The sequence below is a fragment of the Peromyscus californicus genome, unplaced genomic scaffold (genome assembly GCF_007827085.1).
Source record: "Peromyscus californicus insignis strain IS unplaced genomic scaffold, ASM782708v3 Scaffold_19__1_contigs__length_69161282, whole genome shotgun sequence".
NCBI classification, from domain to species: Eukaryota; Metazoa; Chordata; class Mammalia; order Rodentia; family Cricetidae; genus Peromyscus; species Peromyscus californicus.
In genome coordinates this window covers 4,043,904-4,183,720 of record NW_026294491.1, presented here as the reverse complement: position 1 = coordinate 4,183,720, position 139,817 = coordinate 4,043,904, and the positions used below count along the sequence as shown (strand labels likewise).

The 139,817-nt window shown below is 54.6% G+C and overlaps 2 protein-coding genes and 1 long non-coding RNA gene across 9 annotated transcripts in view; 1 reads left to right on the top strand and 2 right to left on the bottom strand.

Annotated features, from left to right (window-relative positions):
* Hmga1 (high mobility group AT-hook 1) overlaps positions 1-115 on the bottom strand; it is a 6,242-nt gene extending 6,127 nt beyond the window's left edge. For 2 of the 5 annotated variants that reach the window (XM_052744363.1, XM_052744364.1), the window contains exon 1: positions 1-11. This exon is cut by the window's left edge and continues 106 nt beyond it. Coding sequence is in view for 2 of the 5 variants with exons in the window: in XM_052744361.1 (XP_052600321.1) it covers positions 1-50 (50 nt within the window). In the remaining 3 variants the exon portion in view is untranslated. The other 3 variants (XM_052744361.1, XM_052744360.1, XM_052744362.1) reach the window with 3 other exon arrangements.
* Positions 116-31,442: 31,327 nt separating this feature from the next.
* Positions 31,443-33,486, bottom strand: LOC128114008 (uncharacterized). Its single transcript, XR_008219709.1, has 2 exons — positions 33,208-33,486; positions 31,443-33,047 (listed from the first exon to the last, which is right to left on the bottom strand). It is a non-coding gene; the product is annotated as an uncharacterized LOC128114008 (long non-coding RNA).
* An 11,557-nt stretch (positions 33,487-45,043) lies between these two features.
* On the top strand, positions 45,044-136,704 carry Grm4 (glutamate metabotropic receptor 4). 3 transcript variants are annotated; one of them, XM_052744358.1, is made up of 11 exons: positions 45,044-45,133; positions 55,855-56,739; positions 90,495-90,711; positions 106,560-106,695; positions 109,146-109,300; positions 111,000-111,140; positions 122,652-122,852; positions 123,054-123,190; positions 125,875-126,810; positions 130,806-131,052; positions 135,776-136,704. In XM_052744358.1, the coding sequence occupies exons 2-11, from the start codon at positions 56,221-56,223 to the stop codon at positions 135,823-135,825; spliced, it is 2,739 nt and encodes a 912-aa protein (XP_052600318.1). In that variant the 5' UTR covers positions 45,044-45,133; positions 55,855-56,220; the 3' UTR covers positions 135,826-136,704. The 3 variants fall into 3 exon arrangements, with proteins under 3 accessions (XP_052600318.1, XP_052600317.1, XP_052600319.1); XM_052744357.1 differs by lacking the exon at positions 45,044-45,133 and adding an exon at positions 45,869-45,989; XM_052744359.1 differs by lacking the exons at positions 45,044-45,133; positions 106,560-106,695; positions 109,146-109,300; positions 111,000-111,140 and adding an exon at positions 45,870-45,989.
* The last annotated feature ends 3,113 nt before the right edge of the window (positions 136,705-139,817 follow it).

The following is a 139,817-nucleotide window of genomic DNA, read 5'->3' as shown; positions in this document are numbered from 1 at the left end:
GGGGGGACGGGCCCGCCCGCGCCAGCCGTGTCACCGGGGGGCGGGGCCATGCAAATGAGCCCGGGGATTTAAACGGGCGGCCAGCCGCCGCTGCCGCTGCCGCCGCGCGCGTGTAGGTTGCCGATGCCGCGGAGGCTGCGCGCGCGGCCTGCGCGGGGGCGCGCGCCGACGGCCCTCGTTTCTCACAGTCCCCGGGCGGGCGGGGGAGGAGCCAACGGAGGTGGCAGCCGCCCCTGCCGTCGCCGTGGGGGTGCCAGGAACACACCTCCGGGAGCCGTTGGTGGGGCGTGGGTGGGCTGGCGCTGGTGCCTGCGTGGGGTGGGGTGGGGTGGGGTTGGGGGGTCCACGCGCGCGTCGCCCCTCTCTGCCCCCACGTCGACGACGGCCGCTCCCGAATCCCTCCGGCCAGCCCGGGGATGGCACGTGCGTGTCTGCGGGCCACACGGCCCCCGCGCAAACCCCAGTCGTGCAACTCAAACGTGCAACTTGGCAGATGCCAACGGTTTAAGCGTAGTAACGGCTGGCACCCAGGTGCTGGCTTCGAGGGAGCCGGGCGATTGGCTGGTTCGCAGGTACACACCGGAGGGAGGAGCCCTGAGGTGACCTGCTGCGCGGTGTTCGGGGAGCACGCGGTCCCACCGGTGTGATCCCCCCCCCCCCGCCGTGACTCAAGAGTTACAAAGGCCAGGGGTGCCTGGAAGCGCCTTGAGGGCAGGGGTTCGAGTTTCCCGCCTCCGGGCGCCTGGCCCAACAAAAGACTTGTTGCTGGGCCCGGGGAGAAAGCCCAAGTGGGAAGATGGCGCGCGGGGGAGCGGGCGCCGGCCGCAGCTCCCCACCTCGGTCCCCGAGGCGGCCTTTCCACACCTCTCGTGATGCAGAGAGTTGCAATGCCGGCCCAGTGACACACGACCGTGACTCATAGCTCGGCTCCCCTGCCTCCGCGCTCAGCCCTCTCCTCGGGGGGCGCCCGGGCGGTGGAGGTGGGGACGCGGGGCCCGGCGTGCGCCCGGCTGGAGGCGGGGTGGGAGCTGGGGTTGGGGGGGGGGGGAGGCGGGCCTCCCAAGTTTCAGGAATGCCTCCGGAATGTTTCCGGTGGGGGGTGGGGAGCGCGGCGGGCCCAGCCCCCCACGGGCCGTGGGATGGAGCCCCGGGCGCGGGGCAGCACGTGCTCGGCGGGGGCGGGGCGCGGCGGGCCGGCCCGGGAGGCCCGGGCAGGCGGTGGACCTGTGGCGGGTCCCCGACCGAGGTCTAGGTGACCCTCAACTCCCGAGGTGCCCCCGGAGGGGGGGCAGTCACGGAAGGGCGGGCCCTCGGGTGCAGGGGAGCCTAGGGCGCCCGGGCAGTCTGGGGGAGGAGCGGCTGCCCCTTTGTGTGCAGCCGCCGTGGGGGCGGGGCGGGGTGGAAGCGCGCCGCGCCCTCCATCTTGGTGCCCCGCGCGCGCAGAGTTGGCTGGAGGGGCACGGAGTGGCGGCGCGCTCCGGGATCCTTCCTGTCGAGGTGGGGTTGAGCAAGCCATCAGCTCCCGCCACCACCAGCAGCCTAGGGCACGAGGCCCTTGCCGTGGTGTTGAAGGGGGAACGTGGGGGAATGGTCCTGCAGGCGCCTTCCCCCAACTCAGTGGTGACGCCTCCGTGTGTAACGCCTGTGACCTGTGGCCATCCCTGGGTGAAGACATGGAGAGGAGAAAGGGATAGCCTGACGGAGTGGGCTTTGGGAAAATTCGGCCAGTTGCTTGGCCCACTTCTAGTAAACTGGCGTGATCTTCTTTTTCCGCTTATTTCTCTTGGTCCTGATTTCCTCACCGCCTTATTTGTTTCTTGTGTGTTTTTTTGTAGGCAATTTAAGATCCTCTCTAGAAGGAGGCAGGTATAAGTAAATGTCTACCAAATAAATGCCTTAGTTTGTCCCCCTTCCGGCTTATCCACTCCTGAAACACAGACATTTCTGCCCACTGACCCCCATGCACACACCTCCATGCTTTCTGGGTTGCACGTGCCCTGGATTCCATTCCCTTTGTAGTATTAAGATTTAAGCACAAGAGTGAAGTGTGGGGAGATAAGGAGTCCTAGCTAACTTCACATCTAGCCAAACAAAGAAGGCATGAGGTTGAAAACCTTTTGACTTCCAAGCTCTTGAGGTACAGTGAATGAACAAAGTTCTGTGTGCTTTTGAAGTTTGGACTTGCGGTGGGTACTTAAAGACTTAGTGGGAGCTCCAGGAAGCTGCCTGAGAAGTGGTAGTTAGTGGCCTGAGCAGGCCTTCCTTGGATCTGGAGAGTGGGTGGGACAGGTACCCCGGGCCAGGAGGTGGGTGCCTTCTGGGCATGAATCTGAGTTGTCTTCCAGTTTTCTCAAGGACAGTGCAGTGACCTTCAAAGAGCCCATCTGTGTCCCAGGACAGCCGACTCAGGTTAGAGTACATGGAAGGACTGGTATAGATAGTTCCTCTTAGTTTGGGGCCAGTTGTTCCCTGAAGGGCGTGGCATGCTGGTGTACTGTCACCCTACACAAGATAGACCGAAGAGGGAAAGATAAGGCATTGTCTCACTTCCAGACCAAACCCGGATACTTTGAAAATGGAAAGCCGAGGGGTGGTGTACACCTTTAATCCCAGCACTCGGGAGGCAGAGCCAGGCAGATCTCTGTGAGTTTGAGGCCAGCCTGATCTACAGAGCGAGATCCAGGACAGTCACCAAAACTCCACAGAGAAACCCTGTCTGGAAAAAACAACAACAAACCACCACCACCACCACCCCCAAAAAAGAAAATGGAAAGCCTAGAGTGTGAGGTCCTGGGTTTGCACCTCAAACTTCAATTTAAAAAAGTGACCTGCCAGGCGGTGGTGGCGCACGCCTTTAATCCCAGCACTCGGGAGGTAGAGCCTGGCGGATCCCTGTGAGTTTGAGGCCAGCCTGGTCTACAGAGTGAGTTCCAGGACAGCCAGAGCTACACAGAGAAACCCTGTCTCGAAAACAACAAAAGTGACTGAGGGCCAGTGTGGAGGCAGAGGCAGTTCCCGACAGCCAGGGCTATGTAGAAAGACCCTGTCTCAGGAAAAGGGGGAAATGAGTGTGGTTCTACTCCAAGGGCTGAAGCAGGATGGGTGTTCCTGGCCAACCAGGAAGACCCTGTCTCTAAATAAATACATAAATAATAGAATGTGGAGGTGTGCTTTGACTCCCAGCACCCAGGAGGCCAAGGCAGGTGATTCTGAGTTCAAGGCAGCCTGGTCTACATACTGAGTTCAGGACCGCCGGAGCTATACAGTGAGACCCTGCCTGAGGGAACAGAAAAAGCTGTGGAAGGCTCAGCTCCGGAAAGGTGCTTGTGGTTAAGTCTGATTGCCTGAGTTGCATCCTGGTGTCCCAGATGGTAAAAAGGGAGAGACAGCCCCAAGTTATCTCTTGAGTTTCTCATGTGCCCCCACATATACACATAAGAGACAAGTAAAAAATGAAATAACCTTTTATTGATAATTATGTGTGCACTGGGGAACTGGGACGGGAAGATCTCAAGCCTGGGAGCCAGGCTGCACTGTGTGGCAAGTTCTTGCCACTGCAGCATGAGATAATAAATAAATAAATCAGTACATCGTGTGTTTTCAGTGTTTTGCATAATGGTTTTTACGAAGTGAACACCTTTGACGCATCTATGCCAAGACCAAGGCATGGCTCTGCCTCCCCTCGGTAGAGCCGGCACCTCACCTATATGTGTCCATGCATGCATGCACGGTGGCAGTTGGCTGGGCAGCGTGGATTCCCTGGACTGTGTTCCTCAAGCCTTCTGCCAGGTGGACTCATCCATGCCATCACAATTGGCTGCCGAGTTCGCTCTCAAGGCTCTGTACTTACGGAGTGTGAATGTCTCACTGTTTACCCCATCCGGTTGAAGGGCTTCTGGATGGTTGCTTTTTCCGGCTGTTACAGGGAGCGCTGCCATGGTCGTTTTCAGGATTCTTTTTTTTTTTTTTTTTTTTGGTTTTTCGAGACAGGGTTTCTCTGTGTAGCTTTGCGCCTTTCCTGGGACTCACTTGGTAGCCCAGGCTGGCCTTGAACTCACAGAGATCCACCTGGCTCTGCCTCCCGAGTGCTGGGATTAAAGGCGTGCGCCACCACCGCCCGGCCGTTTTCAGGATTCTTAAGTGAGCAGATCTGCACACTTCTGTTGGGTACATGCCTAGGAGAGGAACTGCTGGACCCCAGGAGGAGTGTGCTGGGCTTCAGCAGGCACACTGGACATGGCAGAGTAACAGCGCCGCTCACCATAGCCGTGAGCTGACAGCAGGCATCAACCCGACCTAGCCCAAACCAGCCAAGACTGACCCATACCAGCCAGTGTTAGGTTGGCACACAGTGCTGGCCCTGGGCCATACCAACCAGGGCTGATCCATGCCAGCCACAGTTGGAGCCACCCTGACACAAGGTACTTGCAAACTCCTCTGGAGTCACCCAGCTACCAGTGTCTCTGGTCCTCTGGCAGGATCAGGCCTCTGAACCCTGCTGACCACAAGCTCCACTGCCAGGAAACCTGGCAGGCTAGAGTGGGAGGGAAGGCCTCTTCTGGTTCCAACTTTCGAGGGAAAAACTGTAATGAGGAGAGGACAGACCGGGGGGAACACCTCTCCGCCTTCCTCCCTGCTGTGAGATCCAGGATGGACACACACACAGAGGAGATGGAGATCCAGCACACACTTGAACACACAAACACACACAACCTCAGAAAAAACCTGAGGAAGAGGTGGCGTGGTGAGCAAGACCGGAGCTGTGAAGAAGCTCTTTCAGTCCTTCAGTCTCCCGACCAGTGAGCAGTGTTCCTGCCCCAGTCCTAAGGAGAGGGCCCGGCATGGGGCACAGGCTTTAAGATCCAGCACTGGAGAGGCAGAAGCAGGCAGATCTCTCTCTGTTCAAGGCCAGCCAGGGCTACACAGTGAAGCCCTTGTCTCATAAACACAGACAAAACTGGGTCTTGGGCTTCTGCCTCTTTTTACTCAATATTGCTCCTTTTAGTATAGCCAGAGGCATCTCTTGAGGTATCCTGATCAGCACCAGCCTTGAACAGGGTAGCTACTTGTGTGTATCAAGGCACTTACATTGGTTCGGAGGGTGGGGGACAGAAGGACATGGGCAACATCAGTGATGTTGTCCATGCTGAGTACACACAGTGCAGGGATCCAGGGCCTGGGTAGGGGACAGACTTGGCGGGCTGGCATTCAATCATGTTCCCCCCACACCTTTGAAGCCACTAATTCAGATGTGAAGCCTCAGTAACAAAGAATGACAGAAGGAGAAGCAGGTGGTGGTGGAGAAGCACTGGGAGGCAGAGGCAGGGGAATCTCTTGAGTTTGAGGCAGCCTGGTCTACAGAGCGGGTTCCTGGACAGCCAGGGCTACACAGAGAAACCCTGTCTCGGAAAACAAAACAAACCAACAACAACAACAAAAAAGGCGGAAGGGTAAGAGGAAAGGGCTCTGCAGCATTCCCCCAGGAGCTCTGAGGAATACCCGGTGGCCAGTGTTTGTGGGGTATGGTGGCAGCCAGGCTTCCTGTCCCTGTCCTTCGGGCGGGTCCTCCTACTCCTTGCTCACCAGGGCAGAGGCCAGCAGCTCAGGCCTGTTGTTCTAGGAGGCCCGTGCTGGGTCCCGCTCCTCCAGTTTAACAACATCTTTGTAAGCATCAGTGTTAAATCTCTTTCCACCTGAAACGCAAGTCCTGTCCTCCTAGCTTAAAACCCTCAGGGGGTGTGGGTGTTGGCGGACTCCCATCCCAGACAGGGTCCTTCCTTAGAGTCCACAGCCCTGTAATCTGCCCCTTCCTGTGCCATTGGCCTTGCTAGGTTTGAGTTTACTTCGGGTTGCTCTCTCTGCCTGGCATGCTGTTTTCTTAAGGGCCTCTCTGCTCGGTGCCTGGGGGTCTGTGTCCAGCATTGTTTCCCTATACTCCTGATAACAGAGTGTCTCATTGGTGTGGTAGCAACACGTCTTTAATTAATCCCAGAGCTGCGGAGGCAGAAGATAGCAGATCTCTGTGAGCCAAAGGCCAGACTGATCTACATAGCAAGTTCCAGGACAGCCAGGGCTTCATAGTGAGACTGTCTGAAACAAAGAGCCTACCCGTCTGTCTACCTCTTGCCTCCTTATCTGTTTAACGCCGCCGCGGTACATGGCTCGTGCATTCTTCTTGTCTGGAAAGCCAGCCCCTCGAGTCACAGAGTCACACCCTTGTATCTTCCGTTTGTGCAGTGTGCCCAGGACCTAGCAGTGTTCAGTGTCTGCTGGCCACAGGCATCTATCACCAGAGTACCTGTCCCCAGACCTCCAGGGAAGCTGAGGGCAGGAGACCGTACCTGCCATGGCATGGCAGGACATGATAGGGCTCCTGCACCCTCAGGAGCCAGATCTCTCTGTACCGACCTTACTTCCCGGTGCTGTCATAGAATATTATTTTAAGGTGTGTTACCTTTGTTTATGTGGCATTGGTTTAACTCTGTGAAGCTGTGTTACTGTGCCTGTGTAAAACACCTGATGGTCTAATGAAGACCTGAACAGCCAGTAGCAAGGCAGGAGAAAGGATAGGCGGGGCTGGCAGGCAGAGAGACTGTATAGGAGAAATCTGGGAAGAAAAAGAAGTAGCCAGAGAAGGAGGAGGGCATCAGGGGTCAGCCACCCAGCCACACAGCAAGCCACAGAGTAAGAGTAAGATTTACAGAAGTAAGAGAACAGGAGAAGCCCAGAGGCAAAAGGTAGATGGGATAATTTAAATTAAGGAAAGCTGGCAAGAAACAAGCCAAGCTAGGGCCAGGCATAATTAAGAATTCATAACTAAGAATAAGTATTTGAGCTGGGTGGTGGTGGCACATGCCTTTAATCCCAGCACTTGCGAAGCAGGGCAGGGGCAGGCAGATCTTTGCGAGTTCAAGGCCAGCCTGGTCTACGGAGCGAGTTCCAGGACAGCCAGAACTACACAGAGAAACCCTGTCTCGAAAAACAAAAAAAAAGTCCCCATGTGATTTACTTGGGAGCTGGGTGGCGGGCCCCCAAAAGGGCAAAAACAGCAGCAGCTCACTGATGTCTTTGGCATTCAAGGTGAGCTGGGCTGGGGAACTGTCAGGTTTTGGGGTTTTGTTATTGTTGTTTTGGTTTTCTAGATCTTTGTGTAGTCCTGGCTGTCCTGAAATTGCTCTGTAGACCAACCAGGCTGGCCTTGAACTGCTCCTGCTTCTGTTCCCTGAGTGCTGGGATTAAAGGTATGTGCCACCTCACCCAGCTGTGTGAGGTCTTCGTAATAGGAAGATTTAAAACAGAAACAAAACCCAAACCTTTCCTTTGGGTCTAAGGAGCTTGCAGAGCCCATCCAGCGTGGCAGACTCAACAGGTAAAATAGAGGCAGGTGGAATACCAACCCCTCCTACCCAGGGTGTCTGTGGGGCCCTTGAGAGTCCCCTCCCATAGCACCCGCAGGAGCTAGCAGTTTGAGTTCGGGCAGTGACCATAAGCCGGGGACCTTCTGAGTGCTAAGAGCAGTCAGGATTCTAGTTTGAGGCCCTGGGCTTGCCTTCCCAGACCACACTTGGCTCATCAGCTGGCTCTGAAAGTGATGTCTCTTTTCAGCCACCTGCTTCTGCTCCTGTGACACTAATTTGGGAACAGGCCTTGAGGGTACAGGTGAGTCTCACAAGGTCTTAACCTTGTTTCTTTTTTCTTGTCTGCTCTCTAAGACCTGGTTGGAGGGTAGGTGTGATGGTGCAGGCTTTAATCCTAGCACTTGGTGAGCAGAGACATCTCTGTAGTTCCAGGCCAAAAGCCAGGACTCAAACAAAAGCCCACCAGATGTGGGACAGGGAGAGGTAGATGGAACAATGGCTGCTGCAAGCCTGAGCCTCGGCTGTGGGGAGAGCCCCTTTCCTGAGCCCTCCGCCTCACAATGAAGTACCAGCTACCTAGTGAATTCAGAGCTGGTGTATTTCCTAGACAGGGGACCCCAGGCCACCTTGAGTCCTCCTCATCCTGAACCTTTCTTAGGGTTGAGGAAGTAGTCCTGGTCCGTCTGGGTTCTGTTTGGTCTGAGAGGTTCTGCCAATCAGAAGCACAAGGTTGTCTGGGGTCTGAGTGTTAATCAAACCTGAGGGAAGTGTTAAGAGTTGAGCAGAGTGGAGAGGTGGCGGCTTGTGCGGGGCTGGGCAGTGAGCACTCTCCAGGACAGTCTTTGGAGGTTTCTTTCCTTTAAACCCCGCCTGCCCAGGGCGACCTTGGCTGAGTGAAAGTTTGGTGAATGGATGGGTGAAGGAAAGGCGGCCTGAGGACTAGAGATCGAGGACCTGGGAGGAAGAGTGGGGGAGGGCGGAGGCTCGTGGTAGGAGATGGAGGCGGGGCCTGGAGCTGGGCAGTCTACTGGCCGGGAATCTGGCTTGGAGATGGTGGCACAGAGCCCCACCTTCCCACCATCCTGGCCTCCATCTCCCCTGTGCTTTCCAGGCCTTTCCCACCCCCAGGGGTCAGGGTGACTTCCAGGACCTAGTGTCCCCGAGACTGGTCAGCAGCCTCTTCGCATTCTCCTTTCCAGGAACCTAGCCACAGCGCCATAGATGGGTGACTTGTCAAGGCAAAACCACCTGGAAGTGGCAGTGTGCTGTGTGGGTTGGTTAACCCACGCTGGGGATCCCCCACAGGCCTAAGGTCTGGGATGGAGTCTCGAGGGATGGGTTGGTGAACAGAGAACCCAGAGGTTGCCCTGCTGATGGTGGCCAGCCACTCCAGTTCTTGTGGGTAGTGCTAGGCAAGAGCTGCTGACTGCCAGGTTTCTGGGTCACCATCCAGGGTGCCCTGCCAGTTCCCAGGCCTGGGTGAGGAGCACGTGCGCTCTGCTTCTGAAGCCCATGGCCCTCTGCTGCCTTTGTCCTTGTCCTTTGGGGCGTGTTCTCATCCTTCGCCTTCAGCCTGGCAGCAGCCTCAGTCCTGGGCTCAGGGGCCCCCAGGGAGGAGTTAGGTGCCGACCACCTGAGAGTCCCTTGGTAGAGCGGATGTAGAAAGCCCTACAGACAACAACCTCTCTTGGCACAGGGCTGCTCCTCCACCCTGTTCCTGGGTCTGCCAGAGGATCTGCTCCTGGAAGACAAAACAGAAAGAGAAAGCTAACTTTTCTAACAGTTTCCACCGGAGATGGGCAGAGGTTGCCACCTGATGTCCCCACTCACAATGTCTTAAGAGAGTGGCCTCCCTGGAAATGTACCTGCTTCCCAAGAACTCGGAGCACTCACTTATATACTCAGACTGACATCTAAGGACTGGGTAAAAGATTCAGGGGCCATGGTAGAGTGAAGGCTGAGCCCCCTCTGGCGTCAGTGTGTGAGTGTCAGTCATCAGTGAGCAGCAGGTAGGTAGGTGGGACATGTCTTCTGGGGACTGTGGCCCTTTGGGAACTGCCAACCACTCAGGGAAGGAAATGGGCCCAGCAAGAAGCGGGCTTGTGGTTCTGTGGGGCACCAGCAATCCTGTGCTCCCTGCCCCCATCACCCTGGCCAGTACACAGGGGCAGCCCTCACACGGTTCTGTGATCCTTTATCTTACCCGAAGAGGGAGCTGCTCCTGAGTGTAGCCTCTAGCTAATACAGTGGGTTCTGGTTCATTCTCTCCTACCGTGTGAGGTCCACGATCGAACTCGGCTTGTTGGGCTTGTTGGCAAGTGCCTTCACCAGCTAAGTTACCTCCCTGGCCCTTGAGTACACAATTATGGTCAATTTCATGCATTTTTCTTACATTTTAATGTGACTATTAGAATGTTTAGCAAATGTGCCATATACAATCCTAACACTTCAGGGGGCTGAGGAAAGAGGATTGTGACAAGTTTGAGGCTAGCCAGGGCTACATAGTGACACCTTGTCTCAAAAATAAATCAAGCCGGGTAGTGGTGGCACACGCCTTTAATCCCAGCACTTGGGAGGCAGAGCCAGGTGGATCTCTGTGAGTTCGAGGCCAGCCTGGGCTACCAAGTGAGTTCCAGGAAAAGGCGCAAAGCTACACAGAGAAACCCTGTCTCGAAAAACCAAAAAAAAAAAAAAAAAAATCAAATCTAAAAGCAGTAGGCCAGGCCTGGTACATCTTTCATGCCAGCACACCTGAGGTGGGCACAGCCAGCCGGTCTGTGAGTATACAAGGCCAACCTGGTCTACATAGTGAGTTCCAGGCCAGCCAGGGCTACATTGTGTACTTAGAGACATCCAAGCAGGCAAAATACTCATGCACACAAAATAAGCAAATTTTCTAAAAGCAAAACAAACTAAAAAAGAACATTCAGCATTCTTTTGGAGAGTCCCACTCCATGGTACAGTAGCTGCCCCTTATACTTCTCACGTGATTTATTTGTATTGTCCTGAGGCCCCAACCTGCTTTTCTTCTTGAGACAGGGTCTCACTATATAGCTCTGGCTAGCCTTGAACTCACAGAGATCTTCCTGCCTCTGCCTCCTGAGTGTGGAAACTGCCACTGTATCAAAACGCGTGATCTTGGCAAGGCAGGCGTAGACAGGCTTTGTTCACCGTCTTAGCTCAGGTTTTGAAAATCTGGCGCCGTGTAGATGTTCAGAATTCCCATCATTGAGGGGAAAGGTTCATTTGGGGACGACCTGGGGGGAGCAGAGGAGGGGCTTTCACAGTCTGCCCTGGCACACAAAGAACTATAAGGTAGCTCTGAAGACGGCCAAGAGTCCTTCCTTACTGCCACCCTGTGGAGGTGTAGTGGGGGCCCTGGCTGAGTGCTGAGGAGGCTGGGCTGACTGACCCGGTGCTGCACTGCCTGGCCTGGGGCATCTGGAGCCCCAAGGCTTCGTCCCTAGATGTAGTGTGCAGGGAGGAAGAGGCAGGGTACAAGAGGCTGAGGCTTGTTCAAGGTCACTGTGTCAAAGGGGCATGTCACACACTTTCTCTTTCCCTGTGATTCCATCACACTATGAAAGCCCCTTCCGCAGGGACTTCCCTCCAGCCTGACTCAGGCTGCCTCATGCGGGTGACTCAGGCTGCAGGCCCCTCGCCAGCTCTGCCCCACCCCCTGCACAGCCCAGGCCAGGCGGCCTGAGCCAAGGATAGGAGCTGGTAGGAGGGGCTCCCCCGAGTGGAGCCCACGGAGAGACATTCAGCCACAAGCCTGGACAGTGATGCACGTCTGTGATCCCAGCCCTCAGGCAGGAGGATCAAGAGTTCAAGGTTGTCCTAGGCTTTACGTCAAGTTCAAGGCCAGCCTGGGATGCATTAGACCCTGTCTCAGAGAGTAAAAACACAAAACTGTAAAACAAAACAAAACAAAACAAAACAAAAAAACTAAGACAAAAACCAAGGCTGGGTGTGACGGTGCGGACTTGCTATCCCAGCACTCAGGAGACAGGTAAGAGGGTCCCTGCAAGCTCAAGACTTGCTCTACAATATGGGTTCCAAACCAGCCAGGGAACACAAAGAGACCCCCATCTCAAAAACAAATGAAAAAATGAAAGAGAATATGGAGAGCTTGAACTCTAGGAGGCACGCAGCCATCGGGGAAAGAATCCTCCTCAGGGAATAACCAATCACAGCGAGGAGGCAGACAGAGAGAGGAAGTCCCAAGTGAAAACCCGGGAGAACAGGGGCCAGCACATGGGAACGGTCTCAGGAGAGGGCGTCCATCCTTCACAGAGGCAGGGGCTGTGAGGATTGAAGAGGTGGGCAATGTGAGGTGTGAGCGAAGGCAGATCCAGGCTATGCTGCCCCTGCCTCCTACTGGCTCCAGGGAGATTGTCCAGGGACCCCAGCTGAGAACCTTGCTTTCTCCCAGCTGCTTTCCCAACTGTCTTTTGGGACTCAGTCTTGCCATCTGCAGAATGGATGGAGCCCTGGGGAAGAGAGACTGCCGAGGAACTGAACCTGCAGTTCTGTTCTGGTCCTTAGCCTGGCTGCCGCTGCCTCCCTCCATTAGAGCCGCTGCAGAACACAGCATCTCTCCATTGTCCCTTCAACTGGAGGAGTCCGGCAGCTTCAAATCCTGCCAGTCCCAGTCCTCACCACCCTCACTGACCCTGCCAGCCTCCCTGCAAGCAGCCCTTCCGTTAGGGCCCTGGAACGCTGGGATGGTTCTGCTTCGTTTCCTGCCAGGCCCTGGCCACTTTGGGAAGCGTGGACTCTTGAGCCTGGAAAGGAGGTGTGGGAATACCGGCTTGAGACCAGAAACAGGAACGACATGGGACAGAAGCAGCCGCAGCAGCAAGCCGTTCCCTGAGGATCCCAGCCAGGCCAGGGAGGGGGCCCAGTGGGAGCAGCTTCCCCAGGGTCAGGCAGGGGCCTGACTGGGCAGTGCAGCCATCTGATGAAGCACCTGCTTTCCTTGTAGCGGCCCTACGAGACAGGAACAGGGAGGGGAAGTAACTTTCTCAAGGCCATGCAGATCGTGGGACTCCGACCTACCTACCTGGTTCCAAATCTGCCACTCTGAGCCTTTCCTGGAACTGGGTGTGGCTCGCTGGTGAGAGGCTGGCCCAGCAGGAAGCCAGCTTCCATGCCCAGTACTTCAATAAAGAAGCCAGTCTCCCAGCTGCTGAGGACTGCTGTGACTTCTGGAAGGCATAGAGGTGTGGGCAGAGCTGGGAAGAGCCTGGAGTGCCCTTCTGGTTTCTAGGCTCTTTCTCTGGCAGGATTCAGAAGGGTTAGGGACTTGTGTCCCAGAGTCTGAACCTTGTCCCATCACAGTAAAACAAGGCCCACAGAGAGTGGCTGATGTGAGGCAGTACTGTGAAGGAATGCTTCATAAGACTGACGTGACTTTTCAGAGAAAATTCTATCAGAAATGAGCTGTGCATCCGGAACCTAGAATTACGGTTCCTCACAGGCCTGGGGTCCGAGAGCCACTGCAAAGTCAAGGGCATGCCCGGGTGTTAGCGGCCAGCTAGGGGAAGCGACAGTGGGAAAAGAGTCTCTCTTTGGAGCCTAGAGTGGCCTGGAGTTTACGGCAGTTCTCATGCCTTAGCCTCCTGAGTGGTGGGATCGCACTCATGAGCCAACGTGCTTGGCTTCTGTCACTATTCATTTACTAATTTAATGACTTTTGAGAAAGAGTCTCATGTAGCCCAAGCTGGTTCAAACTTGGTTTTTAGCCAAGGATGGGCTTGAACTCCTGAACCTCCTGCCTCCACACATCCTGAGTGCTGGGATCATAGGCCTGCCTGTGTCACACCCAGCTTTATGTAGTACTGGGGATGGAATCCAGAGTCTTAATGAATGCTATACAAGTGCTCTGCCAACTGAGCCACATCCCCAGCCCGTGGCTTCTACTATTTATTTATTTATTTGTTTGTTTGTTTATCTATCTATCTGTCTGTCTGTTTATTTATTTATTTTGTTTTTCTGAGACAGAGTTTCTCTGTGTAGCCTTGGCTCTCCTGGAACTTGCTTTGTAGACCAGGCTGACCTTGAACTCCCAGAGATCTGCCTGCCTCTGCCTCCCGAGGGCTGGGATCAAAAGTGTGCGCCACCACCGCCCGGCTGGGCCTTGACTTTCTAAACTACACTATTTTATGCTGCAGAATAAACAAGAGGAAGGAAGGCCTGTTACTGGGCAACAGTGTGGCAGAGACTGCCTTTGTCCCACGTGCCCAGTCTCCCTCCTCTGAGTACTAACCCTCTTGTATTTTTAGCTGAGCACATGGCACATTTTGGCCCTCAAAATAGATTGTTTCCTTGCCTTCCCTTGCTAGATATGGTCAGTTGGAAATCAGCAAAATGTTTCTAAGAGAGAGAAACGTTTTCTGCAGTAATTCCTCTCTAGTGGCTAGAACGGGGTTGTGGCTGCAGGAGACGCAGCTATTTCAAACTCAGGACAGTGGTATGGGAGGAAAGCTTCACGTGGCCAGAGCCTGGGTCCCTGGCCCTGTGGCACACCGTGGTTATGGCAGCTCTGGCTGCCTGTATCTTGTTGAACATGAGAGAGAAGTGACTTCCCTCAGGTGGGATCCCTTTGTTTTTCCCAGCGTCATTCAGGGAGGGAAATCATCATGGAGGCTGATGGGAGAGACTTAGCCGGGGCGGCGGAGCACGCCTTTAATCCCAGCACTCAGGAGGCAGAGGCAGGCGGATCTCTGAGTTTGAGGCCAGCCTGGGCTACAGAGTGAGTTCCAGGACAGCCAGGACTGTTACTTGAAACCTCCCCTCCCCACCCCCACAAAAAAGGGAGAGACTTGAGGCCTGGGTCACAGTGGGAAGTGGGGCATTGTCTGAGTTCCCAGGGCCAGAGGCACCCTCCCACGCTGCTGATAGCATGAACGTCCAGCAGAGAGCTGAGGCAGAGGGTCAGCACTGAGAGGTGAGATGTTGTTTTATGACTGGGTGTCCTCACGAGGTGACCTTTGTCCTCCAGAGCGAACGCTCCTAGATACAGAGCAAGGCAGGCGCAGGGAGGCCTGTTAGGACCTCAGGGATCTTCGCACTGTTGGCCTGCAACATCTGGTTGGTTCCAGGGGTCGTAGTGTGTGTGGTGGGAACAAGGATTCAGCAGATGAGGCAGCATCCCTGTGGAAGCTGCTGCCTCACAGCCCTAGATGCCCCATATGGGGCAGGCCAGTGTGGGAGCCTTGGCTGGCTGCCCAGTGCCTAACACTTCACAAGAGGGAGAAAGCCAGTTCCAGATCAGGGCGAGGACAGGGTTGCTGAATGGTTAGCTCTGTCTGCAAGGAGCCTGTGAACTGCTCCAGCTGGTAGAGTATGAGGATCGGGAGACACGGTATCTCTCAGGCAGCTCACCACAGGCTGGTCAGCCCTGTGTTCTGCCACTCTGGGTAACACACAGGGTTGTGATGTGATTGACAGGGTTGACAGGGGATACACATTGCAGGTGCTCACATAGCCCTCCCCCCCTTCCCCCTGGTCCCTGCAGTGACTCATATGAAGCTTAGAGGCCTTTTCCCCACTCAGAGCTCCTGGGAATGGGGGTGTCCTGCCCTGTAGCTTCTGTGACAGACTTCTGATACTTGGCATACCTGTGTCAGGATCTCCCAGGTCAGCCCAGCTCTCAGGCATGCTGCTGACCCAGCCTTGTGCTCACAACATATGGATACAACCAGTAAAAGGCTCTATACAGGTGAGCTGCCCGCTCGGAGATGGGGGACAGGTGGGGAACAGCCAACTAGCCAGGCACACTAGACCTGTGCTGCTCTGGGTACTGTTCAGGAAGAATCGAGAAGGGTCTGTGGCATCACCTCCAGGTCCCTCAACAGAGGTGCAAGTCCCGTCTCCGTGCTCTGCTAAGGCATGCATTATCTATTTTGTGGTGTTGGGAATGGAACTTTGGCTGGGATCTTGCTAGGCCAGCAAGGTGACTGGCAAGCTACACTCACTGGCCACCTGCATCCCCATATCCTAGGGGTTCAATAGTCCAAATCTGAATTTAAATGGGAGAAGGATAATTTGAGGTATTAAGGGGTAAAGAAATTCTGCCTTAGTCCAAATACTCTTACTAGCTTGCTCAAGGTGCTCGGATCCCTCCCTGGAGGCCCACTTTGGGGTCAGCATAGTATGGCCTCCCAGCCTGCACCTGTGAGCGGAACAATGGCCCATCAAGTCACCTGTCACCACAGCCCAAAGACAAGAGAGTGAGTCTACTGAACGTCACCAAGCTTCTTACTTTCGCAGCCTGGACCTTGGGGGGTCCAGGTTCCCTGAGCAAGCCCCAAGCATGCTGTTCCTCTGGGAGTCTTCCATGCAAGCTCTCCCTGAGCCTTCCTGCCTGGGCTGAGGCATAAAGCCTAACTTCTTTCAGCACCACAGGCAGGCCTCAGGGACAGTGCCCTCTCTTGGCTTCTGTGTGGGACATAGGTCAGGGGTCATGCAGACACCAGCTCGGAGCCAGGAGCTGGGAGAGCCATGTCTGGTAGGGAGGGCCACAGTGTCTCCTAGCAAGGCTCAGGCTGCCTGTGTTACTGTCCTTAGGCAAATGACTTCAGCCATGAGGCGATTTATCCTCCTCCATGATGAGGCCCGAGGTGAAGCCCTCCTGTCTGGTTAATCAAGGAGCCCCACAGCATTATTGAGAACCAAGGTCGTTTTTAAGCTTCGTCTCTGTCATTGCCAAGGGCACAGCCGTGTTTTCCTGAAGGCCACAAGATGGCTGCTAACCACCAAACACGATGTCCAAACATGACAAGTCACAGTGCACGAAGGAAAAAAACTCCCTAGGAGCAGCCAACAGTGTGTCCTGTGTTGTCGTGTCCCCACCCCCACCTTCTGGCCATGGCGTCCGAGGCTTGTACAGGCAGAGGAAGCTCTTGGCCACCGAGCCACGCCCCTAGCCAGGGCCTCATTCATCCTGCTCATTCACAAGCAATTCTCCCGGGGTGTGTCTGTGCACCCTGTGAACAGGGCACTGTCTCCTCTCTGCTTCAGATTCTTTCCAGGGAGCCCGTGGAGCCAGCAGCCTGGGAAGGTGGCATTTCTTCCAGGTCAGGAGGTGGATTTGCCTAGGTCTTATTAGGTTCCCAAATATCTGGATGCCTCTCCTGCAAGTATGTGATTGCAAAGGAGACTGGGAAATGTAGTCTTTAGCTAGACAGCCACATGCTTGGCTATTCCTGTTTCTATGAAATAGGAAGGGTCACGTGACCTTTGGCACACTCCCCCCAGGTAATTCAGAGTGCTGCTGAGGGATGTGGAGAACAGTGTTGGAGAGGCAGGGTGCCTGCTGCCCTGTTTTACAGAGAAATGATAGAGATCCCAAGAGGCAGGGACTGGTCCAGGTACAGAATGCAGCTTACTCATTCCCGGTCTGTGGACTCAAGCCTTTCCCGCCTTACCAGGGGAGGCAGTGCAAAAGCTCCCCAGTCTCCCCACGTCCTGTTCCTAGGCTCAGCCTCCATGCAGCTGTCTCTGGACTTTGGGCCTTTCTCAGTCTCCTCTGCTCTCTTCTCTCCCCAGCCCCGATGCTGCTCCATTCCCGTAGTGAGCCTTCTTCTCACCACCCCACAACTGTCTGTCCTTGGACTGGAAACCAACTGCCACTTCACCCTCCACTGCCCTGGGATATTCACATGTCTGGCACTCAGGTCATCAGCACAAGCTTCTTCCAGTCTATTCTTGCCAATCTCAGCTGCGGCCACATTCCAGCCTGGCTTCTCTGCTCTTCCCACCTTCTTCCTCTACATCCCTCCACATTGGTCCGTAGCCTCATCTGCAGCCACTAGGCCCATGTGGTCCTTCCTGTCTTTTCAACATGCACCCACAGGTCACACCTTTCTTGTTCTTAAAATTCTCTGGTGCCAAGTGTGGTGGCCCACTTCTTTAATCTCGGTACTCCAGAGGCAGAGGCAGGAGACTCTCTGAAAGATCCAGGTCAGCCTGAGCTACATAGTGAGTCAAGGGTCAGTTAGACACACAGCAAAACCCCATCTCGGCTGGAGAGATGGCTCAGAGGTTAAGAACACTGGCTATTCTTCCAGAGGTCCTGAGTTCAATTCTCAGCAAACACATGGTGGCTCACAACCATCTATAATGAGATCTGGTGCCCTCTTCTGGCCTGCAGGCATATACTCCAGCAGAACATCTTTAAAAAATGCCTCATTGTATTAAAAAAACCAAACACCAACAAACCCATCTCCATGGAATGGAGGGAGGACCAAGACTCCTTAGATCAGTTGTCCTCCCTGGTGCCCATCTGTGGTGCCCTGAATAAAAATGGCTCCCACAGCCTCACGTATTTGAATGCTTAGTCACCAGGGGGTGGCAATATTTGAAAAGGATTAGAAGGGTTAGGAGGTGTGGCCTTGTTGGAGGAAGTGTGTCACTGGGGGTAGGCTTTGAGGTTGCAAAGATGTATTGAGCCTGTCACTGCCCATCAGCTAGATCCCAAATAATGACACAGAGACTTATATTAGTTGTGAGGGCTCGGCCTCTAGCTTAGGCTTGTTCCTAACTAGCTCTTATAACTTAAGTTAACCCGTGTTTTTAAGTCTGCTTTCTACCGCATGGCTTTGTGCCTTCCTCTCATTCTGTATCTCTGCCTCATTCTGCATCTCCTGATTTCTCTCTCTCTGCCCAGAAGTCCCCCCTATACCTCCTGCCTAGCTATTGGCCATTCAGCTCTTTATCAAACCAATCAGAAGGCACCTTGGCAAAGACACATCTTTACACTGTAAACAAATATTCCCCAACACAAAGGCCAACGCCAGCCAGTCTCTCTCTCTCTGTGTCTCTCTCTCTCCCTCTCTCTCTCTCTGAGTTACTGCTCTGGCGCCACCCTCCCTGCCATGCTGATAATGGACTAAGCCTCTGAGACTGTCAGCAGCCTCTAATTAAATGCATTCTTTTATAGGAGTTGCCATGGCATGGTGTCTCTGCAGTAGTAGGACACTGACTAAGACATCATGTCTCTCTTTTAGGAAAACTGCCTCGTGTAGTCGGGCATGATGCTATTTAAGAAAGATGTATTTCCTACCTTCCTTCCTAACCAGGTGGGGCCAGGTACCCAACCGTGTGGCTAAGGGCCCGAGGCGCGGGGGGTGTGTGGGGGGGGTGCACACTCCGACATGGGTGTGTGGGTTTCTTCTGCCTTTTCTAGTTGGTTTGCTCATTCTCTTCTTTCTTCAAAAGGGTCTTTTACTTTATGGGTGTGAGGGTTGCTTGCCTGTGTGTACACGCATGCAGTTCCCACAGAGGCCACAAGAGGTCACTGGAGTTGCCAATGGTTATGAGCCACCATGAAGGTGCCCGGAGCTAGAGCCTCTGTAAGAGCAGTCAGTGCTCCAGCACCTAGAAGATACATTTCTTAAACTCTCTTCCTCTATACATCATTAATTTGTAAGTTGAATAATGCTCACGACATCAATCATTATGGCCAATAATAGTGCAATAATTAAATAATGAATTTCACATATATAGTCATCATAGTAAAAATATAAAACAGGAGCCAGGTGTAGTGGCTAATGCCTCTGGCCATGGGAGGCGGAGGTGGGAGGAGGGGTGAGCCAGGAGCTGGAGGCTAGCCTGCAGAACCCAGGGAGACCATCTCAAAAGCAAAGGGAGAACTCCATAACTAGCAAGAGAAAGCGCAGCTGCTCTCTTGTGGGTGGAATGCTAACTGTACTCCGCTTCCCAGGCTCCGGGCCTTGTCAATGGCTTCAGCAATCAACCTTACATTTCTTTCTTTCTTTCTTTCCTTCTTTCTTTCTTTCTCTCTTTCTCTCTCCCTCCCTCCCTTCCTTTTTTTCCTTCCTTCATATCTCTTTCTCTCTCTCCTTTTCTTTTTAAAAAAAAATTTAAAAAGATTTATTTATTTATTATGTATACAGTGTTCTGTTTGCATGTATCCCTGCAGGCCAGAAGGCTCACGCCTTTAATCCCAGCACTCGGGAGGCAGAGGCAGGCGGATCTCTGTGAGTTCCAGGCCGGCCTGGTCTACAAATCGAGTTCCAGAAAAGGTGCAAAGCTACACAGAGAAACCCTGTCTCAAAAAACAAACAAACACCAGCCTGGACTACCAAGTGAGTTCCAGGAAAGGCGCAAAGCTACACAGAGAAACCCTGTCTCGAAAAACCAAAAAAAAAAAAAAAAAAAAAAAAAAAAAAAAAAAAAAAACAAACAAACAAAAGACCCCAAAACAGATCTCATTACAGATGGTTGTGAGCCAGCATGTGGGTGCTGGGAATTGAACTCAGGACCTCTGGAAGAGCAGTCAGTGCTCTTAACCTCTGAGCCATCTCTCCAGCCCTCTTCTTTTCTTTTTTTGGTTTTTAGCCAAGGATGGACTTGAACTCCTGAACCTCCTGCCTCCACATCCTGACTGCTGGGATCATAGGCCTGGTTGTCCTGGATCTCACTCTGTAGGCCAGGCTGGCCTCCAACTCACAGAGATCCGCCTGGCTCTGCTTCCCAAGTGCTGGGATTAAAGGCCACCACCACCACCCAGCTTCCAATTAGCTTTCTAAAAGAGTGTAGGGTTTATTAAAGGGCTCGTCATAAAAATGTGTTAATTTGAACCGGACATGTGCATTATTGAAAGTTGTTGGGGGAGTATGATGTTTGCGTTAATGAGGATCAGGAGGCTTCTCATTCTTTTTCTGTTTGGTTTTTGAGACGGGCCCAATAAACAGGCTGCCCTCGAACTCTCCAGGATACTGGGATTGTGTGCGCAGCTGCTTTAGCTGTTGTTGCTGATTTAAGAAAAAAAAAATATTAGGCGTGGTGGCACACACCTTTAATCCCAGCACTTGGGAGGCAGAAGCAGGCAGAACTCCCAAAACTTGGGAGTTAGAGGCCAGCCTGGTCTACAGCTCGAGTTCCAGGACAGCCAGTGGTACACAGAGAAACCCTGTTTCGAAACCCCGCCCTCAGATATCGCGTTTACCTACATGTGTTGTCAGGACTCGTGGGTGGTGGTCAGAGGGCAGGTTGCAGGAGTCAGCGCTCACCTTCCCTCAGGGGGCAGGCTTGGCAGCAAGCACCCTTATCTGCTGAGCCATCTCACTCGCGTCACTGGGGAGGAGGAAAGCTAAGTGGTTTGTCCAAAGTCACACAGCTAATACTTTCAAGGGCCAGCTGTAGCCCAATTATGAAGATCCCATGTCCCCATCCTTAGAGTAATTAACGTCATTTTTCTTCCCAGGAAAAGAGTGTGGAGTGTGGGGGAGACCCTCGGGTCGAAGGTGGACTGGAGGCTGAAAAGATGGCACCAATGGATTTGGCTTCCTTCTACGGATGGGCATATAGCCCCATAGCCATCAGAAGTATTGATTAGGGGTCATCCACAGGGAGACCTGCCAGACAGTGTTTTTCTATGACTTCTGTCCATGTTCCAGCCTGTCTCTTACAGTCTGGGAGAGCTGGGTCGCAGCGGGCCGTGCGGTGAGAGGATGCACAGGCACCGCAGTGTCGTCCAGTTTCCCCCGCGGCCTCTTTGCGGTGCCCACCCGGGTCGTGTTTGAACGAGGCTCGGAGGCTGCTGGCTCTGGTTCCAGCGCGGAACGCCATCGCCACCTCATGGTCATGGCTGGAGTTGCAGTGTCTGTTCTGAAAGTGCGATCACAGGAGATGCCTATCGATGGGTTTGTTGGGCCAACTGGAATCTTGGGATGAACCAGGGGTCACAAGCTGGGGAGGAAGAAAAGGGGTGTAGGGGAGGTAGGGATGGCGGTCAGCAAGTCCATCTGTGGGTTCTCAGGCCATTGAGGCATTCACAGGGTGGCTACCACTCATTACAGCTTGCAGGGGGAAGAGACTGCGGTGGACAGGCTGGCAGGGAAAGCGGAGGGGAAGGAAGCCTCCTGCAGCCAGCTCCTCTGAGTTCAGCCCCGAGAAGCGCCAAGCAGGCAGGCACCTCTGTAGGCTGAAGATGGGTGCCCCAACATTGCAGAAAAACCTCGGGTGACTGTCCAGGCAGCCAGCTGTTTCGGTCATCCCTCACATTTTTTTGGAAGTCGCTTGTTTGCACTTCCTGTTTAACTAGGTAATATTATTTCCTTCTCCCGTCTCCGAGGGAGTTGAAGATTAGATGGTGATAGTTTTCCTTGTTAGCAAATTCAGAACAGAAACTCACTAAAGAGGTATAAAGTGTATAAGTTTGAACGACATCTAAAGATAGTTTTCAGTTGGTAATACAAGTTAGGATAGAAAGTGAATTAGGGGCGTTGGGGATTTAGCTCAGTGGTTGAGCGCTTGCCTAGCAAGTGCAAGGCCCTGGGTTCGGTCCTCAGCTCTGAAAAAAAAAAAAACAAACCCAAACCAAAACAAAAAAAAAAACCCAACCCTGTCTTGAAAAAAAAAAAAAGTTATTCTATTTTGTATCTATGAGTATTTTGTCTGCATGTGCCCCTGGTGCCTGCAGAGGTCCGAAGAGGTCATCAGATTCTCTGAAGTTGGAGTTAGAGAGGGTTGTGAGCCACATGTGGATGCTGGTAATCAAACCTGTGTCCTCTGCAAGAGCAGCTCTTAAACATTGAGCCATCTCTCTAACCTCCCTCCCTCCCTCCCTCCCTCCCTCCCTCCCTCCCTCCCTCCCTCCCTCATTCCCTCCCTCCCTCCCTCCCTCCCTCGCTCCCTTCCCTCCCTCCCTCCCTCCCTCCCTCCCTCCCTCCTTCCCTCCCTCCCTCCCTTCCTTCCCTTTAAATATATGACTTCCATTATATATGAGTATTTTGTCTGAATATATGTTTGCACTATGTGTGTTATGGATGCCCTGGAACTGGAGTTAAAAACAGTTATCTGTCATGTGGGTGCTGGGAATCGAACCCAGGTCTCTGGATTTGGGATCAACCAGCGCTCTTGACCACTGAGCCGTATATCCTGCTCTCTTTTGCATTCTTGTCAGTTAGATGATAAAAAGGTGTATAAAAAATACTTTATTTCTGGGTGTGGGTGGCACACACCCTTAATCCCAGCACTTGGGAGGCAGAGGCAGGGAGATCTCTGTGAGTTTGAGGCCAGCCTGGTCTACAGAGTGAGTTCCAGGACAGCCAGGGCTATGCAGAGAAACCCTGTCTGGAAAAACATATGTATCTGTTGTGGAAGAATCCTCTTCTGCTCTATGAATATGTATTACTCTCATTGGTTAATAAAAAGCTGACAGCCCAGTAGCTGAGCAGGAAGTTAGGCAGGAAAACCAAACTGAATGATGGGAAGGAGGAGGGCGGAGTCAGGAGAGGTGCCAGCCAGCCGCTCAGGAAGCAAGACATGCTAAAGGACAGGTAAAGCCATGGGCCACATGGCAATACGTAAGATTAATAGAAATGGGTTAGTTTAAATTGTAAGAGCTAGTTAGTAATAAGCCTGAGCTATCGGCTAAGCACTTATAATTCATATTCAGCCTCTGAGTTGGTTATTTGGGACTGGGTGGTCGGGACAGGAAACATCCATTTACATATATCATGTGTGTATGTTTTGGCTCTCACACATACACCTACAGTTTGTACACACACATATATAGTTTGTTTTTGGTATTAGAGTCTCTAGACTGTACTTATTCCTCCTGCTTTATTTGATGAGTGCTGGGATTAGGGCTACAGTCATGCACCACCATACCCAGCTCATCCACACACACACTATTCATGTACATAACTTTTTTTTTGAGACAGCGTTTCTCTGTATGATAGTCCTGACTGTCCTGTAACTCACTCTGTAGACCAGACTGGCCTCAAACTCACGGAGATCCACCTGCCTCTGCCTCCCAAGTGCTGGGATTAAGGGTGTGTGCCACCTCCACCCAGGAAATTTTTTTTTTTTGGTATGAGTGCTCCATGTGCATGTATGTCTGCATGCCAGAAGAAAGCATCAGATCCTATTGCAGATGGTTGTGAGCCACCATGTGGTTGCTGGGAATTGAACTCAGACCCTCTGGAAGAGCTACCAGTACTCCGTTGCGTATATGTACCACATTTTCTTAATCCATTCTTCAGTTGATGGACATCTAGGTTGTTTCCAGGTTCTGGGTATTATGAATAATGCTGCTATGAACATAGTTGAGCATGTATCTTTGTGGTATGATTGAGTATTCCTTGGGTTTATGCCCAAGAGTGGTATGGCTGGGTCTTGAGGTAGATCGATTCCCAATTTTCTGAGAAACCGCCATACTGATTTCCACAGTGGTTGTACAAATTTGCACTCCCACCAACAGTGGAGGAGTGTTCCCTTTGCTCCGAATCCTCTCCAACATAGACTGTCATCAGTGTTTTTGATCATAGCCATTCTGACAGGTGTAAGGTGGTATCTCAGAGTCATTTTGATTTGCATTTCTCTGATGACTAAGGATGTTGAGCATTTCTTTAAATGTCTTTCAGCCATTTGTGATTCTTCTTTTGAGAATTCTTTGTTTAGCTCTATAGCCCTTTTTTTTTTTTTTTGAGCTGAGGATTGAACCCAGCAAGCGCTCTACCACTGAGCTAAATCCCCAACCCTATATAGCCCATTTTTTAATTGGATTGTTCAGTATTTTGATGTCTAGTTTCTTGAGTTCTTTATATACTTTGGAGATCAGTCCTCTGTCAGATGTGGGGTTGGTAAAGGTCTTTTCCCATTCTGTCGGCTGTCTTTTTGTCTTATTGACCGTGTCTTTTGCCCTATAAAAGCTTTTCAGTTTCAAGAGGTCCCATTTATTAATTGTTGCTGTCAGTGTCTGTGCTACTAGTGTTATATTTAGGAAGTGGTCTCCTGTGCCAATGCGTTCAAGAGTACTTCCTACTTTCTCTTCTATCAAGTTCAGTGTAACTGGATTTATGTTGAGGTCTTTGATCCACTGGACTTGAGTTTTGTGCATGGTGACAGATGTGGATCTATTTGTAATCTTTCACATGTTGACATCCAGTTATGCCAGCACCATTTGCTGAAGATGCTTTCTTTTTTCCATTGTATAGTTTTTGCTTCTTTGTCAAAAATCAGGTGTTCATAGGTGCGTGGATTAATGTCAGGGTCTTCAATTTGATTCCATTGGTCTGTATGTCAGTTTTTATGCCAGTACCAAGCTGTTTTTATTACTATAGCTCTATAGTAGAGCTTGAGGTCAGGGATGGTAATGCCTCCAGAGGTTGCTTTATTATTCAGGATTCTTTTAGCTATCCTGGGTTTTTTGTTTTTCCATATGAAGTTGAGTATTGTTCTTTCCAAGTCTGTGAAGAATTGTGTTGGGATTATGATGGGGATTGCATTGAATTTGTAGATTGCTTTTGGTAAGATTGCCATTTTTACTATGTTAATCCTGCCTATCCATGAGCATGGGATATCTTTCCATTTTCTGATATCTTCTTCAATTTCTTTCTTTTTTTTTTTTTTGGTTTTTCGAGACAGGGTTTCTCTGTGTAGCTTTGCGCCTTTCCTGGAACTCGCTTTGGAGACCAGGCTGGCCTCGAACTCACAGAGATCCACCTGGCTCTGCCTCCCGAGTGCTGGGATTAAAGGCGTGCGCCACCACCGCCCGGCTCAATTTCTTTCTTTAGAGACTTAAAGTTCTTATCATTCAGATCCTTCACTTGTTTAGTTAGTGTTATCCAAGTTATTTTATATTATTTGTGGCTATTGTAAAGGGTGATGTTTCTCTGACTTCTTTCTCAGCCCTATTATCATTTGTGTATAGGAGGGCTACTGATTTTTTTTGAGTTGATCTTGTATCCTGCCACTTTACTGAAGGAGTTTATCAGCTGTAGGAGTTCCCTGGTAGAACTTTTGGGGTCACTTATGTATACTATCATATTGTCTGCAAATAGTGAAAGTTTGACTTCTTCCTTTCCAATTTGTATCCCCTTGATCTCCTTATATTGTCATATTGCTCTAGTTTGAACTTCAAGTACTATATTGAATAAATATGGAGAGAGTGGACAGTCATGTCTTGTTCCTGATTTTAGTGGAATCGCTTTGAGTTTCTCTCCATTTAATTTGATGTTGGCTGTTGGCTTGCTGTAAATTGCCTTTATTATGTTTAGGAATGTTCCTTGTATTCCTGATCGCTCTAAGACCTTTATCATGAAGGGGTGTTGGATTTTGTCAAAGACTTTTTTTGCATCTAATGAGATGATCATGTGTTTTTTTTTCTTTCAGTTTGTTTATATGGTGCATTACATTGACAGATTTTCGTATGTTGAACCATCCTTGCATCCCTGGGATGAAACCTACTTGGTCATGGTGGATAATTTTTTTGCTGTGTTCTTGGATTCCGTTTGCCAATATTTTGTTGAGTATTTTTGCATCAATGTTCATGAGGGAGATTGGCCTGTAATTCTCTTTCTTTGTTGCATCTTTGTGTGGTTTGGGTATCAGGGTAACTGCAGCCTCATAAAAAGAGTTTGGTAATGTTCCTTCTGTTTCTATTGTGTGGAACAATTTGAAGAGTATTGGAATGAGCTCTTCTTTGAAATTCTGGTAGAATTCTGCACTGAAACCATCTGGTCCTGGCTTTTTTTTGGTTGAGAGACTTTTAATGATTGTTTCTATTTCCTTAGGGGTTATTGATCTATTTAAATGGTTTATCTGGTCTTGATTTAATTTTGGTATGTAGTATCTATCCAGAAAATTGTTCATTTCTTCCAGATTTTCCATTTTTGTGGAGTACAGGGTTTTGAAGTATGACCTGATGATTCTTTGGATTTCCTCGTTGTCTGTTGTTATGTCTCCCTTTTCATTTCTGATTTTGTTAATTTGGATAGGGGTTTGTCTATCTTGTTGATTTTTTTTCAAAGAACCAACTCTTTGTTTCATTGATTCTTTGTATTGTTCTCTTGGTTTCTATTTCATTGATTTCAGCCCTCAATTTGATTATTTCCTGGCATCTATTCCTCCTGGGTGAGTTTGTTTCTTTTTGTTCTAGAGCTTTCAGGTGTGCTGTTAAGTCATTGGTATGGGATTTCTCCATCTTCTTTATGTGTGCATTTAGTGCTATGAATTTTCCTCTTAGCACTGCTTTCATAGTGTCCCATAAGTTTGGGTATGTTGTACTTTCATTTTTGTTGAATTCTAGGAAATCTTTAATTTTTTTCATTATTTCTTCCTTGACCCATTGGTGCTTCAGGTGGGCATTATTCAGTTTCCATGAGATTGTAGGCTTTCTGTAATTTTTGTTGTTGTTGAAATCTAACTTTAAGGCATGGTGGTCTGATAAGATACATGAGGTTATTCCAATGTTTTTGTGTCTGTTGAGATTTGCTTTGTGACCGAGCATGTGGTCAATTTTTGAGAAGGTTCCATGGGGTGCTGAGAAGAGAGTACATTCTTTTGTGTTAGGATGGAATGCTCTGTAGATATCTATTAAGTCCATTTGAGTCATAACATCTGTTAGGTCCTTTATTTCTTTGTTAAGTGTCAGTCTTGTAGATCTGTCCATTGGTGAGAGTGGTGTGTTGAAATATCCCACTACTAGTGTGTGGGGTTTGATGTGTGATTTAAGCTTTAGTAACATTTCTTTTATAAATGTGGGTGCCTTTGTATTTGGGGCATAATTGTTCAGAACTGAGACTTCATCTTGGTGGATTTTCCCTGTGATAAATATGTAATGTTCTTCCCGATCTCTTTCGACTGATTTTAGTTTGAAATTTATTTTATTAGATATTAGGATAGCTACACCAGCTTGCTTCTTAAGTCCATTTGATTGGAAAGCCTTTTCCCAGTCTTTTACTCTGAGGTGGTTACTGTCTTTGAAGTTGAGGTGTGTTTCTTGTATGCAGCAGAAGGATGGATCCTGTTTCTGTATCCATTCTGTTAGCCTGTGTCTTTTTATAGGTGAGTTGAGACTATTGATATTGATGGTTGTTAATGACCAGTGATTGTTAATTCCGGTTATTTTTTGGTGGTAGTGTTGTGTTTCCCTTCTTTGGTATTTGTTGGTGTGGGATTATCTATTGCCTGAGTTTTCATGGGTGTGTTTAATTTCCTTAGGTTGGATTTTTCCTTTTAGTGCTTTCTGTAGGGCTGAATTTGTGGATAGGTATTGTTTAAATCTGGTTTTATCATGGAATATTGTGTTTACTCCGTCTATGGTGATTGAGAGTTTTGCTGGGTATAATAATCTAGGTTGGCATCCGTGATCTCTTAGTGTCTGTATAACATTTGTCCAGGACCTTCTCACTTTCATAGTCTCTATTGAGAAGTCTGGTGTTATTCTGATGGGTCTGCCTTTGTATGTTGCTTGTTCTTTTTCCTTCGAGGCTCTTAATATTTTTTTTTTTGTTCTGTATGTTTAGTGTTTTGATTATTATGTGGCGAGGGGACTTTTTTTTTTTTTTTTTTTGGATCCAGCCTATTTGGTGTTCTGTAAGCTTCTTGTATCTTCATAGGTATTTCTTTCTTTAGGTTATGAAAGTTTTCTTCTATGATTTTGTTGAATATATTTTCTGTGCCTTTGAGTTGCTATTCTTCTCCTTCTATCCCTATGATTCTTAGGTTTGGTCTTTTCATGTGTCCCAGATTTCTTGGACATTTTGTGTTATGACTTTTTTGATTTTCTTTGACTGATGAATCTATTTTCTCTATTGTGTCTTCAACGTCAGAGAGTCTCTGTTCCATCTCTTGCATTCAGTTGGTTATGCTTGCATCTGTAGTTCCTGTTCGTTTAGTCAGAATTTCCATTATTACCTCAGATGTGTCTTCTTTATTGTCTCAATTTCAATTTTCAAATCTTGAACTGTTTCCTTCATCTGTTTAATTTCTTTTTCTTGGCTTTCTTTGATTTCTTCCAATTTTTTGTTTGTTTTTTCTTCCATTTCTTTAAAGGAGTTTTTCATTTCTTCTTTAAGGGCCTCTATCTTCTTCTTAAAGTCATTTTTAGGATTGATTTTTTCTGCTTCTTCTGCCTTGGTATGTTCAGGTCTTGCAGGTGTAGAATCACTAGGTTCTGATGGTGTCATATAGGTCTTTATGTTATGCCTGTATTTTTGCACTGGCGTCTACTCATCTCTTCCTCCGCTCGGTGTAGGCGGTGTCTGTGTCTGGAGGTGCCTCTCTTGTTCTAATTGAGTCTTGATTCACTAGGAATTCTTTGTCGAATTGGTGCTGTTGGGCTCTGTTTCTCCGGGAGCAGCTTAGTCCAATTAGTGTTAGTGGGTTCTGTCTCAGGGAGCAGTTGTTCCCAATTGGTGCAGGGTGGGCTTATGGCTCCAGTGGTTGTTGGGTTCACAGGGGCTGGGTTTTTTGTTTTTTTTTTTGTGAGGGAGCAGGGAAAGGTAGCTGTCTGGTCCCTGGGGCTCAGATGGCTGGGGCCTAGGGCCTAGAGACCTGGTCTGCAGGACCCAAGATGGGGTCTTACCTATTCCCAGTCAGTGCAGGGTGGGCTTATGATTCTGGTGATCTGGTTCGGTAGCTGGGCGTTCTCAGGTCGTGTTTTGCTCGCTCGTTAACTCTTCAACTGATCTTGTTTCCTCAGACTGCAGGTTGTAGGCTTCTGAAACCTCTCCCGAATGGATCTCAGCTGAGCAGGTTGATCAGTAGGGCAATCTCACCAGCACCTCCAAGTTGTTGAGTTTCGCAGGATCGGCAGCTGGGTCCTGGGTTGGCCTCGGGCAGAATGTTTGGGTCCGTTCTGGTCACGTCCCACAGAGACGGCTCCTTCCCCGAGTGTTGGGATTAAAGGCGTCCCTGCTCCAAGCTCTTAATCTCCATGTTCTCACCAACTCCTCAGCTACCAGTACTCTTAACTGCTGAGCCATCTCTCCAGTCCTATATAATTTTTTTGAGACAGGGTCTCATTGTGTAGTCTTGGCTGGCTTGGAACTTGAGCTCTGTAGACCAGGCTGGCCTCCAACTCAGAGATTCTGCCTCTCTCTGCCTCCCTAGTGCTGTGATTAAAGGCATGCGCCACCACACCTGGGTATACTAAGCAAATACAAGTATAGCATTAAAATGTCTCTGCCTCAGGCTGAGGCTGTAGCTTAGTCGGCAGAATACCCGCCTAGAATGCTTGAACTCGGTTCAGTCCCCAGCACTGCATAAACGGAGGGTGCTGCACGCCTGTAATCCCAGTCCTTGAGAGGTGCATGCAGGAGAATCAGAAGTCCAAGGTCATCCTGGGCTACATAGTGGTTTGGAGGCCAGCCTGGGCTACCTGAGACCCTGTTTGGAAAAGACAAAAAGTGAAGAAAGATCTTCCTTAATATCTAAGGTGGAGCAAGTCACCTAACAGGCTTAGATCTGACCCAACAGGCCTGGGAAAGCGGAGGACTCAGTCTGGCGTCCTCGTGCCAGGGAGGTGTGCCTTCTCCCGAAGGGGTGTGTCACGGTGGCGCTGATGCCAGCCCCATCCCGCCTGGCACAGCTGCACCGGGTGAGGAACGTCGACAGTGACCTGGTGTTTCTAGTGCTGAACTGGGGAGAACCGGCTCTAACGGAGTGAGTTGTGCCTGATGGTGAGCTGGGCTTCCGTGTCCTTTCTGGAAGCTTCTGACACTACCAAGCTGCGCGTTCCTGAGCAATGAGCTTTTCCTCTCCTGTGAGATGGGCCTGAGAACAGATCCTCTCTGTGACACAGCATGGGCATTCCCTGACCTATTGTGGGGAGAGCAAAGATGAGCAGCTAGTGTGGATGCTGGATGGCGGATAAGATGTTGGATGAGACCTCTCCTGCCACTTAGGGGTTGCTTTGAGGAAGAAGTGCTGAGACGTGACCCAGGGATGAGGATGCCACAGGGTGGCAGGTACTGGCAGGTGTCCGGCCCGCAGAGAGGGCATTGTAGCTGTACTGCTGTGGGAACACTGGGATCTGGTCACTACTGTAAGGAGGGTACTGTTGACATGCCCATCACCCCTATCCCCTCCCTGTTCATGAGCAAGAGTTAGGAAATCTGCTGGAGTCACGGGCCTGGGGCACAGCAGCAGCTCCTCTCTCCCCTCCACTGCCGGCTCCTTCCATCTTGGAGCAAGCCCAGCTGAGCTGAAGTACAGAAGAGAAGGTGGGTGGGTGGGGCAGCAGGGGCAGACGGCAAGTCCCTGACTGGGAGGAGCAAGGCCCTGGGACCAGGGCCTCAGAGGACTGCAGGAGAACCAACAGCCGCAGGAACCCCAGGCCACGTGGGACAGGAGGAATGTCAGGACCTCAGTCCTTTCCTGGCTCCTCCCAGTGTGGACTCAGGGCTGGCACAGGTGTCAGCTGGGGCGGTGGTGGGAGGCGGTGTGTTTGGCTGGACACAGAGCCAGAACTGGCCCTGCTAGGATAGACAGGCTTTTGTGTATGTGACAATGGCCAGTGGCGGGGGCAGCTTCCTTGAGGCAGACCAGAACACACACACTCTCTCTCTCTATTTATTTTTATTATTATTTTTATGTATGTGTATGTCTATGTCTGTATACCATGTGTATGTGAATGTCCTCAGAGGTCAGAAGAGAGCGTTGGGTACCCCGGAGCTGAAATTACATAGGAGCTGGAAATCAAACCTTGGTCCTCTGCAAGAGTTGAGCCATCTCTCCGTCTCCATGGTTCTTTTTGTTACATCCTGTATCCTGGGTGCTCAGCCTCCAGGGGGCACAGTGAATAGGGGTGAAGACCCTGGGGTGAGGCTCAGTCTCCTGCCCTAGCTGGATGTGCCCTGGGCTCTGAAGGACAGTGTTGTGGAATATTAGTTTAAGATGTGTTACATTCTTTTGTGCTGTGGAACATTTGTTTAATGATGCAAAGATGGGTTGCGTTCTTTTATGTTGCATTTGTTTAACTCTGTGAAGCTGTGTTACTCTGCCTGTCTAAAACACCTGATTGGTCTAATAAAGAGCTGAGTGGCCAATAGCAAGGCAGGAGAGGGATAGGCGGGGCTGCCAGGCAGAGAGAATACATAGAAGAAATCTAGGCTCAAGAGAAGAGGAGGAGTGAGAAAAGGAGGAGAGGACACCCAGGGTAAGCTGCCCAGCCACACAGCCAGCCATGAAGTAAGAAAGAAAGAGATATAGAATAAAGAAAGGTAAAAAGCCCAGAGGCAAAACGTAGTTAAAGAGAAACAGGATAATTTAAGTTAGAAAAGCTGGCTAGAAACAAGCCAAGCTAAGGCTGGGCATTCATAAGTGAGAATAAGTCTCCATGTATTTATTTGGGAGCTAGGTGGCGGGCCCCCAAAGAGTAAAAAACAAAACAAAAAACAACTACAGAACAGAGTCCAGATCATGTCTTGACCCCATTCCAGCTGTGACTCAGGGCAGTGCCACTCAGCAGCCCTACTGTGACGCGGGGCTGGAAGGAAGCCACTAAACAGAACCAGCCGGGCTTGGACAGGGGCCAGCCTGCCCTACATTCTCCCTCTGGAGGGGTCTGGAGGGCCAAGTTCAGTTGCGGGGTTCAGGCCTTGGTGACCCAGAGAGCAGAGTGCAATAGCTTACAGCAGAGGCCAGAGCAGGCGGGGGCTACCACAGCAGCTCCCCCCGGTGACTCTTTTCCCAGGCGGAGGGCACTGGACCGGAGGCAACAGTGTGCTCGAGAGAGGGCTAAGCCGATGGGTCTGAGAGGGGACCAGGCCCAAGTCCCGAGCAGAATCCCCACAGGCTCTGGCCAGAGCCCTGTGGCAGCAGGCCGTGTGAGGAGCTTCTGTCCCTCGTGGCTCTTTGGTTTGGGTGGCTTGCTGCTCTGTTTTCTTTCTCTTGTAGACCAGGTAGCTTCCAACTCAGAGATGCGCTTGCCTCTGCTGGGATTAGAGGTGCACCACCAGGCCAGGCGCACATCTTGTTTTCCAAGGCCTCTGGTTTGCAGAATGGGTGGAGGTGGCTTCTTTCCCAGGAACTGCCCAGGCGGGGGTGGGGTGGTGGGGAGATGTTCCTAGACAGCCTTCACAGGCCTCAGCCCCCCACCCTCTGCCCCCATCCTGGTAGGGGAACGCGATGGGACAGGACTGTGGGGGGCCCTCCCCCTTTCTGTACTCCTCTTCCTCTCTCTCCTCTTGTTTCTCCTCCACCCTCTCTTTCTCTTCTCTCCACACCATCTTGCCTGGAGGAAGGTTTCCAGTCTCAATGGACAGTCAGGTCGGGGAAAGGAGAGAAGCCAAGCCATGACCCGAAGGGTGCGGGAGCGCCCTCTGCTGGCCAGTGGAGTTTAGGCCCTGTGGACCATCTATCTCCATGTGGGCAGTACCCACTGTGGGCGCAGAACTGTTGGATCACCCAGGAAGGAGGGACGACCCCGTCTGCGTGGGGGAGGATTTCATAGCCGCCTGTATGCATGTGACACGGCAAAGCCACCTCCCAAACTCAACACTCCTGCACCTAGGGTCTCCACCAGCGCTGGGCCCAGATGTGGCAGGAAGGGCCGAGGCTGGAGCCAGACACAGGGAGCCTGAGGTCCAGCTCCACCGCCTCCTGCCATTCCTTCAGCCTTCCAGTGAGCTGTTTTCAGGCAGCGTAAGTGACTGGGCCAACAAGCCGTGCGATTTAAAGAACACTCGGCACGTGGCTGCAGGACGCCTGTGGCAGCTGCCCCATGTTTAAGTGGCAGCCTCCAGATAGCTTTTGGGCAGGGTCCTGTCTCGTCTCTTCCTTGCATAGGACTGGTGGATGCTAGAGCGTGTTTATCATCTGGGTTGGCCAGTCACAGCCTTCCCTGAGAGCTTGCAATCTGCCCAGGAATAGACTGAGATGCATGACTGGGGCTCCTCACCCTTGCAGTTTCTGTGGTGGCAGCTGCTGGAAGGAGGGTATAGCAAACACTATCAGGGATGCCCTCCCAAGCTTGCCACTGATACACACACACACACACACACACACACACACACACACACACACACACACACACACACGGAGCTTTTTAACTTCTCTGAGTTATGTGTAAACAATACCTCACCCCCGAGTCTTTTAGCAGATTCTCCGGAGAAGTAGGGCTGCTTCCCACAACCGTCATGTTGCCCAAGTCCCCAGCAGGCCGGCGGTATTTCCGTTCTAAGGCTTAGCTGGTAGCTCCGCCCGGGGTCTCCAAGGCTGTAGTCAGATGGCCGGGACCCCTCTGTCTCCTATTTGTTTTCCTCTTTGACATGCCATGGCTGCCTGTGATCTGGGGCTATAGCTGGCTGTTGGCCAGAGCATGTCTGAGTCACTCTCCACGTGGCCTGGACTTCCTCCCAGCTCGCAGCTGCATTCCAAGAAGCAGGAAGGGGAAGTGTCCGTTCTTCCGTTCTTCAGGCCTGGCCCCTAGCACTGGCATGGAGACCTTGTGTCCATACATAGAACAGCCATAGAGCCCAGAGTCAGGGACCCAGCCCCCTCAGCTGCCAATCAGACCTTCCCCTGGGAGTTTGTATATAAGGAGTCAAGGTGGCTGGGGCCTCACTGCTCAAGAGATATATCAAAAATTGCCATATGCTCCATATGTGTATTACAAGATTTGTATCATCATCATCATCATGTGTGTGGGGTGTGTGTGTATGTGTGTGGGGTTGTGTGTGGGGTGTGTGTGTGTGTGGGTGTGGAGTCCCTGGGGGAGCGTCGGGCATTTTCTCTATTGCTCTCCCCCTCACTCTTCTCGTCGTTGTTTGAGACAGGGCTTCTCTGTGTAGCCCTGGCTGCCCTGGAACTCGCTCTGTAGACCAGGCTGGCCCCAAACTCACAGAGATCCATCTGCCTCTGCCTCCCAAGTGCTGGGATTAAAGGCGCGCCACCACTAACCGGCGGTCCCTGCCTTAGTCTAAGACAGAATCTCTCATGAAAACTCACTATTTCCCAGCTAGGCTGGCAGCCGGCGAGCTGCAGGAATCCATTACAGGCATGAGCAGTCACACCGCGCTCTTTATGTGGGTGTGGAATCCAGACTCAGGTCTTCACGACTGCACAGGAGGAACTTTACCCAGTGAGCCATCTCCTTGGTCCACATTTAAGACTGAGGCTGTGTTACTGAAAAGATAGTAACAACTTTTCATCCTGAAAGTTGTTTCAATAACATTCTTTATAATTATTTAAGATCCAGGTTTGGGCTGGAAAGACGGCTGAGTGGTTAGGGGTGCATGCTGCAGTTGGGTGGTTGGTGGCACACCCTTTAAACCCAGCACTGGGGAAGAAGAGGCAGGTGGATCGCTGTGAGTTTGAGGTCAGCCTGGTCTACAGAGTGAGAGCCTGTTTCAAAAAGAGGGTGGTGGTGCTGGAGAGGTGGCTAGGTGGTTAAGCGCACTGGCTGCTGTGGCAGAAGACCTGGGTTCGGTTCCTAGTACCCATATGGTGACTCACAACAGCCTATAACTCCAATTCCAGGGGATCCAGCGCCATCTTCTGGCCTCCAAGGGCACCAGGGTGGCACTTGGTACACAGAGATACATGCATGCAAAACACCCTTACACTTGAAAAGAAACCACGGAGGGCTGGGATGTGGCTCAAGGGCAATGTGCCTGTGAGACATGCGGAGTCCGGCTTGGCCCCTGCACCACATACATAGCACCGTCTCCCGGTGGAAGTCTGTAGTTACTTCTCAGGTTGCTATGACAGAATACTCAGGCCTGGAGAGATACTCAGCTGCTCATGGCTAGCCTCACAGTCACGACAGAAGATCCAAGCACAGTGGGTCATCCCACCATGGCAGGAAGGTGTGGCGGCCGCCGTGTGAGGCTAACATTGTGTCTGAGGAAACGGAGAGGTGATCAGGACCAGTCCAGGGCCTCAGCCCAAGGGCTGATGCCTCCTGATCGAGCCTAATCTAGATGACCCCTCACAGGCATGCCGGCTGTCTCCTAGGAGATTCTGGATGCTGTCAAGTTGATGCTAATATTAACCATCACAAAGTCACATCTGAAACAGATGCCTGAGAGGACTCAGCCCAGGTCAGACTGCCATGTTTAGTCTTTACTGCGGGAAGAATTTTCTTTTCTTTTTAAAGATTTATTTTTATGTGCATTGGTATTTTGCCTGCATGTATGTCTGTGTGAGGGTGCCAGATCCCCTGTAACTGGAATTAAAAACAGCTGTGAGCTGCCATGTGGGTGCTGGGGATTGAACCTGGGTCCTCTGGTACTCTTAACCGCTCAGCCATCTCTCCAGCCCCGAGTGCCCACTCTTCTGTTCCGCCCTGTAGTGGGATGAGAGGACTGCTGCCTGACTCCGGCTGTCCTGCTCGGTCAGCCATGAATGCAGGAGACTGGTGTGGGAGGTGAGGACTTGCTGGGGTCTGTGGTCCAGGAACTCCCCCGTCTTGTCCTTCCTCTCCCCTTCCTGTAGTAGAATATTAAGGTGGGTTACTTTTATGTTGTATTTGTTTAACTCTGTGAAGCTGTGTTACTGTGCCTGTGTAAAACACCTGATGGTCTAATAGAGAACTGAACGGCCAATAGGGAGCCAGGAGAAAGGACAGGCGGGGCTGGCACGCAGAGAGAATATACAGAAGGAGAAAACTGGGAGAAAAAAGAAGCTAACAGCCAGAGAAGGAGGAGGGCATCAGGGGTCAGCCATCCAGCTCGCACAACCAGCCAGCCACGGAGTAACAAAGAAAGGTATACAGGAATAGAAGAGGCAAAAGCCCAGAGGCAAAAGGTAGAGGGGATAATTTAAGATAATTTAAGAAAAGGCTGGCTAGAAATTAAGCCAAGCTAAGGCCGGGCATTCATAAGTAAGAGTAAGCGTCCGTGTGTGATTTATTTGGGAGCTGGGTGATGAGCCCTTAAAAAGATCAAATACAAACACCACCACCTTCCTCCTCTCCTCAGCTAGGGCCTCACTCTGTTGCTCACTGCTCTCCAGCTCCTGGGACTCCTGGGCCTCAGCAGTCTCCCCCATGGCCTTCTGCATCAGTCACTCCCCTGAATCAGTCACTCTTGTTGCTGTGACAAAATGCTGGACAGAAACAACCTCAAGAAGGAAGGGTTGCTGGACGTGGTGGTGCACGCCTTTAATCCCAGCACTCAGGAGGCAGAGGCAGACAGAGCTCTGTGAGTTCGAAGCCAGCCTGGTCTACAGAGCAATTTCCAGGACGGCCAGGGCTACACAGAGAGACCCTGTCTTGAAAAACAAAACAACAACAAACAACAAACAAGCGTTTATTCTGTGCCACAATTTGAGGGCACAGTCCCCTGTGGTGGGGACATCCTGGCAGCAGGAGTTTGGGGGACTGGTCTCCTGGTGTCCCCAGCTGGGGGAGGAATGCCAGTACACTCTTCTCCTCTTTCCAGTCCAGGGCTCCCCTGCCCCGGAGGAATGGTACTGCCCATATTTAGGGTAGGTCTTCCCGTCTTCCTTAACCCAACCTAGAAACTCCTTCACAAACTTGCCCAGAGGTCTGTTTCCATGGTGATTCTCAATCTTATCAAACTGACAATGGGAATAACCATCAGTCTACCTCTTCTTCCTGCCCTCCCCCACCTCCCTCCTCCCTTCTTGAATCTTCTTCTCCCTCCTCCCTTCTCAAAGCCCTCTTTCTTCTCCCTCCTCCCTTCATCTCCTTCTTCCTTTTCCTCCTTCTCTTCCCTTTCTCCTATTCACTCCCCCCTCCCCCTCCCCCTCCCCCTCCCCCTCCCCCTCCTCCTCCCCCCCTCCTCCTTTCCCTCCCCCCCTCCTTCTTTCCCTCCCCCCCCTCCTCCACCAGCTCTTGCTTTTCATGCTGTCCAATGGAGGAACCACACTTCTAAAGCTGTGGTCTGAAGTGAATGTCGCGGGTTTTTGCAGGTTCGATGTTTCTGTGTCACTTGATTACTGTTGGGCATGTACATTATGCACATGCCTGTGGACACACACCTGCCGTGAGCTTGGAGGACAACTTTGTGTGGTTTACACATCTTTCCACACTCAGGTGCCTATTAGTGAGAGCCTTTCTTTGGGGTGTGGGGCCTTGCCTTGCTGGGACTGACAAGCTCAGGAGGCTGATTTCTCTGTCACCCTCCCCTGTCAGCCATGCCTCTCTCTGGTTGCTGAGGCCGGCTTCCCCAGGACAGTCTGTCTTCACGGCACTGAGAGCACACCCATGTGCACCAGGTCCCTGCCATACTGTGTGCCCCAGGGACAGCTGGAGCCTGGGGCCTTGTACAAATTGGCTGTCTACTGCTTTGATAAAGGTGATGACCAAAAGCACCTTGGAGGAGAGAGGGCTTATTAGGCTTACATGCCCTGATCACAGTCTGTCACTGACGGAAGCCAAGGCAGGGACGGAAGACAGCAGGAGCCTGTGGCAGGAACCAGAACAGGGACAGCAGAGGAGCATTGCTTACTGGCTTGCTTGCCATGGCTGGCCCAGCCTGCCACAGTCACAGCTTCTCAGTCCTTAGACAGGCCTCACTCACTGTGTAGCCCTGGCTAGCCACCTGCTCCAGCCTGCCTTTGTACACACCTGGGAACACGTGCCTTGGGATGGAACTGCCAGGCCCTCCACACCAATCGTTAATCAAGAAATCACCCCCACAGCCTTTCCTACAGGCCAATTTGATGATAGTTATTTTCTCAATTGAGTTTCCTTGTTTTTTTGTTTTTGTTCTTTCAAGACAGGGTCCCTCTTTGTAGCCCTGGATGTCCTGGAACTTGCTTTGTAGACCAGGCTGACCTCAAACTCGCAGAGATCTGCCTGCCTCCCAAGTGCTGGGATTAAAGGTGTCACCACTGCCTGGCTTTTTTGGGTCTTTGAGACAGGATGTCTTAGGGTTTCTATTGCTGTGAAGAGACACCATGCCCACAGCAACTCATAAGGAAAACATTTAATTGGGGCTGGCTTATGGTTTCAGAGGTTTAGTCCATTATTGCCATGGAGGGAAGCATGGCAGCATGCAGGCAGACATGATGCTGGAGAGGTCGCTGAGAGTTCTAGATCTTGATCTGCAGCAACAAGAAGTGAACTGAGTCCCACACAGGGTATAGCTTGAGCATAGGAGACCTCAAAGTTCGCCGCCACGGTGACACATTTCCTCCACCACAGCCACACCCACTCCACCGAGGCCACACCTAATAGTGCCACTCCTTGTGGGCCCATCATTCAAACATACATGACTCTATGGGTGTCGGACCTACTCAAACCACCACACAGTGTTTCTCTATATAGCCCTGGCTGTTCTGGGACTTGCTCAATCTGGCCTTGAACTCACAGAGATACACCTGCCTCTGCTGGGATTAAAGGCATGCACCACCAAATGACTGTAGCTTGTGTCAAGTTTACAGAAATTAAGCACTGGCCTTTTGCACAGATCTGAGTTAGCTGGTTCAGGGTGCAGCCTGGAGTTTAGTAAGAGTCCTTGTAGCTCAAATGTGCCGCAAGGGTGATTGGAAGGGCCGAAGGTTGCAACTTTCTGCCTGTCCTTGCCGGCTTCCACACCTCGGCAACACATCCCACTCAAGAAACCGGGGACCCCTTCACCTGTGGCCACCCACGTGGGTCCTTTTCAAAGGGCGCATGTGGCTTAGAAAAAGCTCTCTGTCGTCATTGCAGGTGAGCGGCTGCGCACGAATCTGAGGGCGGCGGCCCAGCTGGGAAACGTCCTGAAATAGGCCCCCTGCCGCCCCCGCTGCCTCCTCCCGGAATCTGTTCAGGTGAAAACAACTCTCTCCATCCGGGTGTCTCCCCTCCTCCCGCTCCTGCCCGCAGCTCACACCTGGGCCTGGGTCCTGCTCAGAACTGTGGACGCACCAGAGGCCGGCCAGCGCGTGCAGTAAGGGCGCTTGGCCACGGGGCGGCGCTGCAGGCCCGCGATGGGAGAGCATCCAGGCTCTGCTCGCCGACACCTAAGGAGAGATGGCCTCTTATTTGAGGGTGGTGGTGTGTCCAAATGGGACTTCATCCTGTAGAGGACGCTTAGGGCAATTCACATATGATGCGACAGACACAGGAGAGGGTTGGGGCCCTGCAGTCTCCCCCCAGGCCTCTATGTTCACCCTCTGACTGCTGCTTTTGGTCCATCTCCACACTTTCTGAAGTCTAAACTTGACGGGTAGAGGCGTTAACCCACCCACCATGCACTCAGATAATCTTAATTACCCACTACAAGTCAAAGAGGAGGACCATGGATCTGGGTACCCTAAACATTTCCACTTGGGCCTTTAAAGTTGGGGAGAAATTTGGGATGGAGAAGGGATCCAGACAGAGGGTGAGAGGGAGCCCATGTGGGGCTGGAGGACTGTGAGAGTGTGGGAGTCCCTGGGTGCTGCCTCTGGATCAGCCCAGCCTGGGCTGTGGAGCACTCCTCCTCCTCCTCAAACAGGAGACCAAGGCCAGAGAGGGATGGAGGAGACATGGTAGGTGGCTGAGTGTAAGTATGATTGTGGCTTAAGATAGGGTCTCCATACGTAGCCCAGGCTGGCCTCAGATTAGGTACTCCTCAGTCTCTCCTGAGCCCTGAGACCACAGAGGTATGCATAAGTAGCCCTACCCAGATGAGTATCCCAGGCCCCTTGGGCTGTGTTCTCAGGCTCATGGTTGTTCTGCTCTTGGAGAAAGCCTGCACCTGGGCAATCTGTAGGGAGAGCAGCTACCTCTGAGAAGGCAATCTTACTTTGAGGTCAGGTGGGAACCAGGTGGGGCAAAGCCTGGGATTCTGCCTTGAGGTCTCCAAGACTCCTGCAGCCCCAGGGTGCTGGGCAGCACTCTGCTAAATGGCTGCCTGGCTTGGCTTCCATGGGTCCAATCATTCTTCTGAACCAGGAGAGGTAGTGCCATCTCAGAGCCAGGGAGAGCTGTGGCTAGCTCAGGTGTGGGAGTCAGGCATGAGCTGGGGGTGTGGTGTGGGAAGGACCCAGTGCTCAGTGGATCCCTTCCCTAGGACCCAGGGTGGGTCTGCATGCCGCGCTGGCCTAGTGACTTAGGCTCCAGAGCATCTGTATCTTAGAGTGGGTCCTTATCCCAATCTATCCCCCTGTCGCAGGTTGTCAGGGGAGTGGCTGACTCACGTGGTCTCAGCAGCACACCTGAAGGCATGCCAACTTTCTCTCCCCATACCCAGTGACACAATCCTGTCCCAAGTCAGCTCCCTTCCTCCTCAGCCACGTCCCCACCTTCTCCTTCCTGTCCCCCTCTTTTTCCATTGTGGGGGCCTCATGCCCCTCTCCAGCTGGTTGGAAGTCTATTAATATTTCAGTTTGATGAATTAAAGATTCTTCCCTACCCTCCTTCTGATGTCCCAGGAGGGAATTAAGAGCGCATCCGATCCAATCAAACGCCATTAGAATGCAGCCCACGAGGGTAGGAGCTGGCGGTGCGGTGCGAGCTTTTCTTCCCCAGACTGCTTTGTTTTGGGGGTCTGCACCGTGGCGGGGTGGCCGAGAGGCAGCACCTGGAGGAAGAAGGGAGCCGTGGCCGAGTGTCAGCACCTGGAGGAGGAGGGGAGGAGAGAGGTAATCTGGGACTGGTGGGGGTGGGGGTGTGTCCTGGCAGCTGTGACCTCAGCACTGCCCCCTGCCAGGGCACAATCCCCCTCTGCTCACCTCCGTGGGGATCTTTTTCTGGGTCAGTCCAGTGTTTCAGTGTTCTGTACTCCATGCTGAAGATAACCTCAGAGCAGGGTGGAGAGCTCCAGATAAGTCTGGATCGATGGCCTCCTCCAGGCTCTGGCAGTGAGCTGTCCCAGGGGCATTTCCAGCTCTCTGTCCATCCTGGTCCTCCACACGAAGGGAGCTACTGTTAGAAGTCCATGGCCGCTGTCCAGCGGCTTCCTAAATAGGCCAGGGCTGCAGTGTGGTGGGGGCAGTTGACAGAGGGGGCCCCCAACCATCCATTGGTGAGGCTGTGTGGCTGGAGGACATGGGCCACCAGGCCCAATCACGGGGGTCCCTTATGCCTGTTCCTCCCTTTTCTCCCCATGCAGTCGAGTGAGTGGCAGGCTACATTATGATTCACGGTTGATCGCCAAGGCTGGGACAGCACCAGTTAGGGCAGCCGGCCTATGACAGTGCCGGGCCGGGACAGACGCCGAGCGTCCTAAGGTATGAGTGGCGGGCAGTCCAAGAAAGCTCCAGAGGGAAGACTGGATGGAGGGGGCTCCCAGGAGCTCAGGGAAGCCCGGCACAGCTGCCAGGCTCCCCCCCCCCCCCCCCCCCCCGCCTCATCTGGCAGGCCTGTGCATCAGGCCAGCTAGACGACTGGATGGTCCTCTGCTGTGCCTGTCACCTGGTAGTGCTCCTTGGTGTCTGGGGCCCTGCCACTCAGCCGAAGGAGCCACGGAATGGCTGGCCACCAGGCTGAGGGCGGGAGGAGCTTTTAAATGTTAATTGTATTTTGACATCTGGGCTTGTGACATCCATCCTAATGACATTTGGCTCGCGGCTGACAGCCCCTGGACATGTGGGGAGCGAGAGCGATGATAAGTAGTTTTAAATTGCAGAGTGGCAAAGAGGCTGAAAAATCCTGAGTCTTAAGAAAAAAGAGAGAGGGAGGGCGGAGGAGAGAGAGGAGAGAGGAACAGGGTAGGAGGCAGCCGCTCACCGCTAATCACCAGCTGTATGCACTGAGCATCCACTGTATGCTGGCAGAGTCAAAGGCCTCTGGAGGACTCAGATTGTGTCCAGCTGTGTTTGCCACACCCCACATCTGGAGCTGTTAGTTTTTTGTTTTTTTTTTAAACCTTTGCATCTTCCAAGGCCTCATTCCAAAGCTTCCTGCTCTGGAGGTCTCTCTCTGTCTTGGCAGTCCCCGTTCCCAGCCATCCTAGGGTGTGAAGCATCAGATGCTGCGTGAACTAGAGGGTCTAGGTCCTTGGGAGCCATGAGGACCGCTGCCCCCTCTCTAGCTCGGGGGCATCCTGTCTTCTCTAGGCCGCTGTGCCGCCCCTGCTCCCAGCCTCCCCTGCTCCCAGCCTCCCCTGCTCCTCCTTCCTCATCAGAGGGAAACCAAGGCTGAGGAAGGAAGTAGATGCTTCTCTTTCAGACCAGGAAACTCTGGAGCAGCAGTTGGGCAGTAACGTTGGCCTGGGGGCCCCATCGCTCCCCTCTGCCTCCCTGCCCAATGCTCCTCCTGTCCTGGCCCCTGTGTGCGGCCTTCATGTTAGTGCCAATGGGCACAGGCCATTGTCACCCCTGACCTCTTGTCCTGCACCCCCTCCCCATGCTGCAGGTGCTAAGGGGCGCCTGGCGCACTGCGGAATGCAGCCCATCCTGGTCCTCCTGTGGTGGGCACAGCACTGTGGTTCCGGGGGGCTCGGCTTCGGAGAGGTGTGCTTGACACCCGCCCTCAACCTACCTGTACCACCTTGTCCTGTTGGCCAGTCAGAGCAGATGGAAGACGTGGTCTGAGTGTCGGGGCACACTGGGAGCCCTGGATGGTATGTTAAGGGTACGCGGGCATTTACGGGGACCAGATGGGGCAGGAAGCTGGAAGGCTTCAACACGGTGACACAGTCTGTGGAAGACCTGTGGGCAGTATGCGCCCCATGGTGATGGCACTCCTGGTATACAGTCAGAGAGCCTCTAGAGGGGCCTGTAGCCAGGTTCTGGTGTCCTGGGAGTGTCCCTAAACAAACAGGCAGACTGTGGCTGCTGCAGAGCTGCTTGGATTTGGGAGCAGTAGGGGGGGGGGGGAATGACACACTGTCCTGCTATGGAGGGTTCTGGGGGCCAGAGGATTCCTGGAGGCTGGCATGTCCCAGAGCAGAGTTGCAGCCCTCAGGAGGTTACTGGTCTTGTCCCTTCCTGTCCCTGAGACTGCGTGAGGGGAGGTATTGCCTCCTGGAAAGGCATTAAGATGAGGCTTACCTCCCTGTGGAGACTTGAGAGGCTCAGCCCAGCCATAGATCTGACAGATGGAGAACCCCATGCTCAGGAAGGTTGGGGACCCCACATCCAGTGGCTCTCAGCACAGAGGACCCAGCCCTGTCCCCTCCCCTCCAGCCTGAACCAGCTCTGAGGTCCAGGGGTTCTGCGGCTGACTTTCAGGGGGCAGTGGTTTGAGTGTAGGCCGTGGAGGAAGCAGGCCCGGCAGAGCCCACATGACTCTGTGGAGGTCACTTCTGGCCGTGGTTCCTCCACAGAGGCTGGCTCTCTGGCCGAAGACACCATGGAAGTTCTCTGAAGGTCCTGTTTCTCTGTCTCTATGATAGGCACCAAAACAAACAAGTCAGGCCAGCTGGGGCCCATGGTAAGGGCTGATGGGGGAGTGCGCTCGGCTTTGGTGGTCTGAGGTGTCACGGCTACCAGGCAGATGTAGTCTCTGCTGGGGACCTGCCTCGGGCCCAGCCACAGACTCTGCATCTGCCAGCAACAGTTTCTTTTTTTAATCTCTGAAAAACACAGCCTGCCCAGCCTTTAGCAACACAGCTGTGGCGGGTGGGGGATGATTATGGCCAGAGTGGCGGCAATACTGAGCGGCAGGAGCAGGGGAGTGGCTGATTGTAGTAGTTCTGTTTCTAATAAACCATGGCCTGTGTTATTTGCAGTTCCTTCCATCCATCCAACCAAAGGACACTGGGGTTATGTTCTGTATAGGAAGTGCTGTGGCTCCCACTTACAGGAGCCCAGAGAGGCGGCCAGTGCTGTGGAGCCAACTCCTTTATGCTGGCTTTGTAGGAGGGCCTAGGGGCTGGACCACACGCTACTCAGCCACAGCATGGCGATGGGATGCCTGGGTACAGAGGATGGAGGAACCACTGACCCCAGTTCCTCACAGACCAGAGCCATGCACACTTGGCTGTGGGAGATCTGCCATCTCTGCATCTGTGGTTGGAGCGGCTGGAGATGCATGCTGCTGAGGTGGGAACCCTGGCTGTGCCTGTCCAGGGGCAGGATTACTGGTGGCCCTGTCGGTGTCCCTCACTGTGAGTGAAGCAGGATCCCTGGTGTCAGTGACACACACACACACAAAGCACAGATGAATGAACAACCTGGATGCTTCCGTCGGAGACTTCAGACTGACTGGGTGAAGGAGACATGTATTTGGGTCATTACATGTGGCAGCAAGGAGAGTAACAGTTTGCCAACAGTTTTTCATTCACCAAACACTCCTAAGCTCACTGTGGTCCAGGCACAGCGCCAGGCACGGCATGAAAGACGGTCACCAGATGCAGCGCTGGCCTTCACAGTCTTCAGAGCTGGAGGTGTAGGGCCCGCCTTGGTAGGGACTTGAGGGAGAGAAGCAGACAGGACAGGGCAGCTCAGTCTGCTGTCCCCAGCCTCTCCCTAGCATTCCTCTAGAGTCTGGAAGTCAGGGCTCCAGCAGCTATGGTAGCTGAGCACCCAGGCCTGGGCCCACTAAACACCAGGTGGCTCTCTGCAGGCGGGCCAGAGTGAAGGAGGCCCCTGGCCCTCACCAGCTCCGTTAGCCACCCTGTCTCCCCAGGACAAGGCTGGCCACTCCTTGGGGCTCTCAAGGAAGTCTGCAGTCTGGGCCCAGCGTTTGCAGCTTTGCAAGGACTGCGTGGTCTGTCCCTGGCTATCTCACCGCGGCCTCTGAGGCAGGCACCCTTTCGGGATCGCCAGAGCCCAGGGAAAGCGGGCAGCCAGCTGCCAGCTTCTGGGGCTAGCTCCAGGCCACCTGTTACACTGTGTTCTGTGGGTCCGGGGGTGAATTGCTCCCTTGGTCTGGGGGCACGGGATTGCTCGAGGTTCAGGGGTAAGAGCGCTCTTCCCCACAGGCCATGAGACCTGGGACAGGTGGAGTCACGGCTCTGGGCCTCAGTTTCCTTCCTCGGCATGCTTGTGACAGGAGTGTGTAAATGAGCATGCCACAGGGGGGCATATGCCACGTGTGTGCTCGGCTGTGAGAAGCGGCCCTGCGGGTGGGGGTTTCCAGTGACGCACCGGGTGGGTGTAGCGCGCCCCTCTTCGTCCCTGAGCTCTGCTGTACTTTGGCGGGTGTGCGCTGGGAAGCTGGGTTCCCTGACCCTCGACCTGTGGGGGTGAGGAGGGGGTCTCCGCCACGTCTTTGGGGTGCAGGGGTGGTGAGCTGGCGCGCGCATGGGGCTAGGGGGTAGGAGGGAAGGCTTCCTGGAGCGGGTGACAACCGAGTGTCGTGGGAGCGGGAGCCGCTGGCGGGGCGGGCGTGGAGGGGTGGCGAGTCCCAGCTTCCGGAGGTGGAGGTGCAGGTGTGTGTGTGTGGGGGGGACCCGGGCGCTCGCTCTTTAAAAGGCTGGCGGAAGCGTGCCGCGCTCGACCCGCACTCGCGGCGCAAACTTGCGGGCTGGGCTCGCGCGTGCGGTGCGGCAGGGCGGTGGGCGCCGGGAGCGGTGCGGCCCCCTCGGCCCTCGGCCCGCGCTCCCGGCGCTCGCGCCCCTCCCGCGCCGCCGGGCTCCCTGTGCCTGGCTCGCACGCTCTCGTTTTCTCCCCGCCGCTGCCGCCGCTGCCGCCGTCAGGTGCCCGCACCCCGGCCCGGCTGCGCTCGCTCCGCAGCCCCGAGCCTCGGCGCACGCAGCGCCCCGCACCGCCTCGCCCGCGCTCTCGGGCTCGGCGGCGGCGGCGGCGGCGGCAGTGGCGGCAGCAGCAGCGGCACCGAGGCGGCCGCTCCCAGCTCCAGCTTCCCGGGAGCTGCTGCCGAACGCCGCGCGCTGCTCCGAGGCTCCGGCCAAAGCGGCCGCCAGCTCCTCCCCGCCGCGCCCGGGACTGCCGGCGGCTCCGCGCCGGGCTTGGTCCGCAGCGTCAGCGCCGCCCGCCGTGGCCCGGGCTCCCGGCACCAGCAGCTCGCGGCTGGCCTCCGCCTCCCTGCGCTCCCCGGGCGCAGCCGACCCCCGACCGCGGCGTTCACCTCGCCGATGCGCGGTGAGTTGTGGCCCGAGAGCACGGGCGGAGGGGACTATGCCCTCCGGTCTCCGGGAGCGCGGGCTGCGGTGGGGACCCCGGCGTTTGGGGAGGTGGCCTCTGCGAGCTCCCTAGTTCCGGGAGGCGGGCTCGGGACCCAGGAGCAAGGGCTCCTCTCCGGGCTGGGGCCGCCTCTCCGATGCCCCCTCGGGGATGGGACACAGCTGTCTGCGGATCTAGGGGAAAGTGGGGTGGGGGCTGTGACGGGCTGCACTGATGACAGGTGGAGTTGGACCCGATGGGGACGGCGACACCCGCGCGCCCCCTCTGCGGAAAGGCTAGGTGGTGGGGGCGCGGGCCGGGGTATGCGCTTTTGCCCCGTGGTCCTCGGCCGGAGGGCAGCGCCAGCCGGGCGCTAAGGCTCCCTTCTCTGAGAACCGAGTCCGGCCCCGGCACCACCTTCGCCACTGGCTGGAGCCGGAGCACCTCCTGCCCGCAGCCGCCGCCGTGGTTTGCGGTGGCGCTGCAGGTCTGGGGTCTCTCCACAGCCCCGGGACCTGGGGTCAGGCTTTCTTAACACTTGGGGCCATAGCCTCCCCGAAACCCTGGTGAACCGAGCGTCTCTAAGGGATCTTTGTGAGCGCTCGTGTGGCGGGGGAGGTCCCTGCTCCGGGGTCGGTTCCCCGTGCCCGCGGGCAGCCGTGTCCCCTCCCCGCGCGGGGGCGGGGCCGAGGTGGAAGCCCGACTGTGCGCTGCGCCCCCGCACCTCGCGCTGCGAGGCTGTTTGTGCTGAGCTGGGGCAGCAGCACCGCGGCGGGGAGTCCGGAGCCCAAAGGACGAGCGCCCTCTGCCCCTAGCCCTGGGCGACACTCTCCCTACTCAGACAATCCTTTCCGCAGGGGGCACCTGGTTTCTTCTTGCTCTCCTCATTATCCCTGCCCCTGGCTAGGGAGAAAGCTGGCTTTTGGTGACACCCCCTGAGCTGGGCTTTCAGGGCTAGGGTACCCCAAGCCACATGTGTGGCAGTGTGGTGGCCGTCCTGCTGTGAGTCTGGCGGGAGGCGTGTGTGTATGTGTCCTCACAGCCACCCGCTCTACTCTGGATGGTTGGACTTAGGGCAGGCAGGCAGGCCGGTACTCTGAGGGTATCCCTTCTGAGCATCTCAGGCCACTGGAGCGTCTCTGCAGCGGAGCCTAACATCTAACCAGCCGTAGGGAGAGGACTTCGCTTCTCATGCCAGCCCCTACCTCTCAGGCTGGCTTGGTCCTGGCCCTCTTTCCCCTGGGCTCAGCTCCCCTGTGAATGGGAGGAGGTGACAGGCCTTTGGTGAGGAGCTGAGAACTTGGGAGCTTTCCTGAGCTGCTCCTATAGGAGCTCAGTCTGGGGGGCGGGGATCACAGAGGACCAGCACAGGGGGTGTGGAGGGATCACAGAGAACCAGCACAGGGGGTGTAGGGGGATCACAGGGGACCAGCACAGGGAGTGTGGGGGGATCACGGAGGACCAGCACAGGGGGTATGGGGGGATCACGGAGGACCAGCACGGGGGTGTGGGGATCACAGAGGACCAGCACAGGCACTGTGGGGGATCACAGGGGACCAGCACAGGCACTGTGGGGGGATCACGGAGCACCAGCATGGTGTGTGTGTGTGTGTGTGTGTGTGTGTGTGTGTGTGTGTGTGTGTGATCACAGAGGACCAGCTCAGGGTGTGTGTGTGTGTGGGGGGGGATCACGGAGGACCAGCACAGGGGGTGTGGGGGATCGCAGAGGACCAGCACAGGGGGTGTGGGGATCACAGAGGACCAGCACAGGGGGTGTGGGGGGATCACAGGGGACCAGCACGGGGGTGTGGGGATCACAGAGGACCAGCACGGGGGTGTGGGGATCACAGAGGACCAGCACGGGGGTGTGGGGATCACAGAGGACCAGCACGGGGGCATGGGGGGATCACAGAGGACCAGCACAGGCACTATGGGGCATCACAGGGGACCAGCACAGGCCTTGGGCAGGCTGTAGGGGGCTGTGGGCATTAGTCCTCAGCAGAAGACTGCCTTCCTGAAGGAGCCCCAGCCTTGGTCAGATTCTTGTCCTGGGTGGGACCTTTGGGGATGGTGCTCCACCCATTTCTTCTCAGCTCTGAGCTGCATGCCTGCCCTCCTGGGGAATGGATGGCTATGGTTTTCCTGGACTCTCCTCACCTGCCTCACATTGCTCAGGAACAAACATCCCCAGAAATGATCCCTCACCCTGGAAGTTGGCAGTGTTTGGTCTAGAGGAACATATCGTGAGTGGTGGATTTCCAGGCACATTCAGAGAGGGCTTTGGGGGAGTCTCAGCCTCACATAGAACAGGCCCTGAGCAGGCAGGTAGGTAGGGACAGGTCAGGAGCTGGACAGATGTCCTGGTCGCTGGTCCAGCTGAGGATACTCCCCTCCTCCTCTGACCTGTATCATGGCTTCTGCATCCTTCTGTTGGAGGCATGATGTCTCCAGGAGCTTGGCAGTCAGCCTGTGACTGAATATTTGCTGGCCAGAAGAGCCTGGAAGGCTCTGCACAGCCTTGTCCCTGTCCTGAGGGCTCCACAGCCCAACCTTGGGGCTGCTGGGCCATCCCTACCCCACTGCAGGGGCCAGCTGGTGGGAAGACGTGGAGCAGGACCCATGGACTCCAGAGCCGTGTAATTACAGCTGACAGGCCTGTCCTCTTCCTCCAAGCTCAGAGCAGCAGCCCCTAATTACCACCCACCCCAAGACATCTGCCCACCCCTGCTGTCCACCCCCTCTCGGCCCAGAACCCAACTTTCCAGTGGGCAGGCCCTGCTGGGAGACTGGGCAGCTGGGCTGGCAGCTCCTGCCACTGGAAGGTATGTGCACTCCTGCAGATCTGCACCTCATGCCACCTGGAGAAGGCGTGAGGGAGCTGGCAGCCAGGCCCCAGCCCTGGCCTGGCCTGGCAGAAGATCTGCTGGCTGAGCGGGCCCCCACCTGAAGAAGGAGAAGCAGAGGAGTTTGGAGTGAGGACAAAAGCTTCCTGTCACTCCCTGTAAGACCCCGTTTCCAGGAGTGTCAGCTCTGCCCTAGTCAGCTGGGATTACCAGGAAATGAACTGAGAGGAAGCTGGAAGATGGCTCATTTGGCAAGCCCCAGGTTCTGAGTTTGGGTGCCAGCACCTGTGAGAAAGCCATGTGGTGATGTACCTGGAACCCCGCACTGGGGAGGCAGAGACAGGTAGCCCCTGGGCTCACGGCTCAGCCAGCCTAGCCTCACCATGGGCTTCCTATTAGCAAGACTCCATCTCAACAAATAGGGAGGGGAGGAACTGAGGGCGACAGCTGCTGTCCACTTCTGGTCTCCATAGGTACACAAGTATACACGTGTATGTACACCATCCATGCACATGTAGATCGCTACCTACTCCATGCACACAGCGGGATTGAGAGAAGTCTCTGCCTGGGGCCCTGGGGAGCAGGCTGTCCCCCCAGTCCCTTGTACCTGCTCCCTATGCAGCAAGACCTCTCTCCGACCCCGCCCTTCACTCCCTCCCCAGGCTGCTCTGAGCCCCCTGAGCCTGCAGGCCAAGAGAGGCTGCTCTGGCTTGTCCCTGTCCCCTGGTTTCTTGGTAAAACCAGCACACCGAGGATAGTACAAGTCACCCCTAAATGAAAGCCAAGTCTTCCCATCAAAGTGTCACCCCCGAATGTCACCGTAGAGCAGTGTCATGGTGGCAGCCAGGTGTTAAGATGTGTGTACGCGCATATATTAAATGAATTGGATAACTTGGTGGATAATGGCATTATCAGGACCCTGTTCAATTAAAGTAGATATTATCTGCAGTAATTGGGAAATGACAGCCCATAATGACAGCCTGTGCCATTTTAGGCCTAGTGAGACAGTCTAGCTAAGCTACCACTCTCCTGGAGAAGGCAAGGCCACGATCATTGGGGCGGGAGTGATAACTATGAAACTAGCAGAGACCCGTGGCTGCTCCTGTGGGTGTGTGTGCAGGGGATGGGGCCAGAGTTCTGGGCTCTCTGGCTACCTCCCCACATTCTTGGGTGACAGAAACCAGCCCTTGTACCTACTAGTTTGGGTGGGACTTCTAGTTAAAACGACAGCCACTGCCCCAGATGCAGAGTCTTCAGGTTCAAATATAGATATGAGGGTCAGGGATTCAGCCTGTCACAGACATCATCGTGGCCACTTCTGGTCCATGGCCTTTGTGTGGCCCGCCTAAGGGATGGAGTCTTGTCCTCGGAGGTGGCTGTGTCCACGCTCTGCGGCAAGATGGATCAGACTGGGCTAAGCACCTGGCTCCAGGCAGTACTTGGGCCTGGAGTATTGGGTTTGGGGGGGCCAGGTGTCGGCTTGGGTCTTGTGCAGGAAGCTAGGGACCATGGCGGGGAGGTGGGGAGGTGAGACAAGGATGAGAGGGCTGGGCTGTGGACACTGGGCCTGAAGGTGGAGGAGGCAGTGTGGACTTTGATGCCCCAGAGAGGCGGGCGATGTTGGTGGGATGGATGGCTGATGCCCTGAGCTTTGGTGATAGGCTGGACATGGGATGAGACTTTCTGCTGCTGTGGGCAGCTGTGGGCAGCTGTGGCCTGCTCAGGTGGCCATCCTTCTGGGCCTCAGGTTTCTTTCTCATCTTGTCACTGAGCTCGAAGCCCCCATTTCTCTGTCTGAACAGTGGCCATGGAGTCTGACCTTAGCCAGTCATTCTCTGGCTTGTCCCTCAGCAATCCCTCTGCTCCCTCCCTGTCCTCTGGACGCGCTGGCTTTCTGCCGTTTATCCACAAAAAGCTAAGCACCAACCTCGGGGGCTTTGTCTGTGGTCCCCTTCTGGCTTCTGCTTCAGAAGCCCACAGGCTTACCTGTTCCCACTGTACTTTCTGTTTGAATGCAACTCCTCAGAGAAACCTTCCGTCACGATCCTCTTCCCAAAGGGCTCATCTGGGCACCTTCGCTGATCCCCTGTAGCTGTGTGGCTCTTGTGCCCTCCTTCACCCCCAGTGCCAGCTGCACAGATGTGTGTACCTGAGTCATACCAGGGCAGGGCATACTGGGTGTTCATAGCCCATATTTGAAGGCCACCCTTAATGACTGGATGTCCATGGCAAATGGGACAGCAGTCTGTGCTTGACCACACATGAGGGTCTCCAGAGTTTGGTTCAAGGGCTGAGTCCTTCTCTGTGGACTGCAGATGTTGCTGCTGATTGTCCTGGGCTCTGCCTCAGTGGAGCTGCATGGCTGGCTCCGGGAGGGGACCTGTCTCTGCCTGTCATTGATTGAGCGTGTTATTTTGTGTTCTGAACCGTGGATGAAGCATAGGAGATGTAAAGGAGCTGGTCACATGGGCCTCTCCATCAACCCCCAGCATCAGCTTCAGCATGAGCGAGACTATAATATTTGTCTCAGGAACTGGAGTAGTCAGGGCAGATTCCCTGGGGGAGGAGGGCTCTCGGCTGCCATCGGAAGGGCAGAAGTACAGGACCGTGGATGCCATGTTTTCCTCTTCCTAATTCCCACTGATCCTAAGCTGAGGAGTTACTTCCTGTGTCCTTCCCACCTCCTACCAGTTCTCTTCTCTCCTTCCATACACATTTCTGCAGAGCTTGCCGAGAAGCCCGTCACCTCTGAATCAGGCCTGTGCTCTTGCAGAACCTGAACGGACAGATGCCTGGGGGTGTGGACTGTTCTAGGACTTGGCAGGTTCCCAGTCTGGGAGCTTTAGCTATTTGAGTGCGGGGCTTCCAGAGCTGGGCACCAGAGTGATACTCTGTCACCAGCCCGTGGCTGTGGGAGTGCTGAGGGACCTGGAGAAGTGCTGAGGGACCCAGAGCTTCTCTTTAGAATAAGTCTCTGCTCAGTTGGGTGGCCTCAGTGCCTTGGCCCTGCCAGTCAGTCCTGTTCACAGCCTGAAAACCTACCCCAAGTTCTACCTTTGGAAGTACCAGTACTGTGTATCATAGGGTCTCATAAATGCAGAGCAGGCCTCTGGGGAGCAGTGCAAACCCCTCCATAGCATCCATTCTCCACACCAGCTGAGAATGTAAGGCTGGCGAGCCGGGGTGCAGAGGCCATGGAGGACCCAGCCTACTCTCCTCATGGGGGGCCGTGTGCCTGATGGAGCCGCAAAGCCCCTCTCAGGCAGGCAGAGTTGTGGACTCTCTCACTGTGGGGCAGGGGAGGTTTTGAGTGGCCTGCTTCCCATGTCTGGCCGTGTCCCTTTGGGAGGGTACTGACTCACAAACTAGTCCTTTGCTGGGTCGTGGGGTCCTTGGGGGTGGTGAAGAGGGGTTCAGGCAGGAAGAGGGGAGAGGCCTCTGGTTCCCTTTCATTTTGCCTTTTAGGGTGTGAGATTGGGCCAAAGAGATGTCTAGAGAGCTGAGGGCAGTCCCCACTCAGCCATTCACAGTTTCCAGCTTTCTGAGCACCTGGTTAGGTGGGAACCAGAGGTATCCAAGGTGGGACAGGTCACTGAAGCGATGGAGCAAGGCTCAGGAGGGCTGAGGGCAGGGTCTGGGCTCTGGCTCTCCCTGTGGCACCCCGGGGATGGCTTCGTACCCTGAGTGCCCACATCTTTTCTGGGGTGCAGTCCTCAGAGGATCAAGTGTAGTGGCTCCCACCTTGTCCTGTGACAAGGTTCAGGGTTACCCCCGTTCTCTGCCCTCAGGTCAGCTGTTTGGGTTCTGTTTGGTGGGTTTTGGAAGAGTCAAAGGCAGCTCAGTGAAGGATGACTGGAGTTTTGGTGAATCATGGTTCTCCCTGCCTGGTTGCTGCCCTGTGGTCTGGTTCCTCCTGGATCGGGCCATGCTTGGGTTGGAATGATCAAGATCAGAAAGGCATGGTGGACCTGCCTGAGAGGAGTTGGTGCGGCCCGTGAGACAGGTTCCTGAGCCCTCCCTGGTGGCCGAGGCCCGTGGTTGGTCCTCAGCCCTCCCAGACTGCAGCCCATCCCAAGTTCACTTTACAACCTCATTCACGGAAGAGAATGCTCTGGAAAACGCTTTACCGTTGGCCTGTGAGCTAATGCTGTACGGGGGAGGACTCTCTGCCCCTCTGGTGCTGTCACTGTCCACCCTGCAGCCAGTGGGAGGGGGTAGAGAGGACTAAGCCAGGGAAGGGGAAGAGGAGGGAGGTGCTGGCCTTGCAGCCATCCCGGTGACTCCTTCTGGGAGGGGCGCCTCTTGCCCCATTTGAGCTTCCCTGGCTATTTTGAAATTTGTGTGTGTGTGTGTGTGTGTGTGTGTGTGTGTGTGTGTGTGTGTGTGTGTGTGTCTGCGGCTTAGGGAATGGACTTCAAAGAACTCCCCTTTCCCCTGCAGGTGCAGACAGACGTCCCTAGGGCTGTGCTCTGCCTCCTTTCAGGGTATTTTTACTTCCCCCTTGTTCCTGTTACAGCATCAAAAGATGGTGGGGAGGCTGAAGGAGGTGTGTCCACCAATCCCCTTGGAGGAACTGGAATCTGCCTGGGGACCTGCTATGGCCAGGGACGAGGCTCCTATCCTGGGAGGGAGGCCGTGTGGGAGGCTTGGCAGCTGAAGAAGTACCTTCAGGACTCCTGAATCTGGCCCTGCTGTGTTGGGCTTCCTTCCCTCATGCCCTGATTGTTCCCACATGTGGGTGGCGCACTGAGCCTCTAGGAGCTGCAGCGAACCCCTGGAAAGGGCTCCAAGCCACTGCTACAGCTGTGTCGTGCAGGCTCCCTGCATCCATTGGGCCTGATGTGGCTCATACTCTTTCAGGGTGCCGAGCCCCCTCCATGTGACACGCGTGGAAACAGCTGTGAACTCAGCAGGCCTGAGGGACCGCCCGCCACAGCGGTGGAGTGGCCAGAGCGTAGGCCACCCTGCCCGTGCACTGTGTCTCTGGGCTCTGTGTGGTGGAACCACCCAGTGCTGCAGCTGCCCCCCCCCCCCGTGGGGTGGGCTGGACACTCTGTCCACCCCCAGGGCGGTGTGTTGTGCTCTTCAGCTGCCCCGTGGTCGTCTGAACTGATCAGTGACCCCTTGGCAGTTGTCTGGCATAGCCATGCCCTGTCTGCACACAGGCCATTTTAGTGATAGCTGCAGATGTGCCCAAGGGGCCACCATGGTGCCCAACTGACCCAACTTCCATATATGAACACAAGAAAGACCCAGAGGAGATGTGCCCACCTGGCAAGGCAGGGCAGGGTTCTGGGACCCCATGGTGACACCATTCTCCTTCCAACTGCTTGTGACCTGCCTAGTGCCCCATCTAGCTGTTCCCACAACCACCCAGAGAGTGATCCCATAAAGCCCTTCTCATGAGGGGCGAGAGATGACAGCTCTGAACAGAGGTAGCCTTGAGACCACCCAAGATGCTGGCTGTGGATCTAGTCCCAGGTCCCCGGGTCTTGGAAAAGGTGGTTCTTCAAGGACCTCTATGTGCTCTGTCTCTAGGCCCTGACACATCTTGATCTGCTAGGTGACTCTGAGAGAGTTACGGGATGCTTCTGGGCTACCCATACCAGTTCGCTGGTAGAGCAGGGCTAGGTAGAGTCGTCGCTAGAGTCTTGACTGCCCAGGGCCTGTTGCAGATGGAAGACTTGAGGTCTGGGCTTGTAGCTCAGTGGTGGAGATTGCCTAGCATGTGCTGACCTTGGGTTCAATCCCTATCCCCCCAACACTTAGTGTGAGGCCCTCAGGGCCAGAGAAGCCCAGAAGCTGAGGCTGTAATCTTGTCTCGCATCCTTCCATTCCCTGTCCTTGGGGCTTGAGTAGGTGGATTGGCAAGTTGAGGAGGGGTGGGTTCCCAGATCCCTGCTGGGCCTTGATGGAAGCACCCCATTTCTAGGGAGAGTTTCAGTCTAGACTCCAGCTCCTCTTCTGATTGCATGGGAAACTGAGGCACAGAGTGCCCCCCATGGCTAGCTGGCTTCACTTGACAAACCCTTGGAGTAAGGGTCTTGGGGTCACCTCTTAGCCCAGCCCTGACTCAGCTATCAGCCATCTTCCTCGTGGATTCTGAAGTAGTGGGGGGAGGCTGCTGGCTTCAGGGGGAAGGCTAGGGGGTGTACAGAATTCCCAAGGGAAATTAGCCCAAATTAGCTGTGAGAATGAGGAAGAGCTCTGTTTTCTCCTCTACCCTGCAGATAAATATTTAATCACAACAATAACAACAATGATGATAATAATGTAGAGGCCCAGGCCGCAACCTGAGCCCCACTGGGGCAGATATCGGATGGAGGGAGGCCAGAGGAGGCTGAGGCAGGGAGAGGGACAGGGGAGGGAACCTGGATTTGCGCTGTTTGGGCACTTGTGTGGCTGGAGTGTACATGTGGAAGTGGGGGACCATCTCTGAACCCCAGATTCCCACTTCCCACCCTTTGGCGTTGCAGCTCCTGGCCTGGGCCCAGCCAGCACTCCAGCCTTACTGGGCAGGCCGCTCTCCTCCTGGGGTCTTGGCTTCCCCTCCTGGGTCCCCCCAAAACAGCTGGGTTTCTTGCTCATAGCTAAGGTGGGGAATATCTGTGGAACTTGGCACAGACTTCTATGGGGTCTCAGTTTCTTCATTTCTATCATGAGGTTGGATGGACAGGATTGGTATCTTGCTATAACTTCTGAGGGCATGCTGAGGGACCCATTCCTCCCCAGCCATGCTTGCTGTCCCCAGGAGGACTCTGTCAGAGGCCTGGCCTCTGAGGGCAATGGGTCCAGGCCAGCGAAGGTCTTTAAACATGACCCAGTTTCTGCTTCCAGCTCTGCATTTCCTCAGGAGCTGGGCCGCAGCAGTGAAAATCAAGTTGAGATTTATGGCGTCTTTGGCGATAACCTCTGGGCTCCCTCTCCCAGGCTCCTGATGAGGAATCAGAATAGTAAATGTCTTCTTCGGGCTGGCCTGATAGTCTCTCTCTCTTTCCCAGGTTGGTAGCAGTGATCGGAGCTGTTTTCTCCTTGATGCTAAGATCCTGCCAGGCTAGGAGCTCACCTCCCTTTCCACAGCCAGACACAGCAATCTGGCCTGCAGGACATGGGGACAAGGATCTGAGACCTCCTGTAGCTCCGGTCACTTTCTGTCGTCTGTGGATTTGGCCTGTGTGGGCCACTGAGCTCCATTCAAGTACCAAAGAGGAGGAGGGGAGATCTTTGGAATGGGCCAGTCCATTGGCCGTCACCAGCCACCCTGCTGCTGAAGCTGTCCTGCTCATGTGTACCCAGGCCGTGGGACCCAGGGCCTGCTAGGGCTAGGGGTGGGGCCCACTATTCATGGGTCTCTAGGCCTTTTCGAAATGCCTGGGAAGGGAGGCTGGGGCTGGTGGTGGGCCCGGCTGCCCCTCTGCCTGCTCCTTAGCCTTTATGGCCCCTGGGTGCCTTCATCCCTAGGGAAGCCCAAGGGTCATCCCCACATGAACTCTATCCGCATTGACGGGGATATCACGCTGGGAGGCCTGTTTCCTGTCCATGGCCGCGGCTCAGAAGGTAAAGCCTGTGGGGAGCTGAAGAAGGAGAAGGGCATTCACCGGCTGGAGGCCATGCTCTTCGCTCTGGATCGCATCAACAATGACCCGGACCTACTGCCCAACATCACCCTGGGCGCCCGCATTCTGGACACCTGCTCCAGGGACACCCACGCCCTCGAGCAGTCACTGACCTTTGTACAGGCGCTCATTGAGAAGGATGGCACGGAGGTCCGCTGTGGCAGCGGCGGCCCGCCCATCATCACCAAGCCTGAACGAGTGGTGGGTGTCATCGGGGCTTCAGGGAGCTCGGTCTCCATCATGGTGGCCAACATCCTCCGCCTCTTCAAGGTGAGTGCCCTCCATGGCCCAGGGTGCCTGGCCTGAGACTCCTTCCTCCTCCTCCTCCTCCTCCTCCTCCTCCTCCTCCTCCTCCTCCTCCTCCTCCTCCTCCTCCTCCTCCTCCTGACTGTGTGGGAGAGTGTATGAGGAAGGAGGCAGCCCTCTGGGCTCTCGTGCCTGATCCCGTGTTTGAAGCCTGGGCATGGTGGAGTGAGGGTGGGGCTGCGGGTCGGGGCTTGCTGCTGACCGTGGTTCTGAAGCAGCACCTGCCTTGGCTGGCTCTTTAGACCCTGAACCTGGAGGGGCTGGAAGTGTGAAGGAACATCAGAGAGAGGCAGACAGACAAATGGAAGACAGGTGGATCGATGGAAGGGCAGACAGACAAAATACAGACTGGAAACCACGGCGTTGTGGATTGCCAGGGGATAAAGCAAGACTTTTGTTTTGACATTGTTTTCAAATAATTGCAATCCCCAAGAAAGATGCCTTTTCTTCTGGTTAGTTGAGGAAGCCCCTGGTGGCTCTCCCAGCCCGCCCTTCAGTTCCGGCTAGAGAAGAGTGTCCTGGTTTTCGGATGGGGGCGGGGTTGTGGGTTGAGGTGGGGGGGATGAAGAGAGGAATGGGGAGCAGGCTAATCCAACCTTAGCCTGGTTACCTGAACCTAGCCCTGGCCTCCCTCCCACCCTCCCCTCTGCCCTCTGCCCTCCTCCTTTACATCCTCCTCCTCTCCCTTCCCAGCCCCTCCCTGCCCCCTCCACCACCTCCCTTCTTCTCTTCCCGGGGCAAGAGCTGCTGATTTGCAATTCAATTGGAGCCAAGTGCTTGCTAAGCTGCTAAAACAACTGAAAGCTACTGGGGAGAGGGAAAAACGTTACAAGCATTTTACCAATAATTATGCACCAGCTCCCCCCACCCCCGAGCCTGCCTCCTTTTCTCTATCTATGGTGTGAGTGGCGGGGGAGAGGGGGAGGGAAGAGGAAGAGACCAGAAGAGGCCACTGGTCCCCTCTAACTCTGACCTCTGGGTCCCTTTGCCCTGGTCTCCAGAGCTTGGGAAAGGCTGTTTGAGCCACTTGGGGTGGGAGGAGAGGAAGCCAGTCTCTCTCACCCGGAGCTCATCCGTCTAACTCTGAGGATGCATCAGTACTGGGGATGGTGTGGTGTCTGTGCCTCCAGGAGGGGATGAATAGAGAGGAAGTCCTTGTTCGATGGGGTAGAATTTAGCCATGGCTAGTCTCAGGCAACCCCACTGCAGAGTGCATACCCTGTCTGCATCTGCAGCCATCATAAATGTGTGTGCACACGTGTATGCACCTGCTGTGGTCCCAGGATGGCCTTTTCCTGGGCGGTTGGTTTTACTTGATTTGGGTGTAGGAGCAGCAGGAACCCCTAAGGAAATGATGCCCCTGCATGGACAATTCAAGGAGTCCCTGGGGACCTCGTTGTCCTGATCATCTCGTGGGTTCTCAGAATGCTGCATTGGTCCTCCCATGCCTCCAGCCTCACGGAGAGGAGGAGATAATGGGAAAACTGGGGCTGGCTGTCCCAGGCCTGCTCCACTGATGGCTGGGACAGCTGAGTCATCCAGGCCCTGCCAGGCCTGGGAGGAGGCAGCCTGGGCCACCCAACTGTGGTCCCAGTGACGTTGGCCCAGCCCCCAGCTCATTTTAAGTGAGCCTCGCGTGGAATCTTGAGACTCTCCTGGTGCTCAAGAGTGAAAGCCTCCCAGTATCCACTTCACCTTTGGGATGGGGGATCCCTGGCTCCCCGACTTTCTGTGTGCTGAGCCCGCAGAATGGCCTGTCTGGATGTTAGACTTCAAAACACATTCACAGGGACACATATATCTGGGGGACAAGGTGCTCGAGGCCCTTGAGATGGCTGTATTTCTGTGCTATTCTGCCCAAGGATGGACACAGTTTGTATGACAGGACCCAGGGCTCAGGCCTCCATGTTCCCTGTCCTGTGTGAAGAGGCCTGGCTGCTAGGTCTGTGCCTATGTGAGCTCAGGGATTGGTGTGCGTTGTGAGCTGGGCAGGCTGCATTGACTGCTGGCCTGGAAAGAGAGGAAGTGTGTGTGTGGGGGGAGCAACCAGAAGGGCTGTGGTCTGTGTTCCCTGGGTCCCTTTTAGTGATGTTAATGGTCCAAGCTGGGGCAAGAGGCTTCTTCACTAATGAAACTGATAGTGATGAGAGACTGGACCAGACACTCAGAAGCCATTTACAGAGGCGAGAGGTTAACTTGGGGAGAGTGGGCTGGGAAAACTCAGAACAAGAGCTGGCTCTCCAGCTCTGGGGCATGTGGGTGTCTGTTCCCCTGTGTGTGTATGGGGGTGTGTGTGTGTCACTGCCTGACTCTGCCTCCCAGCCACAACGGAGACTAATTCTTCCAGGGGGCCTGGGCTCTGCTGCTGTGGTCAGTGCTTCCTTCTTGCTGAGGGAGGCTCCAGGGGCACAGCCTGCCTGGAGGGTGCTTATTGGGATGCAAGGGGCCAGGTCTCCTATGCTTCCTCTAGACAGCCAGCTCACACAAACCACTGCAAAGTGGGGTGGGAACCTGGCCATCTTTGGGGAGCAGATGCCTGACTCTGGGGATCCACAGGCCTAGCAACCACCTACATCCTGTTTAGTCAGCCTTAGCTTGGTCTGTTCTCCCAAGGGAGGGAGGATGAGTGTGTGGAGAACACCTTGCTGAGGGTCCACAGTCTCTGAGGAGGACAAGGTGTGGCCGTGGATACCTTGTGGTGGTGACAGCCCCAGGCAGGGTCAAGCCTGAGCGTTAATCCTTGTCCCTCCAGAATCATTAGAACCCCACTTACTGTATCAGCCATTGACACCAGAGTTTGAATGAGCCAGTGAGATCTTCTGAGAACAGACGCTGTCGAGGGTGGTCAGGACAGTACAGGCTCCAACCTGTGCGCTGGTGAGAACTCAGAGGAGATGACTCTGAATTCCTCTTCCTTCTGCATGCGAGAGTGCTGAAGCCGGGTGGAGAGGCCAGGCAGAGGTTGGTGAACAAGGCCGATGACGTGGGCATGCTGGTCTTATTCTGCCTTAGTTTGCAGAGTGTTTAAGACAGTTGCCCCAACCCCCTCAGCCAAGTGGATGGAGTTAGTCGGTGGGGTGTGAGCAAGGTCAGCGCAGGGCCGGGTACACAGTCAGCCCACAGGAAATGTCACACCCAGCTTGGAGCTGGGCCTCAAGTCAGCATGAGACACTCCATCGATGCAGAAAAGCTAGGAGCAGGCAGGCTGCGACAGACGGTGACCTTTGAGGCTGATCCCGGAGAGTTCCCGCCATCTGCTGGGCCTCTCGGTTCTTCCTGTGAGGGCTTCGAGCTCAGCGCTGGCTGAAGCGGTGTCTCCATGGGTAGTGACAGCGCTCTTGTTGGGCTCAGTGAAGGGGGGGCTTTGAGCTGCCCCAGCCTGGCCACGAGGGTACTGCCAGTGCCCGTGGGGCTGTGAGGGGCCTCCTGGCTTGAGGCTGTTGAGCAGGTCCAAGGCTCAGCCCTCAGCCCCTGCCCAGGACTTCTAGAAGCTTTGTGGCAGAGTCGAGACCAGATTTCCTGTGGAATCAAAGGGTTTGTGCTTTCACATGTTTCAAGTCATGGATGAGAAGAACTCTGAGAGTCCCCAACCTCCCCATAGCAGCTCATGTCCCTGGAAGGCATGACACTGCCTTCCAGGCCCAAAGCTGGGACTTACAGGCACTGGACCTCTCCTTCTTGTGAGCACCTGCTTGGGTTCTCTGTGAGCTCATCCTGGGCATGGCCTCTCCCCAGCCCTCCCTCCCAGCCTCCCCCCAGCCCTCCCTCCCAGCCTCCCCCCAGCCCTCCCTCCCAGCCTCCCCCCAGCCCTCCCTCCCAGCCTCCCCCCAGCCCTCCCTCCCAGCCTCCCCCCAGCCCTCCCTTCCGCCTCTCACTTTTTTCCTTCAACAAGGTCTCATGTAGCTCAGGCCAGCCTCAGACTTGCTATGTAGCTGAACATCTGATTCTCGTGCCTCTACCTCCCCAGTGCTGACAGGCATCACTATGTCCTGTCCCGCCCCCCAAACTTGACACAAGTTAGTTGTCTGGCAAGAGGAACCTCAACTGAGGAAACACCTCCATCAGATTGGCCCGTGGGCAAGTTTGTGGGGCATTGTCTTGATTGATGATTGGTGTGAGAGGGAGGGCCCAGCCCACTGTGGGCAGAGCCACCTCTGGGCTGCTGGTCCTGGGGTGTGCAGAAAGCGGGCTGAGAAAACCATGGGGAACAGGATGCAGTTCTCCTTGGCCTTTGCATCAGTCCTCGCCTTGAGTTCCTGCCCTGGCTTCCCTCAGTGATGGGCTGTTACCGGGAAGTGTAAGGTGAAATCAACCCTTTCCTCCCCAAGTTCCTTTTGGTCACGGTCTTTCTCATGGCAATGGAAACCTAAGACGCACCCTCATACCCAGTTTTATGCAGTACCGGGCATGGAATCCAGGGCATTCTGTGTGCTAGGCAGTGCCCACCACTGAACCACATCCCAGCCCCTGGAGCCGTCTCTCTAGAGCCCAAGTTGAACGAACCTCCATCTCAGCTGCTCAAACCTGGTGGTGACTTCCCGTTGTGCTTGGCAATGTCAACTCCTGCTGAGGCCTGGGCCACCGACACCCTCAGTTACATCTGTCTCTCAGGATGCATTCCACACCAGCCATACTGCTTTCTTCCTGTTGCTGAAGACATCAAGCTGCTCTTCAACCCAGGGCCTTTGTCCCCATTATCACCTCTCTCTGGAATCTTCTCTCTCACTCTTATTTGTTTACTTAGACAGGGTCTCTCTATGTAGCCCAGGCTGGCTTCAAACTCACAGAGGTCTGCCTGTCTCTGTCTCAGGTTGAGGTCTTGTCTGACCTCACTTTCTCCTCATGCAGCCATCGTTCCTGTCATCCACACGTGCACGGACTTGTCTGTCTTCTGTCACCCTTGGCTCCCTTCTAGACCAGACACCATATCCGGCCCGCTCCTGTTTTCATGTGGTCTGTGAGCTACAGGAGGTTCTTATGGTCCAGATGTGTCCAGTCCAGGCCTAAGGCTGCATGTGCCCCAGGACAGATATAAATACAGACAAACACAAAATCATAAACTTACTAAACGTTTTGAGGGGCTGGAGAGATGGCTCAGCGCATAAGAGACCTGTTGTTCTTGCAGAATTCCCAGAACCCACATCGGGTGGCTCAACCTGTAACTCCAGCTCCAGGGGACTCAGTGCCCTCTTCTGGACTCTGTGGGCACATACACATCACACACACACACACACACACACACACACACACACACACACACACACACACACATGAACACGGATACATAAATACGTAATAAAAAAATCATTAAAAATTGTGCTATTTTGGGCCAGTGAGACGGGTCAGTGGGTACAGAGGCACCTGCTGCTAAGCCTGATGGCCTGAGGTCAATCCCCAGGGTCCATATGGTGGAAGGAGAGAGCCGACTCCCATAAACTATGTGTACAACACACTATCACACATACACACAAAATAATGTTGCTTTTTTTGTTGTTATTGTTTTTCCAGACAGGGTTTCTCTGTGTAGTTTTGGAGCCTGTCCTGGATCTCGCTCTGTAGCCCAGGCTGGCCTCGAACGCACAAAGATCCCCCTGCTTCTGCCTCCCGAGTGTTGGGATTAAAAGCATGAGCCACCACTGCCCGGCTAACATTTTTTTTTTTTTAATTATGAGGCTTAAAAAAACAAGCTCAATTACCCAGTTATCAAGTGTGAATTTTGTTGTGTTACCATGTCAGAAGTTTGGGTATACCTGGAACTTATGGCTGTGGGGGTGAACCCCCAAAATACAATGTGTCATGATGTGAGAAAGTCTGTGAGGACACAGCCACACGTGCCTGCTTCCTGCTGTTGACCTACAGCTTCAAGAGCTGCTGAGGTTCAACTGTCTACAGGGTTCCTGGTGGAGACCAGGAGAATAGTAGGCCCCCAGGAACCTCCACCATCATGGGTTCCTGGAAGAAGGGGACATATGTCCCCTGGGCTGCAGCTGCTGCAGCTGCTGCAGCTGAGGTTCTAGAGTCTCCTGTAAGTTCCAGCATGGGGAGGGAGTAGCTGAGGTCACCTCTGAGTGAGTCAAACCAGTGCCTCATTCTGGATGTGTCCCTCCCTCGAACACACTTTCTTCATGCTCTAAGTGTGTCTCACCAACACCTTGTTCCTGGGAAAAGGACTCATGACCATCTGTTTCTAGAGATTTGCTTCGATAGGGTTTGCTCAGCCATAGCTTGGGGTGAGTGAGGTTGTTGTTAGGTGTTTTTTACTCTTTTGCTCTTTGCTTTATTGAGGGCCCTCCACACAGCTCCCAAATAAATACATACAAAGTCTTATTCTTACTTACAAATGCCTGGTCTTCGCTTGGCTTATTTCTTGCCAGCTTTCCTTAACTTAATTGATCCCATCTACCTTTTGCCTCTGGGCTTTTTCCTATTCTTCCTTCTGTGTATCTTACTTTCACTCTTGCTCCGTAGCTGTGGGCCCGGGCAGGACTGGAGAAAACTCAAGCTACATCCTCTCATTCCTCCTTCTATTTATTCTCTTTGCCTAGCCCCGCCTATCCTTTCTCCTGCCTTGCTATTGGTTGTTTAGCTCGTTATTAGACCAATCAGGTGTTTTAAACAGGCAAAGTAACACAGCTTCACAGAGTTAAACAAATGCAACATAAAAGAACGCAACACATCTTTGTATCATTAAACAAACGTTCCACAGTGTAAACAAATGTAACACATTTTAATATTCTACAGCATGAGGTAAATAGAGAAAGCTCTGAGACAGTGGAATGGTGGTGGCAGGGACATCAGCCTCAGCCTGGCCCTTCTCTGCGGTCACCCTCCCAGCTCCCCTAGCAGCAGGTGCTCAGTGTCTGTCCTCCTTTTACAGACATGGGAACAGTGGTGTGGACAGTTAAAGAGCGTGTTCAGAGTCACACAGGTGAGCGGTAGGGCCTGAGTATGCACTGGGCACCTGGACCCAGCCCACCTCCTTCCCCACCATCTCCTGTCCCTCGAAGTGGGCATGGGGCTGCTCACTGGCAGAACCCGCAGGGTGGGCCCAGAGCTCTTACTAGGGGTCTGGAATGCTGGTCCTGAGAACAGGTTTGATGGATGGCTTACTTTCCTATTGTAATGAAGAGACATCATGACCACGGCAACTTATGAAAGAAAGCATTTAATTGGGGGCTTGTTTACAGTTTTAGAGGGTTAGTCCATTATCATCATTTCAGGCATGGCAGCAGGCAGGAGCTGAGAGTCCACACCTGATTCACAAGCAGGAGGCAGCGAGTGTGAAACTGTGCTTTTGAAACCTCAGAGTTGACCCACCCCAGTGACACACCTCCAAAAAGGCCATACCTCTTAATCCTTCCCAAATAGTTCCACCGACCGGGGACCAAGCATTCAAATATATGAGTCTATGGGGGACAATCTCATTCAAATCACTACAGTGGATGCCAGGGCTGCAGGGGAGGATGAGGTTCAGGGACGGTCCGTCTGAAGACCGTTACCTGTTTTCTTAAGGTTCCAGTGCATGTTGCTCTCTTACCCCCAGGTACTGGCGGTCACTTGGGGTGAGAGTCTGGGAAGGGAAATCTCTGGGCCAGGTGCACAGGATGTTGCACTGGGGTGCAGCTGCAGCCCCGAGGGCCTCAGAGTGCCAACACTTGGTCTGGCCCTGGACTAGCAGACCCTTCCTGCCCCCCCGGCCTGGACTGAGGGGCCCCAGCTGCTTTGCTCCACTGGGATGACACCTGGCAATATAGTACAGCCGCTCTGAACCCAGGGACACTCCATCTCCGGTTCCCAGAGGCTGAAGCCCAGGGTCAGGCCTGAGCTCGGACACAAGCTGACAGACAGGCTGCACTCTCCTTGCAGCAGCTTCCTCCCGAGGCCCTGGTGCTGTGGACATCTGCAGATTGAGCAGCTGTGGTTTCAGTTCCCACTGCCCTGTGCTCAGTTTGACTGAGAGAGGAGGGAGCAAGGCCTTCTGGAGAGCTCTTAGGGGAGCCCTGGGAGGAAGCCCTGGAACCCCCGTGGGGCCCAGTAGAGGGGCCCAGGGTCACTGCTTCCGGCTTCCAGCTCCCTCTCGGCTGGCTGGCCTCAGTTTACTCACCTGTAAGCATTTGTCCACACACCATACCTGTGTTATAACCTCTCGTCTACATGATGTGGTGCTGCCTGTTGTCCCTTTGGCTGGCGCCTGACGCCTCGGCCCTGCCCCATGGTCTGACATGGGGCCTGAGTGCCCCAGGTGGTTCTGACGTGTGCTCAGGGGAGCATGTTGCCCGAGCAGGAGCCGAGCAGATGAAGCCATAGCAGGGGGAAGTGGACAAGGGAAAGATGAACGACTCAAGCAACTTATGCCGGGGTGGTGTGACCCCTGGAAGAACAGGGCCAAGAAGTGCTATGGAAGCTGCTCTGGAGGAGGAATGGCCATTTTGGAGAGGGGACATTTCTTTTTTCTTTCCTTTTTTTTTTTTTTAAAGGTTTTAGTGTGTATGGGTGTTTTGTCTGCATTATATTTATGCAACACATGCATGCTGGGTGCCCTCAGATCAGGAGTAGGTGTGGAACTGGAGTCACAGATGCTTCTGAGCCACCATGTGGGTGCTGGGAATTGAACCTGAGTCCTCTGGAAGGGCAGTCCGTGTTCTTAACCACTGAGCCACCTCTCCAGCCCAAGAGGGGGCATTCCTGTAGACAGGTGAGGGAAAGTGTTTTAGAGAGTGGCAATGGTAAGTGCAAAGGTCATGGGACAGCAAGGTGACCAAGACTCCACAGGAGTACTATGCCTCTGAAACCCACGTTGGCTCCTTTCTGCTGCAGAGGCGTCCGGTGAGCCTGGGCCATGCCAGGGCCTCTGTCCCCTCACTGCCTGCACAGCTTGTACCCCAGTTGTGCCTGTGAGGCCCAAGCAGGTTCCGCTCTAGCCCTCACTTCCTTTGTCTGAAGGGCTAAGTGGGGTGTACCGGAAGCACCCAGGCTGTGGCCGTGGCTGGGTGTAGCCTGCACCCTGGAGCCAGATCTTGCCCCACACTGTCCAGTGATGACCCAGCTGAGGCCCCTGTCTCTCCCAGATGTTGATGAATACCAGTAGAGGCTGGTGGATGGGATGGAGAATGGATGGGCTTAGTGACATTGGATTTTGGTCTCCTGCTGACAGCTCCCAATGGGCTTCATGATGCTCCTGCTCAGGCGAGCATGTGATCTGAACAGGAGGAGCGGTAGTATGGGGGAGGGGCGGAGGCTTAGCAGGCTGGTGACTGTTGTGTGTCCTGAGGCTCCTGCAAGGGGACCAGTTGACATGGACCCTGCTGTCCTTCCCAAAGTGGCTGGCCCTGTGAGGGGATGGTAGCTTGGGAAAGGCTTTTGGTCCCCTTGCCAGTGAAGCCCAGGGCCAGGTGACGCTGCCACCTCACTGTGGCATCTCAGGTGGGTCAGGTGCTGTATCAGTAACTGAGGGCGTCAGCCTAGGCTAAACCTTAGCTAAACCGGGTCCATGTTTTCCAAAACCAGCCTTGCGGGTCTCCTGTTCTCTCCTGGGACATTCCTTTTGTCATTTGACGGACTAGCTGGAGCTCTTCAAGGCCCAACTCAACTTGCTAGGACTTTTCTGACTTCCCACCCCCAGCATGGTAGGTGGCAGGACCCAGGCAGCTGTTCCTGGCTGTTTCTCATGCTCCAGCACCTGGCCAGAGAACAGCAGATCAGTGAGCAGGCAGGGAGACACAGTGCAGAGCTCGGTGACAGGTCAGTGCCTGGCCTAGGTCTTCAAGGTCAGGCCCAGTACCTCCCCTCTAATGAGCTACGAACTCTCCATGTCCCCAATTCATTAACTAGCCTTTCTATGACCTGCACGTGCTGGGGAGAAAAGAAGTCAAGATCTGCGTGATATACTTGACCTTTCCCAATGTGCCGCTGGGGGCCTGGCGGGGTGAGGGAGATGAGGACATTGCTCCAGTTCTGAGACTATCTGGGAGATGGTGTGGGAGGGGCAGGGACCCCCATAACTCCACTCCTCCTCTATGTGTCCAGGCCTCATGCCTATTCCTGCCCCCCATTACTTAAGTGGCTCAGTTCCAAGCCCCTCCTGGGGGAACACCTGGCTCACCTGGACCCCCTCTTGTGGCTCAGGACACCCCCTGATTCCTGTAGCTCCAGAAATTTCTCCCAGCTGGTGCCTTTTGGGCTGCCTGAAGGGCTGTGAGGTGATGAGGCCGAGGCATCTTTTTCCCAGATGAGGGAGACAGACATGGCTCTCTACCAGTTTTCGGGGCCATGAGCCGGGAAGGATGTCATGGCTCACTGAGCGCTAGAAAGGAATGGAACCCAGTACCAGGTACACAGGAGAGGCTGGGTTCCCCTGACCCTCTCCTTCTGGAGTTTCTGGAGCTCAGTTCTTCCCAGACCTCAGTTTCCCTCTGGTGCTGGCCAAGGGCAGATACTCTGTGCACAGGCTGGTAGCAGTCATGGCCCATTCTGTAGCCTTCCTCAAGGGCATGGGGGAATTTGAAACCTATCACAGGCCAGCCATCCTGAAGGGGCAGGAGGCTCACCCTGGAGGGAGGTGAGAGGATCTAGTGGGACTAGGGGGCTGCAGACAGCATGCATCCCCAAGATGGCTCAGGTGGGGGAGGGGCAGCACTAACCTCTGCCAGGGCCTGGGATGGCATGGGTACTCCTGGATCTCTCTGTCTCTGTCTCTCAGAGGGCAGGGTCTCTCTACACAGCACTGGCTGCCCTAGAACTCACTCTGTAGACCAGGCTGGCTTCGAACTCACAGAGATCTGCCTGCTTCTGCTTCCTCAGTGTTGGGATTAAAAGTATGCACCGCTGCCACCACCACCTGGCTCCTTTTGGATTCCTTTGAGCCCAGTTGTCCTCATGTGTGGCTCCGGTGACAGGAGGCTTCCTGTAGGAGGCTGATGAAAGCAGACACTTGAGGTCCCTGTTTACTGAGGGGGCTGTTGGAGAAGGTCACAGGAAACACGATGTTCCTGCGTGTGGAAGTTGACTGTCCCACCTGTGAGAGGCTGCGTGGGCTCAGGGTCACTCTGGCAGCCATGTGTGGGGAACCGGGGACACAACAGGCATTCCTGCCCCTACCCAAGGGCTGGAGGAGTCTGAACTGTGGAGACCAGTTGAGTACTTTGTAAGTGCTTTGATTATTTTAAATTGCTTAAGTGGCTAAGATGGCCCTGCGTATCTTGAGTACCCGGGGACACAGACACAAAATCAATTAGGAAAGGTACAACGGACCTGGCGGGAACCCTTACCTGCTCCACCCTCTCAGGCCCGTCACTTCCTGGAGCTCTACTGGCCTCTGCCTCTGCTTCCAGCTGGGGCATTGCAGGCCACTGGGGTAGTCTAGAGGGTCTCCTGACTACCCAGACACCAGGCAGCTTGCTGCAGACTGGCTTGGCTTTCTCTTAAAGGGCAGTGTTCAACTCCTGCCTGTAGTTTAATATTCCAGAGTCCACAGGAGAGGCTGGGCCCACGGACCCTTGCTCAAAGATCTCAGGCACTCTGGGGGATTGCATGGAGACTTTCTTTGTCCTCAGGGCTGGAGGGGACTGGGCACCCCCTCCCCCACACCTGTGTGGTTTCTGAGCATTGCTCTCATGGGTGTGACATGTGACACTCTTGGCTTCTGTGGCTTCCTTGAACAACATTTTCTGTCGTGTGTGATGGTGACCCTGTCTCCAGTGCTGTGCCTATTTCTGTGGGGCAGTTTCCTCTACACAGGGCCCAGGCTGGACCAGATGGTGCCCTGTGGTGGGCCTCACCTCTGCCTCCAGCCAGGCAAGGCACTTCCATTAGTGCCCTGTGATCAGTCCTGACCTGCCTCTGTGTGGCCAGAAACAGGGTGTTCTGCAGATTCTTATAGAGTCTAGAGAGGAGAGTGGAAGATATTTGAGCAGAAGAGCCAGCGTGGGAAATCCTGTCTGTTCTGGGAAGATTCTGGGTACAGAGAGCAGCTCAGTCAGACTGCAGGTGTCATCCGGGCGGTGGTGGCGCACGCCTTTAATCCCAGCACTCGGGAGGCAGAGGCAGGCAGATCTCTGTGAGTTCCAGGCCAGACTGGTCTACAGAGCGAGTTCCAGGTCAGCCAGGGCTACACAGAGAAGACCTGTTCCAAAAAAACAAAAACAAAAACACAGACTGCAAGCGCCTCATTAGCCACACGTAGCTCCTGTAGCACGAGGCAGAGGAGCAGCCTGTTCCCTTTGGGTGCTAGCTCTCTGCTCCCATTTGCAAGTTTTTGAGGCTGTTCCCAGACCCTGTGTTTGCTGTCATAGAGGGTTCAGGCACAGCACATGTATCCAACATGCTCTTGGGGTTCAGGGCTTTATTATATTTTTTTTTAAAAAGTAAAGAAAAAAATTTACCCTTTTTAAAAATTACTTTTTATTTTATTTTTTATGTGATTGAATGTTATGCCTGCATATCTGTGCACCATGTGTGTGCCTGGTGTCCAGGGAGCCAGAGGAAGGTATCAGGTTCCCAGGAACTGACGATGGTTATAAGCCCCCATGTGGGTGCTGGGAATTGAGCTGGCTCTCAATCACTGAGCCATCTCTCCAGCCACTAAATATGTTTTTTAAAGAGCTATGGTTTTACTTTTAAGTGTGTGTGTGTGTGTGTGTGTGTGTGTGTGTGTGTGTGTGTGTGTGCACATTAGAGAAGCACCTAGAGGCATTGGCTCCCTGGGCACTGGAGTTATACGTAGGCTGTGTGTGCTGTCTGCTGTGGGTGCTGGAGACTGAACTCAGGTCTTCAGTGAGAGCAGGATGTGCTCTTAATTGCTGAACCATCTCTCCAGGGCTCAGGGATTTCTAATGGCTGCTGTTGTTGGTGTCTGTGACAACGTAAGGCTTTGTTTTTTTCTATCTATCTATCTGTCTATCTATCTATCTATCTATCTATCTATCTATCTATCTATCTATCTATCTATCTATCAATCTATCTATCTATCGAGACAGGGTCTCTCTATGTAGTCCTGGCTGTCCTGGAGTTTGCTATTAGACCAGGCTAGCTTTAAATTCACAGAGACCCTCCAGTGTGCTGGGATAAGGGTGTGCACCACCATGCCTGGGGAAATTCTTTGTTTTGAGACAGGCTCTCCTATGTCCCAGGCTCGCCTTGATGAACTCGTTTAGCTAAGGATAAACCTGACCTTCTGATTCTTCTGCTTCCACCACCAAGTGCACTGAAATGACAGGCATGCCCCCTCACATCTGCTTTATGCAGTGTTGGGATGGAGCCCAGGGCTTCTTATATGCCAGGCAAGCATTCTATCAGATGAGCCACATTCTCAGCCCTCATGGTCTCTTCTCGATCACTCCATACAACCTGCAGAGCCTGCAGAGACAGTGGTCCCATTTTACAGATGAGAAAACCAAGGCCTGTAGAAAATAGGGAAGCCATGCAGCCTATTAGAGCCACAGCTGGGCTGGGTCAGGTCCCAGCCTGCTGCTCTGCCTCTGCATGTCCAAAAGTTAAGAGGAGAACCTTTCAAATCCAGCACCTCAGTGTAGGTCTGCCTGACTGAGACAGGACAGCCAGCTTTAGAACCCTATGTCTGTGCATGGCCAATGTCCCCTGTCTCCTTCCTGTTTTTTTTTTTTTTTTTTTTTTTTTTAAGATTTTATTTATTTATCATGCATACAGTGAGTGTTCAGCCTGCAGGCCAGAAGAGGGCACCAGATCTCATTATAGATGGTTGTGAGCCACCATGTGGTTGCTGGGAATTGAACTGAGGACCTTTGGAAGAACAGCCAGTGCTCTTAACCTCTGAGCCATCTCTCCAGCCCCCCCGTTGGGATTTTAAAAGCCCATGTTTGTGGTAGGTTTGGAAGAAAACAGAAGAATGTGCCGGGAGCCTCAGTTGGCCGCACAAGTGTAAGGACCTGGCTCCTAGCACTCATGTAAAAAGCTGTGCACAGCTGTAATTACATCTGTAATCTCAGCACTGGGGAGGCAGAGAAACAGGGCTCCCTGGCTGCTCGCCAACTAGTTTAGCTGAATCAGTGAGCTGCAGATTTAGTGGAAGACCTGTCTCAAAAACTCAGGTGGAATGTCCTGAGAGATGGTCAGCAGTTAAGAGTGCTGCCTGCTCTTCCAGAGGATCCAGGTTTGAGTCCCAGCACCCCATAACTCCAGTTTCAGGGGATCTGATGCCCTCTTTTGGCCTTTGTGGGCACTGCATGCACATGGCACATGCATTAATGCAGACAAACACATACACATAAAATAAAGATAAAATAAAGCTTTAAAAAACTTGAAGAATATGGTAGAGAGTGATTGAGAAAGACCCATAATATTGATCTCTGACATTGACAAGTGCATGCATGCACACATTCATGCATGCACGAAAACAACATAAAGAGGCAAAGAAAGGGAGAGATGGCTCAGTGGTTAAGAGCACTGACTGCTCTTCCAGAGGAACTGGCTTGATTCCCAGCACTCATATGGCAGCTCACAGCCATCCATAACTCTAGTACTAGGGGACCCATCACCCTGTTCTGGCCAGACATGTACAGATGTCTATGCAGACAAAACACCCATATACATGACATAAATGCATAAGGTAAATAAAATTGCCAGTTGCCTTTCCAGGTGGCAACCTGATTTGTGTGTATTTTCCCACAGCCTTCTGTTAATTTAGCAGGTTGAGTTCACATCTGTGGCTAGTGTTTGCACAAACCATGGGGTGAGCATTTTCTAATGTCCTTAGCCAGTCTTTGAAACATGCTGTCTGCTGGCTACATAATCACCCACTAGAGCCCTGGCCATTCTTGGTTCAAACCCTCCTGGTAGTTAGTTGGCTTGATGTATAGTTTGGGGGCTGCTCCTTTGGCCATGTCTGTGTTCCTGCAGGAAATGTGACAGCATGGTACCTAGGTGGCTGGAGGAAGTAGCTGGGGGAGGGCACTTTTCTCATGGGAGAGTTAGTTTTGCAGGTGCTCAGGTGAGCTCTGGGGAGGGTGGTATGGAAGTAGAAATGGCAGGTGGAGCCTGGGAGGTAGAGCAGGATTTCTCTGGCAATGCCTGGGGTGAGGGACATATTCAGCTCCTCTTATGAAGTGGGGCCTGACCTAAGTCTGGCAGTGAGGGAGATGAGCTGAGGACAGGGTGGCTTGCTTGGCAGGAGAAGTGGAGAGGAGGTGAAGTCCCTCAGGAGGCCTTGAACTGGGCTAATGTGTTTTAGGCATCCCACCTTCAGCTCCTCCCTTCCACCTTGCCATTCCCTGTTCCTGTCCCCTGGGCCTCTCTGTAAGTCCCCATTTGCCTCAGTGTCTAATGGTCCCTTAAGGCAGAGCTGCACCTTCTCCCATTCCTTTACACCTTAAGGTGTGACTTGTTATCATAAAGTGTGAATTCCAGACACATGCCCCATGAGGTTTGAAGGCAGGTTTGTGGATGACCTTCATCACAGCATCTTTAGTGCCCAAGAAGTTCCCTGTAGCCCCTCTGGCCAATGTCTCTCTCCACAATGTTCATCTGTTGCTGGACTTGTCTCCAGGCTTCACCTCAGCACATGCAGATTGGTGCCTCTGCTGTGTGAGATCCGTCCATGATGTTCTCTGCTGTGTGAGATCCATCCATGGTGTTCTCTGTGTGTGAGATCCATCCATGGTGCTCTCTGTGTGTGAGATCCGTCCATGGTGTTCTCTGTGTATGAGATCCATCCATGGTGCCTCTGCTGTATGAGATCCATCCATGGTGCCTCTGCTGTGTGAGATCCATCCATGGTTTTCTCTGTGTGTGAGATCCGTCCATGGTGTTCTATGCTGTGTGAGATCCGTCCATGGTGCCTCTGCTGTGTGAGATCCATCCATGGTGTTCTCTGTTCTCTGCTGTGTGAGATCCATCCATGATGTTCTCTGTATGTGAGATCCATCCATGGTGTTCTCTGCTGTGTGAGATCCATCCATGGTGCCTATGCTGTATGTGAGATCTGTCCATGGGGTAGAGTGTGTAAACATCTTCCTCGTTTTATGGCTCTGTGCTATTCTACTGTGTCTTTATTTATATAATTCATAATTCGTGTGTCCAGTCTGCTGCTTCTGAAAATTTAGGGTGAATCCAATGTTTGGGTCTCATGAATAAAGTGGATCTAAATGTCCATGAATGTGTCTTTCAATGGACTTAAAGTTCCTTTCCCAGACTGTGTTATGTTGCTGGAAATGTTGGCTTCAGAGCTGTATGAGCAATCAGCTTTAGGGAGAACTGCCCATCATTTTTCCACAGGGATGCTGCCCTCTTGACAGGTTTAAGCTTCTCCTGTGCCCAGAGGCCTGTCTCAGAGGCCAGCTTGTCCACATCCCAATGGGCAGCCCTGGTCTCTGAAGTTAGTCTGCCGCTTTGCACTGTTCTTGCCACTGTCACCGCTGGTGTCCGGGAAGCAGCATCTTAGTAGTGGAGATGGGTTTCTGTGCTGCATACGTTAAAACAGAAGCATCACAAGGCTCGGAGATGGTTCAGTGGTTAAAGTGCTAGCCAGTCAAGAGTTTGGATCAGAGTTCAAATCCCCAAAATCCACATTAGTAATAGCCGTATTGGTGAACTCTGGGTTTGATTGAGAGGACCTGCCTCAATGAACAGGCAGAAAAGCAATGGAGGAAGACACTTGACTTCAACCTTGGGTCTCCACACACGTGCTTGTACACCCCTCCCCCCCATGCAAAGCATGTACACACACACACACACACACACACACACACACACACACACACACACACCATACACATGTGAAAATGGAAAAAATAAAAAAGAAGGTAAGGGCTCATGGAGGCCTTGGGGCCTGTGCACTACCTGGAGCACCCCCCAGCTCTCCCCCCCCAGCTCTCTCCCCCCAGCTCTCCCCCCCCCCAGCTCTCTCCCCCCAGCTCTCTCCCCCCAGCACTCTCCCTGCAGCGCTCTCTCCCTGGGCATGTGGCGGCAAATGCACTGCTCTTTCTCAGCCCACCCACTCTGCTTTCATGGGCCTCGTGTTTTAATCTGGGGGCTGGAATCGAATCTGGTGGGTGACCCAGTTAGCTCATGACCACAGCCCCCGGAGTTTCCCTGGCTCTTGTCATCTGCGGTTCCACCTCAGAATCGGGGGTGACGAAGGCAGAAACCCACCTGTGTGTGAGTCCACTCCTCCAGTGTGGCTGACATCTTCCCATTTTCACCTTTTCAAAGTCCCTTTCTAAGGGCCTGGGATGTGGCTCCATTGGTACAGTGGTTGCTTAGCATAGATGAAGCCCAGGGCTCACCTCCCTGCATCACATAAGCCACGTGTGGTGGTGCATGATTGTAATCCCAACACTCAGAAGAGGGGAATCAGAAATCCAAGCTCATTCTGGCTACAAGCCTGAGGATACATAAATTAGGAACTATCCAAATTATGTCTCAATGCTTAGTGGAGTAGTACAGACCCATAAAAAAGAGCCACTTAAATTACAAAATAAAAATTTGTTTAGTTTTTTTTTAAAGTTAATTTCTAATGACTGTGACCATCCTTGGGTGGAAGGAACGCCACACACAGCAGTGTTTTTTGGGGATGTTCAGTAGGTGAGAGATCAGTCATACACCAAGGCTGGGTCAAGGCCTTTGGGAAATGAGAAGGGCTCTTTAAGGCCATGGATTGACTAAACTATCCTAGAGGAAGAAGGCTGAAATGTTTTGGCACCCTGTGGGCTGAGTCCAGGGCAACTCCCGAAATGTTGTCCATGGTGCAGAGACAAGCCTGTGCTGGGAGGCAGAGGCAGGACCTCGGCACAGTGCTAGGATGCTGGCTGGGTGCTGGCTGGGTACTGGCTGGGGTCCTGGCTGGGGTGCTGGCTGGGGTGCTGGCTGGGTGCTGGCTGGGGTCCTGACTGGGGTGCTGGCTGGGATGCTGGCTGGGGTCCTGGCTGGGGTGCTGGCTGGGGTGCTGGCTGGGACGCTGGCTGGGTGCTGACTGGGTGCTGGCTGGGGTCCTGGCTGGGACGCTGGCTGGGACGCTGGCTGGGTGCTGGCTGGGTGCTGGCTGGGGTCCTGACTGGGGTCCTGACTGGGGTGCTGGCTGGGATGCTGGCTGGGTGCTGGCTGGGACGCTGGCTGGGACGCTGGCTGGGGTCCTGGCTGGGGTCCTGGCTGGGATGCTGGCTGGGACACTGGCTGCGGATGGAGGCCCACTCCTGCCTGTGTCAGTGGGAGCCGTGTGGCTAGGCAGACGGTGTGGGTGCCTTGATATTTTAATTGAAGCCTGGAGACACAGTTGCTCTCTCTACTGTGCTAACAATGTACGGAATAAATAATTCAAGCGTGGCTGTGTTGTGCCTGATGTCCTCGCCCATGGGGGTGGCCACACATGAGCGAGTACACACACACACACACACACACACACACACACACACACACACACACACACACACACACACAGCCAGGAGTGGGGCAGAGCTGCTGTTAAGGGGCCAGTGGCTGGCTGGACCAGAGGGTGAGCATTTCCATTTTAACCAGGCACCTCTCAACTTTAGAGCAGTGGTTTCTTTTCAGGCAGCCCTTGAAGGAAGTTTAGCCGGCCAGCTGCTCCTTCGTGCAGCAGTTAAGTGGCACCTAAAGGCTCCTGTGTCCTCAGACCAGCCTGAGATGCCAGTGACTGGGAGACAGGGACCCTCTTAGTGGCACACTCTCTGGCCTATGTCCTGGCCCCCTCAGAGTTAGCAAATCTCATGGAGCTCCAGGTTGGAGGGAGGTGCGAAGCAGGTGTTGGGGTGGGGGGGTGGCCAGAGTAAATGGATCTGGTCTTCCTGGAAGGAGGGTGTGTGGCATACTCTTGGGTGGTCACTGTGCTGGGGGGGGTGTGTGTGGGCAGCTGTGGTGGAAGTGCAGGTGAGGGCACCCTGGACACTCAGAGGTGGAGAGAGCGGTTCTGATGAGAGATCCATGAAGGTGGCTTCCTGGAGGAGGTGGCTACTGTCCCCAGACAGAGATAAAGCCATGGCATCAGGGCATGAGGGAAGATGGGATGTGTGGGTCTGCTGGCGACAAAACAAGGCTGTCAGGGAAATCCCCGGGAAGGGACATTCAAACATAGACTCAGGTGAGGGTGGAGCCGGGGCACAGGTCCTGTGGTAGGAGAATGCTTGACCTAGCTGAGAAGCAGGGGCCCGGGGTGGTTCTTCTGTACACCTTCCTCACTTGGATCCTGCTGAGCACCAGCATCTGAGGACCCAGCAACAGGGCCCTCCCATCTGCCACCAGACTCATGGTTAAGTGAGCCTTTTTTTTTGTTTTTTGTTTTTTGTTTTGGCCAAGCTATAGAGATGGGAAACGGGGATATGTGAGTTGTGGGTCCTGACTCTTTCTGCCTGGGGTCACTGTCAGCCACAGTTGGCAGCCTGCACAGTTATAAAGCTGTAGAAGGGCCACAGCCTCCCTGGGGTGGGGAGAGGCAGGAACAGAGGGCCTGTTTAATTTAATTCCCTGTTTTATTGCTCGCTGGATAAATAACCTTCATTAAGATAGAAAGCGCAGGGCGGGGGGACATGGACAGGGAGAAGTTTGATTAATTTCGAGCTGGTTTCTCATTTGTTAATTTTCTTCCAGTTCAGCAGGATTATTTAAACAAATTACAGACATTACTGTCCTCTTCCTCCCCCTGCAGGACTGTGGTCCTCAGGGAGGGTCCGGCTCCTTTTTCTACCGTGGTTGTTTAAGGGCAACTTAAGTCAGGAAAGGAGGCTCTTCAGCTCATTTGTTCCTTGTGTAGAAGAGGCAGGCAAGGCAGGCCACAGGCCACAGTCCAGGGGAGGCAGGCCACAGTCCAGGCGAGGCAGGCCACAGGCCACAGTCTAGGGGAGGCAGGCCACAGTTTAGGGGAGGCAGGCCACAGTCCACAGTCCAGGGGCTGCCCCAGAGCCCACCCTTAGTTCCCTTCCAAGCTGCTGCCTCCTGAGCACTGTCCTTGACTCTCGCCTACCCACCGGCTTGAACCCATCCTTCCCTGCTTCTGCTCTGGGTGCCCTTGCGGTTCCCTGCTGGGGTACTCACAGGAGAGAGCAGGCTGGGAGATGGGAAATTAGGACCTCAATCTCTGTTTCTCCTTCTCTCCTTCCACTATCCCCGCCTCTTTCTACCTCCAGTTCTGGGAATTGAACCCAGGACCTTGCTCATGCTAGGTAAGTGCATTTATCATTGAGCTACATCCCCAGGCCCCCTTTTACCCTATTTTGTGACAAGGTCTCACTAATTTGCACAGACCGGTCTTGAACTCAGTTCGTTGCTCACATGGCACATGATCTTGCAGTCCTGCCTCTGCCTCCCGAGTACATGGGATGACAGGTTACAGACAGGCCTGTGCATCCTCAAATGGATTGTCAGCTGCCTCACTACCCCGAGTCTCCGTGTGTGCATGCATGGTACATGTGCAGCACACACGCAGAGCAGAGGAATGTTTGTGTGCACAGACTGTTGGCATGGCCGGGTTCACCTCTCACAGTGAGCTCTGTACACTGTGTGGAACTCAGAGAGTGCTGTGTGTGTGTACCTGGGTTCTTGAAAGTATGTGAAGCGGTATCTCAGGTGCCTGTGTTTGCATACCTGTATCCTTGAATGTATGGGGCTAGTGTCTCAGGTGCCACTAGGTCCCCATCATTGCTATGGTGTCACCCATACAGGCCTGGTTCACAGGGCAGGCCAGGCTGGAGGGAGAACGGGACATGAAGCCGAGCCAGGGAACACCATGCCTGTCAGTCCAGGGCGCGGCTATGCTGGCAGTGTCAATGTCAGGTCCAGAACCTCTGAATGTGAGCTGGATCCGGCTCTGAGAGGCTGGGTCTGGAAGGGACTGTCATGAAGCTGCAAAGCCACCCCGTTAGAGACGCAGCAGTGGGGAGGGAATCCATGGCCAAGGGTCTGCAATGAGAGGGTCTTTTCAGGGACGTGGGTGGGTCTGATGCCATGATGGGAACTTCAGACTGGTGCTCAGACGAGCAGAAGGGACTGGGCAGGGCCTTGGGTACCCCTGCTTTTGCTGTGCTGGGGATGAACTCAGGGCCCTGCACATGCGCGCAATCACTTACCACTAAGCTACAGGGCTCTTGTATTTTGAGACAGGAGATGACTATGTAGCTCAGGCTGGCCTCAAACACATGCTGTGCCTGTCTCAGCCTGGAGATGACTATGGGTACTGGCACATGCTGTGCCTGTCTCAGCCTGAGTGCTAGGATTCCAGTCACTATATTCAGCTCTTGCTCTCTGTGATTATTCCCTGAAATGACCACCGTCTGCTGTCCCCAGGAGGCCTTGCCGTGCCTGCTGTATGTGGCAGACCCCTCTAAGCTCTGCTTCTTGAGCTGGCCTCAGGGACCCACTCAAACTGTATGCAATTTTGGGGCCTGCAGGGTGAAAAAGACCCCCTCTGCAGGACGCGTCACCTCATACCACTGGTTGTTGGTGCCTGGACAGGCCAGGCCTAGATGTGGAGCCTGTGGACAAGACTCGGATGTGCTGGTGGCCCTCATGGGCTCGGAGGGAGGCCAGGTGGCCTGGACTGTGCGTCTGCATTTGGTGCCTGTGGGCCCAGATTTCAGCAGCAGCTGCCGTTGGCAGTCTTGGACTCCCTGAGTCCTGCCTTGAGGTTATCAAGTTAATGAGGGAGGTAACAGTGACCCGCTGACTGTAGCAGGGCAGGTCTCTAGGACAGGCCTGAGGTGATGTTGTGTGGCTTTACTTGTGCGGTGACCTCTGGACCCATGTGAAGAGCAGTGTCGTGGAAAAGGGCTGCATAAGGTCTTAATGAGCAAGTCCCTTTGTGGGCAGCATCTCCTGCACTGGTCTGGCACGCTACCAAGTCCCAGTACCTGGGGCATGATGGGCGTGTGGAGTGTGGCAGCAGAACTGAGTGGCACCTGTGGAGGTTTCTGCAGCAAAGGGCAGGGGACGGCCACTCCATGTACACCTGCTGCTAGCAGCAGAAACAACGTCCCTGGCATTTCTGGACCGAGGACCCTTGGTGGACGCCTCCTCCCTGGGACCCAGGGGTTCAGAGGTGACAGAAACTCAAGCTTATTCCCCGTGGAGGTGGCAGATTTTGCTGGCACACAGGGTAAAAGTGCAGGTGGTTCAGCCACTCACCACCTGGGTGACATTAAATATGATCCTGCACCCCTTGGAGGGATGGGGCCAGCACCTGTCTCCTCCGGAGGGAGGGCTGGCAGCAGTGAGTTCTGATGACAGAGTCAGTCTGGGCAAGGAAGGCCAAAGGCATGGATGCCCTGAAGGCACACGGTGATGGAGGTCAGAACACTCACGGGGTGGTTCTCTCTTCCACTGTGTGGGTCTCAGGGCTCAAACTCGGGTTGTCAGCCCCTCAACAGGCGCCTTTACCTACTAAACCATCCATGGACTCCCTGCATAAAGTTTTCTCTGACAGAATCTTGATGGAACCTACTCAGGAGAATCAGTGAGAGTGGATTGTCTCTGAGATACCTGTTCAATAGTCATTCATATCCTTAGTCTACATCCTGGGGCTATGGGAGGCGGGGAGAGAGGCAGAGAAAGTGGTTCTCCTCAGGGTCTGGCATTTCCATCGGGAGGCACCCAGTCCACACACCTGTGGGAAGTGTGTGCTGTCACAAGGGGGTAACTGGGAACTCCAGGTAAAAGGCCCTGGGGTTGGTAAGCACAGCCCAGAGCTGGGGAGCATGGTAGAGAGGTCAGGCCCCCGGAAGATCCTGCAGGGCCTGCTGAGCTCCCGAGGAGGGAGAAACTGAGCCAACTTGGGGTTATGTCCTTCCAGCTGTGGGTGGACATGCAGGTGTTTGAGGGGTTGAGTTGGATGGGGCTGAGGAGACAGGGATCCTGGCTTGGTAGAGCCCACATGATAGAGTTGGTGAGTGGTGGATGGGTTCTGGATGTTTCTGGAATAAGACCAGCAACACCTGATGGTAAGTCAAGTTTGGGCCATGAGGCAGACTCAGGGTCTTGACGCTGCCTTGGCCTGCATCAGGAAGGACATGGAGGCTGTTTTGAGGCCTGGCAGTTCCTGCTCGGGACCCACAGAGTCTGACACATCCAGTCACTGGTGTCCCCAGGGGAGGTCAGCTGGGTGGGATCCTGGCCTTCAGTGTTTATCTGAGGGGTGAACACAGAGGCAGGCAGCAGGGTGTGAGTGCTGTGAGCCCTGGGGTGCAGGGCTGAGGCAGGAAAAGGGGGCTGCGCCAGCTGAGGAGGGCACTGGGACCAAGCAAGGAGGGGACCACACAAGTCGGATGTCATGGTGGGGAAGGCTGCTGGGGGCTCCAGTGAGGCTGCCGTGGCACAGCTGGACGCCTGGCCAGGCACCCCACGGCTGTGCCTGCTGTGTTTGCCCCTGCTTCTGGCCGCCCCCCTTCTCCCAGACAAGCCCCAGAGCCCCAGTGGGGCTTCCTCCTGGCTGCCTGGCCAGTCTGAATATGGCCTGGCTGTGGATATAAATCACAGGAAGTGTTGGCGGTGTGACTTTTATCATCTCGTGTGTTCAACGATGTTAATACATCCCATTATATCATCTTATATTAATATAGTGCAGTCCATCACACACACACACAGAGCACATCGGCCTGACTTGGGTGAGTGGTGAGCAAGGAGTGGTTCATTCCCTCGGAGGCCAACCACGCCCCCATCACTTGCACTCTGTTGCTAAGTGGACCTCAGGGTATCAATGGCAACCACTCTGGGCACTGAATCAAGAGGTCCTCCTGGCCCTGTCCCAACTCCTGCAGCCTGTGGAGGGTCGCCAGGTTTGGGAGAGGTTTTCATGAGTCCCTGCTTACTGTAGAAGCCCCTCCCTCTGTTCTGGCCGAGAGCCAGGCAGATCATTAAATTCTCACTAAACAGGGCAGGTGCAATGGTGTGAAGCCGACTGCTTGGGGGTGCAGGGGAAGCAGCGGCAGCAATCCTGACCCTTATTCAGGCTGCCTCTCAGCAGAGACAGTGGGAGTGAAGGACTGGAAGCTGTGGGTGAACACAGAATAGTGCCAGGTAGGGACTGTGGGCTGAGAAAATGCAGGTGAAGCCAGACAGACCTGGGTTCAAATCCTGCCTAAGAATTTGCCGTATGATCTCAGGACATCTTTTCTCATCTGAAAAATGAAGTAACAGATAGTGGTCTTATTGTGTGAGGAAGAAAGGAGATGGTCCCTGGGGGGCAGGTACCAGGACAGGTTGACTCTCAGTGTGTCACAAGCCCTCAGACTTGGTCACCACAGACACTGTCCACTGCTCACCTCTTTACAGGGCTGCAGGGCCAGGCACAGCCAACATCATCTCCCAGTCCCTTCCTCCCGCTCTTCTTACTCATCCCCACTCCTCGCGCAGGTGCTGGAGTCCCGAGGCCCCCGGGCTGGTCTGGGGACCTGGTGACCTGGGTGAACCCTCGCACCCCTCTAAACTGGGCCAGGCCTTCTTTGCTCCGTTTGTATTGAGGATTAAAGCAGGATAGCAGAGTGGGCCTGCATTGTTATCCGCACCCAGACAGGACAGTGGCTGCAACATCCGGTCCCTTCCCTCTCCCCAGCGTCTTTCCTACCCACCCTTCCATAGGCCCCTCACTGTGACCCCCACAAATACCCGATTCTCATCACGACACCCACTTCACAAACAAGGAGACTGAGGCTCCATGAGATGGAGACCTGAGACGGCTCAGTTAGCTAAGGACCTGCATCTTACCTCCGGGAGCTTGGTTTTAGCTCCTTGCACAGAGCACAGAAGCTGTGGCCCTGGGGGTGCCAAGCTTGGCTCCAGCCCTCCCCACCCAGGCCTCAGCTGCCACCCACCTCCCCTAAGATAGCCACTGACAAGGTGGCACAGTCAGCGTGAACCTGCTAAAGTGAGTGTAGTTTATTGATCTCCATTTTGCTTATGAAGCAGGACAAGAGCTGGTTTGAAGATCTTGTTTGCTGTCGGCCCAGGGCCCGCTCCCTGCCCGAACGCTCTTATCTGTCTCCAGGCCCTGCCTCCAACGCGCCAGTGTGGCTCCTTTGTCAGCCGATGCCAGGCGAGCCAGGAGCCCTCCTCCCTGCGCACCCCATTCTTCTCCAACTCCCAGCCTCCTGGTGGGGGTGTGTGCAGGGCTCCTGTGAAAACACGCACTGCTTAAAAGGGCAGGCAAGGACTGAGCACACGCCCTCCAGGGATGTGTCTGTCCAGGGCCGGCTGCCTATGCTGCCTAGTTCCCTTCAGGAAAACAATTTAGAACAGGAAATTAATCCAAGTGCCAGTTTCCTGTCCTGATAGGATGCTAGGCAGCCGAAGTGGAGGTAGGGGTGTGGAACAGGGTGTCATTGTGGAATCAGAGAGACATGTTCCAGCGGGCCCTGGAGGTGGGGGAGTAGCATTGCCCTTGTGTGGGTGCTGCCACTGGTGGTCACCTACTTCAGACATGACAGCTGGCCCTGGCTGGGCATCGGGCAAAGTGAGGACTCAGAGGCAGACTGACTCTGCCGTAAATGAGGATTAATAGGGAAGGTCACATGCACTGCTCTGGAAGGGTATCCAGCAGCGGAGAAGACCAGTGCAAAGGCCCTGAGGCACAGTGCACCTCAGTGCTCAAGGTATAGAAAGAGGCTGGCACTGCAGGAACTGTTGGGAGGCCAGGGTAGATGTGGTGAGTGATGGGGTCAGAGTCATGCATGTGAAAATACTCCAAATTAGTTATTCTGGTAGACTGCCATGCACTGAGCTGGAAAGGGCACTGCATGGGCACCTGGCCTGGCTCACAGAGGAAGATCAGTGGGCATTCTTTGGAATGAGGGGCTTGAGGTCCACCTGGAGCACCCAGGACCCTGGTGTCAGGATGGTGTCAACTTTTTTTTTCCCCGAGACAGAGTTTCTCAATGTAGCCTGGCTGTCCTGGAACTCACTCTGTAGACCAGGCTAGCCTCCAACTCACAGAGATCCACCTCTCTCTGCCTCCCAAGTGTTGGGATTAAAGGTGTATGTATGGTGTCAACTCTAAGACAGTTACAGACTCACCCTCTGAAACTGTGAGCTCCAATAAACTCTTCTGTAAGTTGCCTTGGTCATGGTGTCTCATCACAGCAGCAGAAGAGTAACTAGGACGGTTGCCGAGAGAAAAGAGAGGCCCCGGCCGTGACCTGGGCTGTGCTGGGAGGGACAGGGTGCTTGTAACAGGTGCTGTCCCGGACTGTGGGACACTGGCAGCTGTAGAGGTGCCCACACACCACAGCCAGGCCCGTGTCCTCCTTGAGGACAGTTACAGACAAGAGCCCCTCTGGCAGCCTGGGGGTGAGGTTCTGCTGGTGATCCTAATTAAAAGCTCAGATCCAAATGGCTCGATGATGGAATTTCTAATTAAATCAATTTCATCTCGTCTGGGAAGCAGAGGTTTGCATACAATAAGCATGAAATTAATAATTACGTTTAGAAATTAGCTGTTACTCAAAGCAGGCCATTTGCACAGCCCTCTGGGGCCCAGGGCAGCCTCACCCTGTCCTTTGTCTTAGAGACAGATGGACCACTTCAGCCCATAGACTGATGGGCAGGAGAGGTGTGCAGTACAGGAGACACAGCTCTCTGCTGGTGCCCACTCTCTGTCCTGTGGGAGACGCAGGCAGTCACGTGTCACCGGAGGCTACAGGCACCCTCAATTTCTATTTAATTTTATTAATTAATTAATTTTTAAGTTTTTTAGTTTATTGACACAAGGTCTCACTAGTTATGTAGACCAGGCTGGCCTTAAACTCTCTGAGATCTGCCTGCCTCTGCCTCCCAAGTGCTGGGGCTAAAGGCATGTGCCAGCACGCCCAGCACTGTTTTATTTATTTTTTAATTACTTATTTTCTTATGTGTATGAGTGTTTGCCTACATGTATGTCTGTGGACCACATGTGTGCAGTGCCCATGGAGGCCAGAAGAGAGTGTTAAATCCCCTGGAACTAAGTTACAGACAGTTGTGAGCTGCCATGTGGGTACTGGGAATTGAACCTGGGTCCTCTGGAAGAGCAGCCAGTGCTCTTAATTGCTGAGCCATCTCTCCAGCCCCAGCCTCAGATTCTACATGTGCATTCATGTTCTGTGTATGGATACATGTGTGCAGGCACACTATATACAGAGGAGACTGAGGTTTCACATAATAATTACTGGAATGGGTTCTGGAGCAAGCCTTTTTGGATTCAAATGCTGCTCCAGCCAGTCAAGAGCTGTGTGACCTTAGATAAGTAACTTAACCTTTCTGTAGTAGTTTTAATAAATGACAATTAAATGGGTCCTCTTATATAGTATAATATTGAAGGTGTTAAGCTTGGAAACCCACTTAGGACAGTAAGGTGTACAGTAGGCATCTAATCAGGGTTGGTTCTGACCGTGCTTGTGAGCTGTGTGTTCCTGAATGAATCTAGTTCATTTTAGTACATCCCCTTCTAGCTTGAGAAGTGTGGTAAGTGTCAACCTGACACATTCAAGTTCTGAGGTGGAGAGTCATTATTGATGTCTGGGAGTTGGAGAATCATGTCACTCCTGACTGTACAGCCCTCAGACCTGCCCCCTGTATCAGTCAGCACAAGTGAGGCGATGCTGTGGTAACAACCAGCCCTGAGACCTGCCCCCTGCAACAGTCAGCACAAGTGAGGCAATGCTGTGGTAACAACCAGCCCTGAGACCTGCCCCCTGCATCAGTCAGCACAAGTGAGGCAATGCTGTGGTAACAACTGTTTTGCAAACTTTAGCATGTGAAGGACATAGGCGTAGCAATTGCCGAGCCACACATCCTGTGGATTGGTTAGTGCTTTGTCCTGTCTCAGGAACCCATGTCAGGCTGGACCCTTGCAGGTAACAGTAGCAGGGGATGCATAGACCGTGGGGTGTCTCCCACCTGTGATGACATGCTCTGGCCCAGAGACAGCATACATTCCCTGCTCCCAGCTCACTAAGCAGGATGTATCATGTGACCCTGCCAACCACAGGGTCACTGAGTTGTAACCTGTACCGCAAAGATGAGAGCTGGCACTGTGGGCAGTGACTAGGGGCAGCAGCCCCTGGTGTTAGGTACCGGTGTGTTCATTGCTTAAGCACTTATCTCTGTCTCTTGTGCTGGGATCAGCTTCACCAAGGTCTCTCCACAGCAGGTGCTAAGGAAGCCATTACTGAGTGAGTGAGTTAATGAAGAGGCCACCAGGGTGTGCAGGGAGGTAGAGGAGAGTGTGGGAGCTGTGGCCACGGCAGCCACAGAGGCAAAGGAACCTCTCGGGCCTTGTGGACAAAATTTGCTTTCTGTGACAGTGTGGCAGTTTGAAAATTCTCCCATGTGCTCCCAGTCACAGTGGGGATACTCTGCAGGCCCCAGGGGAGAGAGAGGCACCTGTGTGATGCAGATTATGGTTCTAGGGGCAGAGCAGGCCCAGGATACTGTGGAGTTTGTGCGAGAGAGCTGGGCAGGGGAGCTTTGTGCTCTGGGCATGACTCACAGGACGCTCTTTGGATAGAGGCCAGGCCAGGGCAGGCAGGGTGTGTAACCAGGCCCAGAGGCTGGGGCTGGCCGTTGTCTGGTGGCTGCTATGAAGTGATGAGTGACAGGGCGGGCTGTGGGGAGCCATCCAGGCTGGTCCAGCCTGAGTTCCTCACCGTCAGGTGGCTCTGGTGGGTGTGGCTTCTGAAGGGGAAGGCCCAGCATGTAGTTCTGGAGGCAGGGAGTCCAGTCCATCTTCCCACTGAGACCTATCCTAATCCTTCCAAAGACTGCCAGAGTGCCAGGACTGGTCTTTGGTGATGGGGGTCATGACCCCTTTGGAGCCTGGAGGAAAGGGACAGAAGATTGCCATTCCTGTCAGGTGGCCCTTGAAGGGTCTGTGGTAAGGGTCTTTCATGGTTGGTCATTTGGCTCTGGCACACCAGGTCATATGGAGATTGGGTGGAGATTTCACTCCAGTTGCTCTGGATGGTTCCAGAGACTATGGGGACTGTACTCAGTGACCCTCTGGGACACTGATGGCTGCTTCCCTGGGCTTAATTCTGACACATTGGAGCCTTTCTCTTGGGCCTGAGCAGTGGTGTGCTGAGCCTCCCTGTGTCCTGGCCAGGGTTGGCATGCCTAGATTGTTGGAGGAGAGCCAGATTGCAGCCTGTAGTCCCAAGGACACAGGGCACCCCGACACAGGCACCCCGACAGGGCACCCCCACACGAGTACCCCCACATGGGCACCCCAACATGGGCATCCCAACACGGGCACCCCGACATGGGCACCCCAACATTGGCACCCCGACACCGGCATCCCAACACGGGCACCCCGACATGGGCACCCCGACACGGGCACCCCTACACGGGCACATGTACATGTGTGCCACCTGTGGTCCCACCAGGCAGATCACTGTCCCTCAAACACAGCAGTGGCTCCCTAGGACGTGACACCTGTGTCACCCTGGCGGGGCCTTCCACTCCTCCCCTCACACCCTGCCTTCTCTTTTCCCTTCTGCCTTCTGATTTTCTTTTGAGACAGGGTCTCACTATGTAGCCCAGGCTAGCCTGGAACTCATGTCCATCCTCCTGCCTCTGCCTCCCAAGTGCTAGGTTTTCAGGAGTACCTCGATGCCCAGCTCCCCCTGCTCCAGATCCCCTTGGTCTGTTCTCCTTTGGCTAGGCAGGAGACTTGGGGTGGGGGGCAGTGGCTGTGTGCAGGGGGAAGTGTGAGGAGTGTGCCATACCCATGTGCTCAGGCGACTCCGCATGTGTTCTGGAACACGCATGCTTGCACAGATGCATTGGGATTCCTGCTTGATTGTTGCTAAAGTCCAGAAGCAGCTTTGAATCTTCTTGTGGCATGGACATCCTCCTCCTCATTCTGAGAGTGTGGAGGGGGCAGTGGGAGTTTTCACACTCTTTCTTCTCAGTCCCCTGCATAAATTAGAGCTCTCTTGGGGGCCAGCGGCAGACACACTATGTGTCACTCCCAGCTAAGTAGCACTTGGCCACAAGCACCTCCTGCCTTCTCTCCTGTCTCCTAGGGAGCAGGGGTGTCCACCAGTGCTCAGGGCTGGATGCTCACCCACCTTTACATCCTTCGTGTGGCACTTCACAACAGGTGACTTAAACAGGGGATACTTGGTGCTGTGGCAGGCTGAGGCAAGCCTGGAGAAGCCAGGAGGGCTGACTGGAAGAGGTGAAATCAGGCTGTACAGTGCATGTGGAAGGGCTGGGTGTGTGAAACAGTCCATGGGTCACAGCTTCTGTCAGCACCCTGGGAGTAGAAACAGGCTGTTGAGCCCAGTGGCTGTGATACTCGTCCTGTCCCCAGAGTGTGGCATGAGCTGCGTCCTCAGCACCCAGAACAGAGCAAGCTTCAGATCTGGTGGATGTTTTGCGTATGGCCAGGGCAGGGGATGCTGAGGAAGTGGCAGGAGTCCTTCTGGGCTGCCATTTTGAGAAGTGACATCTCTGAGGAGAATGCTAATTGAGCATCCTTTGCCTCTCCAGCCAAGACAGAGGAGCCGAGGAGGGCACACAGCCCCACGAATCAGCATGTCTGAATCACCTGGTGTGGCAGACTCTCCCACAGGCCTCTTTGCCCTGCAGTGCCCCTGCCGCTCCTCCACTCCAGGCTGGGGCAGTGGGAGGAGGGTGCCTCAGAAAGCAGTAAGCATTCAAGGATGTCTTCCTGACAGTGATGGGGCTGTGTCTGGGAGGCTAACGAAGGCAGAGGGAGCAGGAATGCAAGGACCAGGGGAGGGGTCACATGCAGCGCTGCAGAGAGCTGCAGGCCTGCTCTCAGAGGTCCCAGGGATTCCTCATATCACCAGCAGCTCCTAATTGTCCATTCTGTAGCGGCAGAGCCTGAGGCCTGGGGAGGAGAAGGAACTGGTCGGCTCTACCTGCTAGAGAGCAAGAGTCGGACTTGAACCCCAAACCTCAGTCTGAAAATTTTCTTAGTGGGAACTTTAGTTTTGGAAATTATTGAGTCTCTTTAATTTCCTTCCCAGGGGCCCAGAAGAGACGCTACTAATGGCGGGGGTAATCTGTGGGGAAATAATCTAAGTACACCGGGTGCTTTCATCCATTTACTTTGTTCCTCTGAGATTAAATGCTATCTACACAGTTTTAATTCTATTCTTATATCTAGCTCCTCTCTGTCCATTCTCCTCCTGTCCTAACTAAGCTCTTTTGCTCCTGATCTCATCTTCATCCTCAGTTCCTCCATCCATGCTTGTCCCTTCCTTTCCTACTCTCCTGACTTGACCTAATCCCTACCATCTATTAAAAACTCTGCCTTGTTCTCTCTTCTCTGGCCACATAACTCTGCTAGGTCCTAGGAATTCTGCCTCAATCCTCCCTCACCTGATATGCAAAAACCCTTTTGTTCTGAGTCAATTGCTCTGGAATGCCATTTGGCCTATGAGGGGGTGGAGGGTCTGAGCTTCATTTGCACGAGAAACGCAGCTATGCATCTACACATCTGCCTGTCTCCTAAGCCTAGGCATTGTCTCCGTAAGGGTGTTACCTTAGTTCAGATCAGCAGTAGGTCTGAGAAGCTTATACTGTTTGTTGTTATGGCCTAGGAGTTATGAGTGCACAAGAAACTGATAGCAGGAAACAGCTGATATATTAAAAGCTGAATAACACCAAATATTCCTTGATATATGGCTTCCTCAAGAAGGATTCCTTGATTCTTCTAGGTATAGCTTTATCGCATACAGCTGAATTCTTACTGCATCCCTGCAGCTCATGACACTTCAAAACCTGCGATGTGACAGGGAGAAGGATCTGGTCTACTGTCCCTTAACCTGGCCTGGTCGGGGGTTGGTGTCTTTCCCAGGGCCTCAGGGACTATTGGGGCCGTACAGCCTGGCTTTCCTGCTGTATACTATGCAGGAGCCCCATGCTGATCCCCCATCTTTGTGGGAATGGGGTACATGCAGTATGGTAGAGGGTCATGTGCCTGGACCAATCTCTGGGTGTGGGTCTGCGTGTGAAGCTGCTGACTGCTCCCGGGGAACTGGGCTCCCAGCCTGGCCACGGGGTACTTGGAGGTCTATCGCTCATGGCCTGGTTGGGAGGGAGAGACAGTTTGAGAATGTGATTAAGATGAGTGAGTAGCAGCCTAGCTGAGGAGAGAGTGGGGACCCAGCCTTTGGTGATCATCTGGAGGAAGTGTGGGTGGATGGTCCCATCCCGCTGTCCCCACATTCATGGTGTTTTGTTGGATGGGTGATGGGGTTGCAGGGATTTAGTTTTATTCTGTGTAACAATCTTTTCGGAAAATGGACATTTTAGACATTCACAAAGGCATAGAGAACAGGCAGCAAGGCCCCACATACCTGTCACCGCCTCTCACTGAATGATTGTCAGCTCTCTGCTAATTGGTTTGTCCTTCCTCCTGCCCCATGGGGTCCTGTGAGGCAGACCCTGTATGTCACCTTTACATATCTTCTTTTTTTTTTGAGACAAGGTTTCTCTGTGTAGCCCTAGCTGGCCTCGAACTCACAGAGATTCATCTGCTGCTGCCTCCGGAGTGCTGGGATTAAAGGTGTGCATCACCACCACCCAGCTTCCTTTCTAGCATCTTAGCACAAATTTCTAAACATTGGTTCTCTACTGGGACAGTCAGTCCTCCAGGACCTCTGACTCTGTCTGGAGATACACTGGTGGTCACTGTTGGGGAGATGCTTTTGGCACAGGCTGGGTATAGAAATCTGCAGGGTACAGGCTGGGTATGGGCATCCATAGGGAACAGGCTAGGTATGGGCATCCATAGGGCACAGGCTGGGTATGGACATCCATAGGGCACAGGCTGGGTATGGAAATCCACAGGGCACAGACTGGGTATGGGCATCCATAGGGCACAGACTGGGTATGGGCATCCATAGGGCACAGACTGGGTATGGGCATCCACAGGACACAAAACAGCCTACTAGGAGCCTCTCCATCCCTAGTCTGTCTGTGTGGCAGCTGAAAGCCCCTAGGAGCAGGGACTGTGGTCTCCATAGTGTTGGAGAGGAGGGGACAGGGAGGAGGTCACGTGGCTCCTTTCTTGTCCTTTGGGATGGTTTTAACAATTACAGGAGGCTGGTGCCACTTAAGGGTAGGGGGTCAGGTTACTCCATGGCTGGGAGGGTAGGGCCAGGGCCAGAGGCCTAGGGCAGGGCCAGGGCCAGAGGTGGGCTTTGCCTCTCCGGGCCCTGTACCCAAACAGTGGAAAAAAGGGCCTCTTCGAGGAAGCTGCTCTGGCCTCCTGTAGGGATGGAGAAGCACCTGAGGTCTGGGTTCTGGGCTGTGTCCTCCAACTGGGCAGGAGAAAGGAGACAGAGGTCATTGGAAACCACAGAGACCAAGCCTTCTGTATGGTGGCTAGAGGGACTTGGAAACGGAGGCTCCAGGTGCCCGCTCCCCCTGCCATGTGTGTGCATACCCAAGTGTATGTATCTGGGGTATTGCTAGAGACCATTAGTCAGAGACCACATGAGGCCAACTAGGAGTCATCCTGGGGTCGCAGGCAAGCTCTTGGTATCTTGCTGGCCAGACCTTGCCCCTACCAGGGAGACAGGTGGAACTCTGTGGGAAGGGTGGCCACCATTAGACATCTCCTTCTTCTCTCAGTACCTGGGACCTGTCCTGCCATCCCACAGTGTCTTCCCTGGCTGAGGGGAGGGGAGGCAGTGTCCATGGGAGGGTGCTTTGGGTTGATGGGTCCCAGGGTTGTGGATGGTGGGGAGCAGCTGCCCCTTTGATGCGTCTGTCCATCGATCTGCCTGTCGCTGTTCCCCTAGATCCCTCAGATCAGCTACGCCTCCACAGCCCCTGACTTGAGTGACAACAGCCGCTATGACTTCTTCTCCCGTGTGGTGCCCTCGGACACATACCAGGCCCAGGCCATGGTGGATATCGTCCGGGCTCTCAAGTGGAACTACGTGTCCACGCTGGCCTCAGAGGGCAGCTACGGCGAGAGCGGCGTGGAGGCCTTTATCCAGAAGTCCCGAGAGAACGGTGAGACCTGTGTGGGGATGGGTCCTCTACATCTGGGTTCTCAGCTCTTCCCTGAGCTGGGTTTGTTTGCTGTCTCCCCAACTCCCCAAGACGCTGTACGCTCCCGCCATGGGTGCACCTGTGGATAGCTCTGTCCTTTCATGGGCAGGGAGAGGGGGAACCAGAGGACTGTATTTAGGTGGAGATCAGGGACCCTGTTTCATGGGTGATCAGCAGGAGTGTTCAGGGATGGGTGAGTGAGGACTGGAGGCTGCTGGGAAGCCCTCCATTGTAGGTGCACTGCCTTACCCATTGAGCAGGTGGAGGGAGGCTCCGGTGGCAAGTCATTGGCACAGCAAGGGTTAACCTCTGAATGGGGACCCCAGCGATCAGGGGTGGTGGTGACCGCAGGAGCAGGCCCCTGGGCTGGAAGACTCTGTGTCCTGTGGCTTCCTAGGGTCTCCTGGATAGAGTGCAGGGGTGGCCCTGGTGCCCCTGGCAGCTTCATCCTGTGGGCTCTAAGTAGCTCATGCTGCTCTCGACCTTGGCCAGTGTATATTTATACCTGCAGGGCCCAGACCTCTAATTGCTTTTCCTAAAACTGCAGAGTGGCCGGAGGTTGGTGGTGGTGATGCCCTGCAGGCATAATCCTGCTACAGTTCTCTGATAAGCCCTTTAATTGTGGTGGGAAAGCTGCCTGGGTGCCACTCTGTGCTGTGGGCTTCTGTAATCCCAGGGCTGCTCCTGCCCTTAACAAGTGAGTGATCGAAGGCACAGACTCTGTCCTCCGTGGAACTCAGGGCAGGACAGACGGTTTAGTCACGGTGTTGAACCTGCTGTGGGGACCTGGAGGTGCCAGATCACGTGCTGCACTTGCTGTCTGGGTGGCCACAGCCTCTGCGGAGAGCACCACCATTTAGATGAGGGGCAGAGCCTCAGGAGTCACTCAGTAACTCATACCCTGTCACACAGTGCAGAGGGGCAGGTGTGGGCTTTGACCCCAAGCTCCAGGGCAAGTAGTGTTAGCGGCTTCCTGTCCTCACCTACTTAGTTTTCTGCCCACGCTGTTCTCCTGCTGGGGTCATGGCCACTGGGGGCGTGACAGGGACCCGTGTGAGAATGTGTGCATGACCTGCAGGCACAGGAGAAGCTGGTGTCTGGTGTGCTCAGCTGAAGGCAGGACTGTGTGTGAATGACTTTTTCAAGCGCTAATCAGGTGTTGGGAATTGGGAAGAATAATCTACAAAAGATGCTTAGAAAGGACCTCAAAGTCTAGAAAAACAAGAAAACCAGTTCCTTGCCGGGCCCTGGCTCCTCCACCCTCCTGTTTGGCAAGGGACCCTTTGCATGGCCACCTGTCTGTACTATCCTGTGCCTCTGAGGTCCAGCTGTCCACCACGGCCTTCGATTCTCCCCGTTACCCGAGGTCACCTCGCCACTGGGTACCCCATCCAGCCCTGTTGCTAAATGGTATTTGATTTGGAGGGCAGTTCTTGCGGAGGGGGGCAGAGAGAGAGAGAGAGAAAGAGAGGGAGGGAGGAAGGAAGGGAGGGAGGGAGGGAGGGAGCGAGGGAGGGAAGAGGGGGAACTGCTTCAGCAGGTCAAATTGAAATCAGAATTGAACACTGGGAGAAAGAGGCCGCGGCACCTTATAGCCTAATCCCTGAGAAAGATTAAAGATGTTTTTGGCCGTATATTGTATTGATTTGTCCTCTGAAGTATAAGTCATTTGGGAGATGATGGGAGGCTTGAGGGGAGGGGGGAGTAGGGAGGGGAGGGAAGGCTCTGCTTTTGTTACAGACTGGGACTTCTCATTGGGATGGTGAGCATGTCAGGCCTCTACCCTGGACGTGGCTCTGGGTCATGCAGAGGAGTGTGATTTTTTTTTTTTCCATTTCAAAGAGAAAGAGACAGACCAGAGAGGGCAAATGTCCTTCCCAAGGCTACACAGCCAGATTGAGGATCCAAGACAGGAGTTGGATACCGCTTTGTCCTATGGTGGAGAATGTTGCCCCGTCAGCCCCATGACACCCTCACCTGTTAACTCCTGCTTGGGGTGACCCCATGGTTGATGGAGCCCAGCCTGCACCAGTCACTTCCCCAGCCCACCTTGACCGTTACAAATCCTTCCACGTTGTTTAAGCAAACATAGACACTGGCTGAAGACCACTTAGGTACACCTCCCTCAGAGGAGGAGGGCTGGGAAGGACCAAAGGCTGCAGGGGTGGGTGTCCAGAGGGGGAAGGAGTGGGCATCCAGAGGGCACAGGAGTGGGCATCCAGAGGGCACAGGAGTGGGCATCCAGAGGGGACAGGAGTGGGCATCCAGAGGGCACAGGAGTGGGCATCCAGAGGGGCTCAGTGGGCATCCGGAGGGGTGCTGTAGGGCTTCATCTTTGGACTCAGGAAGGCTATATGGGTGCTTGGGGGTCAGCCCTAGCTGCTCTGTTGGGTGGTTCAGTCGAGGGTAGAGGGAGACAGGAGGGGACTGTTGTGGCTTTATCTTGGGGTATCTTCCTATTTGTGGCTTCAGTAGCTCTGGACCCCCCAAAACACTGACTACCTACTCCTTGGGGAGGTAGCCTGAGGCCTAACCTGCTGTGTCCATCTTGGAGAATTAAGGAGGAGAGGGGGCTCTGCCACATGCCTGTCCACTCCATCCCAGAAACCCAGAGGCTGCCCCGAGCCTCAGACCCAGCATGTCTTCCATTCAGTGTCTGGGGCCTGACACTGAGAGTGGACCATGTGAGGGGCCCTGCTGCGCGGCAAGGCCCACCAGGCCCCAGCTGGTGTCTCCTCCAGGCTGGGGATTGGCAAGGTGTTGGCATTAATGTGACTGCTAGTGATGGCCAGGTCAATCCCGTGTGACGAAGATGAACCCCCGTGCTTGCATGGCCCGCCTCGGGGACTTTGCCTGTCCGCTCTGATTTCTCTGATGCTCTGGCCTGCAGCAGGATGTTGACACCTCTCAGGTTGGTGAGTCCCTAGGGCTAGATGTCATCAGGCCCCTGTGTGTGTGCGTGTGTGTGTATGTGTGTGTGTACTGCCACTTCCCCTGTTCTCTCTGCCGGCCTCTGATGAGTGTACCTTGACAGCAGCAAGAGGAAGCTGTCACATGCTGGGCTGTCCTGGTCTGAATTTGCTGCCTCTGTCGTCCACAGAAGCCATGTGCACGCTCCGAGGAATGTACTTGAAGATGTTCGGGGGTTTAAAGAACCCCCTTTTGTCTTTGGCCTGTGCAACTCAGTTCTGGGTGGTTCAGAGCCCAAGTGCTATGGCAGGAGGCTGTGCTCAGATCCACGACTGTGCTGTCTTCAACCTGAGGCTTCCACTTCCTCTTTAGTCTAACAGGAAGGGGGATAGCGCATGTGCTGCCTCCCCAATCCCTCCCCAGAAGTGCTGTGAGGTTCCGGGACTGAGAGTCACTCTGAGTTCTAGACCTGGCTCTGAGCCTGTCACAGTACCTCTCTGAGCCTTAGCTTTATCGCTGGTGTGAAAGTGCTGGGGCAGGGGACCCCTGGACTCCCATCGTTGAGTTCTTTGCATCCATTAGCTTTCCATCTTACCTCACTGTTTGGAGGCTGGGTGCCATGGTGATCCTCGGCCCCAGACCCCAGGTCGCAGGTACTCCTGCAGTCAAGAGTCCCCTCAGCACCCTCCTATCGTTCCAGCAGGTCTTTGAACCCCAAAGTCTTTATCTTCTTCCCCCAAAAAACCTATTGTGTCTTCCAGGCACCGGTGGAATCGGGAGGGGTCCCTTCCAACTGCTTCTGGTTGTTTAGCGGCAGCTGACAGAGGCTCCAGACCAGTCAGATTGCCGACCGTCTCCTGTCCGTTGACTTATCTATCCCTGTGGCCCCCATGCCACCGCTAAGCTTTTGGAGTTGTGGCTAAGCATGAGCCATTGCCTTGTCCCAAGGGCTGGAGGAGCCTGCAGACATAGTTCCCTTGCCAGGCTCCCTGGGGCCCTGCTCTAGGCCTGGCATTGTGTGGCATGCCAGCAGCTTTGTCCTGCTCCTGCGCGGTACACACCGTGTGACCCTAGTCACCCCCCCTCCCGGATCGGTCAGTGCTTTTTGTGTAGGACCAGCAAGGGGCCGTGCGGGCACTGAAGCATTTCTGCCTCGTTGCTCTGTCCATTTCCCTTCAGAACACTTGAGCCTGAACAGACTCTGCTGCCTCAGCCAGCCCCTCGGCCAGCCCCTCGGCCGGCCTGCCTGTTCTAGACTTCTGAGACTCTACCCATGATAGAGCCAGACTGGCATTTGGGGACAGTCATGATGGGGAGCAGGATTAGTGAGGGGAAAAAAGAGGAATGATCAGCTGGGGCCTCTTGGGCCCCCGGAGGGGTGTGTGACTGGAGCCATTGAGCACCATGAGCAGAGATGTGAAGGTGCTCAAAGGTAATGGGCTTGTGCTGATTGTTGTGTGGGTAATAGACTGGGGGCCTGGGCCCCGGGAAGGCCACTCCTGTAGTCTGGCAGGAAACGAGGACTTGGGGGCTTGAGAGCTGTCTCAGTGTGTGAGTAAACAAGCACAAAGACCCAGCTCAAATCCCCAGAACCACGTGAAGAGTTGAGCATGGTAGCAAGAGGCTCCTATGCCGACACCGAGGGAGACAGACACAGGGACTTGCTGGCCTCCAGCCCCACTGCAGGCTCCGTGAGGTGATAGAGCAAGGCTGGGAGTGCTAGGGAAGGATGCCTGATGGTTCCTCTGCTTGTGTGCACACACATACCACACACACATATACATACACCACAATACCACACACACACACACACACACACACACACACCACACGCACATCACACACACACATACACATACACCACACACATACACACATACACACACACCACACACATACACACATACACACTCACACACCACACACACACACACACACCACACGCACATCACACACACACATACACATACACCACACACATACACACATACACACACACCACACACATACACACATACACACATACACACTCACACACCACACACACACTACACACACACACACAGACACACTCACATGCACACACACACACACACACACACACACAGACACGCCACACACCCCAATATATTTTTAAGAGATGAGGGTTTGGGCCATGGGTTCATGGAGAGAAGAGAAGATGGGGTTGTATTCTAGTCACGAACTCACAGGCTGTGGCCCTGGATTCACGTGGACAGAGGTTGTTGAGCCCAGCCCAAGCTTCAGCACCATGGAGAGTGGCACCTGCATTCCTGGGCAGCCCTTTGGCTCCAGCCTGCAGCAAACGGCCTGCTCCTGGCCGGTCTGCGGACACTGAGCCCGCCAGGCGTCTGGGAGACACAAGCCTTTCCCTCTGCTTTGTTACCAATTTCCGTCTTATCCAAACACATTTGTTCCTGGACACTGCTGTGACCAGGCAGATCTGGCCGCGCCAGGAGCGGAGATGAAAGGGCCGAAGTGCTTGTCTCCAACAATCAGTGCGTGGCTGAGGGGCTGCGGTTGCAGGCTGGGGAGGCTGGGCCAGGAAAGAGCTTCCTCTGGGAGGCCCAGGATTGGGCCTGGCCCAGAGGGTGTCCTGGAAGGCGGGCCGGATGGAGCAGGCCCCCAGGCAGAGTGTGTGGCCCAGGCCTGCCCGGTTCTTCCCTGTATGGATGGACCACTGGTCCTCTCGGGCTCTTGGTTTCTCTGAAGTGGAAATAATTCTAGTTTTTATTTGTTTCTGTAGAAATGATAAAAACAGGCAAACCAGCCTCCCTGAGGCCCAGGGAGACTGGAGGGTTCAGGACTGCTTCTGGGCATACCAACCCAGGGTGAGCGATTGGCCTCCTAGACTCAGGATTCTCCTCCTCCTGGGTCTTTACACTCCTTGACTTACATGTGCTACATCTGGCTCTATTTTACTATAGACAGAATGATCATGTGGCTATTCTATGCAAATTATATGCAAATTTTTAACGAGCCAGAAGGAAGCTAACGATGCCTTGGGACCCAAGGGAAGCCTTGGGTGTAGGAAGCAGCAGGGCAAGGTGACAATCAGAAGGAGAGAATGGGGGTGGGGACAGGAGGGCTGGGGAGGGCCCTGAGGTCCTTGCCGCCCCTCGCCAGCAGAACTTCCTGGCCCATGCCACAGATTTAGGGATGTGGGGAGATGGGCAGGATGACTTACTAGTCACCCAGAAGACGTGAAATGGAGGAAGGGGGCGGGGAGGAGGAAGGAGAGGGAGGAGAAAGGGGGAAAAGGAGAGGAAGGAGGGGAGGAGGAGGGAGGAGAGGGGAGGATCTAAGTCAGAGACAGTAGGCAGAGGCAGCCAGGCAGGAGGGAGGCTCAGTTTCCTCTGAAATGGTCGTGGTACCGAGGATGTGAGCTGATTGGGAGGGGCCAGTGAGGCAGCACAGGGCTGTATTAGCTGTCTAAGGAGTGCTGTGTGGCCATGAAGGGCTGGCGGGGTAGGAGGGAGAGAGGGAGGGGGAGGGGGCAGAAGACAGATGGTGAGTAGAGAATGCAGAAAGAGTGGGGGGAGGGCTGGCGGTGGGGGAGGGGCTTCTGGACCACTGACCAGCTGTAATCCAGTGGTCAGCCAGTGGACTGGGCCTGCTCATTCTCTCATTCTTCAGTACCCGCCTGCACTGTGGAGACGACCGAGCTGTAGTTAGGCAGGGCTCTTGACCATCCATTCTCTTCATGGGTGGGAAGCAGCAAGAGGGAGCCCCCTGTCGCCCCCGCCAGGGCACTTTGGAGTGGACTTGGGGAGGGGAGTGAGCACAGCTGGAGGGTAGGAGGGGCGGCTGGCCCTTCTGTGAGTTAGGGCCCACAGGGGAGGGTGCACTGTAGTTGGGGCTTGAGTGTCAGCTGGCTGGGTCTGAGGCAGCCTGGTGAGCCTTGGATACCGGATGTGTGTTCCTAGCTCATGCTGGTCAGTCTGGGACAAACCAAAGTCGTTCTGTGGACCCTGGTTTAGATCGGAAAGGAGCTCTCAAGGCCGGGTAGTCCTTTCCTGTTCCTGGCGTTCTCAGAGCTGTGAGCAATCACCCTAGCTTCATCTCTCAACTAATATTCAGTGTCAGATTCTGGGGAAAGTCCCCTCCCTGTACTGTAGCTTGTGCCAATCTGACAGGAAAGTCGTACCCAAACCAGAGGAGCTGGCGGATCCCACCCACCCCACCCAGGAGGACTGAGGACTGAAGTCCCCTCCCTCCCTGCCTAGCATGTCTCTTCCCTCCCAGGGCTGGTGGCTAGCTTTGGGACTCCAAGCCTCCTCCCAGCAGCTGCAGGCCTGCCGGAATTGTGATGGATCAGTTCCTGACCTGGTCCATCAGCTCTAACTAACCAGAGCCCCAGGCCGCCGGGTCTTCTGGGACCACCGCTCCCCCTCTCCCCAAGCTGGGTCTGCTGCTTTGGGCCTGTGTCACCCTCATTGCCACCACCAAGGCCAGCTGATGGTCCCCTTTCTGGGGCATGGGTCAACAGCTCCATTTTCCACCAGGAAGCTAATGCTGAATGGGGTGCAGGGTCTGCCCAGGCCCCGGCTTCTACTGCTTAGCTGCCACCATCCTCCTAGCCTGGCTTGCAGAGAGGGCAGGGCTGGCTGGGAGGACCCTGGAGGACTTCCTTACCAGTGGCTGGTATAACAGGCTCAGGGCAGAACTGCCTGCAGCGAGACATGGTTGGGCTGCCTGCGTAATTACATCTCAACATTTCATTGCTTGTCAGTTTCCACTTCCCGGGGATGTGGGCTTCTAAATATTTCATCCCGGTCTGCAGCGGCCCACCCTACTCTGGCCAGACCACAGGCTCGCTGCTGCTGCCCCTAACCCCTGCGGTTCTCTCCTGCCTGAATGGTGCTCCTATAAGGTAGCCAGGAGCACCTGGAGTCTCTCTCCACACAGGAATCTCCAATACCAGCCTACTGACTTCCCATCTCCTAGACAGCAACTGGAAATGATTATTATTACTATTTTTTTTTTCAGACTGGGTTTCTCTGTGTATCCCTGGCTGTCCTGGAACTCACTCTGTAGACCAGGCTGGCCTTGAACTCAGAGATTTACCTGCTGCTGCCTCCTGAGTGCTGGGACTAAAGTCTTGTGCCACCACCACCTGGTTGTATCGAACTATTACTAATTGAGCTCCCCTGTCTGCTGGGACCCAGGGAGTCAGAGGAAGGATGATGTATCTCTTGAGGGACTCTCATGGAGGAAAGCCGAACTCAGGACACGGGGCACTTTTGCCGTGTTTGTGCACCAGGCAACGTCCTGTGCCATTTACCGATGCTTCTTGCTCAGCCTGTCTGGTTTTTTTTTTTTCCCCACTATGCAGGCCTGGTTGACTTTGAATTCAAGGCAATCCTCCTGCCTCAACCTCCTGATTGCTAGGATTATAGATGTGTGTGCCACCACACTCTCCTATATGCCCTATTCTTCACACTTTGTGATGGACAAAGTCCAAAGAGAATTAAGTACCTTGTCCAAAGTTACAGAGCTAAGAAGTGGCACCTGGGACTTGAACCTTGGCTCCCAGGCTCAGCCCTCTCTCTGATGTAGACAAATTACTCAGTACAAGGCAGGGGTGGCAAGTGCCATTAGAGAGAGCAGAGGGGCAGGACTGGGCCATTGCCAAGAGCTGGGAAGCTTTTGAGGGGTCAGACCCACAGGCTTCGTGGGCTCAGCAGACAGGAAGGGGGCAGCTGCTGCTTGCTTCAGGACCACAGTGGCAAAGACTTGGGGTGGCAGGGGGTGCATGGCTTGGATGAAGTGGTCCTCTTTAAAAAGTGGGGATGGAGGTGGGAGGGGCTGGAGAGCTCTTGTGTAGCTTCTGTCCACCTGTTTCTGGAGGCAGAGGCAGATGAGAAAGGAGTGGAGGTCTTGTTCTGTGTGTGGTACCTGTGGGTGTGGCTGATGGAGACAGCCTTGGCCAGACTGGGGGCCCTTTTAGCCACAGAGCCCCCCTTGTCCATAGGTAGACCAGTGAACTGGTCAGTAGACCTGGGACTGCACTCAGCAGCTATGGGCATGTGAGGGTCTTGCGGGGAATCCCAGCCCTCTCTGCAGCGAATCTGGGAAGCAGGTGGGTTTCCTCTGTCAATGGACAGCCACACTACTGAGCCGGATGTGGGTGGAAGGTTGGTCAGGGCCCCCACTAATTTTCTGCCAGCATCCTGTCCCCTTAGTCCTGTCCCCAGCACCTGTCTCCAGCACTTCTCTTTTCTATATTTTTTCTTGCTTCCTTGCTCTGAAGGTGTTTTGCCTAAATGCATCTGTGTTAAGATATTAGGGCAATCATTCAATGGATTTCCTCCCAAGAGCCCAACACCATGAATAATGAAACTCTGAGCCCTGCTGCAGGCTAGCCAGGGACAGTAGGGTTTACATGGTGACCCATGAGTCCTCCTTCATACTGGGCCCTTGGCCTGATCCGGGGTGGATATGTGTCACATTCTTACTGCTGAGTGACGTGGCTGTCGGTGGGAAGCAGTGGGTGTCTGAGATGGGACCAGGACCGTCTGTGCCCTCTCGGCCCCCTGTGTCACAGTGGCCCGCTGCTCTCTAGTGCCTGAGTTCCTTTCTACCTCCCTGTGCACCTCTAACCCCACAGGGACACGGCTCAGGGCCAAGAGAGGGGACATCGAAGATGAGGGCTTTGCTTTAGTCCCTGGAGTGCTGTGCAGCAGTCCAGCTTTGCTCCCTGTAGTGTGGGCAGGCTCCAGAGAGCTGCCATGACCCCCAGCTTCCAGCAGACCCCGGAGTGTGTGGGGTTGCAGCCAAGGCACTCAGGAAGACCTCCCCCACAAGGAAAGGGACAGGCCTGAGGGAGTGTGCACGGATGGTGAGCATGGGGGACCTGGGGAAGCTGTGGGGGAGGGGCTGTGAGCCGGGGGAGGGGCCAGGGTTGGCAGGTCTATTGTCTGACTGGGGACATGTGTGTCTGTCTGTGTGGTGTATGTGACAGTTCATTGTCTGTGTGTTGTCTGTGTATGAGAATAGGGCTCTGTGCTTGGGCACCCATTTGAAGTCATTATAGGCAAACTGTGCGCCCTGGTGGGTTCACCCCGTCCCTTGTGGTGTGCACAGCTGTGTGGTGTGTGGTGGGCTCACCCTGCCCCTTGTGGTGTGCACAGCTGTGTGGTGTGTGGAGGCTGCGGTGCCTGCACTTGTGGTACCATGTGGTTCCTGCATGAGCTTGCGCAGCTGTGGACTGGGCAAGGTGTGGCTGTTTAGGGTGTGTGGCCCTGGGTAGGCCTTGGGGTGGTAGCTCTTCTGTGGGATGGGAGAGCTGTGGGTATGTCTCTGTGAGGTCCTGGAGTGTAGGACTATGAGCAGTGTGTTGAGTGCATGTGTGCTAACGGCCTCCAGTGGGGATGCTGGCGTTGCCCCGGACCGCCCTCGTGCTTCTGAGCTGTGGCCCCGGGACTGCCCAGCACGGTGTTTCAGGAATAGCTTAGACTGGGCCCAGAACTGTTGGGTCCTGACATACTGAGTGATGAGTTCCATCTGAGCTTCTGCCCAAGCAGCCCTGCCACACTGGGCTGTGCTGCACCTCAGGGTGGCAGCTGCAGTGGGCAGTAGTGGACCTTCACAAACACTCAGATGTGACCTCCACTAGCCCCACCAGGGGGAGTTGATGTCCGTCCCTGTTTTACAGGAGGTCAGAGAGGCCTGGTGACCTGTGCGTCAACACTGAACACAGGCAGTGTGTTCTCCCTGTGCACAGACCTGAGTCCACTGAGACCCGACGAGTCTCTCCCCAGGTGGCCCATTGCCCACCAGGAGCTGGAGTCATTTGTGACAAGGAGGAGGATGGTGTCACTGCCCCTCTCTGGCCCAGCTGTCTCACACTGAGCTCTGGGACAGGCAGGTGACACTGTCAGCCTGCTGCCCGGCTGCCCGTTTGTGTTCCGTGTACCTGTCCCTCCAGTGTTTACTGCAGGGGAGTAGAGCTGGGCGGAGAAAGCGAACAGAGCAGAAGGCAGGATTGAGAGCCGTCCACGGGCATGTGTCTCCACAAGTGTGTCCAGAACTCATGGGGGCAGACTGTCCTCTTCATGAGTGGACACGAGACACCATAGGGTGCCCAGGGCCTGTGTAAGGTAAGGCGGTAGCTCCGAGGGGAGATCACTGCAGGCTCTGCGGGCATAGGCACCCCTGAGAGGGGCACGGGCAGGTGAGAGTCCTCCAGAGCCTCTGTCACCCATGCTCACCAGTGTCCCTTTGACCCTGTCCCTTGTTCCTCTAGCAAACATGGACAGCTGCCTATCCCCAGTGGGCCCCTGGGCATCAAGAACCCAATGAGGGAAGGGCTGGTGGGGAGTGGACAATTCCTGGCCAATTGGTTTGGGGTGCTCCTGGCTAGGGGGGCCACCTGCCCAAAGACCTGTTGTAGGGCAGAGGCAGTCAGAGAGGCAGGACCTGGGAGGCCTGTAGTGAGATAGCAGCTGCAAACCCGAGCAAGCGACACAGATGTCACACATGTTGGTGTGTGCACATGGACATAGTGTGGACTCAGCAGGGGTGAGTAGGGTGAGCCAGCCCGGAGCTCTGTGCAGTGGGGACCCAAGCCCAGCTCTCCCTCCCTCCCCATAGCTCACCGTGGAGCAGCCTCAGGGAAGATGAGATCACTGGGGTGGGGGTTGGAAGTGCTCCCCACCCCAGACAGTACCGCACCCCTGCTCTGCTGCCTGAACTCTATCAGAGCCCCATCACTTAGGCACGGCCTCGCTCCATGGCAGAACCCTGTCAGCCACCCACCCTCTAAGGAACTGTTTCCATCTCTTCCTGGGAGCGGGTTTGAGGCTGGGATTGCTGACAGTGTGACTTAGGAAAGAAGGAGAGGAAGAGAAAGTGACGGGTGCGTGCACGTGTGTGTGTGCGTGTGTGTGTGCGTGTGCATTTGTGTGTGTGCGCGCGTGTGTGTGCGTGTGTGTGTGCGTGCGTGTGTGTGCGTATGTTTGTATGTGTGTCTGTGTCTGCTTGTTTGTGCATGTGTGTGTGTGTATGTTTGTATGTGTCTGTGTGTCTGCTTGTCTGTGTGTGTGTGTGTGTATGTGTGTGTGTATGTATGTGTATGAGTGTGTGTGTCTGTCTGTGTGTGTGTATGTGTGTGTGTGTATGTATGTGTATGTGTGTGTATGTATGTGTATGTGTGTGTGTACGTGTGTGTATATATGTGTGTGTGTACGTGTGTGTATGTATGTGTGTGTGTACGTGTGTGTGTATGTGTGTGTATGTATGTGTGTGTGTGTGTATGTGTGACTCCCCACTGCCTCCTGCCTGCCGTGCTTCCTAGCATGGCCTGGGGGCCTCTCCCTGCTCTCCCCTCCCCTCCCCTGCCATTCCCTCTCCTCCCCTGCTCTCCCCTGCCCTCCCCTGCTCTCCCCTCTGCAGTCTACTATATTCTGCAGCAATATAGGTTTTTCCACTTGACTTCCTAGGGTTTGTCTTTTCATTATTTTTTTTCTGTTTTTACATTTAAAAGCATTTTTTCAAAAAAGGGAAAAGAGAAGAAGAGGAGGAGCCTGCAGGGCCTCTATTCAGGCTGTGAGAAACTGAGAAGGAGCCTGAGCAGGTGGGGAGGAGCCTGAGCAGGTGGGGAGGAGACTGAGCATGTGGGGAGGAGTCTGAGCAGGAAGGGAGGAGTCTGAGCAGGCAGGGAGGAGTTTGAGCAGGTGGGGAGGAGCCTGAGCAGGCTGGGAGGAGCCTGATCAGGTAGGGAGAAGTCTGAGTAGGTGGGGAGGAGCCTGAGCAGGTGGGGAGGAGCCTGAGCAGGTGTGGGAGGTGAGAGCCCAGCCCCAGGCATTCAGAGCACCAGGCAGTGGTCAGCACAGCATGTGGAGGAGGCTTGCCCCTGCTGTTAAGTGTCTCCAAGTAAGGCAAAGTCCCTCTCTGGCCTCAGACCCTCTGTTCTCCAGGTGTGGACTGGGGTCTCAGGCCCCATGGGCTGATTGTAATCAGAGATATCTTTGGTGAGAGGCTGTGGCATCTGCCTCTGGCCAGCACACAGAGGCCCTGACTTGGCTAGGACACAGGTCTGCAGCTGGCACATGGCAGCTGGGTTCTGAACAGGGATCTGGCAGCCAGTTTCCTGGTAGGAGGTTGGGTAGGGTCTGGGGAATGACCTGAGGGATCTCTAAAGGGGACCCAGGTGGGCTTTGGAGGGGGCATGGGGACCCCAGATTCCTCCAGCCCTCCTGCTCCTGTGTCTGCCTAGAGCTGGGGGTTGGCTGTTTCTTGTCTGTCTGTCTGTCTGCCAGCTTCCATTGCTCTCTCCTGCAGTGTGAACAGTGGCTCTGGATGGAGTCCACTGGGAGCCCGAGGGCAATGGAGCGGGGAGGGAAGACAGTGCCCCAGGGAGTGGAGGAGTGAGTACCAAGTGACGGGCACAGGGGCTGGACGTGGGTACCCTGTAGCAGCGTGGTCTGTGACCATGTGCGAGTATCCGAGGAAAGGCCGTGTGATTGTGCACATATACACTCTTTGGTGTGCATACTCCTGACTATGCGCACACACGTGTGTAATCTCCACCCCTTCCACAGAGATGGGTGAGACTTTGGCAGTGGGAACCCTGCCTCTCATCCCTAGAGGCAGTTGTGGAGGGGAGGGCTTTCTGGATAAGGAGGGCTTCAGCAGAGAGGACCTTGGTCTGATGCAGGCTCTGGGCACTGAGCAGGATTGCTGCCTCACTTGCCATGACCTTTGCTAGGCTGTTTGCAGCTCCGAGCCTCAGTTTCTGACAGACGTGGATATTAGTATTTATCCAGGGTTGAGTATGCAGACTCTTGGAGGCCAGACCTAGCCAGTGCCAAGCACAGGGTGGGTCCTCAATCGTGCTGGGCTGCAGGGGCCACTCCAGTTCTCTCTGGCTGTGACAGGGAACCAGGAGAGAAGTGAAGCAGGGGTGCAGGGCTTTGCCACCCCCTGGAGTCATGTGCCCCAAGACAGGCCCCATGAGGCAGCTCTCTGTCCCCATTCCCCCAGCTGCCATATTGACTGTGGGCAGTGAAGTCATGACACTGTTGGGCACTTGCTTTCTTGTGATGCAGTGGCACAGTAAACATTCACCTAAGTCCATGCCCAGGCATGCCCACACTCCTGTGCCCAGGCACTCCCACCTCCACAGCCAACTCCCCTGCTACACACAGGACAGGACAGCTGGTGGCCCACAGCCTGGTGGCCTGGCTTTAAACCTCAGCTCCTCACCTAACTCTCCATCTCTGAGAGCCTCAGTTTCCCTATCTGTCTACTGGGAATGTGGTGTGACTTCTCAGAGGAGTGACATCATGTGGCCTTTGTTAGGTCACAATCAGTTTATGTGGGATGCTCCGTAAATACCACATCCTCCAAGACCACACACACACTCAGTTTCCTGTGACTAACGTTCCATCTTGCTGGGCCACTGCCCCCTCAACCTCCTTTTCAGCAGAATGAAGCTGGCAGGACAGGGCAGGACAGCATGCGCTGGCCCAGGAGTGTGACTTAACCCCACACTTTCTCCCTGTAGGAGATAAACTCCCCACTTCCCACTTCCTCCTTGAGCCAGGTGGCCCGGCCCTACTGCCTGGACTAGCCTCTTCCTCCTGTCCATCTGTCTCCCCAGATGGGGGAGAAGACATGTCGCCATTGGCCCATTTTCTAACTGGAGAGAGACCATATGGCCGGTTGGCAGGAGCCGAGTACCGCCATCATTAGAACGCCGCCAGCCAGTAAGGGCAGCAGGCCATTCCCTGGCTCTTTCTGTGGCCAGGGGCTGGAAGGGGTGCTCACACCACACACTGTGAGAACCACGTAGAGGCGCCTCATGCCTGGGAGGGTTGCAGCCGTATAGACGGACCAGGTGGAAGCCCAGGCAGACATAGGCTAGCAGGTATGGGATTGGCCACGACTGAAGAGCTAGGGCCAGGCCCAGGGAGGACACTGTTCCGAGCGGCACCTACAGAAGGGCAGAGGTCCCACCAAGGGGCTGGCTTCTTGGGTTCTTCCCCATGTGCTTTTCGTTAACGGTTCCCCAGCTCCACCAGGGGCCTTGAGGGGCTGTGGTCTAGAGTTCCTCGCTCCTGGCAGGGTAGGGCTGGGCCAGGCGGACTGTCTGGGCTCCAGTTTCCTCGCCCGTCCCATGCAGTAGTGAGCACAGGTGGTCCTCAGTTGCTCTCCTCGGGAGAGTGCAGGTGGACTGTGACCCCATGAATGGCATGGCCGTCTGCCTGTGCTCCCGAGGGGCTTGGGAACTGGCTGGCTTCAGGGTGCTCCCTGGCGGACGTCCGCTGGTGCAAAGCTGGGGTGCATCCTGGCCCACCCCAGCAGCCACACATGCAGCCCACCCCCAGGACCTTTTGGGTGCAGGGTCTCTGGGACAGGGATAGGAAGTGTGTGGACATGGGTGTGGGGACACCAGTTACCAGGGTGGCTATTCTCAGATCTAATCCTTCAAAGAACCGTCTCAGGTGAAACTGATAAAAATAGCCAGCGCTTCCAGGTACTTGCTGTGCACCAGACAGCGGGTTTGCTCACGCTGACTCACAGATTCCACAAGAAGCCAGTGAACTAGGTCGCCTTCTAATCTCACTTTATAAATGTGATGTCTGAGACACAGAGAGGTTGAGCCATTGCCTTGAGGTTACCTAGCAATAACTGGTAAAACCAAGATTTCAAATAGGCAGTATGGCTCTTGCTAGCCTCCATCAGGGAAACTGAGGCACAGAGTGCTTACGTGTCACATCCAGGGTCTGTATTCATGCTGTGGTTGGTGTTTGTGACCATGACGTGGGGCTCTGGGGGTCAAGCGAGGGACCCTGGTCATAGTCTCCTGGGGTGTGTTGGAGGAGTGGGGAGCTCAGGCTTGACTGCTTAGGCTGATGGGCAGGGCCTCTCCACAGGAGGTGTGTGTATTGCCCAGTCGGTGAAGATTCCTCGGGAGCCCAAGACCGGGGAGTTTGACAAGATCATCAAACGCCTACTGGAAACATCCAATGCCAGGGCCATCATCATCTTTGCCAATGAGGATGACATCAGGTAGGGTGGCCATGGCAGACAGTAGCCCAGGAACATCCCACTGGAGGACTTCTCTCCAGGGAGTTGGGGAAGGGCAACAGGTGAATCAGAGTGGTGGACTCCCAGGCTAGACCCAGCTACTCTTAACAGGGCTCCATCCCCTCTGTTTCCTTCATCCATTCTGCCAGCCAAGGATAGCAAGCAGGACACTTGGGGGAAGCGCTTCATGGACTTGGGCACGCACTGCACAGTCCTAGTTCACCTGCTGGAGGGTGACCTCAGCCACGTTGCTCAATTCTCTGAGCCTCTTTGCTGTTTAACAAACCCAAACAAACAATTCCTGTCCAGGAGTGATTGGGGACCAAGAGTAGGAAGGTGCTCAAAGCCGTGGAACAGGGCCTGGCATGAAGTGGGTGTTCAGTGGTGACTGCAGGCCATAGCTCAGCCCCTACCTCTGCTTTTGGTGAGCGTGCGGCACAGGGCTTGGACATGTTCTCATTGTGGTAGGCTGGTTCCTTCCTAGACCCCAGACTCTGGTGTCTCTGAGTATAAGGGCTATGGAGACCCCGCCAGTCCCTCTGTGTGTCCTCCAATCCTGCAGAGGGGTCACAGGTCACGAGCCCAAGGGCCCTCTACGGACTGTCCCCGCAGACCCTTCACATCATCCCTCCTTTCCTCCTGCTTCTCGCTTGGCCCACCTTCTAGAAACCAGTCAGGTTCCTGAAGTTCACCTTTGAGAGAGAACCCTGCATCTGAGCAGAGCTGGGGGAGGGGTGGGCCTGCTCTCACAGAGGAAAGTGAGCCCCAGGCTCAGTGACCCTCTCCCTGGAACCTTCTAAGGCCCATGTTGGCCTGACTTCCCTCTTTCAACCCTTCCCCACACCTTACCCCGAGTCCTGAGTTTTAGCAACACAGAAGGCCCAGGAACAATGCAGGAGTGGAGGAGAAAGGACCCATCCAGGCAGGGGTTCCCCGCGGATATGGTCTCGAGTGGATGCCCTCCAGGATGCACAGAGACAGTACAAACCTCCTTAAGGCACACAGGTCCCCCAGATATTGGTGCCAGAGCTCTTCATGCCCTAGGGAAATGGTTGCTTAGTGGCTGCAGGCTTCCCTGGGCTGTCCCCTTTGCCCCCGGCTCCTCTCTCACACCCCTAAAACCAGTCCCACACCCACATCCAGCTGTGCATGTTGCTTTGGGCCCCCTGCTTCCGAGGGTACCCTAGTTCAGGTAAGCCTCCTGTTGGGAGGAAGGGTGGAGGTCTTGTCCCTAGGGGAGGGGCTGGATGGGACTCTGTTGAGCCACATGGGCAGTCTGGCAGGAGGCAGGCTGTTTCTGGAAATCCACTGTGTTTTCAGAAGTGGACTGAGGTAAAAATAAATGCAGGTGGCGGGCTGGGTGGGGGATGATTGCTCTACCCCCCTCGGCTTCTCAGATGCAGGAAGCATTAACAGGATTGTGGCTGCGGTTCCATGTGCCTGCCCCATCTACCATTAGTGGTGGCCCAAGGTGGGTGGTGGCCTGCTAAGGGGCCAGGAGTTGGCAGAGAGATGAGAGCAGGGGCCCAGGGTGACCACGGGCTGGTTTGGCGGCAGGTTCTGGGGCTTGGGGAGAATATTTTCTCTCTAAGCAGTCCATTCCCTGCTCTCGTCTAGACTTCTGCTGGCCCAGGTCTAGCACCCCTGGGACCCTGGACCTGCATCCTTACTTCTTACCAGGGAAGCACAGGAACAGTCTCTGGGGTCCCTGGCTCCCACATAAGAGTTTCTGGCTCCTCTCCAAGAGAGCAGGGTCAAGGGACTCCCACCCCTCTCTTCTCCCCTCTTAAGAGCTGGGCTTGAGGGCCATCCAGTTCAAGATCAGTGGCGTGACATGTGGTCCCCTCAGCCCTGTGATGGGCTTGTCCTGGGACCTTTGATCAAGGTCCCTGCCTGGAAGAGAGGATTAGGGCTAAGAGCACTGGAGGCCCCACCCTGCACCGGAGCAGCTGAGGAGGGGGTGGATGGGCAGCTACCCTGTGGCATCCATGTGAAAGATTGCCTTGCTATGGGGTGGCCCTGGTGCCCGGAAAGCATGCCTCTGAGAGGACAGGGGTTTGGCAGATGTCATCTGGAACCCAAGTGGGGCAGACAGGGGTTTGGGGAGACATGGATGATCTTTGTAGGGGCAGATGTGGGCCCACAAAGGTAGGCCTGGATGAGAAAGGTCACTGTAGACATGCAGGTAGGCATAGGCCGAAGAGTTGGGGAGCTACAGGAGGCCTGGCAGAGGCAACAGTGGGCTGTGAATCAGGGGTGAGGGGCTCAGGTATAGCCTGGGGATGGGCATAGGCTGTGAGGGGGTCAGGTGTGTATGGGGTGTCCTCTGTGGCTGGGAGCAGGGGCAGCCATGGGTTCTGGGAGATAGGCATGAAGGATGGGGGCAGCTGGGTAGCCATACATATCTGGGCTGGGCTGCTGTGTCCCCACAGGAGGGTTCTGGAGGCGGCACGCAGGGCCAACCAGACGGGCCACTTCTTCTGGATGGGCTCAGACAGCTGGGGCTCCAAGAGTGCTCCCGTGCTGCGCCTGGAGGAGGTGGCTGAGGGTGCTGTCACCGTCCTCCCCAAGAGGACGTCTGTCCGAGGTAGGCCCAGCAGGTGGGGATCATGGCCCCCCGTCAACCCTCATGGCTTACTGTCCACCTCCACCCTCTGCTGTTCCCTGTCTTGTCTTGCCTCTTCATTTGCCCATAACCTCCTGCATGCAGAGGCCTCCAGCATGACAGATCTGCGTAGCTGCTTTGGGTTGTGGGATATGAGAGGCATGCGGTCATGAAAGTGTCTTGTACCTGTCCAGCCCCACCCCTCTCCTACTTGGGACCCTTTCCCTGCTCAGCAGGGAAACCACGCGTGGCAGCATGTTTCGGTGTGGCCAGCTCAGGGCCCACGGCTAGGTCTGGGCACCTCTGTCTGTCTCCTTTCTGCCTTGCCTACACCCCTTCCTCTGGGGCGAAGGCCACAGTCATCTTGGGTAGGAATAGACCTCTCTGGCTGGAGTCTTGCCGGGTGGGAGGCATGATGTCAGCGTCCTGGCGATAGCCTGACTTGGCAGCACTCAGGCTCACGACGGGATGATGGCTCCCAGGGCCTTCGTTCCACTCAGGGAAAGCCCACGTTGGGTTGACAGGCCTGGAAAGACCTCAGGAGTCAGCCCCTTCATCCGACTCTCCGTCACTAGCTGAAGGTCACTTAGCGTGTCCTCTCTTCACCTTGAGGCCCAGCCAGCACAGGCAGTGGAAAATTCCACAGCACCTCAGCCACACGGAGCCACAGTGAGCACCCAGACGGACTGGTGTGGCAGACGTCGGCCCCTGCCGGGTCCTCATTTAGCCTCCCAGCAGCTCTGTGACTCGAGTCACAGAGCTGGGATTTGAACCCAAGACTTAAGTACCCTTTCTCTCTGGAACATTGGGGACATTTTAAAGACACTGGTTCTCATGTGTTTTTTGTTTTCGAGACAGGGTCTCACTGTGTAGCCCTGGCTCTTCTGAAACTTGCTCTGTAGACCAGGCTGGCCTTGAACTCGAAGAGATCCACCTGCCTCTGCCTCCCAAGTCCTGGGATTAAAGTGTGGTCAATATACCAGCCACTGGTTCTCCTCTGGAGATACTATTGGTTGTCATAGTAAGCAGGTGATGCCCCTGGAGTCTAGTGGGAGGAGGCTAGGGATGCCATTAAACATCCCATAATAGTCCACACAACAAAGAGTTACTCAGTCCCACTATAGTCCAGAATTCATCTCCCTCTGTCCCCCACAGCTTAGACAGTCCCTTAACTTCCATTTGGCCCCCCCATGGGGTGAGCTTCAGAGGGTCTCTGGGCAGGAGGAGAGGGCATTGTCCTGCTTGTGCCAGCCCTGAGGCAGGGTTGCCTGAGCAGGAAGGGAGCTGGGCAGCTTGCAGAGGGCACAAGGAGTGGGTGTTTGTCAACAATGGGAATGTTCTAGACCGAGGGGCAAGTGCACGGCCAGGTCTTGCTGTTTGCTCTAAGTGACCCCCTGCCTTCTCTGACCAGGTTCCCTCCATGTGCCCAGACTGATCCGTGAGGGCATCTCTGCCACGCAGGCTGTGGCCCTAAATCACATGCGCTCCGTTGGGACCTGACCAAGCTCTTTTCATTTTGCATGGCATAAAACTATGCCGTGTTTTGTGTTTTCTTAGCTGCCTGGCCCCAGGTCAGAGGACGCCCCTTTCCCTTCCTGGCCCTGCTTCTCTCCTTGTCTGGGTGTGTGTGTGGGGTGGGGGAGGGCAGGGAGGAGGCCCTGACACCTCCATTCCCTGCCAGGGTTCGACCGATACTTCTCCAGCCGCACGCTGGACAACAACAGGCGCAACATCTGGTTTGCAGAGTTCTGGGAGGACAACTTCCACTGCAAGTTGAGCCGCCATGCGCTCAAGAAGGGAAGCCACATCAAGAAGTGCACCAGTGAGCATGCGCCTGTGGTGGGGCCTGTGGGGGTGGGGACTGCACAGGTGGGACCTTGGGGGTCCAGGCTTTAGGGAGGCGGACCCTGTAGAATGAGGGACGGTAGGGGTGGGGCCTGTGGGAGGCGGAGCCTGAAGAAGGTGGGGACTATGACGGTGGGGCCTGTGGGAGGCGGAGCCTGCAGAAGGTGGGGACTATGACGGTGGGGCCTGTGGGAGGCGGAGCCTGCAGAAGGTGGGGCTTTGGGAGTGGAGGCAGGGCCTGCTGGCTGTGCGGCCGGATGCTAGGCTCCTGAACTCCAGCCAGTTGTGGCCACCAGCCCAGTTCCCCGGGCCAAATCTGGGAGAGCCAAGAGCCTAGCTAGAGGGGCTTAGGGACTGGTATTCAGAAGCTGCTCCTCACGTCTGTGGACGTGCGATGGTCAAGGCCTGAGAGTGGAATTGGTAGGGCTGGAGGATCAGGGCTATAGCCAGAGTAGGGTGCAGCCCACAGTGGCCTGGGAGGTCAGGGTGGGAGGGCTGCGCTGCGTTCTCTCCAGAGAGCAGAGCTGGAGGAGGAGGAGCTTGCCCCGAGGTCTCACAGAGGCGTCTGACTGCCTTGGGGTTCACCGTGCTGGACTGACCCGCACAGCTGGTTCCATTCCTGCCGCTCAGCACACCGTACCCCTGACCCACCAGGGGCTTCCTCAGTCACTCAGCAAGTGCTAGGCTGCCTCACCGACTGGCGGCCTGGGCCTGTTCTTGTGGAGAATGGAGAACAAAAGAGTCTGAATCCTCATGGAGTTTTTATTCTAATGGAGAGACAGACGATAAACAAGATAAATAAATCATGGGATGTGTCAGAGGGAGCCGCACTGTAGAAACAAAACCCATTTGAAAAAGAGTAGGAAGTACTATGGGGGAGGGCAGCAGCCCTTCACAGCCACAGGATGTGCTATGGGGGAAACTGAGCCCCAAAGGGGTCACGTAGGGGGAGGTCTGAGAAGGGATCTTAGTTCCCACAAGTGCCAGGGGCTAAGACAGGATTAAAACTGAGGCCTGAGCTTCAGGCCCTCCACCCTGGGGTTGCAGCCTGGCACTTGCTTCATATGTATTTGGACCCAGGTCCTGAGTGCTCTGGGTCTGAACAGCTCTGCAGCAGGAGCCCCCTGGGTGTTCTGGGGTTCTGGGTGCTGCATCCATGTGGTACCTCACCGAGGGAAAGGCCTCTGTCCTCTGGAGTGGCCTGGGCAGCTTGGGCAGGGAGATGGGAGGTGGAGACACTCCACAAGGAATCTTTGGCAGATTGGGTTCCCTAGGTGGGGCAGGAGGGAGCTAGAAGTGGTGGAACTGGGGTCTGGGAGTGAGAAATATGCTGCCCTCTGGTGGCTGCAGCCCACAGGGACCAGCAGCCACTGGGAAGTGGTTCCTCCCAGGGTCACAGCCAAGCCCTTGGTGTCTGGTCTGCGGAATATGTGTGTGTGTTGAGGGGCAGTGTGTGTAGCTATGTGTGTGCAGGAGTGTGAGCCTGAGCTGGGGTGTGTGCGGGTCTTGTGTGGAGGTTCACGTGTCCTGCATGAGTCTGTCTCTCACGCTTACACACGTTAGGTTTCTGACTGCCATGATCTCATTTCACCCTCCCAACTCTAGAAACCCCGACGTTTCAAGTGTTAAAGAGGCTATGGAGATTCAGAGAGACAGCAGGTCAGAGACCTTCTCAGACAGTAATCACAGGCTGTGCAAGGAGAACAGACGTGGGGCTGAGGAGATAAAGCACACCCCACAAGTGTGAGGACTTGAGTTCTGATCCCTACAGCTCACAACTGAAGAGACGGCTCGGCAGTTAAGAGCACTTATTGCTCTTGCAGAGGACTCAGGTTCAGTTCCCAGCACCTACAGAGTGGCTCACAGTTATCAGTACCTCCAGTTCCAGGGCATCTGATGCCCTCTTCTGGCCTCCATAGGCACTGCATGCACAACGTGGTGCACAGACACACATGCAGGCAAACCCCTCATGCACATAAAGCAAAACCATAAATAAATCTAAAGAAAAGGAAAAGCCAGGCATGGTTGCATTTGTGATCCCAGGGATGGAGAGATGGGAGGCATGGGGGGATGGGAGGAGGTGGTCCCTGGCTTATTGCGCAGCTGGCCTGGCCCACTTCGCTGAGTCCCAGACCAATGAGAAACCCTGATGCAAACAGCGGGTGAAAGGTACCTATGGAATGACACTGACATTGTCTTCTAACCTCTGCACACACGTGAACATGTGTGCATCTCCCCACAAGCATGCACACATACACACAAGAAGTACAAGCATGTCTAATTAGTAATGGAGACTGGGCCCTCATGGGCAGACTGATCATGTGTCCTGTCTGCTTGCTCCTGTGTCCCTGTTGGTGGAACATTGTGTAGATACCCTGATCATGGTTTCCCAGAGCTGGTTCCCAGGGTGGGCGGGCCAGTCTGGAAGTGAGGTGAGATGGGGCGTCCTGCTCCAGTGTCTAGGTGAGGACCAGGGATCTCTGGAGTCACTTCCTGTCTATGGGGATTCAGAATAAATGTCTGGACTTCTCAGGCTGAGCCCAGACTCGGGCTTCAGCATGGACACCTCTGAGGTGATGCCCAGGTACAATCCCTGCTGCCTGTTGGAGCATGCAGGCAGAGGCCTTCTGAGTGTGTGGAGCTTTGCGGGGTGCCTGGGGCCAGCTCTGTGACCCCCCTGGCCTTGGCTTGCTCTTCTGAGAAATGGGGCTGATGTGAGCTGGCCCATGGGTCTGCAAGAGGAAGTAAGGGCACTAATGGAGGCACTCTCTGAACTGAAAAAACGGAAGCTCTCCAGCCTGGCTGTGCATTAAAGCCACCTGGGGAGTGCTTAGGGTCCTCATCACGGGTGGGATTGGCTTTTTAAAGCTCCCTTGGTGACTTTAATGGGGACTTGCGGGGGGCACTGGATTTGAGGCTTAGTCCACGGGAATCACTTGGGGAATCGTGTGAATACTCATACCTGACTTCACCAGGGCAGTCTGGCACCTACCACAAGAACTTTTATCTCATCTACAGGGTCTCTTGTTGCTTAGGTTGGTCTCAAAGTCTTGATGTAGTTGAGGGTGACCTTGAACTCTTGACCCTTCGGCCTCCACCTCTCAAGCACTAGGATTGTAGATTTGTGCCACCAGGTCTGGTTTTTTATTTGTTTGTTTTTGAGACCGAGTCTCACTCTGTAGCCCAGGCTAGTCTCAAACTTGCAGTGATCCCTCTGCTTCAGCCTTCTTGCAACTGAAACCACAGTATCCAGAGCACCAGGGTTTGTCAGAAATTCCCAGGGCAGGGAATTGTCCTGTGCAGGCACAGGGGCTTTGTGGATAAGAGGGGCGGGAGGGCGGCAGTCGTTGGCGTAGGTCCAAGCAAATGGACAGGATGTTGTGGAGGGACAGCTAACAATGGAATAACCCCCCCCCCCCCCCGTGAGTCTCTTGGTATTTTCTGTAGTAGAACATTCAGGACTGTACCATCCCAAGGGTGAGTGGTTTAGACTGTCTCAGGGATAGCACCCATTTTGTAGAAGAGAAAACTGAGGCCACTCCCAAGCATCACGGTGCTAGAGTTGGCAGGATGCACAGTTTGACTGAAGTGTCACGGCCTTGGAGCTGACGTGGACGTCCTGCCCTGCCCCACACCTCTCTCCTTCCCTTTTTAACTCCAGGCCTCTTTCATCTTCAGCCCAGGCAGCCAGAGCCTGGTGACACTTGTGTCCCACCTCCTCACTGCACTGGAGCCGGGCTTCCGGCCCTCTCCCCAACGGCACTGCTCAGCTTCTCGCAGTGGGACTGAAGCTGGTGTCCTCTGGGACAGCTTTATTTGAGATAGGAAAGAGGAGAGGAGGCAGCAAGAAGGGCCACGCTGGGGACAGTGGAGCCCAGTCCTGGGTCCTTGCAGGACAGAAGCGTCCCTCATTCCCTGGGGTCTGTTGCAGTGGTGGGGCTGAGGGGCCCAGAAGTCTCAGCACCACAGTGTGTGCACAGAGGGCTGGCATGCAGGGACAGGGACAGGGCTGTGAGGACAGGGACAGGGTGAGGAAGGCACCCGTGTGCACTGTGTTTCCCGACACAGCCATGGGAGCTTGTAGACCTGGGAGTGCATCATGCTGCTGGCACTTGCCGCGGTGACCTTGAGCAGGTCCTCGTTTGTAACTGGCATCCGGCCACCGTGCTCAGCCTCCAGAGCCCTGGGACGGGAATGGCCCTCCCTCACAGCCTCCCTGGGACGATGGGAGCTGACTTGCTGTTGGCCCGTGGACTGCCCACACTGACTGAGAAGGGTCACAGAGAGGAGCAGTCTGTGGCTGTCAGGCCCAGGAGGGCAATGCCTGCCACCTGCCTCCTCCATGCCCAGCCCCTCCCCAGGAGCTCACGGAGCAGGCTTGGGAATTAAAGTCATAAACAAAGCAGATGTGGCATCCGTCTTTTTGACAGCGCTGCCAGCCAGGTGATGGCTGAGCAGAGGAAGGCTCGGTTTATGAGGAGAGAGGAAAAATTTACTGTTGGCTGCTCCCAGGGGCTGGGAGTCCACAGAGGGAGGGCGGGATGGGATGGCAGGGGCTGTGTGGGGAGCTGCTAGTTACCCATTGTGCTGGCTGCAGCCGCAACAGCAACACAGCTACCCAACAGCCAGTTTAACCTGCATCCATCCATTGAGCATCAAGGTCTGTCCTAGGGTTTTGCATTTCATCCTTAAGGCCCATCTAAAAACCCATTTTACAGATGAGGAACTGGTCTTCTTGTAGGATCTTTCTACCTCTTCTTCAGAGGGACCAAGGAAGTCTTCCTTTGGGAGCACCTACTGTGTGCCAGCCTTGCACCCATTAGGAACTCCTAGTTGTTCAAACTGTCAGGTGTTTGGTAGCCAGGGTATGCCCCAAACCCTTTCCTTGATTACTCAACCAGGAAATCACTGGCTTTTATTTAGAGGCTGAACACGGGGCTGGGGCACGGCTTAGTCAGTAAAGTACCTGCCTTGTAAGCGTAAGGAACTGAGCTTAACAAGCCAGACTTGTGTGTGCCTGTGATTCCATTCTAGGAAAGGGGAGACATGCAGATCCCTGGAACTTGGTGGCCAGTCAGCCGAGCCCACTCAATGAGTTCCGGCCAGTGAGAGACCCTATCTCAAAACTGAAGCAAAAATTAAAAAAACACTATGCGGTGACTTCTGAGGAGTGACATCTGAAGTTGACCTCTGACACACACACACACGCACACGCACACGCACACGCACACACGCATGGGGGTGGGCTGGGGAGAGGCTGAGTGTTCTTAGTCTCTGCTCACTCCACTGTGAGCAGACCTGCCTCAGGATTCTCTGTCAGTCTGACCAGGACAGTGGTCAGCCCTACAGCTCCAGAGAGGAGAGAGCCAGTCCTGGGGGACATCGGAGGGAAGTTGGCAGCCTAGGTAGGTTGCACATTCGAGTGAGAAGTTCTCACTGAGACTGAAGGTGACACTTGAGCAAACACCTGAGGGGAGCCAGAGAGCACGGGGTGGAGAGCAAAGAGAGATCATGTCAGGTAGAGGGCAGTGTGTGCAAAGGCCCTGAGATGGGCTCCTGCCTGCTGCTGGGAGAGAGGGAAGACTCAGAGGTGGGGCGGGGTGGCCTGGGCCTCACTGCCCTCAGCAGAGCCTAGCCCAGTGAAAGGATGGTAGACTCCACCGAGGTTCTAACTGTCCCTTCTGCCTGGGAGGGAGGCTGCGGGATGAAGTGTGGAAATGGCAAGGAGGCTGCCTGGAACCCAGGTAGGAGGGACAGGGTCTGGGTCAAGGGCATGGCAGAGGTGAGCAGGGGTCAGGTTTGTGGCAATTTTTCAGTGTGTCTGCAGAACTTGCTGAAGTCTTCAGGCCAGGGAAAGAGGACAAGAAGCCAAGGATGAAGCCTGAGCAGGCATCGGATGGCTGCTCCTCATTTGGGAGGGGCAGGATGGAGGAGGAGGGGGCCGGGGACAGGCAGGAGCGTGGTCTAGGATCCCAGGGAGGTGTCGGAGGCGCAGACAGCGTCAGGAGTGAGCAGACGTGGAGATGCACGGAAGGTTGGGGAAGGGAGAGGAGAGATGACTGCCAGACATGAAGGGAACTGGGCGGGAGAGCCTTACAACCGTGTGGCTCTAGAGGAGGATGCCGCACCCGTGAGCTCAGCCAGCTTTAGCAGGACCCTGCAATGCCCTGGAGGTCCCCAGGGAGACAGACCCCACACTGGGTTTCTGCTGCCATCCCTCTGCGCTCTCCTCCCTGACTCTTGCTCTCTCCAGTTCTTCCACACTCTCCCGGAATCCTCTGTAAAGCGCCTGCACCCGCCTGGCCTGGTGGAGTACAGCTGAAGTTTGAGCACTTGGGAGGCTGAGGCAGGAGGAACACCCTGGTACTGGAGGCTAACTTGGGCTATAGAGTGAGACCCTATCCCCCAAAACAAGTAGAACCCCCTAACTAACCAAACAAAAACATAAACACCAAGTGTGGAGTCGGGTATCAAAGCCTGGTCAACCTGGGGGGACAGAAGCGACATGGAAGTGAGTCTTGTCAGCACCGCCTTGTGGGATGGTGCAGCCCAGGGCAAGGTGACTCGTGTGCGTGCGTGCGTGCGTGCGTGCGTGTGTGTGTGTGTGTGTGTGTGTGTGTGTGTGCGCGCGCGTGTGAATCTGTGAATGTCTGGGGATGGCGAGGGAACTGGCTCAATCCTGAAGGTGTCTACAGGAGTGGCACTCAGGACGGGGTGGGGCACGTGGGGGAGTGGAGTGGAGCTGTGGACTCTGATTATTTCAACCTTGAAAACTCATTCCGATTACAATTTACAACCTGGCAACAAAGGCTGAGGTCTGCAGTGACTACCGCTCAGGGCTTTGAGAGAGAAAATCCTCCCCCACGCTCCCAGCCGCCTGTCACCCGTGGCTGAGCCAAATGCATCTCTGCCTCACGGTGCCCCGGGACACAATTAGGACATCTTCAAACTGTTGCTGCTGTCACCGCTCCATGTGTCTGGAATTTATTTCCTCCTGTGGCTCTTCACACGTGCCTCACCTCCTCCCAGAGCTTCCAGGCTCCTGCTGGGCCTGGGGTTCCATGCATCTGCGAGAGAGGGGACACTGACCCCCTTTCCCCTGCCACCTCCCTGCTCTAGACCTGCATCCAGGGAGTCCCCAATATTGTCTTTGGCCTTGGTAGACAGGGGATAGTCTGGGGACTCCTGGAGCAAGAGGTTAGGGTTCAGCTCACCACCCCATTGAAGGGCACTTTGGCCTGTCATTATTGCCTTCTGTGGGGTACAGGCCTGGAGTCCAAGGCTGGCAAGGGAAGGAAAGGAAGGAGAGAGGGAGAGATGTAGAAGGCAGAGATGTAGAAGACAGAGATGTAGAAGATGGAGATGTAGAAGACGGAGATGTAGAAGACGGAGATGTAGAAGATGGAGATGTAGAAGACAAAGGTGTAGAAGACGGAGATGTAGAAGGCGGAGATGTAGAAGGCAGAGATGTAGAAGACGGAGATGTAGAAGACGGAGATGTAGAAGATGGAGATGTAGAAGGCGGAGATGTAGAAGGCGGAGATGTAGAAGGCGGAGATGTAGAAGGCGGAGATGTAGAAGGCGGAGACGTAGAAGGCAGAGATGTAGAAGACTGTAGAAGGCGGAGATGTAGAAGACAGAGATGTAGAAGGTGGAGATGTAGAAGACGGAGATGTAGAAGACGGAGATGTAGAAGATGGAGATGTAGAAGACGGAGATGTAGAAGGCGGAGATGTAGAAGGCGGAGATGTAGAAGATGGAGATGTAGAAGATGGAGATGTAGAAGGTGGAGATGTAGAAGGCGGAGATGTAGAAGGCAGAGATGTAGAAGACAGAGATGTAGAAGACAGAGATGTAGAAGGCTCTCACAACCTGACCACTCTCAGTAGGCCATCTCAGTGTGTGTCATCTGGATCTAGACCAGCATATTGAGGAGTCAGTGGCCAGCCCTGTGATACTGCCAGGTGGAGTCAGGTGGGCGTGAGTCTGCACTCAGAGTCCTTCCACACCACTCTAGCGGAGACAGGCCTCCCTGCCGAGGCAGCTCCTAGAGGGTGTCTGTGTCCTTAGTGTCTCTTTCCCCAGTGACCTATGACCCCACTGGAGGCACAGAGTGGCCCCAGAGCTAGCTAGTGCTCTATCAGGGTTCTGTGAAAAGGTTCCATGGGGAGCCGGGGCAGGAGAGGTCAGGGGTATTGCTCCAGAGGGGCAGCCGGCCTCTGAGCTACATTCTGCGGCTGCAGCAGCCTCCTGCTCCATTCTGCATCCTTGCCTGATAACTTACTTCTTGTTGGATGCGCTGTGAGCAGAGGTGGGGTGGGAACTGTGAGGGAATGGGGTTCAGGGCCTGGGTGGGGGTACCAGGAGGGGGTACCAGCTGGGATATTGAGCTGAGTCCTGGTTCCGGGAGAGGCTCTTTGGGGACTGAGCCCAGCCCTCCTCTCCCCTGCAGCCTTGTTCTCTTCCCGTCTCTTAGCATCCATGGTGGAGGCTCTGACAGGAAGACAGGATGGGTGGACTGGAGGACCTGCATCCTCCTGTTCCGGCTGTTGTCTTGACCGGGAACTGACAGTCTGTTAGCACATTAGGCAGTGAGGCTCAGAGGAGGCACAGGGCCAGCGTGGTGGGGGAGAGGTGCAGGCTAGCTCTGGAGACTGGGGCTCTTGCCCTGCCACCCAGAGGCCCCACCCTGTCTGCCTGGCTGGAGCACACCTCTCCTGGCCTCTGTTTTCTTATTTGTGACAAGAAGGTTGATGCAGGTAACCAACAGCCACCCCCCCAACCCCCACCCCATCCCAGGGTATTGCTGCTGGTCCACTCTCAACCAATGAATGCCTACCCTGGCTGAGCCAAGGATAGTCCTGGCAGGCAGGGCTAAGTGACCAGGGCAGCCACTAGTGACAGGTGCCGCAGTCCATCAGCCCCGCCTGTCGAATCCAAGGGACTGTGAGTGCCTTTCTGGTGTGAGGGGGTTGGATAGTGGGGTACACGCTAGAGATGGACACTGAGCTCTCCTTACCCCAGGTCTGCTTCTGAGGTGACCTGGGCAGAGGGATGGACATGTTGACCTCCAGAGTTCCTAGGGAGTAGGGGCTGAGTGCTAACATCGTTCACAGGGCCTCTGTACATGCTCTCCGTGTCCTTGGCAGGACCTGGGAGTGTGCCCAAGACCCAGCCAGTGTCCTTGTTTTGCTTTGTGGCTAGGTGGTGTGCAGGGCTACGGCTCCGGGGGCCTGTCCATTTTATCCCTTCTACCAACACCTCTGGGGTCCTGGACTCATTCCAGCATTCTTACCTGCTTCCTTCCCGTGCCCAGCAGCAGGGATAGGCCTGGGGTTAGAATGCCTGCACCTAGCTCCTGGCCTGTGGTTAGAATGCCTGCACCTAGCTCCTGGCCTGGGTTAGAATGCCTGCACCTAGCTCCTGGCCTGGGTTAGAATGCCTGCACCTAGCTCCTGGCCTGGGGTTAGAATGCCTGCACCTAGCTCCTGGCCTGGGTTAGGATCCCTGCACCTAGCTCCTGGCCTGGGTTAGGATGCCTGCACCTAGCTCCTGCTAGGACTCTGCTTGTTGCCCAGCGTTTCTGTACCTCAGTCTCTCCATCACTGCAAAGGGACCAATTACTCATGTCAGCAAGGTAAAGATTCAGGGACATCCTGAGACCCGCATGGTGGAAACAGGTCTGACTCCTCCAAATTGTTCTCTGACCTCCACATGTGGGCTGTGGCACATGAGCTCACACACATAATAAATAATAAATGTAATTCAAAAAAAATTACAAAAGAAATAAGGGGGCTGGAGAGATGGCCCAGTGGTTAAGAGCACTGCCAGAGGACCCGGATTCAGTTCCCAGCACCCATGTGGCAGCTCACAGCCATGTATAACTGAAGCTCCAGGGGATCCAATGCCCTTAGCTGACCTCCACTGGCGTGCACGTGGTGCACATACATGCATGCATACAAAACGCTCATACACATAAAATAAAACAAATCAGTCTTAAAAATAATAAAGAATTCAACAAGCTGATCCGTAAAGCCCGGCCCATACTGGGCTCAGCATAGCTTCTGGCTGGGTGAGCTCATCACATATTGGAAGACATAGTTTTTAAAATCATCACTATCACGTAGGGCCCAGGCCAGGAGCTGCTGCCTTTAGGAAGACTTTCTGAATGTTGTATCCCAGGGATCTCTGCTGCCACTTCAGAAGCCCCCATTCTGGCCACTCGTACTGAGATGACCCTGTTGGGCCACCTGCCTGTGCCTCATCTCCTCACAGTCTCACCCCTGCTAGAGCAGGGCTGGCAGACCCCTGCCAGCTGAGGACACCCAGACCTCTGGAAGCCCAGCAACTTGCACAGGGCTGCTGAGCAGAGTCTGGGCAGCCATGGAGCGGGGTGGGTGTTGTAAGAAGTCTTCCCAGGAATGTCGAAACATCTCCCCATCCTCATAAGGGCCCAGTCATAACCAAAGTTTGAGTCTACGATAGTTCACCTGGGAAACTGATGAGTTTATTAGACTTACTTACAGAGCATGGGGGGGGGGGCAGGAAGGAGTGTGGGTGACTGCAAAGTAGCCACACTGGAATGTCTGCACTCTGAATGACAGCTCCTCCGTGGCCACATAGATGGGGCCTCCTTCCACACGTGTCCCCCAGGTTGTGTGCTCTAGAACCTCCCTGTGACCCAAGGCCACATGTAACTAAGGAAGAATTGCATCCAAGTGGCTGGGAGAAGTGACTAGAGACTCACGACGTGAGGGTCCAGCGACCCCCGCATCCCTTCCTCCTGTGAAGGAATCCAGCTGTGATGGATGACCTGCTGAGGCAGGCACAGCTGGTCTGGTGAAGAGGGCAGCTGTTTTCTGGGAGGATGGTATCATACAGCGGGAGTATGTGGAGGAGGTGGGGCCCTCAGTCAGCAGTGAGAAGGCTGCTAGGTGGGTCTGCTCACCCCGCTCCTGGGAAGCCTGTGACTGAGGCAGGGAGGCGTGGCCAGGCTGATGACAACTTCTGGTGTCAAGTGACAAGAAGCCATTGAGGACACCAGGAAGCCAGATTTAGCCTCTTTGGGCTTCCTTTTATGTGTTTCTTAGGAAGAGGGTGTCATGCTCTGGAGTGGCAGCCCACGGTGAGCTGCTTTTGGGGTACCACGTCCTTCGGGAGAGACACAGCTCCTGTCCTGGTTGTTTCCAAGCCTATGGGGGCAGCTGTTTCCTCGGTGATCCCAGGTCGACTGAAAGAGGGCTACCGGGTCGCTGCCTGTTCTAGGGCCTAGTGGGGTATAATGTAGGGCTGTGGACTCCCTTTTACCCTCTGAGGTCACCTTCTGGGCTCCACTGGAGCACCCTCTCCATATACACGTGGGGATGAAGCAAGCATAGGGTTTCCAATCGGGAGACCTGGCTGTGTCCAGCCTCGGTATGCCCAGGCCCCCACTGCTCTGCTGAGCTCAGAGGGTCTCATGGGCGCCCGGCATGGTGTTCCCTCACAGACCGAGAGCGCATCGGGCAAGACTCTGCCTATGAACAGGAGGGGAAGGTGCAATTCGTCATTGACGCTGTGTATGCCATGGGCCACGCACTGCACGCCATGCATCGTGACCTGTGTCCTGGCCGTGTTGGACTCTGCCCTCGCATGGACCCTGTGGATGGTACCCAGCTGCTTAAGTACATCCGAAACGTCAACTTCTCAGGTGGGGGCATGGAGCAGGACACTACTTGACTCTGGGGTGGCCTGGGCCATGCAGCTGCAGGGTATAGAAGTCTGGGCTCATGGGGGTGGGAATGGTGGTCTCTTCAGATGTTCTGTGCAGGAGTCTTCCCAGCGATGCCTGTCTTGAGTTTATAAGCCTCCATGTGCCTGGGTAAAGGTTCAGCAAAGCCCTTCCCTGCAGGTATTGCAGGGAACCCTGTAACCTTCAATGAGAATGGAGATGCACCAGGGCGTTATGACATCTACCAGTACCAACTGCGCAATGGCTCGGCTGAGTACAAAGTCATCGGCTCCTGGACTGACCACCTGCACCTCAGAGTAAGCATGAGGACGGGAGGGAGCATGGGGGAACAGAGTGCAGAGGCCAGGCTGGGCTGGAGGTCACTGGCTGACACCAAGCTATCTGAGAGTGAGTCGCTGGCTCCTCAGACCTCAGACCTCACTGGAAGGCAGATATTTCACCCAAGAGATGCCCTGGCTTTCCTCCTTGCCCTTGGGGTGATACCTCCAGCAGAGAACAGTTTTTGTTTTGCTTTGGGTTTTGTTGTGGTTGAGAGGAAGCACCATAGTGAGTTGTCTGGGGCTTGGACTCTGCCCTGCAAGGATGGAGGGAGAGACGTGTTCCCAGCAGGCGAAGCAGAACACCTTGCTGTAGCTAGAGTTTTCCTGCCTGGCCCACAGTCAGGACAAATCTCTCTCACCCGCCAGTCCCACAGCCGCTCAGACCCAACCAAGTAAACACAGAGACTTATATTGGTTACAAACTGTATGGCCGTGGCAGGCTTCTTGCTAACTGTTCTTTCAGCTTAAATTAATCCATTTCTATAAATCTATACCTTGCCACGTGGCTTGTGGCTTACCGGCATCTTCACATGCTGTTTGTCATCGTGGCGGCTGGCAGTGTCTCTCTGACTCAGCCTTCCACTTCCCAGCTTTATTCTCCTCCTTGTCCCGCCTATACTTTCTGCCTAGCCAATGGCCAATCAGTGTTTTATTTATTGACCAATCAGAGCAACACATTTGACATACAGAACATCCCACAGCACCTTTGCAGTCTCTTCCAGGCATCCTCTCCAGGCAAGGAGCCCCTGCAGCCCTGCCCAGCATGGATCCCCTTATTCCACGTCCCAGAGCCTTCCCAGCTGGAGCGAGTGTCTCAGGATACTATCCCTAGGGAGGGATTCTCCTGAGGTCACATAGCTTGGAGGGACAGAACCTGTTCCTGGAACAAGGTTTCCCCGTGTTAGGTAGAGAGAAGGTAGATAAGGATGTGCTGGACGCAGAGGGCAGAGGCAGCCAGGCCTGTTGGCAGCAGCAGTCCAGCGCATGCGCGTGCGTACCTCTGTACTGCAGTTCTAACAGCGTGATGTTCCTGAGAGGCTGGTAGCTCGGTGAGGTTCCAAACATTGTCCTATCCCTCTCTCACAGACACTGGGCCTGAAGGCTGGGTAGGTGTGTGTGTACAGTTCTGAAGCTCCCCTCTTCCCTCCCTGCCAGTCTGTCTGTCCCCAAGTGCCAGCTTGCTGGCCCAGCCCGGGGCACCCTCCTGATGCCTGTTCTGCCCCTGATCTAAGGAAGGGGCTGAGTCACAGCAGTGTGGTACAGTGAGGCCTGGGCTTTCCAGCTTTCTCCCAGGTGACTAGGTTGAGGCCACCTGAGGAGCCACAGCAGGCAAGCTTGCTGGAGCTGAGGGAGAGGACCAGGGCTAGCAGGCTACCTTAGGGGACCTGCAGATGAAGGAGGCTCTCCCAGTGAGGTACAACAGTATTCCCTGTGGGAGTCACCGGGAGTAATAAGAGACAAGGTGGCTTCATACCTGCTACTCTTGGAACAGGTGGAGGACAGCGACTCAGTGGGCCAAGGTGTTCTCTCAAAGGTTCACAGCCCTTAGCACAGCATTGACCCTAGGACTGGGCCATCTTCATGGGAACCAGGGTTTTCCAGAATATCCACCATCGTCCCGGGGCTCATCATTCCTTCAGGATCATGGCATAGCGACTGCTCCCTTTGGTGGCTAGAGTGATACATCCCATAATACAAGGAACCCAAGAAAACCTCTTCATGTAGACTTCCTTTACCCCTTGCCCTTCCCTACTCCTTTCTACTCAGTTCTGGAGCTCTCCTGAACAGCCTCAACCAGCCAGTCACATTCCTGAAGGAGAGGGCATTCAGTGAACGCACGCATGCCGCAAGGTCCCATCTGGCCAGGCTTGTTGCTCTGAGAACGGAACTTACTGCCTGGCTGCTTAAGAGCACTCCCTTAGATCAGGGCCCCCAGGTTAACCAGGCTCCCTGGCCCAGCACCTGTAGCTTTCCTGGCCACCAGGTTACTCCCTATAATGTTGTACGGAATTTGGTAGGGCATGCCACCGCTCCTGTGGCTTGCATTGCTCCCAGCAACTGCATCTTCAGAGCCCTGGAGCTGCGTTCTCATTTTGTGTCAGATGTAAAGGAATGCTAACCCCTGGGCACTCATTAAGTGGCTTCTGATTAAATCTTTGTTCCTTGCTTTCAGCTGAGCAGGACTCCGGAGTTGCTGGGTGGGAGGAAGCTCAGGGCCCAGCTGCGAGGTAGTTCCTCTTCCACGCCTCGGGCATGAGAACCACACAGGAGGGGCTTGTTCACACAGGCAGAGATCTAGGAGGGTAGAAATGGGCGTTTCTAACTCACTCCTGGGTGCATGATTTCCAGGCCTCGGGGTTTGAAAGTCAGGACTCCTGGGGTTTTGGTCTTGCATTGGTGCTCAGTATGACTCTAGGGTGTCATGTCTACGCTCTCGAGACTCAGTTTCTCCGGATGAGTATTGAGTTAGTGGTGTCTGGGTCACATGGGTACGTTGTCTGATTCCAACTGTCAGCCAGTCAGCTCTGATGAAGTCCAGGAAGCTGGGCCTGTGGCCAGTGCTGGGCTGATTCAGGTGTGCAGCCAGAGAGACCTCGGGGGTAAGGTCCGGGCGCTGCCAGCACGTCCTGAAGCCAGCTCTACGGTCCTGTCATTGCCAGATAGAGCGGATGCAGTGGCCAGGGAGTGGCCAGCAGCTGCCGCGCTCCATCTGCAGTCTGCCCTGCCAGCCAGGCGAGCGGAAGAAGACAGTGAAGGGCATGGCTTGCTGCTGGCACTGTGAGCCCTGCACGGGGTACCAGTACCAGGTGGACCGCTACACCTGCAAAACCTGCCCCTACGACATGCGGCCTACAGAGAACCGCACGGGCTGCCAGCCCATCCCCATCATCAAGCTGGAGTGGGCCTCGCCCTGGGCTGTGCTGCCTCTCCTCCTGGCCGTGGTGGGCATTGCCGCCACATTGTTTGTGGTGGTCACTTTTGTGCGCTACAACGATACTCCTATCGTCAAGGCCTCGGGCCGGGAGCTGAGCTACGTGCTGCTGGCGGGCATCTTTCTGTGCTACGCCACTACCTTCCTCATGATTGCAGAGCCAGACCTGGGGACCTGTTCACTCCGCCGCATCTTCCTGGGGCTCGGCATGAGCATCAGCTACGCAGCCCTGCTCACCAAGACCAACCGCATCTACCGCATCTTCGAACAGGGCAAGCGGTCCGTCAGTGCCCCACGCTTCATCAGCCCAGCCTCACAGCTGGCCATCACCTTCAGCCTCATCTCCTTGCAGCTGCTTGGCATCTGTGTGTGGTTTGTGGTGGACCCCTCCCACTCAGTGGTGGACTTCCAGGACCAACGGACCCTTGACCCCCGCTTTGCCAGGGGTGTGCTCAAATGTGACATTTCTGACCTGTCGCTCATCTGCCTGCTGGGCTACAGCATGCTGCTGATGGTCACGTGTACTGTGTATGCCATCAAGACTCGAGGTGTGCCTGAGACCTTCAATGAGGCCAAGCCCATCGGCTTCACCATGTACACCACCTGTATCGTCTGGCTGGCCTTCATCCCCATCTTCTTTGGCACCTCACAGTCGGCCGACAAGGTGGGTGGTGGGGGGCCAGGGTGCATGGCCGAGTGGGGATTGAGAGCAGGAGCCCAGAGCCCAGGCAGCCCCCCGGAGACACTTCTTTTATACCTCGTTCTGTTTTCTCTCCCAGTTGCAAGTTTTTCCCCTCTGGGTTTCTTTTGCTTTGTATTTCTTCCTCTTTATTTTTTATTTTTAATTTGTTTTTTCTATTTCCCACGCTGAGGGCAGGTACAGGCAGAGCCCACACCCCTCTATGGTGTGCCCTTGCGGTGTGTGGCCCCACACCTGAGGGAGATGGCAGCTTGAGAAATTGCTTTTGGCCTCACCAGTGGGAGGGGGTCACCACTGGGAGTCCCTCCTGTGTGTCTTGGCAGGGACATCTGGGTCTGCGGCTGCCAGGCCACAACATGGCAGCTAAGGCCCTCCTACTTCACCCATCCCTAGTGGGTTCCTGTATAAGTGAAGCCACGAGAGTCTGTTAAAAAAGAGTATCAAGGATTTATTAAGATATAAAATGGGGAGAAAATTCACTCATGGATACAGAACAAAGTAAACAGCCGTCGTGGTCCTCCGTTATGCCTGGGGTGAATGGGACCAGCAGTCCGATCTCCGACCACCACCAGAGAGAGCAAGCACACCTCTCTCCTCAGTTTTAAGCAGTCATGTAACCTGCCAAGAGGCCATGCCCTAAGGCTGGCACTCCAAAGCTATTGGCAGAATGAGTATCCACAACATTCCTGTCCTCCCAGAGGCCAGACCTCTGCCTTCAGGTTCTGGGGCCCAGCCCCATCCTGAACCCCTCCTCTCCTATCCTGGATCCCTCCTCTCCCATCCTGGATCCCTCCTCTCCCATCCTGGATCCCTCCTCTCCTATTCTGGGTCCCTGCCTTCCCATCCTGGGTCTCTGCCCTCCCATTCTGGGTCCCTGCCCTCCCATCTTGGATCCTTACCCTCCCATCCTGGATCCCTCCTCTCCCATCCTAGATCCCTGCCCTCCTATCCTGGATCCTTGCTCTCTCATCCTGGATCTCTGCCCTCCTATCCTGGATACCTGCCCTCCAAGGGGTTCCTCTTGGCACCTGGAAGGAGCTGCTAGGGTGTATCCCCATCAGAGACAGTCCCATCAGAATCCAGAGAGGGCTTGGGTTGCATCCTGAGCTGTATTACAGGCTGTCCTCACCAATGTGGCCATGCTTCCCAGCACTAGCCCTTCTCCCAGCCTCCAGATGGGGTCAGGGTGGAGAGATGGAGTTTTGAGTCCTTGCCACTTGGGACACCAGCCTCCATAGAGGCTCCTGCAGCTATGGGTGTGGAGCTCTGACAAGCCAGAGTTAGGGAATACGCCAGCACAAGCTGGGTGGGAACAGGCTGTATTGGAGCCATGAAGTGGGTATGGGGGGAGGGAGAGAGAGAGAGAGAGAGAGAGAGAGAGAGAGAGAGAGAGAGAGAGAAGATGTAAGCATGGCCTTCTCACATGTACTGCTCAGCAGTGGATGAGCTATGTGTGAGGTACACAGGGCTAATGGGCATGAGGGCCTGATGTGTGCTGAGGGATTCACAGCTGCCTGTATGGATGATTGTGTGTGCACACAGGGGTGCAGGAGCTGGTGGGCACATACAGGTGGCCATGCAGCTGTCTGAATGGATCTGTGTATATGCATGTGCACCCAGCTGCAGGGAAGGGGTAAGTCAGGTGTGCATGAGTTCAGGTACATGTGTGTTATATATACACAGGTTCAGGTGTTAGCAGGACTGCACGGCTCCCCTGGTGTCATGTGAGGCAGACCGGGCTGTTCTGGCGAGCCAGTGATGGCTCTTTAGCCTTAGCCAGGATTCTCAGGATTAACAGCTGTGAGGTATGGCTGTGAACCATCTAGGTGGCTGCTCTCTTTTGTGTAAGGCCACTGCTCAGCCAGCCTTGGGCAGGATGTGGCTGTGGAGTCAGCTAGGATAGAAGAGGTTCCTGATTTGTACAGCACCCCGCAGTCCCCACTGGGTCGGCCTGAGTGACTACCCAAAGTGGGCGGAGCTTCTCCGCTCCCCAGGCCCTCTCGGAACCCTGGCACAGGGACAGCGGACTGTGGCCCACACATCCAAATCCTGCTCTCTATGCTTTGTCCCCATCAAATCCCATCCACCACTGGGGGCCTGTGGCTGTGGCTGGCAGAATTTCAGGAAGAACTCCATGAAGAAGCCGCAGTGTTGACTGAGCTGGTCTGCCTGAGAACAGGATGGTGGCATGGCTGACCCTGAGGCTGGGGGATGGTTAGGTGGTGAGGCCACACGGCAGGCTGCCCCTCAGGCTGCTGCCTTTAAGACCACGCCGAGGTCTGGCTCCCTCCTACATTCCTTACCCCGACTCAGGTGCCACCTGAGCTCTAGAGGACCATGGCTTCTCTAGAAGGGACCACCAGCCCCCTGCTCCGGGAGACATGTATGCCTGTACACAGGGGACTCCAGAAAAGGTGCTGGAGCCAGAGACCAGCTCCAGAGTTGGAGGGGAAGTCTGAGTCCTGGGGCAAGGAGAGGATCTCGGTGGGCAGCCGTTCTTCTACCTGGAGGTGGCTAGGACCCCAGGGAGCTGGAGAGCAGATCTTCAGCAGCTTTAACTCTAGTCTGAGCTGCTCTTGACCCCTTTGTGTCTTCAGAAAGGCTCCTGGGCTGAAAAAGGAAATAACCCAGAAACAGTGGCTGGGTTCAGCACTGGACGCCATTTATAGACTGGGGCAAAGGCACACACAGGGTTCCTGTGCACATATTATGTACAGTCCAAAATGCTGCTCCCTCTGCCTGTGTTAATGAATAGTGGGGGCCATAAGCCCAAAGAGTCTTGTCCAGCATCTCACTATGGGCCAGGGTAGATGGCACCTTCTCTCTCAGGACCTCTGTGACTTCAGAAAGAAGTGTAGGCTTGTGCCCTACACCGCTGGGCCAGCGGTGAGGTGTGCAAGATGCCACTGGGGGTCCTGGCAGTCTTCTTGGAAGAACGGAGCATCAGCTGCACTCTAGAGCAGGAACCCAGGCTCGGGGTCATTTCCAGTCTCCTCCATGACATCTGGGGCCCCAGCTGAGCTGAGAGGGGCAGCCAGGGCCTGGATCACCTGTCAGAAAGGAGGAGGTGGGAGAGAACCTGGGCGGGGCTGTGGCAATTGCTGGGCTCTGTTCGGAGGGCTTCCGCCATTGAAGAATGGATTATCCGACACCCAGATTAATGGGCTTTCATTTTACTAAACATCTGTCACCGTTAGTGCTGGCGAGCGAGCGTGAAATGAGCTTTGACAGCGTTGCTGCCACAGCCATCTTCCGCTGGGTGTCGTGGGTCCCCTGCCGGGGCCTGTTCCACATGGGTGGCACATGGTGGATAGTCACTGGATGAGGGGCTGCTGGGAGCTATTCCAAGGCACCAGTGGGTGCTCATGTCACCCACAGCAGCCCTGTGCAGGGACTGCTCCTACGGAGGTCAGCACTGGTCCCCAAGAGCTGTGCTGGAGACATTTCTCCCGGTTGGAAATGTGTGTGTGTGTGTGTGTGTGTGTGTGTGTGTGTGTGTGTGTGTGTGTGTGTGTGTGTGGTTCCATGGGCTTCTACCACTCTACTACACACAGACGGTGCTTCCCACACCCTGACCACTGTTAACCCTGCCCTCACCACAGCCCTGTGAGGTAGGTACTATAGTTTTCAGGTCTGTGTTGTACACAAGGAAACTGAGGCACAAGGACTGACCTGTCCAAGTTCACAAGCTAGGATGTGAGTCCCAGGAATTCTGAAGTCCCAGCTCCATACGATGGCGCCCTCCTGCTCGAAGCCGTCAGGTGCAGAGCAGGCCTGTCCCAGCCATGTCTGTTCCCAAGCGGAACAGACATGGCTGGGACAGGTAGCTGAGCAGAGTGGGGTGGATGGAGCAGGGCAGGGCCGGGCCGGGTGGGTGGAGTCTTGGCAGAGTGGTGCGGACTGCGTGGCATGAGATGAAGCTGCTCTGACCCCCCCCCCCCCCCCGCGGCCACCCACAGCTGTACATCCAGACAACCACACTGACGGTCTCCGTGAGTCTGAGTGCCTCTGTGTCCCTGGGAATGCTCTACATGCCGAAAGTCTACATCATCCTCTTCCACCCGGAGCAGAATGTGCCCAAGCGCAAGCGCAGCCTGAAAGCCGTGGCCACTGCGGCCACCATGTCCAACAAGTTCACGCAGAAGGGTAACTTCAGGCCCAACGGGGAAGCCAAGTCAGAGCTGTGTGAGAACCTGGAGGTCCCAGGTGAGTGTGTGGCCTCATCCCTGTCTCCCAGGCCCTGCCCCACCCCTTTCTTGCACAGGGGTCTACAGGCCTCATAACTGCCTGCTCTCTGGTAACCAGTGGGAGACAGTAGGTTGCAGGTGAGCACAGTTGTCCCGTCCAGCCCTTCCTGGTGGCTTCAGAGGACGTCAGAGGCTCCCTGTGGGTGGCCTCTGACCTGATTGCATCCAGCTGACCTGATTCCTGCAGGGTACTGAGACCCCACCACATCTTTGTTCTGGCAGCATCTCTCAGTCCCTCTGGGGGCAGGGCTGCCACAGAGGCCCAGCTCCTGGAGTAACCCAGGAGGGATCTTTGGCTTTGTCCCTAATGGGATCTGAAAGATGAGAACTGAGGACATGGCTATCCTGGGAGAGGTGGGTGAGGGTGGAGTGGGTGGGACTTTGATGTCCCCATGGATCAGCATCTCCCCAGGGGCTTGTCAGAGATCTCAGAAAGAGGGTCCTGAGCTGGAGGCAGCATACAGAGCCAGTCGGTGGCACCAGGGACCAGCCCGACCTGGGTTTGACCCCCAGAGGAAGTGAGACCGACCTACATGGTGTCTTTCCCTCTGCTACGGCTCCCCTGTCTCTGGGGTCCCCACCCTCTATGTGGGGCAATACACCTGACTTCGGATGTGTCCCCCACCTTGTGTTAACAGCTCCCCCCACACCTTACTTCCCTGTTCTTGCTCCTCCTCCTGAAAAACCATGTAACCCCTGCCCTCTGATCCTGGCTCTTCCTTCAGGTACTGCCTGGAGATGGGAAGGGGCAGGGTGTCCCCTCTGGCTTCCATCTTCTCCTGACTGTCAAGGATCCTCAGAGCAGCTGCATCTCTATTTCTGGCCTGAGCACGGGGACTCCTTGCTCCTTCCTGTGGACCTTTGCCCATTCCAGGCCGATTCCTTCAAGGCCCTGTACACTAGCGCAGAAGCAGCCTTGCACACAGCTCCACACGCAAATGGACAGACACTCCCATGCACACAAACGCATGCATTCACACACATGCACTGCTGTCTCTCCAGAGCAGGATGTATCAATGCTATAACTCAGGAGGACGACACTATTACACTCATTAATCGGAGGGGCCACAGGGTCAAGGGCCTTCACAGAGTTCTGATGGCCCCACCGACATTGTCCCTCTGCCCTGCTCAGGCCGATCACAAGGTCATAAAAGAAGTATGGCAGGTAGGGGGAAGCCAAATCCCCAACCCTGCTCCTGCAAGGTGGGACCCAGAACCCTCTGCAGCTAGGGCAGAGGTGGCAGTTCCTTTTGTCCCCTGTCTCTCAGTGACAGCGCTGCACAGTGATCAATTCTAGGGACAGCCCAGATGAGGGGGTGTGAGAGGGAGGAGTGGGGAGGTGTCACTTCCATGGAACAGGGACATTTTTCACCCTGTCAAGTTCAGGCCACATATCTTTAAACAAACAACAGAATAAATAATTTAGAACCCTGATTGCAGGCGGATTGGCGCCGAATCACAGGGTGACAAGTGGTGGCGGCTAGCCTTGTGCCTCAAGCTGTCCTGCAAATTGCTATATGGTTGGCTGGTGACAGAGAACCCTTGGGAGGGCTCTGCCACACCTTCATGCCGTCACTCACAAAGAGGGCACTTCTGCAGCGCCAGGTACCCAGCCCGGCCTCGCTGCCACGGTACCTTTCTGTCCAGCATCTTAGAGCTGAGGGTTTCATCTGACCCGGCCCATTCGTCGGGCATGTGCTTTACAGGTAGAGATGTTCCTGCTTGAGGAGGGTTAGTTTGTTAGCTGGTTGTATGGCGGTTGCTGAGGAGACCCTGATGGTGGCCCAGGTCCCCTCCCAGATGGCTGATTCTTTCTGTGTGCCCTACTGCTAGCCAACGTGCTGTTCCCATTTTCCAGATGGTGAGACAGGCTTTGAAAAAGGGTTGAGGGCCCCCTGGTTTGCAGCCGAGGGCTGAGACCCCCATTCTGCAAGCTCTGGAGCCAGTGATTCCAGTCGTTCAGAAGAAACAGAAAGCCCTGGCTAGTGGGACCCGGATGTCCCTTGCCATGTGATCTTTTCTTGTTCCCTTAACAACTCTTGGTGCAGCAGGGCCTGAGGCATGCATTCCTCTGCAGGGGGTTAGCTCCCACCACTGCTGAGGTTTCTTCCTCTCTTTAGGCCCTGAGCCACTGGAGGGTCTTGCAGCTGGGAAACAGTTTTCATCAGTTTGCACAGGGGTGATGGAGTCGGGAACTGGTTCACGGAAGCCAGGACTGCCAGAGGGACCACCCACTGTGGCTCTGCTGCGGCAATGGGGTTCAGATGGTGAAGTATTGAAAGTTTTGGCAGTCATTTGGGAAAAGAATTCTAGGCACAAAGGGCCACCTTACTTGTTTATTCTAACTATAGGTAGGGAAACTGAGGCTCAGCAGGAAAAGGAGGGAGCTACCCAAGGTTACCCAGGAAGGAGGAAGCTCCCTCCTACTAGAATGAACCTCTACATGCTTCTCATCCAGCACAACTGCCGTCCTGCATCCCAGCCTCTTCTCCTGAGTTCTCCTAGTCCATCCCAGGCCCAGGATGCCTCCCAGTTCTGTCCCATCATCCTGCAATCTTGGTTATCCAGCTCCCTGGAGAGATTCAGGGGTGCTTTGCATACCGCTGTTCTTATCTTTCCCTGAATGTTAGGGCACGTTTCCTTCCATTGCACCCAGCTTCTGCTTGATACTTCTTCAGACAGGGAGCCTGCTACCACTTAAGGTCACGTGCCCCACCCTATCCCTGGCCAGGAGAAAGTTATTTCTTTAGCTGAACTGAACTCTGGTCCTGAGGTCCCAGAAGAAAAACCAAGAAGCTCAAATCAGGCACATGTTTTTCTCTCTCTAATGTCAAAGAAGATGATAGGTGGGCAGGAGTGAGGTATGGGCCCAGGTTCCTTCCATCTTGTTGCTCTTTTGGTTCCCCAAGGATTGAGGCCATCTCCAGTGTTTGCTCTATTCATGAAGCAGACAAGAGAAGGCAGAAGTGCAGGGAAAGAACTGTTTTACTCAAAATGTGGTGGAAGCTGCACATCATCTGTCCTAATTAGCTTTTCTATTGCTGTGATAAACACCATGACCAAAAGCAACTTGAGGCCAGTGGGGAAAGTATTTATTTCATCCTAAAGGTTATAGTCCATCATTGAGCTAAAGCAGAAACACAGGCAGAAGCTTGAAGCAGAAACCACAGAGGAGGGCTGCTTACTGCCTTGTTCTCTGGCTCATGCTTTGTTAGCTTTTTTATACAGCGCAGACCCACTTGCCTGAAGATGGTGGAGCCTACAGTGGACTGGCCCTTCCGTATCAATCATTAAGACAATTCCTCACAGATATGGCCATGGGCCAATCTGATCTGGCTAATCCCCCAACTGAGACTCCTTCAAATGACTCTAGGCTGTGTCAGGTTGATAACTGGCCCTAACTAGGACACCATCCCTCCCTTGGATTTAATTAACAAGATTTACCATGGAGCCTGCTCAGCAGCAAGAGAGGCTGGGAAACATTGTCCTTAACTTGGCAGCCATGTGTCCAGTGTGACAGGGACCAGGAGACAATGTGTGGACCTCCATGCTGCCCTGCCCCATCTCCTCTCTTCTAGGTCACCTGTCCCTGGTCCATCCCCATGGGTGTGTCTCCTTTTCAGAGCTGAAAGATTCCCAAGGAAAACAAGTCAGCTCCAAGATGAGGAGCGCATCTTTTCCCATCCAGCCCCTCTCCACCCCAACCCCAGGCACCGTCCCTGCCCCTGATGGAGACCCCCAAACCTCTCAAGGCAGGACAAGCCAAGGGTGTGGCCAGCTTCCTCATGCCTCTGGTCTTGGTTCACTGACAACAGAGGCAACCCTCCTTTGGTCTCACTGTGCTCTGGTGGGGTTGGGGAGACCCACATTGTCTCTGAGAGCTGATGTCATCATCTGGCTGGGATCCTAGGGCAGGGTCCTTGAGGGTGCTGTGGCCAGGAAATGGGAGGACCTCAGATGTGCCGTGTCAGTCTCAGCTGGGGTGGAGGACATGAGTGAGGGCCAGAGTGACCAAGGCAGAGGATGCCTGGTCCAAGGTCTCCAGACTGAAGGGGACAGGCCCCCAGAAGTGGACAGGATGGATGCCCCAGCATCTCCAGGATCAGGGACTGGTGTCTCGCTTGGGCAGAGGGCATTGTGAGCCCACTGCATGTCTCAGCTGCTTGCCAAGTGAGGCCCCTCTCTGGCTGCCATTCTTTCCCCTCAGCCCTGTTCTACTCCTCTAGGCCACCATGCTAACACACTGAGTGTTTTCTTTTCCAGAATGTCTGGGGCTGAACCTCTGAAAGATTTCCCTTGGAGAATGTTTTAAGATTCTGTAATTACATCATACATCCAAAGAACTATTTTAAAGCGTGATAGAGTTAGGAATTGACAAAGGTTCTCTAGTGGGGAGGTGCTTGGGGAGGTACTCAAAGAGGGGGTCACATCTCGGTGACGTTGTGAGGAGGAGGCAGGCTCCAGGTAATGGCTCACCTGAGCAAAGATGTGGTGGTGGGAATCCTGAGTGGGACCTGGGGTTTCGGATGGCAAGAGAGGCAGTTTTGGGACAGGTGTGCCCAGCACCCAGTTGGGGTGCCCTGGGTTGGGACCCTGATGGAGTTCTGTGTGGGCAGTGCCTCTGGGGACGGAGGCCTTGGGGGAGGCAGTGCTGATGCCTGGCTCTCCTGATCTCTCTCCAGCACTGGCGACCAAACAGACCTATGTCACCTACACCAACCATGCCATCTAGCCGGGCCGAGGAACCACGGGAGTGACGGAGTCACAACCTCCAAGGATGGTGCATCGGGCCAGGGCCACTCCTGTGGGCCCTGCCGATGCCCTGCCTGCCCCATGGGCATCCACGGATGTGGCTTGGTGCTGAGGACAGTAGAACCCCCGGCCATCACTGCTGGGCAAGCTGTGGTGGGCGACCGGAGGAGGCTGAATGGCCGGGGCAGTTCCAGATTGTGCCACACAGGCCTTCCTTCTGGACCCATGTCGTGCCCAGCCCCAGAGCACAGGGGCTTGGTCTCCAGATCCTCGCCCTGGCTTTTTCTCCCTCCTGCCCCTGTCTGTCCTGTTGGTGACCCTGGTTGGTCCTCACCCGTCTTTGCGTTTCTCTTCCGTCTTTTGCTCTGCATGTGTTGTCTGTTTGGGCTCTCTGCTTCTGTATTTTCCTTTTTGCTCCTGCCCTTCCTCTGCCACCTGCCCTGTCCCACGCCTTCTGCTTCCCTGAGTTGCCCCACCCCCACCCCATGTCACTTCTCATGCATTTTTCTTTTCTGTCCCATCGACTTCATTTTCTTCCAAGTTTTGTTCCCTTTACTCCAGTTACAAAAGAGAAAAAACAAGGGGGGGGGATCAAAACACAAAAAAGCCCAAACACAACTAATCTTGAGTGTGTTGCAAAGTGCTGCGTCCTCCTGGTGGCCTCTGTGTGTCCCTGTGGCCTGCAGCCTGCTCGCCCACCCTACCCGTCTGCCGTGTGTCCTGCTCGCCTGCCCGTCTTGCCCTTCCTGCCAACGACACGGAGTTCAGTGCCTGGGTGTTTGGTGATGGTCCCTGACGTGTAGCATGACTGTTTTTATACTGAGAACATTTCTAATAAAGATAAACACATGGTTTTGCACCTGGCCTGTGTGTCCACTGAGGGCCCCATGCTCAGCCACAACTGGTGGTCAGAGGCAGAAGGGCAGAACTTCAGAAAGCTGCTGGGGGAGGGGCTTGGTATCCCAAGTAAAGTGAGCAGGACACTGCAGAATATTCCAGTACCTACTGGGGCTGGAGAGGTGGCTTGGTGGTTACACAGTGTAACATAAATCTTAAAAAGTCTTATTAATAAAAAACCTGGAGCCAGATATTGGGTAATTTCTGAAAGATCAAAGAGACAGAACAAGCCACAGCCAACCTCACCTTGCCAACATCTCAGCTGATCTTGTTTCCTCAGACTGGAAGCCTCTGAGTCCTCACCTGAATGGATCTCAGCTGAACTGCTGCTAAAAAGCCTAAAAGCTTAAAAGCCTCTAGTTCCTGGTCCTCATGCCTTTTATATCTTTCTGCTTCCTGTCATCACTTCCTGGGATTAAAGGCATGTGTCTTTCCCAAGCAAGACATGAGATCTCAAGTGCTGGGATTAAAAGTGTGTGCCACCACTGCCTGGCTCTGTTTCCAATGTGGCCCTGAACTCACAGAGATCTAGATGGATCTCTGCCTCCAAAATGCTAGGATTAAGGGTGTGTGCCACCACTGTCTGGCCTCTATGTCTAATCTAGTGGCTGTTTTGCTCTTTGACCCCAGATAAGTTTTATTAGGGCACACAATATGTCGGAGGACACAATATATCACCACAACATGGCGTCTTATAGAAGACCCAAGTTTGGTTATCGGCATCAACATCAGGCATCACCCCATGCTCCAGTGGATCTGCTGCCCTCTTCTGGAGTTTTTGGGTATCTGCACTCACCCGTGCACATATCCACACACATACACATACAATTAAAAATAAGAAATCGTTAAAGAAAGAAATAAGTACCTAGGGGTTTATTCTACTGTTAACATTTCTCCTAGCCCCTGCTCCCTCCAGACAAGGGCATCCCTTACAAAATTTGGTTCAGGGCACCAGGGTCCCCAGATCCAACCTTACTTTTCTATCTCCAGGTGCTAAGGTACTCAGGATCCATGAGTTGGCACATGGTACTTCAGGGGTGTGACTCTCTGTGGGGTCTGTGCGTCTGTCTGTTCTGGATGTATCCAGCTCCTCTGTGCATGCGTCTTTGTTGTGTGTGGAGGTCTGGTGTAGACGGCTGGCCTAGATTAGTGGCAAGTGTGAGCAGCAGATGCGCAAGTGTGTGTTGTTGTCAGCTGGCTCCCTTGACAGGCCCGGAGGTAGGTGGGGGCGTGGCTCAGATGCTGGGCTCTGCCGGGAGACAGTCACAGTGACATAAGGAGACCACAGCGGGCAGTGGGACTCAGCCCTGGTTCTTGGCACTGCCCCTTCCCCAACTCTCCCACCCTATAGCTCGATGACAGGGATCTGGAGCACCAAAGGGACCTAGGGGCCCTGGGCAGGGAGGCATCAGGGATCAAGTGTGAGATGTGCAGACGACATCATTGTGCGGTGCACCAGTTGAGGTCCCCGACCCCATGAGCCAGCCCTTACTCCTGGGCAGCTGTGTTCAGCCTCTGCCTCCCATTACCACGCCTGCTCATGGCACCCTGCAGCTGCTAGTGACAGGGAGGAGCAAGAACAGCTGTCTCCCTCTGTCTGCTAGGATGGTCCCAAGACCTCTCAGATTAGGTTCCGTCACGCGTGCGCTGTGCTAGCACTAGGCTCAGTCAGGCAAACGTAGAATACCGGATCACAGGTGATTTCCGGAAGCTTCCAGGTAAGTAGGTGTATGGGGGAAGGATTGAATTCGAAGGGAAAAAAGGCATCTTCTGGGGGATTCCTACAGCGCCCCAGCCTGGGCACTTGCCCCTCGGCTCTGAGGCTCAAGGCTAGGCATGTAGAAGGCCTGGCCCAGAGCTACAATGGCAGCTTGGCCCATCCCTATGTGTGGTAATCTTGCCATTGTTCTGTGATGGGATCGGCACTCAATGGGGGCCATACCTTTCTGTTCCTCTCACAGTCAGGAGGGGATGGTGGGAGCGGCCAAGGTCAGTCCTCAGTCTCCCCTCTCACCCCCACCCCGTGGGCAGGCACAGGCTGAGGAAACCCGCCTGCCAGGGAGTCACCCTCAGGAAGCCAGACTAACCTCTGAAATGCTGATTCCTGAGGAATGATGATGGCCACAGAGTGTTTAGTAGGGAAGCCTTGGGCTGGGTGCATTCTGAACCCCTGCACCCAGAGTGTGGGCACAGACAACAGGGCCCATGATCCTGAGACCGGAAGGATGACCTGCAAATCAGCGGGCCAGCTCTGTGGGGCGTAGACGAGGGTCCTGTTCTCACCGCCTGGAAGACAGTCAGGGAAGCGATGGAAACGCTGTACGACCTGCTCTGAGAAGGTGAGGGGAAGCTCTTCCTGGGCCAGCTGGCAGCTCCCACCCTAAATTCTAAATTAGATTTTATTATCGTTTCTTATTGTACGGGAGATGGTATCACAGGCCTCTTGCACTCTAGGCAAGCACTCTACCCCTGAGCACCCAGCAGCCTCCTCTCATTCCCATTTTCTGTTCTGAAACAGCTCTCTCTACACTGACTCTACATTTAACTTCCAGTTCTGTTGCCCCAGCCTCTGGACAGGTCTGCACCCCATCCCACCCCCGAGCCACGTGGATAGGTCTGAACCCCCCCCCCCCCAGCCACATGGACAGGTCTGCACCCCATCCCACCCCCGAGCCATGTGGATAGGTCTGCACACCCCCCCCCCCAGCCACATGGACAGGTCTGCACCCCACGCCATCCCCTGAGCCATGTGGACAGGTGCTGCAGATGCCTACGATTTTATATTTCAGTAAGACAGGGATTGGAAAGACAGGAAGATGGAATCCCCATAGGGCCTGGAACATTCCTCTGGAGTTTCAGTCTTAAGGAGGTTAAGTGGGGGACCACACCCCCAGTACCCTCTCTATCCTTGCTCACACAGCACAGCCAAGACACTTAACAGGCCGCAAATCTGCACCAGCCTGGGGAAGCTGCCCAGGGAGGGCTGAGGTACTGTGAACCAGGCCTTGGGGTTGGTGAAGCCAGGTGGACCAGCGGTGCCCATCTACAAGCTTGCCTGTGGTTCACAGATGAGAC

Excerpts from the sequence above, each read along its gene's own strand:
- Grm4 (XM_052744358.1), top strand. The coding sequence starts at position 56,221 with ATGCCTGGGAAGGGAGGCTGGGGCTGGTGGTGGGCCCGGCTGCCCCTC. Across the intron at positions 111,141-122,651 it reads CCACATCAAGAAGTGCACCA|ACCGAGAGCGCATCGGGCAA; the intron begins GTGAGCATGCGC and ends GTTCCCTCACAG. Across the intron at positions 126,811-130,805 it reads CCTCACAGTCGGCCGACAAG|CTGTACATCCAGACAACCAC; the intron begins GTGGGTGGTGGG and ends GGCCACCCACAG.